This window comes from Callospermophilus lateralis, unplaced genomic scaffold (genome assembly GCF_048772815.1).
Source record: "Callospermophilus lateralis isolate mCalLat2 unplaced genomic scaffold, mCalLat2.hap1 Scaffold_250, whole genome shotgun sequence".
NCBI lineage: Eukaryota > Metazoa > Chordata > Mammalia > Rodentia > Sciuridae > Callospermophilus > Callospermophilus lateralis.
In genome coordinates, this window is record NW_027513332.1 from 1040807 (window position 1) to 1184985 (window position 144179).

General features: G+C 32.9%; 1 protein-coding gene and 2 pseudogenes across 2 annotated transcripts; 1 reads left to right on the forward strand and 2 right to left on the reverse strand.

Annotated features, from left to right (window-relative positions):
* Positions 1-4753: 4753 nt before the first annotated feature.
* LOC143389164 (vacuolar protein sorting-associated protein 37A-like) lies at positions 4754-6279 on the reverse strand. 2 transcript variants are annotated; one of them, XM_076842409.1, is made up of 2 exons: positions 6086-6279; positions 4754-6010 (listed from the first exon to the last, which is right to left on the reverse strand). In XM_076842409.1, the coding sequence occupies exons 1-2, from the start codon at positions 6208-6210 to the stop codon at positions 5083-5085; spliced, it is 1053 nt and encodes a 350-aa protein (XP_076698524.1). In that variant the 5' UTR covers positions 6211-6279; the 3' UTR covers positions 4754-5082. The 2 variants fall into 2 exon arrangements, with proteins under 2 accessions (XP_076698524.1, XP_076698523.1); XM_076842408.1 differs by having other exon boundaries at positions 4754-5015; positions 5055-6279.
* An 11355-nt stretch (positions 6280-17634) lies between these two features.
* Positions 17635-92795, forward strand: LOC143389170 (zinc finger protein 280D-like; annotated as a pseudogene).
* Positions 34582-35039, reverse strand: LOC143387241 (ran guanine nucleotide release factor pseudogene; annotated as a pseudogene).
* Positions 92796-144179: the final 51384 nt, after the last annotated feature.

Genomic DNA, 144179 nt, shown 5'->3' on the forward strand with positions numbered 1-144179 from the left:
ATATGTTAAAATATATTCTACTGTCATAAATAAAAAACAAATGAACTTTAAGAACATTTAATTCTATGTTGAATGATAATACAAATCCATTACTATTGCTACAATATTTTTTCTCTTCCAGTAAGAAACTCAAAAAAATCACTGACTCAAATATGGCCACAAGATCACTTGCTTTGATGCTCAGCCCCTTGGGAACTTCCTCTCTGTCTTTGGTCACTGGAAACACCTGAACCTGCCCAGACTTTGATACTCAGCCTTCCCAGTACAGTTCATAAGATCCCTTTCCTTTATTTGTCATAAAAGTGTTGCTAAGGAATACTTTATTCTTTTCAAAAATCAATAGAAAACAACACAAATACAGAAATAAATAAAATGCATTAGTATAAAAGAAAAATTATACACATAAAACAGAAAACACATAAATAATCCTTCAGAAGAAGTATTGATACATTAAGCTTTGTAAATCACACTTCAGGAATGAGCATGAAGTTTGGTAGCAATATCAAGGAATATTCATTGAAACACACATTACATGCAATTAGAGTTGCAACCATAAACACTAAACCTAATCAGCTGAATGCTACTCTCTTAGGAAAAATTAACTTAAATATGCAGTGAAAGTAATCTAAATATACATGGTGAATTTAGTACTACCATTTTGTAATGACTACTTATCATATTCTGAGCTGTTAAATTTTTAAAATTATTAGTAATGGAAATAAGTAGATTTGAAACTAGAAGATTTATTCGTCTATATGTTTATGACCTCCAAAGTACCTACTGCAGGGAAACCTGAATCATAACAGGTTTTTGTCTCTGCAGATCAGAAACACAACATGCAAGACCATTGGGCTTTTTTAAAATAATTGAATTGACCCTTCAGTAAATGATTGGACAAAAAATGTGGCATATATACACAATGGAATATTACTCAGCAATAAGAGAATAAAATCATAGCATTTGCAGGTGAATGGATCGTATTGGAGAAGATAATGCTAAGTGAAGTTAGCTAATCCCCCCAAACAAATGCCAAATATTTTCTCCAATATAAGGAGGCCGATTCATAGTTGGATAGGGAGGGGGAGCATGGGAGGAATAGATGAACTCTAGATAGGACAGTGGGGTAGGAGGAGAAGGAAAGAGGCAGGAGGTTATCAAGGATGGTGGAATGTGGTGGAAATCATTATCCAAAGTAGATGTATGAAGACACAAATTATGGTGAACATATTTTATATACAAGTTGAGATGAAAAATTGTGCTGTATATGTGCAATAAAAATTGTAATGTTTTCTGCTATCATTTATTTAAAAAAGAAATTTTAAAAATTTTAAAAATGAAATAAAAAATTGAGTCTTTACTTAGTTATTATAATCTTTGCAACCACTGAAAAGTTTAGGTGTTAATATGGTATTGGATTAATCACCAGACCAAAAAATGTTAATTTGATAATGTAAATAATAGATGAACTCTGGTTTCAATGACAGTATATTTTACAATATATTGAATGAGATTTGAAGTCTAACTCTCAGGCCACAGAATGCTCATGCACATTTAAAAAATGAGAGAGGACAATCATGGGCAATTTAAATATTTTATATTTAAATATCACGTTCTGGGTTTTCCTCTTGTATCGACTGTTTCCTATCAATGTATCTGATAACTAAGCATCATGCATGATTTTAAAGGGATAAAGAAACTCAAGGCTGTACTTCCACCCAGATCTTTGGAATATTACATAAAGGGAGCAAATACTCAACTCCAGGCTACATCACCAATACTTACAATGATGTACTTAGAAGGGGTAGAGCTCATTTTAAATTGTACTTCCTGAATGAATTAATTCACCTATCACAGAAAAATCAGTCTACCTCTTTAGAATTTTGTAGAAAGATTTATCTTTAATTGTATTAACTTATTTAATCCTCTGAACTACTATTTGTGCAACAGAAAAAAGTAATTTACTCAATGATACTGGAGTCCTAAGATGGAATGATACATCTCCAAAAAGCAAGTTCACAGCTTCCTTCATACTACCTGGGAAGGAAATCCCTACTATCAGAACAACCTTCCCCTGGCTTCCTCTCATATGATGTCCCAGGATGGTGCTCATTGCCCATCAGGCAGCCATGTATACCCAGTGCTATATATTCAACCTTGTATGATCTGATCCCAAAGTAGATTAGAAAACTCAGAGGTTAGTTGCTAAATTGCTGCGTGTAGTATCTCTGGTAAAAGCCAACACCAAGAAACAAAAAGATGTTATTATGTCAAGATCAGTCAGACTCCAATATGAAATTAGTTTTTAGTCCATTCAATTCCTGGTTAACAGTCCTATATATCAGCAATTGTGAAAACAAAGGTGACATTAACTTGGAATCCAAGTGTAAGTATCAGGTGTCAGTCTATTTAACTGCCTTTTCTGTTCCAGAACTTATAACTTAAATCCCAATAAATAAAGCTTGCGTTACACTCATTTCCTCTTTTGGAGAAGCTCACAGAATTGTACAGTGCTGTTTTACGCACCTCTAGCCACGTTCTCCTACATCAGAAGCAGGGACGTTGTCACTCAATGCAGAGAGTATTAAAGAAGAACTTGCCAATTTACTGGAATATCAATGGAATAAACAAAGAAACTAAACTTCTTGGTTTACTAGGACTAGATTTGAGAGCATTTACTAAGAAGCTAATCTTTTTATATATTAGAGTAGCAGGAAACAAAAAAGTTTATAGGAAGACATAAAGGAAGTAGAGTATCCTGAGTAGAGTCAAACTAATCCAGGAAGCAAGCAAAGGAGACAGTCCCCTTAGTCACATGACCACCCCAAATAATCTATGCTCTACAAAGATCCTTTTGTACAAATTTCATGGTGATATTAATTGAGCTTATAGTCATTTGCCTTTATGGTAAAAGTATCTATTCTAATATATGGCCCACAAAATTTATATTCTGATGGGTTTGGGGTGGGAGCCCTGGACACAGAATTCAGTGTCATTTCTGGATATGAAACTACATGTATATTAATCTACTTAAAATTAAAATTATCACCTCTATGCTAATAGACTTTTGCATATATGCTTATACAGTCTATAAGACTTTCCTACTCAAGAATTTTCTGCAATTTAACATGGTGAAAAAAAATCTGTTTTCCCAGAAATACTTCTGTATGTATTTTGCCTAGTACAAAGCCAGAATTTTTAATGCTTGAAACTCTTCTATAAGAATGCAAATACTTTGAGGGAAAGGATAATCCCTTATTCATAGCATTAAAAAGTACTTTTTTTCATAAGAAAACTTTCAAACATGTATGTTAAAATATAATTAATTCCAACTTAATTTCCTTTTAAAATTCTTTCCTCCCTTGTAATGAAGTGGGTCAAAGATGATTCAAATGCTTTTGAATCATTTCAAACATTAGAAAGGCAAGTGTGCTAATTTGTGTTTATAAAAAAAGCATTGCATTTAATTTGACAACAGTTCACATGAGCAAAAAAAAAGCAGCAGCAGTTTAATCTCACATATTATTTTGAATAGCACTTAACATTTTAAAGGTATTTTATGAGTTTTAGAAAATACTTAAAATCATATCTAGGTCTTTTCAATTTTAAAGGCACTAAATATACAGCTAAGTAGATCTCCACTTTTCAAAACTTAAGGAATCTATAATGTATTTTGAAGGACAGCAGGATGATTTAATGTCAGTACACACAGAGCTATCTACTGAGAAAATATGCTACAAAAGAAGGGAAAGTATGTTTTTGAACCTTATAATTACCATTAAATAAAGAAGTTACTTGTTTGAAGATGATTCTGTAAATCTTTATGAAGGTTCTATATTCCAATTTTGAAGCTCAAATCCTGCATTCAGAATAAAGAACACAACATGTACAGATGTAAATAATGTAACAATAACAGATTGAGTTTTTTTTTCGTGATTTAGATACTAGTTTATTGAGCCTCAGTTAGAGTTCAAAATTTTCTCCCTTTAGAATCATTTAGGGCTACTTATGAAATATGTTCATTTGGTGACATGGCATAGAAGCAAATTACTGAACACAGTACAAATAAAGAGGAAATTCATTAAAAACTTGGATTGCTTAAAAACTAAATAGTACTTTTAATAGTTCCTATAAAACTTTTCTCAAGAAAATTGAATTCACATAAAAATGAAAAAAATTTATTGATTTTTGTTTGTCTAGATTATTTTTATTAACAAAACGATTGTTTTTAACATTAGGAATTTGGAAAGCATACCCATCTAACCACAAACCCATCAGATACTTATTTTTTAAGAATTAGCCTGAAAGTTTTTTTTGGACTGGTTTAAATGAAACCAGTCATTTTCTTAAGCAAAATATTTATTTAACTGTCTTGCAACTTAAATGTATCTTTAGTTTTAAAAATAAAACAATATATGAAGAGCTGGTTTACTCTTTTTTGATTTATTGTAGGTAAAAGTTACTTACTTGAGATGGCACATTGGCAGGTCTGGTGTTTCTGACACTATGAATATTTAAAAACAAATTCGCTTGAAAAGTTTTATCATCCAGAAAGAAAAAAAAAGGTGACTTTCCAGAGTTGAAAATTTCTTGAAAAAAGGTTGAGAGGATAATAATCTAAAAACCACACCACTCTTGATAAAGAACTGAGGCAGCTTTGAATTAAAACTACAAATTTAAATTAGTTTTATAAAGTACTGAAAAGTAGGTGAAATTACATACATAGGCATTTAATCAATAATAAGAGGAATAGCAGCAGAACTTAAATATATGATAGTTTATCAACAATAAATAAACATTTTTAGTGCAAATAGTGCAGAAAATTTTCTCAAAGCAAAGATCATAGCAAGTATTTTGATCTATACAAAATCAGTCTCAGTTCTGTATACAATCTATATAGTATATCTGTGAATTCAGCCCCCATGATGAAATGCCAATTTGCAAATCATAAATATAAAACAATGTGCTTAAGTTTTATGTCTCATTTTTCTCTTGGCAGTTCATGTTTTTGGGAAAATCTATAGTGGAGCATGAAATTGGCTGTGCATTGCTATCACCTGTTGAAGTTTCTCTTCCTTGGCTCTTCTAACAGTGGCAAATTGTTCTCTTTTCCATGAAGCTACTGAGAAAATTGTCTATTTCAGTTTTTCCCTCCAAGAAATCTTCAGCGATATTATCAGATTCTTCTTCAGCTTCGTGTGCAGCTACTTTCAATCTTGCCTGCAGGGTACTTGCACTACAGCTCTCACTAAGTTCATGCTGTCTTTGCATCTTCTTTTCAAAAGTAGATTTCATTTGTGTAAGTAATTTATACTTATCTAAAACAATCTGCCTTTTGGCTTCCAAGCTAGGTTCCAAAAGAAGATTTTTTCTTGCTAATTCCTCGATACTTTTTACTAAGTCGTCCTTGTCTGCAATAATTTGTTTCAATTGAGGCAAAGTCAGGAACTGTTCTAGTAATGCTTCCTCTTGTTCATTCATATCTGTGAGTTGTGATAAAATTAATTCTGAGAGTTCTGGAAATGTATCAGGAACATCTGGCATCTTATAACCAAAACCATTCTGACTTATCGGAGCTGAAGTGTCCGTTGAGGGAACAGGTAATGGCAGACTTGAAAGGACACCAAATGAAGGAGCAGCAGGCTTGGCTGTGGTATAACTTGTTGTTGAAGAAGAAACAGCGTCAGCAACAGACAAAGAAGTGATATTCCTGTTAGCTTCTTGTGGAGGATATGGAGGAAGAAATGGAAAGCCCTGAGAAGCATAAGGAGGCATACCTCCTGGGTTACTGTACAGGTATGGAAATGCTGTCAAAGCAGGAGCTAAAACTGGGGGATTCTTCCAGAACTCATCCAACAGACTTTGAATAATTTTCCCAAGATCTGAATGCATTGTAAAATTGCTTACTAATGGAGAAGTAACATAAACTCCTTGTTTATCCATTAAGTGATGTCTTATTGGTGGATAAACACTGATCACTGGTTTTTCCTGAGGAAATTGTGGAGGAAGTAATATATTAATGTTAATAGTCAGATTGTTTACAGTGAATGGCAATCTGTATTCCACATCTTTCTGTATTTCAGCTATACTGGAGTGTGAGTTCCGGAGGGACTCGATCAAGCGCTGCTTCTGCTGTTGGAGGCTGGTGAGGCCACCAGGAGAACCAATCGCGGAGGAGGAGGCGCTCTTGGTTAGGGGAAAGAGCCAGCTCATCCTCCTTGGGTCCCCGGGCCCAAGGCCCTAGAAGGCTCTGGCCTGCTTCTCCCAGCTGCTCAACCCGGGCGTTCTCCAGCGACAGAGAAGCGGGCTGAGACGTGAGTGGCCTAAACGCTGGGGGGGCCGCATCTTCACTAAGCAAGCCCATCTCGCGGTCTCCGGGTTTTGGGGGACATGCTATAATGCAGTTAGCTGGAGAGGGGCAACGTGCCGCCAGGGATAGGCAGTCCTACCTTCGCCGCCGAGAGGCCCAAACCAGCCAGTCAGGGAGGCTGACCGCCCAGCACTCCACCACCCTAGCCTTCGGCCAACAGATTGAGTTTTTGTACTTCTTGTTCCCTGTACAATTTTATTATAAGAATAAATCACATAGTGTCACTTTTCTTCTTACAAGTCACCTCTGAAAATAAAGCATCAAAGCCTAATATTCTTTCTTGTCTAAATTCTCTTACTTTTTAATGTATGTGAAGAGCAAGAATAAGCTAGAGAAAAATCTCACTGTCTTTCACTGACCCCTTAAAACAGTCTATTCCGCTATCTGTGTGCATCCATCCTCCTCATCACACTAACGTCAACTTGCCAAAATAAGAAAAAAGGACATTTACTTGAGATCAGATCCTGAAAACATGCTTTATATAAAGGTTTTCAATGCTTTTTAGGACATCATCATAAGTGCCACATACATTTAGACAAAAACAATCCTTAAATCTTTTTTTTTAATGCTTTTTAATGAAACAATTGCATTTGCGAATATTTAAGAAAATGTTTACAACAGTTCAAAATGTATTGATGCAGTTTTGAAAGAATATTTGAATGACTAAGATTCTACCACAGTTTAGGAATTATTTAGAAGTATACATTATAGGAAACTATCTATTTTGAGGATTTTAAAAGTAAACTTCAATTTAGAGAACATGTCTTACTATCATCATAATAATACTCAAGTGCAAAAATCCATTTTCTTCAATTTTCAAAAGAATTAGTTGTTCATGTGTATTATATCAGATAGAAGAATAATATACTACTCATCAGAATTTCTTCTGTTATTGAATCAAATTCTGATTTATCCATAGTGTTTAGGTTTCCCATAGTAAGAAATGGCCATGTATTGAAAAGTTTCTATGAAAACAACCTCTTTATAACACCACTCCTGGGATAGTAACCTAAGTGTTAAGGAGATGATGACTAAAATGGGGACTAATGCAGGAATGAATTAATGCACAGTCTATATGTAAAACAATTTGTTGATTTGTAATTTCTTAAGCAATTCAAATAAGTGCCTTGTTGCCATAGTGTTTATAATTTGGTTTTTCTACAATTGTGAACCTTACTTTTCCTCATTAAGAACATTGTATTTTTAGACAATTTAGGTATACAAAATTTTGTATTATATCCATCTAAAATTGGATCTATGTATGAAAACCTCCAAGGAAGTACAAAGTTGTTATTTATAAATGAATGACTTCTTCATGATCTATCAGGGGGACCATTGCATCACACTGAAGTGCTTAGAGAACACAAATGCTGTAGGAAGTTACCATTACTTCAGTCAAAAATTCATTAGCATTGATACCACTTTGTCAACATTTTATTCCTTGGGGAGAGGCAACACCGACATCCAGAGTCAGTTTCTGAAGTGAATACCAGCATTTAGAAACTAACATCTGCTGAGTCCCAATGCTCCAGCTGCCACGGAAAGCAGATTTTCAAAAGTAAATCTGCCTCATTCATTTCTTTGGGAAGTGGGCATTCAATGGTTGAAATCAATTAATGCTTATTTGTGTTTTATCTTAAAATCTATGATTTAGAAACTTTAATTGACAAAAATAATGAATGACTACAATGCATTTTGGAGTTTGGGTTGTATTTTAAAACAAGTGAAGGTAATTGTAAGTGAAAAATGAAAGAAAGCTGCATATCTCAGTAAATGAGTGATTAACCTTTCACCTTCCAAACCAGAGAAGAAACCCTGATGATAATAACCAAACTGCTTTAAAAGTTCTTCAAAATGATAATATAATTAAATTGATAGTTTGAAATTTATTTTCTTTGTTTTCAAGCTATTTCAAATTTAGCCTTCCTCATATGAGTAAGAACTTAGTACACACATCTCTCCACCCCCTCAACATATCTCTGCCTTCCTTTTGCTTTGATAGGAGCAGTGATCAAAAGGGAAGGGAGAGAGGAAGAGAGACAGCTCACAGCAGAGAAAAAAAGGAAGAGAGGAAAGAAGAAGAAAATTACCAATAAAAATAAATTCCAGAGGCACAATCATTTTAAAATTGTTTTATAATAATTGAACTCTCCCAAGTTGTTTTTTTGGAGAGCATATAGCTTTTGAATTTGGGGAGAGAAGTAGGGATAAGTGTGCTAATGTACAGCAGAATTTGTAGCTGAAGTAATAAAGGATCAACTGTAGCCTGGTTCATTCTCAAACAGTGGCTATTGCTCTGGTGATCTGGCCCATAGCCAGGCTGGATATCCCCAGCATCATAGGTTGGCAGCTGGACATTCTCACATACTACTTCACAATCACTCAGTGACAGGTTATTCCTTTGGGAAGGGTTTAGGTAATATCTAAATTATATAGGAGAGCTGAATGATTTGGATTGAAGTTGGCCACACTCACACTTCATTAAAATGGAATACAAGATGTGTTAATGTGTCTATTTCTATGCACATGTTACACATATTTTGATATAAAGCATATGTTATACATATTCTGCATATGTTATATATATTCAGATATAAAACATGTTATATAGATATAGCCTGATAAAATGAGATTCTAGATGACTTTTCAAGTCCTTAAGAATCCAAACGAAGCTGTCATTTAAGGTAGACATACCTTAATGTTTCTTTTCAGTAGCCAATCTGTGAACTGATATTTCCATTAAAGTAATTAGAAGCCTGTAATCAATATGATTAATTTAATACTTTTAAAAATACTTACATCAGCAGCTTTACTCTTTCTACCCAAAAAGAGATAGGAGCCTAGCCCTGAATGTTATATTGATGTGATTAAGACTACATAAAAATATTTCTCCTAAAATTGCCTTCGGATAACACCATTCACTTAAAATTACGTTCAAAATTTGAAAGTCAAAATAAAAATACCAAGTCTAAACATTTTCTTCACTCCCAGATTTTACCTTTATATGATTTCTAATTATTGAAAATAATTTCATTATACTTTACAAACCAAGATTTAAAAATGGTGAGTTGAAAAGAAAATGCCATAGGCTCTAAAGGCAATTCCAAAATAAGAATTACAAAAATGTTCTGTGCACATAAACCATTACTGGAACATGTCTTCAGCCTCCCATGGGGTCCTACCTAGTATTGAAAGAAAACGTTTACACGATGTACTTTGAGTTCTGAGATACTTGTTATAAAACAAAACTCTGATAGTACTTCACTGTCATAAGACAATATTTTATTAAATATTAATGTAGTTGCTCTGGGAAGCTACACTTTGATTTTGGTTGAGAAAGAAAGGGATTGGAGTTTAAAAGATCTGAGTTCTAGTCTCTGTGGTGCTCTGACATTTGATGTTAGACTGTGTGGGTCTAGGTTCTCTTTAAAGTAAGAGGCAAATTTTTTTGTTGCTTATAATGATATAAAGTGTGCAAAATGCATTTTAATGTCTAAAGCATTTTGTGACATCAGTAGCCTTACATGGGCTTACAGTCAAAACATCATGAGCCATGTTAAGCTCCAATTATAAATCCCTTCCATCTTCCCTTCAAATACCTGAAAATGATGTCAAAAGAAAAGTTTGAAGATTTCTTTGTTCAGTATTGCATTTGTGTTAAACTTGAACTTTCACCAGACAAATTCACTTAAGATCTAGTACCTCAAGTACCGTACTATGAAGCCAAATATCAGGGTTAGACTCCTATTTTCTTCTCTGTAGAGAAAGTGAAACTGCTGATATATTTTGAAAGTAATCAATTAATCATATTTATTACATCCTTCTAATTACTTAAAGAAAATGTGAGGTCACAAATTGGCTACTGATAAGAAAGTTTAGAATACAAATATTTTATTATTAAACTCATATCACAAAATTGGATCATGGAAGATACATAGAAGAGAATGAAGAATTTTAAATATATGGAAAAGAAGTCTTTCCCTAAATTTATTTCATGTGTTTAATCAGGTATAATAAAAAAACTGATAACCATAACAAAATAAAAATATTAACAATAACCAAAATGTTTGTTTTTTAAAAACTAAAACTTTTACCTTTAATTAATATGAAAGAAAAAAAATACTAAGAGTAATGACTGTGTTGCTCATGCCTTGAGTTTCTGGGCTTATGTCTGATGAGCAGAACTGTGTAAATATTTAGACTTTTTTCCTTTCTAATCGTAAAATAAAATACATGGTTCTCTGATATGGAGTTGGCTCTTTGTATCAGAAATATAATTCTGGTAAGAAGAATTTTCTTGCTATCTCTTGCTGACCATAAGATCTGCAAAGTGTTGAGGGCTTGTTAACTTGTCATTTTAAACACCATATCTTTAGTGAAGGATTTTGCTAACAGATTACCTATGTTTTATGTATCTTAATTTTCCTCTAGATGGAAAAAACATGCAAATTATGAACGTTGACTAAATTATTGAAAACTAATTAGGCAAATTATTTGCATAAATGTGTTTTCTTATTACGTATTAGCATTAGTCCCTGGGGATCTACAAGACCAAACTGTTAAGTCAATGTATAGACACAAATTTACAAACTGTCCCTTAAACATACAAGTTACTATTTACCATTCTTTATAACCATCAGTTATAAACCTTGCTTCATTCTGGGACTCCATAGAATTACTCTTTCCTCAATAAAGAAGCCTAATCCTAACCTTTGTGTTCTTTAAATATGTGAAATAATATTTTGAGTTTAATGTGTTTGCTCTTGGCAGTCTATGAGACTAACTAGAATAATTTGTTATGTACAAATTTTACAGTTCAAAAAAAAAGAGAAGGCTTAGCCAACAATTAATAAAATGTTTTCTTCTTTCATAAATACCACTTAACATTCTAATCCTTTAAGAGATGGCACAATGATTTTTTTACAAATAAGCATACACTGAATAGCACCATATTTTAAGGTAGAATATATTGCAAGCTGTAATAAAGACAATATGCTAAATAAATGGCATCTCTGACCTCATGCTATTGGCTGATTCTTACCTGCTATATATAAGGAACAGCCAAATTAAATATTGTTCCAATCCAGGATTCATTAGCAGGACCTGTCAGCTGTGTAAAAGCTTCCTCACAAGTGTTTGATCCGTACTCTGGTGCATACTTGTTGAGCTTCATTTACAAAATTGTCAGAAATCTAAATGTATTTTCACAGCACCTTGCAAATCTTTAATCATGCAATGTCTAATGAATCTAAAAGGCAATTTCTCAATTCTTTTCCACTTCCTTTTTCTCCCAATAGGATATTTGCAAACAGAGAAAGAAGATGACACACAAATTAGTGGTACAAAGGAAAGACATCCATAATCCACATATTACCAAACCAAAAGTTCCAGTGTCATTCTTCACTTCAAGGAGAACTTGAAGGAGAATTTCTTTTATTACAGGGTCCACTAATGCCAACTCTAAATTCCCATCCTTTCACAGAGGAGTTTATAAAATCCTTCTTCAATTTGTGAAAAGAAAATTTTCACAACACTGATGCACAAAATGACATTTATTGACATTAAAAGCCTCATCAGTTATTTCTCAGTAGTCTTTATTCCTTTTGCTGAGGGCTTTATTGTGCTGTTTGGCAAGAAGGAAACTGGCACACTTTGATTTAGCAGAGTCCGGCCAGAAACCAATACTCCAAATAGTTTCTTTAAAGCCAGGTATTTCATAAATATTGGATTAAGTCTTGTGGGTACCTGTATGTGGCAGAGACGAGCATGATATAATAGAGTCATAAAGATCTTTTGAGGCATTTTCTTTGTATTTAACTGATTAGTTCTATATTTGCATTAGAAATTGTAATAGGCTGCAATGTATTGAAAATCTGTCTTGTCAGCTCACCAGGGTTTTTCTACTTGTGTCTCATCCCAGGAAATAATGGTCACACATTTTCTCATTTTTTCAGCTTCATTCTCAACCAGTCTTTAAAAAAGCAAGCAATGACCAATTTATGTCTTTATTACTTAAACATCTGGAGAGCATCAGAGTTAGGGCCTACCCCCACAAGAAGCTCTTTATCAGGCATTTTTTTTTAAGAACAACCAAGATCATTGGTTCCAATAGGGTTCTTCAAAGTCAAAGCATGTTTCAGACCGTGCACATTAGAGATAGAAATAAATATAGATTCCATATCCTCAAGGAATACACAATATAAAAGAAAAGATATTAACACTGGGCAACAACTATAATAATTTTCGGGCAATGCTATAAGAAAGGCTTTGTAGGCTGATTTTCAATGGCAGGAAAGGGCTTGACCCAACCTGACTAGAAGTGAACCATCATCATGATCCCAAGTACCTTGCCAAGAAAGTTTCTGTTCTTTGTTTTGTTTTGTTTTGTTTTTTCCCTAAAGTTAACTGGAAACCATTAAAGGGTTTGGGATAGAAGATCTGTTAGGGGCTATATGGATTTGACTTCTGATTTTTCTTCAGTTAATAAAATTGAATGGATAATCTACTCTGGATTCAACAATAATAAAGATATGTCATTTTCTTTGACAAATTCCATTAAAGAGAACTAGTTATAGCTGAGATTATACTTTTCTTTGTTAAGTCTTATAGGGCTGTATAGTTTGAAAATGTAGGTTTTAATAAGATGAGTATAGAATAAAATAATACATTTCTAAATAATTTTCTACATATGATGGAATATTTGGTAGTTATCAAGTGTAAAAGACAAATCATTAACTGTAAATATGTGGTTCAAAAAATTAGTCAAAATGATAGCATTGGTCAAGACTTTCAGATTCTAGGAGATAGTTTATTAATACTAAATATGTTTATTTTTCAATATAGGCCCAAATTCTATATATTTTAAAAATTTCTAGCCATGATTTATACTCCATATTAACTTTTATTTTTCATTTATTAACATGACTTTTTTCATTAAATGTATTTTAAACAGTGGTATATTAGGATACATGTCCTTTGAGATTACATACTGATCTGGTCACCTACAGCTAAAGTGGAAAAAATATCACTTACTCTCTTTCTTAAAAAACGTTTAGACTCACCAATGACCTGAACTGGATCTCCCCAGTGCTTCATCACCATTTCCTTTGGGCACAGGACACCATGAGAAATGAGGTGCCGGGTGACTTGTGTCTCCATTCTCTACCTCTGGAACCCTGTTGTCACCCACACAGATTGTACTGTGCAGTGCTGGTATTTTTTCTTTTATTCCATCCTAACAAACGAACTTTGATTTTCATTATTGCATCACTCACATTGCTTTTGGAATTTCAATTTTATTTTGCATATGTGTGATAAATATTTTTGAAATAATAAATTGTGATTAAGCTGAGCTTTCTGCCAAACATAGAAATTAAGAAATTAATAACTAAACAAAAAATCAAAGATCTCAAAATTATATAATTATAAAAATTATAAAAGTGAACTGATTGATTATTACCATTGTGAAATGATGAAGTGATAATTCTGTAAAGTGCTGTAGAATTTGTGAAGCACTCTTATTATCTTATTCAGTTTTAAAACAACCCTATGTGATAATTGTCATCATGTTACATTTTACAGATACGAAAACTCAGTTTTGAGAAATTAAGTGATTTTCTGCAGTTACTTTACCAGAATGTAGCAGAATCTGAGGCCCAGATATTAATCTAACTCTGTCTTCAGGGCAACCACATTCCATTAAAGCTTTTATGTCATTAAGGTATAAAACACATAATGTACTTAATTTTTTTTCTTTTTTGCCACTTGGAATATGATATTGCTCAATAGAAGCAGTCTCTCCTCTCCCTACACCTCATCCACATATGGTGGATCATATTGCATTATGCTAAGTCAAATTCTAGAATCGAGTAATGGTGGTCATAATGATGACATTAAAAATTCTCAATAAAAAGTTTTAAAGGGCTGGGGATGTAGCTCAGTAGAGTGCTTTCCTATAATACCTAAGGCCCTGGGTTCCATCTTCAGCAACACAAAAATTTAAAATATCAAAAATTATATTACACTTAATATCCATTTAATACTATGCAGCTATAATTGTATGTTACTTCTTAAAAATACATCATTATTTAATGTTATTATACCTGCTCTCATTTAACTGATAGGTTATTAATGAAACAATTACAGAAGCATAAAGACAAAGCTAGCACACAAGTTAATATTTATACTATTATATTTTTGCCTCAATTTAAATAGACAAATGTTCTAAAATGTAAATTAAAATTTAGTTTTCTGAATAAAATTCAGTTTGTTATTTCTTTTGGAAGATGAAAAGAAATAAGAAATTTTTGATACATTTAACAGTATAAAAATTGACATTTTAAACATATTTTATTTTTATAAAGGTTCTCTCAGCTAAAATAAGAATATGCTGCTCAAGAATATTGGTTTAAACATATGCACAGTTAAATCAATGAATTATGTTTTAATATGAATTTATGTTAGATATGTTTCTAAATAAGTCATTTCATAATATTATTTTCAGATCAAGGTCTTATGTTTTAACTATTTAATATTACAAATATATCTTAATGATTTCCTAACAAACAAATTTTCTAAAAAATAAAATATCAAATTTCTTAAAAAAATATATAAGAGGGATGAGATGGCTCAAAAGTAATAACTAATTTACGGGAAACTCTCCATAAACAATAGGGCAGAAATGTCCTCTGAAATGAAACTTTTCTATGATTTTCAAGGCTTTTATCATTTGCCTAGTTTTTCTTTTCTTTTTTTTTAAATTCAGCTATGTTTAATTTTCAGTACTATGAAAAGAACAATCTCAAATTTAAGATCAGTTGACAAAAAAATGTTCATGGTCACTCCTTTAAACTTCTCTACTAAGAGTGTAATCTGCATTTAATTTATCAATAGATGTGCAATAATTAAAAGAAAAGTGAGAAATCCACTAGAGCATGGGCTGCCAATGCCACTATTACTCCTCTCTTATGGAAGAAGAAAAATCCAACAATGAAAGAAAAGATAGTTTGGATTTTCAGAGTCTTTTTTTTATCTTAATGATAATTTCATGATACCATTGTTCTAATTTCCTATATTTGCTTTCATTGGAAACAAAGGTTTTAGGAGAATCTGAATGAGGAAAGGATTCAAAGAATGAAGACTGACAAAGCCAAATGAGGACACTTGGACACTCCACACGTTCTCATTCACTATCAAGTGATTGGGATTTTTTTTTCTTTCAATATATTTTTTAAGTTGACTGTGGACCTTTATTTAATTATATATATATATATATATATATATATATATATATATATATATATATATATATATATAGCTGAGAATTGAACCCAGAGCCTCACACATGCTAGACAAGCACTCTACCACTGAGCCACAATCCCAGTCCCAGGGATGTTTTTTCTTTATGCATTCTTAGTAGGACTTGATTGCTAGTACACTTTTACAACCATTTTTTTCCTATCACTTCTGAATATCTTATATAGGTAGATATAAAATTAGTAAATTAGTTTTTGTTTCTTTTTGTTTGTTTTTAAGGAAAAAAACTTGAAAAACAACAGGGATACACACTTTACTTCATACACTCAAGATCTAGTTGCTTTTTATTTTTGGTTTCAGCCTTTGGCTAAATTTTGCCCTGCTGGATTTATTTACCAAGTTAACTGGTGTCATATCTTTTGTATCTTGTCCCCTAATTACTTCAGGTAAAGACATCTGAGTAGGTCAAATGGTGGGTGTCTCATTGGTCTCAGAAACTATGCACTTTGAAGAACCATCTTATTGAACCTAAATCCCTATTTTTCTTTTCAATTTTTGAGAGATCAGTATCCTAATTTGCATGAGGCACAATTCTTCTGTAACATATAAAATCAGCATACACACAGAAACAGAGAGAGGGGGAAAAGAGCAAAATGACCTGAGAACAGCATGAACCTCAGTGGATGAGATGAGAGTACATTTAGAGTGGACTTTGGGAGGGGAGCAACACCTTATCACAGACTGTTATTGCTTAATGAGATCCATGACCCCACATTCATTGTGTGGGATCAACCTGGATCCCTGCTGGGTCCCCACAGCCTGCTGATGGTTGGTGGTTATGATGTTAACTGACTTGAACCCCTAGAAATGTTTCATTTTTTTCTGATTTCTGCAATACTGAAATAAGACTTGAATTTCCCAAGAATATACAGAAGCAATATTAAAATAGCACAGTTTGGGCATTCCCAGTAGCAGTTCTGTGTTGTTACTTTAAGTAACATTTATGTTAAGAGGTCATCTTATTTAAATTTGTGAAATACTTTTGAGAATACTTATCAGCTAACCAGATATGAACAGCTTCCAACATATTAAATTTCTAATATATTGTGACCCTTTAGTCAAAGGAAGCCCTGGATTTACAAATGTACATATGACCAGATGTTTTCAGACACTGCATAGAATAATATGGGTAATATTAAGAGACAATACCAAGTCTTGATTTTAGTCTTCATTCTGATTTTCTGACAGAAAATCTTTAACATATGGATGCTGATGTGAAAGCAAACTACCTTTTATGTAAATTTATCATTTAGACACAGTGAACAACTACTTGATATGATGCAAGCATAACATTCTTCCTAAAAAAATTGTATTTTTCAAGAAGGACAGCCATATTCCTGGCCAAAAAAGAAAAGACACATCAGATATCCTCCCTTCCCTCCCTGCTTATTTTAAAGAAAAATCCCTATATGGGTGAAAATATATAAAAAAAATGTTGAATCTTTATTTTTAATATATAAGAGCAAAAAGAAAAAGCACCATCTTTCATACTACTATCAAGATCAGAAAACTATTCTAGACTGGCAATTATTTGTTCTGGTGACTTTGAGAATCAAGGATAGTGAGGCATCCCCACAGCATACTCAGCATGGAGGCAAAGTCATGACTCAAAGCACCACTAGTAAGTTAGTAAACAACTCTGTTCTAATGTAGTCAGAATGCCATTTTAAATCATTTGATGAAAAGTAAATTACATTTTGAGTAATCTCAGGAGAGAATATGAAAATCAATATTAAAATATATTCTCTAACAAGTATCTTTTCACTTATTGTAAATTAATTAATTAATTTTATTTATAGATTTTTTTGAGAGTTTCTTCACAGACATTGTGTATGTGTGTGTGTGTGTGTGTGTGCATGCACACACGCGAGAGTGTGGCTCTACATGCTGTGTATGTAATTACTCTACCACTGGACTACACTCCCAGTTTTTGAAACAGTTTTTAAAAAGCAATGTTGGCTTCACTGGATGGTAAAGAGCATCTCCTATATATCTTACTACCCAAGATTTCTTTGGGCATTATAATGAACTACTGAACCGCTTATTGGATTGGTACTCTGGCTCTTCACTGACTTTGCACCTGAAATTCCTTCTGCTCAGAAAAATCTCAGCTAGGGCAGCAATAGTACTTGGTTCTTTTGTGCAGTGCACAGACCTTATGACAGCCAAGATTCCTACTAATACATTTCATAGGAATATGAGCATTCATAACTTCCCATTGCAGTACCAGTGATATAATAAAATTATCATAACAAAAAACATTCATTAAGTACATATTTTGAGTCAAATGTTTACATGTCACCACTCAGGTTAAACTTTTGAGCTTTTCTGCAAATGTGTACATTCACAGAGATTCTAAGTGACTGTGTATCATGACCAATGCTATACTGAAAATAATGATAAAGTCTAGATTTGAATATATGGTGATTGACTTCAAAAGGTAATCTCTTAACCTCAACCCTAATGTGGTTTCACAAATTTATTAGGAACAGCTCAAGGGTAAGTTTCCGGGTCTTCCGTGTACGTGTACTTCTCTCCTTGTATCACATGTATCCATGTACTTCACTTCTTGTATCATTGTAGCAAAGCAAAAAGATAATCCTCAGACAAAGAAGTCTGAAAATCACTAGAAAGTATTTTGTTGATGAATAATGTTTTAACATTGTTTATGGAATTATTTATGACCCAATTTATTATGGAAATGATTTCAATATCTCTCACTTAAATCAAACCAAATGTGGTGGTATATTAAGCAACCAAACAAGTAAATTGGAGCCATTCATATATTTCAGTAGAGAATCTGGGATGAACAGCATTGGTTCTCTGTAGAATGAATGCCAATCTTAAATCTCTTAATCATGCATGACTATGAGACAGAATACTACTCCTAAAACAACAGATATATTACTACTACTAATAATAGGCTGCCATTAATTGAATATTTTCCATGAACAGGACACATGTAGGTATTTTCTCGAGACCTTAAAAAAATCACATATGGTAGCTTTTAGCCAACCCTTTTGTACATAAGGAAATGATCTGTGATTACTTACTGGTTAGAAAGAAAAGACTAATAAAATTATAAAAGACACTTAGGGAAAATCTGAGATGTATAAAATGAGCCAGCAAGAATAAAGAAAAGGGAGAGAAATGAAGGCTAAAAACATTGCTGGAGGAATTAGAGAAGACGTTATAGAATAAGACTATCTGTTAAAAATATTACCTATGATTTTCCAGCCTACAATGATACCCCTACTGTCTAAACTGAACAAAAACATTTCTGAAAAATATTGCTTGGTAATGTTCCCTCAGTTTCCTCAAGCATAAGCCTCTCCTCCCCAGGACTCCATCATCTACTCTTGGAATGGGTTCAATACAAGACTCCATAGCTGGCACTGAAGGGGACTGAGACAACAGATAGTTTTGAATCCACATGATCCAGGAATGCTCCTTCCAGCCAATGAGAGCATTATGATGAAGTAATATGTACTGCAATAAAATTTCAGTGTAAATTGAAAATCTAAGGAATTCTGGAAGTTAATTGTTATTCTGTATGATTATTGCCTATTTTTAATCAATTACATTCTAATAAAAGTAAGTTTGACGTTAACAAACAGAAAAGGGGGATTCTCTCAGTGGTTACAGATAGAAAGCAGCCTCAACACATCTTGTTGAGGTAGGAGTCTTCATGCATTATTCTCCATATATTTACCAGGCAGGAAATAGACACAGAGAGAGGCTAAGTGACTTGCCCAAGGACTAACAAGGTTTAAATGACATGACAGCAGTTATGTATGATAAATATGAATAATCATATGTACTATGATGTTCAGTAACACACTGTAGAAATTATGAGGGTTGAGAGAAGATTGAATTTGAGTTTGATCTTGAGTATAGGATTTATACTGGCAGAGATAGAATTTCTTAAAAGTAGGGAATAGCACAGCCTAATAGAATGGAGATAAGTTAAAGAATCAGAAGTTCAATCAAATGCAAGTGACTTTTTTTAACATTGAGATTTCTTCTGTTAAATTCTTCCATTAAAGCAATCTATTTCTACTATTTAGCCTGTTGCAAAATCAATTGATTCATTTGAAATGCTAGCACTTAGTGGTTTTTCGGGCAACCTAAACGTCTCAAAGAATGCTAAAGGGATCTCATGGAATCTTTCTTATGGACCTGCAGTTTGTAATAGAGTGCTTCATTAGTGGGAGATTATTTTTATGTTATCTCAAAGGATGGAACAGAGAAACTAACTACTATAATTCTTTTTTATTTTTATGGCATATTTGCTCTTACTATTATATCTGTTGGAATAATTTTTTCCCCTCTAAAATAAAGATGGAAAATATTTGGTTAGTAATTATAGTAGCTTTCACTTTCTACTGAGTGCTTTTTATGTACCAAATATTTTCTTGGGATATTTTAAGTATATTATCTTTTTCTTAAATAGCTCTGTAAAATAAGGCATTATAACTTATTTTACAAAAAAAAAGGAAGCTTAAACTCAGAGAAATTAATTAAATAAGCTTAAGAGTGCATAGCTAGAGAGTGACATAGTCTGGATTTGAACTTATCTTGTCTGACTTAAAAGCTTAGAATGTTTGTAGTTCATTCACTGCTTCTACTTTTAGTGTATAGTTGGCATTATTAAAATATGATTTACAGTTTTAGAATCTATTTTTACAAAGCCCATTGTGTATTATTTTCTAAAAGGACTTTGCTTGGCTTGGTTATAGTCTAAATATCCCCATTTTTCTTAGTAATGCTCTAAATAGGTCTAAATTTTTTATCCTTAAGGTAATGGTTTTTAAATGAAAGAGGTTTTTTTTTTTAATGAAATCCCTGTACAAACAAAATTTTATGTGAATATCTAATAAATAAAATGGAAAAGTGTTTTTTTGTCAGACATGGCCCAATATATTCCCTAAAATTACGCCATTAAATTCTGGGGAACATACTATGAAAATCCTTATACTAACTTCGTGCATTATGTGCCCTTTCATATGAATGAGTAAAATATTATTCAAACTTAGTTGTTTCCACTTTGTACATGGCAATAAGTGGCTAAAATCACCTAAAGCTGTCAGTAGACCACTCTTCAGTTTGTTAGGTGAGAAAAGAGCTAACATTGCAGTAGACATTTTAAGTTGCTAAATAAAAAAGCATATGAGGGTATCAATTTTTAAAACAAATAAAAGTTATTGTCAGATTTTGTTTTTTTTTTAAACAAATTCTACCACATTTAAGTATCCAAAAGTAATTTATTTCTGGGAACTTGGTTCAGTGTTTTCTGCTTTAAAATTTTTGGTCTGGCTTCTTTTATAATAGCAGTTTATATATTTCTGTTTGAAGCCACATTTAGAATTTCTTGCATAGAAAGGTTATTTTACAAATTATCTTAATTCTTGGAGTTTATAATAAATGTTTTTACTATTTCTGTATATGCTCTGAGTTTGGATCACTTAATTTTTGTTGTTATTTGTGTGATATGATAATTAATTATATTATCTGTAAATTAACTCCAAAGTATTTGTACTTAGTTATGAGTAGTATTTTAGGTGTTCAAAAATATTTTTTCCACTGTTTAAATCATTGTAGGTGTGAATGAAAGTTCATTTTTATCAAAACGTCCTTCTGCTTCTGAAGTAAACAGTGTTAATCCAAAAAAGCCTAAGCCCTGTGAGGGTGTTTCTGGAACAAATTCTCCAGCTGAATTCCCTTCACTTAAACCTCCTTCACTGACATCTTCCCAGGCTATGCCATCAAAAGGTAAATATGAAATCTGACATTCTATACTATAAAAATTACTATAGTATTTATACATAAATTTTAGAAATTATTATAAATTTTGAAACTATCAGTGATTATTTAATGTTCAAAAGTGATGAGTTTTGAATCATAAATGTTCTGAATTTATTTTAGGTGCAAACACCTCATCAAATCAATCTAAAAATGGAACACCTTTTTCAAGAGCTTGTCCAAAGTGCAATATTCATTTCAATCTTTTGGATCCTTTGAAAAATCACATGAAGGTAAAACTTTCAGAATTTAATTTTTATAAAGGTTGAAGCCAGGCATGGTGGCACATGATTATATTTGCAACTACTTGGGAAGATGAGGATAGAGGATTACAAGTTCAAGGCCAGTTGGGCAACATAGTGAGACTCCCCCACTCAAAAAGGAATTTTTTGAGATTTATAGTCACTATGGTCTATCTCAATATTTAGATCAGAAATTTTCTCATAATAGAATTTCTATGTAGCTTAGATAAAAATCTGCTTTCATAGTAATTATGTAAGACTGGCATTCCTTAATCATCAGATTTAAGAAATTAAGTTCATATATGTATAATGGATGCTTATTCTTATTTTATTTTAAAAATCAGTATTTTATTGGTCACATTGTTTTTCAAATTTAGAAAACATTTGTTTAATTTTTAATAACTTAGATATTTGTTACCTTATTTTCATAATCATCAACATGTACATGTCACATTACATATGAAAATCTGAGTTTTTACATTTTGATTTTTAATAGTCAGACATAAACTTCAAATGGTGAAGTGTTTCATATGAAATAATTGTTTTAACACACAGTTCAGAGCATAGTTTATATAATTCTCTTGAACTAGTTTGAGCTTTTTATTATTGTAGGAGGCTCTGAAATTCAGATTTTAAGGAATTTTTTAGATTATATAAGAAAAAGAAGGGTTCTGTGGCAAAGAAGTAAGGAAAAATTCTTGCTCACTATTTCAACGGTACACAGCTTTTTTGTCGCATTTTACAAAAAAAGAAAGAAAGAAAAAAGCAAGGAATCCTTTTAAATTTTTAAATACAGGCTCTTTATTAATGTACAGACTATATTTGATCTATACCACTTCCAGCTCTAGTAGTAGTGTAGTGTAGCCTCTAATCACTTCAATTTAGTGCTTAGGTTCTATATGAAACTATTCCCCTGTGAGTATTTTCAATTTCCTCTTCTTTATAATGTTTTGGTGAGACACCTGATGTTTTTTATGTTTTGCATTATAGGTGGAGAGGACAAAAAAAAGACTACATTCAGTCCTCCCCGAAACTGATCAAACTTTAATCTTTTAGTTATTCTTTTGAAATTTTTTTAATTTTTAAATTTATAATTATTAATATGTCCTTATTGTACAAATTAAGAAGTTTCACTGTGATGTTTCAATGCATGTATATATATTGTGCTTTGATCATATCCATCCACTCTCCTACCCTCTCTTGTCCTTCCTTTCTGACCCCTACATTTTGTCCCTTTTCTCTTCCTTAAGAATGTCTTTCCTATTTCCAGGTTATCTTTATGTATTTTGGGCAGTACTGGAGACTTGACTGGACCCAGGGCTTTGTGCATGCTAGGCTCTACCATTGTGCTACATCTTAGCTATTTTTTAAGTTTCCACATATGAGAAAAAAATATAATGCTTGTTCTGTCTCTTAATTATTTTGCTTAATATGGTGTTCTCCAATTTCATCTTTTTTTTTCTGCACATGACGTGATTTCATTTATCTTCATGGCTGCAAAATATATACCGTTTTTCTTAATCCCCCTCATATGTCGATCAGCAACTAGTCTAATTCCATAGCTTGGCTATTGTGAATAGTACTGTAGTAAAAATGGATATGTAGGTATCTCTTGTATGCTGACTTAATTTCCTTTGGATAATAATAATATACCCAGAATTGATAAACTTGAATCATATGATAGTTCCATTTTTAATTTTTAAAAACTATTTTGAGGAACCTTGATACCCATTTTTATAGTGTCTGTTTGTACTGTTATATTCCCACAAGAGTATAAGAGGTTTTTTTCCATGTCTTTGCAAGCATTTTTGGATTTTGTTTTTGATAATAACATTCTAAGGTAAGATAGAATCTCAATGTAGTTTTGATTTGTAGTTCCCTGATGGATGAAGATATTGAATATTTTTTCATGTATTTATGGCCATTTGTATTTCTTTAGAGAAGTGTCTGTGTAGATAATCTGCCCATTCTAAAATTTAGATTACTTTACTTGTTCTTCTGTTGTTAAGTTTTTTGAGTTCTTTATATGTCCTGGATATTAATAATTTGTTAGATGAGTAGTTGAAAAAGTTTTCTCCCATTCTATAGGCTGTCTTTTCATTCTGTTGTTCCCTTGCACTGCAAAAGCATTTTAGTTTAATATCATCCCATTTGTCAGTTCTTGCTTTTGTTCCCTGAGTTATTGAAGTCCTATTCAGGCAATCAACGATTGCTTGTATCAGTATCTTGAAATTTTTCCCCTATGTTTTCTTCTAGTAGTTTCAGAGTTTCAGGTCTTACATTAAAGTCTTTGAACCATCCATCTTGACTTTATTTTTGTTCAGGATGTAAGATAGGGTCTCGTATTTTCAGTCTTTTATAAGTGAATATCCAGTTTTCTATCCAGTTTGAAAAGGTTTCTTTTTTCTGATATGTTTTTGACACCTTTGTCAAGAATCTGTTGGCTCAAGATTGGTGGCTTTATTCTTGTTTTTCTATTCTATTCATAGCCTTCATGTTTGTTTTTACGTCAGTACATATCTTTGTTACTATAGCTGTGTAGTGTATTTTTAAGTCAGGTATTGTGATGGCTCCTACATTGTGCATTCTGCTGAGGATTGCTTTGACTATTCTAGGTCTTTTATGATTCCATACAAATTTTAGGATTTTTTTCATGTTCTATGAATAATGTCATTGATATTTTCTTAGGGATTGCATGGTACATGTAGATCACTTTTGGTGGTATAGCCATTTAATTTATATTCTCCTAATATGAACATGGGAAGCCTTCCCATGTTCCAATAGTTTTTTCTTTTTCCCTCAAGTTCTTTATGTTTATACCTCTTTGGGGTCATTTTTATTATAGAAGTCTTTCACAGTTCTGTTTTTATTTATTCCTAGGTATTTTAGTTTTTGTTTTCTGAGACTACTGTGAATAGGATTGCTTTTTGATTTCTTTCTCAGTGAGTTTGTTATTGGTGTCTAGAAAAGCTACTGATTTTTGTGTGTGCATTTTGTAAAATCTTACAACTCTGCTGAATTTGTCAGTTCTAAGAGTATTTTGGTGGAGTCTAGGATTTTCTGAGTATAGAATTGTGTCTGTAATCAAGGTATACATTGACTTCCTCCTATCCTATCTTTATCCCTTTTATTTCTTTCTGTTGCCTGATTGGCCTGGCTAAGGTTTTAAGTACTACTATATTGAATAAGAGTGGTGGAACATGTATGAAGGCACGAATTGGTGTCAATACACTTTATATATAACCAGAGGTATGAAAAAGTGTACTCTATATGTGTAATATGAATTGTAATGCATTCCACTGTCATATTTATAAAAAATTATAATTGTAATGCATTCCACTGTCATATTCAATTAAAAAAAAGATTGGTGAGAATAGGTATACTTGTCTTATTGCTGAGTTTATTTATTTATTTATTTTAGTGTTTATTTTTTAGTTGTAGCTGAACACAATACCTCTATTTTATTTATTCATTTTTACGTGGTGATGAGGATCAAACCCAGTGCCCCGCATGCACTACGCTAGCGTTCTACTGCTGAGCCACAACTCCAGGTCCTTGTTGCTGAGTTTAGAAGGGACACTTTCAATTTTTTTGTATTCAGTATGATGTTGGCTATGGGTGTGTTATATATATCCTTTATATGTTAAAGTATGATTGTGTTATATATAGTTTATTCAGAGCATTTTATCATGAAGCTTTACTGAATTTTATCAAAGGTTTTTTTCTCTTATCTATGAGATCATGTTTTTTTTAATCCTCTATTAATTTTTGTATTAATGTGCTATATTACATTTATTGAATTGTGTGTGTTAAACCATCCTTGCATCCCTTTCATGAAGCCAACTTGTGGACAAGCTTTTTAATGTGCCATTGAATTTGATTTGTATTTTATTGAGAATTTTGCATTTATTTGCATTTATGTTTATCAAGGATATTAGTCTATAGTTTTCTCTTTTTTTGTTGTGTCATTATCAGGTCTTGGTTGCCGGGTAATTCTTGCTTGGTAAGCTGAGTTTGGAAACATTTTCTTCCTTTTTTTTTTCTAAATAGCTTAAGAAGCATTGCTGTTCTTTAAAAGTCTGGTAAATTTCAGCATTGAATCTGTCTAGGCGTGGGCTTTTCCTTGTTTGGAGACTTTTCTCCTGCTTCAGTCACATTGCTCATTACTGATCTATTTGGATTTTTAAAATATGTGTCCAGAATCTCCTCCATTTTTTCTAGATATTCCATTTTTTTTGGTATGTAGTTTTTCCAGATTTTCCCAAAGGATCTTATGAATGTTGTCTTTTGTAGTATACCTTTTTCATCTCTAGTTTTGTTAATTTGGGTCTTCTCTTTCTTTTGGTTAAATTTGGTAAAAGTTTTTCAATTTCATTTTTCTTTTCAAAGAAACAGCTCTTTGTTTCATTTATTTTTTCTTTTCTTTTTTGGTACCAGGGATTGAACTCATGGTCACTCAACCACTGAGCCGCATCCCTAGCCCTGTTTTGTATTTTCTTTAGAGACAGGGACTCACTGTTGCTGAGGCTGGCTTTGAACTTGTGATGCTCCTGCCTCAGCCTCCCAAGCCACTGGGGTTATAGGTGTGAGCCTCTGCACCTGGCCCCTTAGTTTATTCTTGTTTTTCAAAGACCTTGAGATTTATCTTAGGTTATTATTTGGGATCTGTTCCCCCTACCTCCCTCAATATAGCCATTCATATCTATAAACTTCCCCCAAAGTACTGTTTTAACTGTATCCCACAGGTTCTACTATATTATGTTTTCACTTTTATTTGATTCTTGGAATTTTTAAATTTCCTTCCTGATTTTTTCCATAACCTACTGTTTGTTCACCAGTGTATTTTTAGCCTCAATGTTTTGATATAATTACTGAAGTTTTTCTTGTTACAAATTTCTGCTTTCATTCTATCATGATACAATAAGATACAAGTAATCATTTCAGTTTTTCTGAATTAGTTAATTCTTGCTTTATGGTCAGAAATATGATCTATTGTGTAAAAAGTTTCATGCACTGATGAAAAGAATACACATTTTGCAGCCCTTAGATGTATATGTCTGTTAAGTTATTTGAACTATGGTATAATTCACCCCTGTTGTTTTTCTGGTTGATTTTATTTGGTCTGTATGGTGAAAGTGGGTACTGCATTTACTCATTATTAGGGCCATCTCTCCCTTTGTGTCCTGTGGTGTTTTATAAAATTCGTGCTCTTATGTTTGGTGCATATATGTTTGTAATTGTTAATGTGTCTTGATGAATTATTTCCTTTATCAATATGTAATGACCTCCTTTGTTTTTTCTGTTTTGTCATCTATGAGTATAGCTATTGCTGATTGCTTTTGGATTTGGTTTGCTTACAGTATCATTTTCCATCCTTTCACTTTCAGTTTGTGTATGTTTTTTCCAGTGAGTTCTTTAGGATGTATATTATTTGGTCTTCTTTTTTAATCTAATGAGCTAATCTGCACCTTTTAATTGAAGAATTAAGACCATTTATGTTGAGAATTCTTATTCAAAGGTGTGTGTGCACTTTTTTCTTGTTATTCTGTAATTTTAAAAATTATTTTATTTGTGCCAAAGATTGAACTCAAGGGCATTCAACCACTGAGTCATATCCCAAGCCCTGTTTTGTATTTTATTAGAGACAGAGTCTCACTGAGTTGCTTAGGGTCTTGGTAAGTTGCTAAACCTGACTTTGAACACACAACCCTCCTGTCTCAGGCTGCCCAGGTGCTGGGATTACAGACATGTGCCACCATGCCTGGCTGAAGTTTTTTTTTTTTTTTTTTTTTTTTTTTTTTTTTTTTTTTTTTTTAGAGAGAGAGAGAGAGAGAGAGAGAGAGAGAGAGAGAGAGAGAAAATTTTTAATATTTATTTTTTAGTTTTTGGCAGACACAACATCTTTGTATGTGGTGCTGAGGATCGAACCCGGGCCGCACGCATGCTAGGCGAGCGCACTACCCCTTGAGCCACATCCCCAGCCCAGGCTGAAGTTTTTTCCTAGTTGTTTTGAATGTTCTATTTTGTGTCTTGCTCTTTTATTCATCTTAGAGATTTGATGATTTTATTAATACTGTTTGGTTCTCTCCTTTTTTTTTCTTATTAGCTGTTCTAATCTCGTCTACTGAAATTTATTTTTTCCTGTGTCATTATTTTTGTGTTAGTCTTTCTTCCTCACTTCTGTGTAGAATTCCCTTATGTATATTCTATAATGCTGATTTAGTGGTCAGGAATTCCTTTAATGTATGCTTATCATGAAAGTTCTTTATTTTTCCTTTGATTTGGGAAACTTTGCTGGGTATGGTAATTGAGTTTGACATTTTTTTTTAGGCCTTGAAATACATCATTCCTTGCCCTTCTGGCCTTTTTGAGTTTCTTCTGAGAAATCCACTATTACTGATGTCTTTGTCTTAAAATATGACTTGACCCTTCTTTTTTGCAGCTTTATAAATATTTTTTGTTAGGTACTTTTGGGAGTTTAAATATAATATGTTGTGGGTAAGCTTTTTTTTTCTTTTCTTTTTTCTTTTTGTTATGTCTACTTGGGTTTTTTTGATTTATTTTGTTTTGTTTTGATACGGGGGATTGAACTCAGAGTAACTCAACCACTGAGCCACACCCCCAGCCCAATTTTGTATTTTATTAGAAATAGGGTCTCACTGAGTTGCTTAGTGCCTTGGCAGTTGCTGAGTCTGGCTTTGAACTCATGATCCTCCTATCTCAGCCTCCCAAGTTGCTGGGATTATAGGCAAGCACCATGGCGCTTGGCTACTTGGGGCTCTTTATGTCACTTTGACCTGCATATCCATGTCTTTTCCAGGATTTGGGAAGCTATCTTCTGACATTTCACTGAATAGACTTTCTATGCCTTCAATCTGTATCTCTTCTCCCTCATTCTTTCTGATCATACCTGTGTTTGGTTCTTTAATGGTATCCTAGAGATCTTGTATATTATGTTCATTTTTACTGATTTTTTTAAAAATTAGTTTCTGAATATGATAACTCCTCAACTTTTTCTTTAAGTCTTGTTATTCTTTCTTTTGGTCTATCTAATGTTTTGGTGGGGCTTTCAAGTGAGTTTTTAAAAATCTGACTTATTGAGCTTTGTATTTCCAAGAATTATGGTTGGTTCTGTTTCAAAATCCCTGTCTATCAAATTTCTCATTCATATCCTGCATTGGTCTCCTTAATTCATTCAGCTCTTATATCCTCTTGAAATTCATTGAACTGTTTTTTAAAAAAAATATTCTTTTAATTTCTCTGTCAAGTAGTTGATCTACTTTTATATCTTTGGATTAGAGATTTATTAGAGATTTATAAACCTCAGGAGCTATTCTACTGCCTTGTGCTTTCACATTTCTTGTGTTTGTATGTTGAGATTTGCTCATCTGCTGGGATGGATATCTTTCACTCTTTTCCACTATTTCTTGGTGAGCCCTGGGTTACTGGGTTTCTATTTAGTATTGAATTTAATTCAATTTGTACTTCCTTGTGTACTTTCCTGTGGCTTCTTTGGCTGTGGTTAAAGATTTTTACACAATATATAATATGTCAGAGCCTAAGTGATTTATTTTCTTTATAGGACTTGCAAGAGGGTAGTCTGTCTGGTATTTCAGGCAATTTTGCTATAGACAGCAATAGATATAGAGTGTACCCTCTGTGATTACTCCTATAGTGGGAATCGAAGCCCCTATCAGGTATGTGTTGGGGGTTTCCCTGGGCTTTGTGGATCTTGGCTGTTAACTTGGAAGCAGTTCTGCTACTGGCTGTTCCAATTGTGGTGTTGTCCTGGAGCCTTTATCTTTTGTTTAGACATTCAGGGTATCTCTAGTTGTTTCATGGGGAGAAACAATGGCCAGTTACAGCTCCCTCCACTGTCACACTCACCTCCAACCCTATCAGCAATATGCTGTCTGATAGGGTATGGGAATGACAGATATTGAGGCCCCATATATAGGCACCATATGTATGGTGCCTATAACAGTTATGCTATTTCTTCTGTTCTTGTTATAGTAGTGAGGGTTCCCAAGAGGGACTTCAGATTCACCCATCTTGCCATGCTTGCTTGGAGACAGGTTATAGTCTGTGGGCTTTTATTCCTCCTATTCTCTAAGTTGAAGTATCTGCCAAGGTTTAAGTGTGGCCCAAGCAAGGCATAATTCCCCTCAGCTGGGTTGGGAGTGTAGCTCAGTGGCAGAGCACCCAGCTGATGTGTTCAACACAATCAGACTCAATCTCAATCACTGAAAAAAAAGAAGAGGAACAAAGAAGAAAGAAAAAAATGAGATAGATAAATAAAGTAAAATCCAAAAACTAAAAACAGTAATACCAAAACAAATGAAAAGAATGAAAAAAAATAATATTAAATAACAAACAGTTAAAATAATAAAAATAGAATTAATCAAAGGGATAAAATATAGTTGGAGAAAAGTAAAATAGAAAAGGGAGAAGGGAAGAGAAGAAAAATGTTTCATATTAAAAAGAGGAGAAAAATACAGGCATGGTGGCACATGCCTGTAATACCAGTGACTTGGGAGGCAGAGGTAGGAGGACCTAGAGTTCAAAGCCAGCTTCAGCAATTTAGCAAGGCACTAAGTAACTCAGTAAGACCTTGTCTCTAAATAAAACACAAACAAGGGCTGGGAATGTGGCCAAGGGGTCGAGTGTCCCCGAGTTCAGTCCCCAATATCAAAAAAATAAGAGGGAAAAAGGGAAATAACCACAAAACAGCACATAAAAATAATAACAACAACAAAAACTTAAGCCAGGTGTGGTGGTATATGCCTGTAATTCCAGTTATTCAGGAAGTTGAGGCAGGAGGATCACAGGTTCATAGCCAGTATTGAAGAGAAATGAAAAGGGCTGGGTATGTAGTGCAGTTTTGAAAGTACCCCTGAGTTTAAAAAAAAAAGTAAAACTATGAATAAAAAAAAATGAATATTTTCTTTTCCCTCAGGTCCCCAAGTGAGCAGGAAGGATAGAAACTCTTTGACTGTGCTGATCAGAGAATTTCTTTGTCTTTAGTCTGTGTGCTGCTTGGACAGAGAAAAGACTGGGGCTTACTCCTTTCTTTTGTGGTACTAGTCAGTTGACTGATGGTAGTAATTTGTGGCTTGATTCAGTTGAAATACCTCTCAGCTGCTTTGTACACCAGAATGAGCTAGTGTGGAATGCAGAGTTCCCTAGAAACAAATTCTCTCTGGAGCTATTTGTGTTATGCACTTCTAGAGCAGAGATGATGCTGACATCATGGCATGTCAGAATGTGGAACTCCCCAAATCTTCTCTTCAAAGCTTAGCACTTGGAGGGTAGAGCTAATACTAGCTCTGTGGAGTATCCCTGTATGGCCCCCCAAGGATGGAGAGAGGATATAGAGTCTCAAAGATCTGTGGTGGAAGGGATGGTGGTGAGTTCTGCATAATCCACAGTCCATGGTTCTGGTGTTTCCAGTCCTGGCTACATGTGACTGCTTATTCCCCAGACTCTGAGAGCTGCGTCTGGCAAACTGCCAGGTCTAATGAGAAGCATCTTCTGTTACTGCATATGCTGATTGCTAAAGCAGTAAGTAACCTCAGACAATAGGACCTTTTCTAAGATGGCTCCAAATTATAAAACTGAGAATATGCAAAGAAGTACAGGGGTCTTCTACAGAGCCAATTCAACATGCAAACTGTACTGTTGTTTGCTTAGCCTATATTTCTGCAGGAGGCTGAATCCTATGCCAGTCATGTTTGTTGGGACTCTGTTTCTTCTCTACCTCTGGGGCATACTTCCCTGGGATTGGCACTGGTGCATTTTGTTTCATTCTGTCTTCCACAGTCCATTTTATTTGGGCTTCTCCAAATCTCTATCCACAGTTGAAACCTGGTATTTTCTCATAGTCATTCATCTCAGTGAGCAACTATGTTACAGTTATTTTAATTTGGTTTCAAGGAGATGCAGGCAAGTGTATAATGCCTCTAATCTACCATTTTTGGAAGATCTCTTGCTACTATGTTCTCTTAGTCACATTTATTTATTTATTTATTTATTTATTTATTTATTTATTTATTTTTACTAGGTGACAAAGTCACATTATTAAAAATTAAAAATAGGAAGGTGTGTATGGGAAGAATCTTTACCTCAGACTCTTATGCCCTGGTTGCCAGTTTTATATCCTTCCTGATTTTCTTTCCACATATAGAAGTAGACATGAATGTTCTTATTTCCCCTCTATTTTGCATACAGTCTGTATACAAAATAGAATCAATTCAACATGCAAAACATACACACTTCTGGGCCTGGAGAGATTGGCAACTTTCTTCCAAGTGTGACTTTCACATGTTATAGCATTATTTGTGATTACTTGTACTGGAAATAACCAAAATATTAAAAGATTTATGTAATGGAACACTGTAACATTTTATGAAAGGAGAGTATCTCTATAATAGATAAACTGGGACAATGTGTAAGAAATACTATTTAACTAAATTGAATGCAATTGAATAATATATGTGTTTATAATAATGAAGTCTCAAAGCATAGTCACAAATCTAGGAAGGACATGTTTAAAACTGGAGAGTTTCAGGGACAGAAAGAAAAATACTACTTGATCTCACTCAGTGGGCAGTTTTAAAAAGTTGATCTCATAGAAATCAAATAGACTAGAGGTCATCAGAGATGGGGACAAGTAGAGGGGGAAGGGAATAGAAATTGGTTGGTCACCAGGTACAGTGTTATAGTTTGATAGGCACAGCAAATTCTTATGTTCTATGGCATAATAGGGTGAGTATAATTAACAGTAATGCATTCTATATCTCATATTAGAAGAGGATTTTGATTGTGTTCACACAATTGCATCATAAAAATGTAAAAATCACATTGTTTCAAAAATGTATAAATATAATGTGTTGATCATAAAAATTAAAAAATAGAAAACTCGGGACTTTTTTTACATTTTAGCTTTTATATTTTTATATTTCAGTTAAAATTTAATATAATTTCCATAAAATAAAGTAATTTTTAGATCAATAATTTAAAAAAACTTAAATAGAAGTTTTTGATAAATCAAAGTTCATTATATCACAGTTAATGTTTTTTTCCCAATGGAAAAATATTAAAATATCCTATAATAATTTATTTGATTCCATGTGTCAAACATAAAACTAAGCTTTAAATAAATACCTTATTTCATTTATTCTTTAGGAATTTCTTAAAGTTAGACATTTTTCTCATTGTATCATTAGTTAATTGGTATTCTAACCATACCTCTTATAGTAAAGCCCAAGTGCTGATGAATACTTTTTTTTCTTTAGCAAAAATGTCTGTAGGTTGTTTTCTTTACTATTAGGTAGAAATTTGAAAATACATGTATGATATAGTAAGATATACTATAGATAGTGAGGTACACTAAAAATAATAAGTAAATTATTTGCTTGTCATATAAACTTTTCCAGAGTATTCATTATAATTTTAGTCTTTATTTACATTAATTTTGACTGGTACATAAAGCATAAAATTTTACATATTAATGGGGTACAATGCTTTGATATGTGTCCATTGTTTAATGTTTTACTCTGCAAACACTTATCAATTCTTTATGGTGAAAACTTTAAATTTTCTGGCTTTTTTTTAAAAAAAAATTAGCTGTAGGTGGACACAATGTCTTTATTTTTATTCATTTATTTTTATGTGGTGCTGAGGATTGAACCCAGTGCCTCACTCGCACCAGGTGAGCACTGTACCACTGATCCATAATCCCCACTCCCTTTTTCTGGCTTTTTAAAAGTGTACAGTGCATTATTATTATCTATAGACACCCTACTATGTAATAATAGCATACCAGAACTTGTATTCCTATCTAACTGTAGTTTAGTATCCACTGATAAAACTTTTTACATATCCTTATCTTCACTTATTCTGTCCTAGATATATAATCACATCTCAATCCATATCTTTCATTACTTAGCTGATATTTGTGAAACAGAAGAATCTAGCTTTCATAACTGTATCATGAATGTATCCTTAACATTTTAAAATGTTCAAAAAGTGTTTTGTTTTTGATTCTAGTGTTCAGTGTTTGTTGTTGTTTGTTTTTTGTTACTTTTTGTTTTGGTACTGGGAATTGATCTCAGGGGCTCTTTACCACTGAACTACATTCCAGTTCTTTTTTTTTTGTTGTTGTTTTTTTGCAACAAGGTCTCACTAAATTGCAGAGGGTCTCATCTAGAAAGTAATAAGTTTCTTTTTCTTTTTCTTTTTTTTTTGATACTGGGGATTTAGGGGCACTTTACCTCTGAGCTACATCCCAGTCTATCTATCTATCTATCTATCTATCTATCTATCTATCTATCTATCTATATTAGACGAATATTTTTAAGATTAATAATTTTATAGTGACATAACTTACTATGGAAAGTTTGAGTCAGTCTTCTCTAGTGTACAGTGTATTCTTTTGACTTTATATTTGTGTCTTCCTTTGTTTTAGCACAGTTTTCCTGAATTATATTTTAAAATATTTATTCCATACAGTTGTATGTCCAAAATGAATTTTTCTTTGCATGCTATATCTGTCACTTTCTCTCTAATCTTAATCTCTCTTTTTTTAAACCTTGCTTTTCTCATTACTGGCCTCTCTTTCCCTTTTTTTATTTTGCAGTATCTGTTTACTACTATCCTTGTTTCTAATTTATCTTAACTCTCTGTTATTCATTTTTCCCTGTCCTTTTTCCCTTGATGTGCTACTTCTTTATCTCTCTCTGGGGGTGAGGTGGGATTCTAAAGCAAGTTTATTTCTGTAGAAAGGGCATGTTTTATGTTTGTGCACAGGGAAGAGGAAGAGGAAACCTAGGTATTCAGCCTCTTTTTTTCCCCTTCTCAGAACCCAGTGTCTAAGTTTTCAGCAACATCATGCAGTGCTTTAGCAATCTTACTGGGACCAGAGATGTTAGGATCATGAAGTGTCAGACTGGTCAACAATTGTTTAAAGTCATCCAGGCTTCATGGTAGAGATGACAGATTTCCAGGTCTAAGAGATGACCTGTTGTTGGTGAGGGATCCTGATTGAAGTTGAGCAAGAGACCAGTCTTGTGCTGGGGCAGCCACAGAAAGACCTGGTGCAGTGTTATATTCTTTGTTAATTGTGTGGCTGCTTTACCCCACACCTGGGCCTGGAGCTCCAAACGTTGCCCCAACAGGCTTTGGTTGGTCACTGAATGACAGAAAACTTCTTGGTTGTGTGAGACTGTTCAGAGGTCACTTACATCAATGGCCTCAGGGGGTAGGATGGAGAAGAAGGTACCCTCAAACAGTGGATAGTTTCTTGTGGGCTCCATGGGCCTGGGACTAGAGTATAGGCTCTAGAGAGATTTAAAAGCAACCCACATGGGGACACATCACCTCAGCTTTGCTGTCTCTTCTTACATCTGCTCAAGGATAACATTTTCCTGATGTTTTGTTAGAATTGTATATATTCCTTTTATTAGCCTCCTTTTATCTGAAAGTATTTTTGTTTAGATGAGAGCCTAGATTTCTAGTATAGTCTCACAGCCTGCTAGTTGGGTTATATAATTCTTTGCTTGGCAGAAGACTTCCTGAAAATGCAGTGTGTGTGTCTGCTTCTTTCTATAGCACTGCCTTTTCAGCTTTCCTTTTCCAAAGTAGGTCTGGGTTACTTCTTCTGCCATGCTCTTGACCAGGTTCTATATCTGCGTTTGCCTGCCTGCCTATCTATCTATCTATCATCTATCTATCTATCTATCTATCTATCTATCTATCTATCTATCTATCTATCTATCTATCATCTATCTATCTATCCTTGCACTTCAGGATATGCCTATCATGTCACCTCTTTCAGGATATATATTTAAATTGTCATATTTCTGTTTTTCTGTTGTTGTTGCTGGTGGTGGTGTTTTTTGTATGTTTGTTTGTTTGTTTTCTTTTATGGTGCTGTGGATCAAACTTAGGTCTTTGCATATGCTAGGCAAGTGCAGTACCACTGAGCTATATTCCCAGCTCCCTTTACTGACACTTTCTAAGATCTTTTGGATTCTTTTGTCTTTGATCTCCTTCTGACTACATGCTTTATTTCTTGGATGCTTTGGGTAGTGCTTTTGTATATTGTGGCCTCTGGATTTTCTCTGGATCTAAGTTTCAGTGAAAATCGGGTTTGTGGAATTTGGTTGTTGTGGCTTTTGGATGAATTCCTATAAGTGGGGAAATGTTGACTTATGTAGGATGTTTGTATGAGAAGTTCTATTTTACTATTTAAAAATTGCATTCCATATTCTTTGCTCTGAAAATTCTACCTAAATTTTTAGGGCACTAACAAAGCTATGGAAGATGACCTATGTATTGGGAAACGTAAAGATGAGAATAGCATTAAAGACATTTAATATTTGTAGACTAGCCAGCCCAGGAAAATAAAGGCTGTGTGAAGGGTTGTAGTAAAGGGTGAGAACTAAAAGGGTTCGGGAGCTGAACAAAAGATAACCAGTTGATTTTGGACCATAGTTCACTGTCATTAGTGCTCATTTCTTAAGTTTCTTTCTTGCCTGTCTTTTTTTTTCCTCCTGTAGGCTATTTTGCTCCTTCCCTTCTCCCTCATTCACTATAGCCATTGTCCACATTTGGTTGTCAGCAGTTTATTATTCAGCTGTTTTTCATAGGGATCTTAAATATTGCTTAAAAATAAGTTATTGTGAGGGCTGGGGTTGTGGCTCACTGTAGAGCACTCATATATCACGTGTGAAGCGCTGGGTTCGATCCTTAGCACCACATAAAAATAAATAAAATAAAGGTATAGTTTCCAACTACAATTAAAAAACAATTTTTTAAAGTTACTATGAACAAGATTTGTATGTTAATTTTTAAAAATCTGATCCTGTCTTTTCTGTAAAAGAAAAAAAAAGAACAGCAAGTAATTGATTATATGTTATATATATATATTGTAATTTATTACTCTAGATCAACTTTAATTTCAAATTAGACATTTCTGGAGAATATAAACCTTGCAACATACTCTCTCATAAAGTATTTTGTAGATTTTAGAAAATAATCAGGTGCTAAATATGACTCAGAATAACTTCTACTAAAAGCCAGATCTTGTGTTTAGGACACAAAATAATCTGCATTTCTTATTAGGAAGACTTTTCTCTATTATTTATTTTTGTGCATTATAACTTCTCATTGTTTGAGATCTTCCTCCAAGGAATCCTTCAAATAAGTGAAGAGTTTTGTTTGTCAAAATGGTGCCAGTGATACATATTAGTAGTAGTAAGAAGATACACATTTTGAGTAATTTTTCTAATAATGCTAGTTGTTTTATTCCCTACCATGTTTTTCTTCATTTATCCTTAAAGTAGAAAGTAGCATTTTTTTTAAAAGAAGGAACTTAGTCTTGTAAAACTCCTTAGAAATAGTCTGAATTTCCTAAGTTTGAGCTCTCAGATATTATGTGATATTGCAAGAAGAATATAGGAACATAAATAGCAAAACCTTTCTTACCTCCCTTTTTATGTTGTATTTCTATTTCAATTATAATTTATTCTGAATGGAAGACTACAGAGATTCATGTTGTATTAGAGAAGTAATCTATTTGTCCTAATTTTGCATATGGGTGAAACCTCAACTCCTTAACATAGGTTAGTTATACCACTTATTTGTGGCCCATTTTACTTAGTATTTTTTTTGTGTCTATTTTAGATTTTTTGTGTATGTGTGTGTGTTATTTCTTTTCAAATTTATAAATTGATAAGTAAAACAAAATAAGTAAAATAAGTAAAATGCAACCTTGAAAGAAATGTTGTAAGTCTGTCTTGGACCAGAAAGGCCCACTGTCCCTTGTAATACAGAGTGTTCCAAATGTTGTCTAACATTTTACATGTGGTAGAAGTGGATGTTGTTATCTTAGAAATGAAATAGGTGTATTAAGAGTTTAAAATTTTCTTATGTTGATGCCAGTTTAACACATAACACATATAGAAAACACTTAAGTTGTAAAAGAATTAACGCTTGTTAAAAAATATAACTTCTAGGGCTGGGGCTCTAGCTCAGTGGCAGATCTCTTGTGTAGCATGTATGAGGCACTTGGTTCAATCCTTAGCACCACATAGAAATAAACATAAAATAAAGGCATGCTGTCCATCTACAACTATCAAAAAATAGATAATATATTAACTTCTAGGCCCTACCTCTGGACATTGTAGCTTAGTTGTTCTAAAGTGAGTCCCAGGAATTAGCATTTTAACAAATATTATAATGCACATCTTCCTGAGCTTTCCCTTTAAGTAAAAATATACAACTGAATGTTATGTGCAATAAATAAATAAAAGATAGAATTAGTTCTATCTTGTTGAAAAAGAAAAAGAAAAGCTCATATATGAAAAAATTCCATATTAAAATCATTTTATGTGACATTGTGATTTTACTCCTGATGAGGTAAGTTTCCTCTTCAGATATTTAGCATTCTAGGTTTTAAGATGTAAAAACACTTCTCTTTTATACCTAATGTAAAAAAGTGGATTTTTTTCTTTCTTTTTTTTTTTTTTTTAAGAAGGAAGATTAGTCTTATATATCTTTGTGTTCCATACCTTTTCTAGTACCTGGAGTCTAAGAAATAGCAGGTTAGTTGGGTCAAAGTCTAGTTCCATTAAGGTTTTACATTTTTTGTGTGTGTTACTTGATAATTAAAAATATACATCAAGGCATATGAAATATTTCTTTCTGTACTCTCGAAATAGATGTGAAATGAATAATTTTGGACCAAGCAACAAATTATTATTAAATAGTTACACCTGAACAGATAAATTGCAAAGGAATGGTTATTACATCTATAGCCAAGTCCTGTTTAAGGGTTTTCATTTCTTTTTGAAAATTTTTTTTTGTTTATTAAGACAATAAGTGTTTGTCATTTGAGTTTTTTAGAATATGTTTGTGCACCACAAATTTTTGGTGACTATTTTTCCAGATGTATTACCAAGCAGAGTTTTACATAGCCTGACCTTACTTGTAACCACAGAATAATTTTGCTTTTTTTTTTAAAATAAGGCTTCTAATTTTTTCTCTTTCAGTATTGTTGTCCAGAAATGATAAATAACTTTTTGGGACTGGCTAAAACAGAATTTTCAAATACAGCAAATACAAATAAGACTATTGATTCAGAGAAAGGAAAATTGATCATGTTAGTTAATGACTTTTATTATGGAAAACATGAAAGAGATGCCCAGGAAGAACAGAAGACTCACACAACCTTTAAATGCTTCAGTTGCTTGAAAATTCTAAAAAATAATATTAGGTATGTAAATATTTATTTTTATTTCTATTTGAAAATTGATATCCTACAAATATAAATGTTGTATCTTTAGGTTACATTTTCTATGCTATTCTAGATAAACAATTCTAATACTTTCTACTGTAGACAAAGGCAGACTTTTTGTTTGTTTGTTTGTTGTTGAAAAGCTTGTGTCATTTCTTGTATTTTAGAATTTGACACCAGGATCTACTTATTTGTATTTCTTTCACATTTCTTAAGATGTACAAAGTTTATTTTAACTTAAAATAAAAAAATAAGTTCATTTGTTTTAGCAGTGAATCTTTAGGTAGTTTACATTTTATTTTTCTTCAGTAATAGGAGAAAGCACTTCAAAAGTGTCCAGTTTTGAACTTCTTTATGCTAATCTTAATGCTCAAAGCTTTCAATTCATATTAAGAACATTTACCTAGTGGGAAAAGTGATCTATTTTGGGGGATGGGGTTACTAGGGATTGAATTCAGGGACACTCAACCACTGAGCCACATCCCCAGCCCTATTTTGTATTTTATTTAGAGATAGTGTCTCACTGTGTTGCTTAACACCTCACTTTTGCTGAGCCTGGCTCTGAACTCGAGATCCTCCTGCTTCAGCCTCCCAAGCCCCTGGGATGATAGGCATGTGCCACCAAGCCCAGCCAAAAGCAATGTGTTTTAAAGATATACCATTTCTAGGAGATGTGTCTGCTTTGATTTTATAATTTGACACATTTAACAATTAGAGATTTCATTCACAATGAATTTTTTAAGAGGTGTACACAAATGTTTTAAATTTTAGAAACTTACTTTGGAATTTTTGCGTTACATGACATACTATAAAGATATCTTATGTAAGTGAGTAACAAGAACAAAATAACAAGATATAATGAATGGTATTTTTCATTGATTATATGGCATGACATTTATAGTATATAAGGTACTTTCTATCATTTCATTATAAAAATTTTCAAATACTCATCAAAAATTTAAGTCTTATTGGACACTTCTACACTTACAACTTTTATTTTATTCTTAATATTTTACTGTACTTGCTTTATCATATTTTTCTTCCTTCGGACTATCTGACTTTTAAATTAATTTCAAAGTAAGTTGCAGATATCAGTGTACTTAGACAAGATATGTGTGTGTTTGTGTGTACAAACATACATATATATGTGTATATTCCATTCACTCCTTATGACTATCACTAGTAGCATTTTTAAGCATGTACTTTCACGTCTGGGCCCAGCATTTATTTGTTTTCTTGTCTTCTATTATATGCTCCTATAATAATCATTAATGGTTGCTTTATGGTAGAACTTTTTCAAAGTTCTTTCCCATATCTTATATCATATGAATTTTCTCATTGTTTTACCTCCTCTGTGACACTGTTAACTGCCATCAAGAGGTAGTGATCCCCATTCTTTAACAAAGGGGAAGTTGTGCTTTGACATATAACACTGAAACAGTACTATAATAGAACTCTACCACCTATTTACATATTTTTACCATTTTAATAGTAAAATATGTCAGAAATCATGTTAATAGATGCAATGAGGGCTGGGGTTGTGGCTCAGTGGTAGAGCGCTTGCCTAGCACCTGTGAGGCCCTGGGTTCTGTCCTCAGCACCACAAAAAAATAAATAAATAAATAAAATGTACTGTGTCCAACTACAACTAAAAAATATATATTTAAAAAATAGATGCAATGATAAGCATAGAAGTGTGATTCACTGATTTAAGCTCCTTGTTCAAAGTAAATATGACACATATCATATTACAAATTATTTGAGCAACAAGGTTTTTTTTGCTTTTAAGATTAGCCATTTCAAATTCATATCAAACATGAAAATGGGAAATTCCTTTTTTCAGGAATTATTTCAGGAGACATAGGTCTATATTATCAGAATATTTAGAAATTTTCAGCATGCTCCATTTGATAACATCCAGTGATTAAGCATTTAAAATATATTGGTTATCTGATAAATGTAACCTTAAAGTAAAGTACTTCATAACCAAATTAAGTGTATTATATAACATTGCTTTTAATTTTTCCAGTAAAGCTGGGAAGGCAAATTATTTTTCAAGGATGGTAAGAAACGTACAGCTCAATATTTCTACAACTCTGTTCTGTTATTATCATACTGTGATATTAGTATTTTACCCCTTACTTATCAATGAAAACAGGTATATTTTATTCTGTGAACATGATTCCAAGAAATTTGCCCTTTTAGTTTCTCCCATTTCCAACTGTTCATTTGAAAAATATGAACTCCAGATTGGGCTTATTTAATAATTGAGAAAAATAACTAGCTGATTAATGGATTCTTTATATAAATATACTTAAGTGCTTATGATTTTGAGCTAAAAGATATTGGCTTTTCATATGTAAATACTTAACCAAGACTAGGACTTTTTTGGTAGGTGTTGTAGAGCTTGTGTTAAAACCAAAGAAGAAAGATATTTTAAGGTGTATCATAACTTGCTGTAAAGAGTAGTGTGGTAGAGGTGTAAAAAAAGAGATATATGTTATAACCTTCTTGATGATAGTTATCCAGATTGATCACATTATCATCAATGTTAATAGTTGCAAGATTATTTCTTATAGGGCTTTAAAATGAGTAATTGTAAACAGCTGACCAGTCCAAAAATTGTTGTTTTGATTGAATAACTTTTATTTTCAAATTCAGCAAAAAGCTTCAGTAAGCTCTTCTAAATAAGTATTCTCATTTATACTACACTCTCTGCTGTTGAAGGTCATAGTTCCTTTTCATAAGGAGCCTTTTAGGGAAGCTGAAATAGCAGAATGTAAAACTGAAAAATGGACCTTTTTTATAAAGGGCACAGTCTGCAAGTTAAAATAAACAGTATGTGCTAACAGTAAGCCAGTATCATTTAAAAAAAAGTTCTTGTAATTGTAGGCATTAAAATTGCTATTACATGCATTTAGAAACCAAGACACAAGTAAAAATACCAGTAATTTGTCTTTCAAGCAGCTGGAATCTATTATATGTCTTCACAGTCTTAAAAGATTTCTCTCATGACTCTGGCTGCTTTTGGTGGTAGGGTTTTCTTTCTTTCAGTGTTTTATTTTAAACTAAAAATAGTATTTAAGGTGTAAAAAATAAGCCTGCTCTTTTACCTTAAATTTTAAAAAATAATCTGAAGTAATGATTGAGTTAGAAAATGAGTGATATTTTGATTATTTTGAAATAAATTTGAAAAAAAATTCACTGAAAAGGCAATATTTAAAATATACTCTTTTCTAGAGGACTTTGAAGACATTTTGGATTTTGAGTAATACTTGGTATTTTTAAGATTAAGACTCAGAGACTTATTGGTGAGATTTTGTTTTTAAATCTGAATTTTTGCACCTGTTGACAATCATTTATAGGTTTATGAACCACATGAAACATCATTTGGAACTTGAGAAGCAGAGCAGTGAAAGCTGGGAAAACCACTCCAACTGCCAGCACTGCTACCGTCAGTTTCCCACACCATTTCAGCTGCAGTGTCACATTGAAAGTACACATAGGCCCCATGAATTTTCTAGTAATTTGCAGTTTCATTTAAATGTTGAATATTATTGAATTTGAAGATAGAAACACTGAGAAAACCAGAGTAACTCTGTAAGAAAAATAAGAAATAGACTCTGGAATTTGGGGGCAAAATGAAAAAATTAAGTTTTAACTTTTAGAAATTTTGAAATAAAATTTGTTACTAAAATTAAAGTCCCTCTGGCAAGTAATTCATTATAGTAGTTGCCTTGGCATAATCTGGGCATTACATATTGGGGATTCAGAAGCCTCAAATCATATATATCAAATGCGAAATCAGTGTTCTTCATTTAAACTTTAAGTAACTACGGTTGTAGTTAAAATCAGATTTTGAAGCTAAGTAGCTTGAGTTTAAATACCAGATCCTCCTTTTGTTATAGCTATAAGAATTGAGACATGAACTCTTGGAAAATAAGGATAATAGAAATGCCTTCCTCATATGCTGTTATAGGAATCAAGTGAGTTAATTTAGGTTAAGTGTTTAGGAATGTGCTTGGCAAAGAGTTAACAAACTATATGATTGATCATTTCTGCTGCTGCTGCTGATACTACCACTATTTATATAAATTTGTAAAATAATTTTTTATATCTTAAAATGTAATACCTTTTCCCCCCTCTCACTTTTAGCCATTTGTAAAATCTGTGAATTATCATTTGAAACAGAACATGTTCTTTTACAACATATGAAGGATAATCATAAACCTGGTGAAATGCCATGTATCTGCCAGGTACATACACATTTTTATTGTGTTCTTTTAAGTGGTTTGTTTGTGTTTTAACTACAAGATTTAAGCCCATTAACTCAGAGGTCAATACATTTTTTTCATGAAATATTTCAGGTTTTAATGGTTTACGGTCATTGTTGGAAACAAGCAACTCTGCCATAGTAGTACAAGGGCATGTTCCAATAAAATTTTATATATAGACATTGAAATTTGATTCCATAAAACTTTCATGTGTCATAAAATATATCAGTGTTTTATTCTTTAATCATTTAGGTAAATTGGTTACCAAAATTAAAGTCCCTCTTATAAATAATTTATTAGTGGAAGGCATAACTCATTCATTATATGAGGGGTAGGCAGTGAGCTGCATTTGGCCCACAGACTGTTGCTTGCTTACATCTGTGGTAGTCAAAGAAGAGCCCAGCTAGACATACAGATGGACATGTCTTACCATATAGGGAAGAATGTAGGTGTATACAAGGGAAATTTGAAATGCTGTTAGTTATAAAGAACCCTAGCTAATGTTTTGTGACCGGTATTTTTCCAGAATTTGAAGGAATAGGAAGACAAAAAAATAAAAGATTGATTGCCACAACCATAGTTTGGGGTCTATTTACAGTCTAAAGAAGAGTGCTGTTTTTGTAGCAGAAAAAGCACTTTATAGGACAGGAGGTGCCAAAACTTGAAAATTTCAGTCAAGGCAGTGATAGATGAACGATCTGCTAAAAAGCACACAACCTAGTTATGTTTTGAGAAGAATTCTTTAATTTTGAAAGATAATTTCTGGGTTTTTTTTTTTGGTGTTTCTGTTAGTGGAAATTTTCGGTGTATAGGCATCAGCAAGAGTAGTAGTACACAGTGTTCTTCTAAACAAATGATCCATTATTTGCTTTGTAATTGCACATCAGTTATAAATTTTTGAAACAAACAAAACCTTCTTTCTATTTTTAGGTTTGCAATTATAGATCATCATCATTTTCTGATATGGAAACTCACTTTAGAACATCCCATAAAAACACTAAGAACTTGCTGTGTCCTTTTTGCCTCAAAGTTATTAAAATCAAAACACCCTATATGGATCATTATATGAAACATTAGGTGAGATTTTCTAATTCCTGTTTGTTCATATTATCTTAATGAAAAAACAGGTTAAGTCTTGAAACACTGATTAGTTTTATTCTGCAAATGAAGCAGAGTTGTTCCAAATAAGCCAATTAAATTTATAATTTATGTTGAATTATTTGTGAAACTTCCAGTTCTTTCCTTACCTCCTTTCCAATGATGGTGTAGACCATAAATAAAGACCATAAATAAAATTGTGAAAAATGATTAGAAATAGGCAACCAAGAATTGAGGGGGAAAAAAACAAGAGAGAAGGTGAGTGAAATAAGCAAGTGGCAGATAGTTAGGTCCTAAGAGTAGATCTGGGAATGATTTTGAAGGAGTTTTCAAGAAGCAGGATGGGGGGAATATTACTTTGAACTGAGAAAAAAAAAGATTGTGGATACATAACCTTGTTTTCCTATTCCTTTTCAAACTTTATTTCCACTTTCTAAAGCTCTGTTATTATGAGAAAATGTGTTGTCCTTGACCTAGATTCATCCTTCACAGCTACAAGGCAAAGGAAGCTGTTGATAGATTGATGTATGAATTCTGCCAGAGAACTGTGTTTAGATCCTAACTTCTTTCCTGGATTACTTCTGCCAGTTCTGCTGTGTAATTTTTGGAACTCAGCATTAGTGCTTGGAATTCTGATGTTATGCTTATTGTTTTTTTTCCTGAAGCACTTAAATTATCCCTGTTTATGCTAAAAATGTTGATACAACAGTATTTTTGTCAAAATCAGAACCTAATGGATTTATTGCACCTGATCATATAATCAGGTTTTTCCAACTCATTAAGCATTTCCGTATTATGAATTAAACTGGCACACCAATTTATTCACCATTGGTACTCACCTTGCTATGTGATGCAGTTGTTAGATAATCATGAAATCAGGTAGTAATTTTTAATTGGGAAAGATGATAAAAGTAGCATTTCCAAATGAATTTGTGATTGCTGGTGTTGTGACTGGGATACCACTCATCCTTGAGAAGTTCTGGAAAGATCTTTTATTTGATGGTCCCCCAACAGTATTCCAACAGGTGTTAATAGGGGTTCTCCCAGTATTGTCACTGGTAAATAAATTTGGTAAATGCCTGGATTTAAAAAATTAAACAGTTTTGTTTGTCTGTTTTTTAAAACAGGACTTTTCAGAGCTTTTAATATGCTAATGGACATCGTAAATCTCCAAACAAGAGATATAGTATGTATCATTTCCCAAACTTATTTGACCACTGAACACTTTTTTTGAACATACCTATTAACATTTCTTGATAAAGAGTTTGGGAAACATTGTCCTTCGTATTTTGTATTTCATCTTTAGCCTTTAATTTTAAAAGGGAGAGTAAGGTATAAACTATTTTATTTTGATGCTTTTTAATGTAACTTTCCCCAGATGCTTTTCTAAGCTCTACATTGAGTTATAGACATGAAAATAATGATAAGATGTGTGGATCCAGTGTGTGGGGTGTACAATGTATTCTATTTATTTTTTGTGGTGTAGGGCATTGAATGCAGGACTTTGCACATGCTGAGCATGTGCTACTAAGTTGTTTCACCAGCCTAGGCTATGTTGTTTAAAATCAAACCTTCATGCCTGGAGCCATCTTGACTTGCCATGGGTTCCTAACTTTTAAAATTTTTGTTTTGGTGTGTCTGGGAAGTAGATAGCCAGCAGTAAAGATAGGGCAATCTATTAGTAAGAAAGAAGGATCATCAGGCATCCTCCAATGTATTTATTATTTGTATACTTATTTATGAAACACTGGGAAACCTTCACTGAGTAGAATTATAAACTTTTAACAGATGACAGTACAATATCAGGTAATAAAAATTGTTGATTCTGTGTCTCATTTTATTATGTTGAAGATCTCACTTGTAATTGTTTCTTTAAAAGATTATATTGTTATGTCTTGAGTAATTTTAGAGCAAACAACCCAGTTTATATGACTTTTATGAAATAATTTAAAAATTTCTGATATTAAAAAAGCTTATTAGATAAAACAATAAGCAGTTAACATATAGTAATCACCATATGGTATCAGGGTACTTAATCCTCACAACCTATATATGTTTTATAAATGAGGAAACAGGGTTTTAGTGAAAGTAACTTGCCTAATGTTGCATTGTCTCATAAAAGGCAAAGACAGAACATGACTTTAGAGCACTAGTTTTTACTGCTGTCATGGAGTTGATTTTACATTGGCATTAGATCTAAAGGTAGAAATTACATACAGTAAGAATTACCCTTAAATCCCTCAAGACTCTCAAAAAATTCAGTACAGTTATTTTTCTATACTCTGAATAGATCATTATATCTTTGATTGAACATTGTTGTTATTAAAAACTGTGATACTGTATCTTCATCACCCTTAGCACATTAAAATGCATATGTACATAACATCAGAGATGTATAAGACTTGAGTCCACCTCAGGGAATTATACATTGATGTTTTATGTCTCAGGATTTTGGATACATGTGCATTGAATGAAGTAAGCAGTCATTTGAACTAGTTAAATTGTACCTGCCGCTCATGTATTTTTCTGCATTAGTCTCTTGCTTTCTGCTTCACTATTTAGTCATCCAACAAATATTTATTTAGGATGCCTTACTGTATGTCAGGACCTCTTTTAGGTATTATATAGCAGTATGATTTAGAAATTGGTACTGTAATGGAGAAAGATAATAAATTTGTGTGAATGTGTGTTTGTATATGCTGGTGATAAGAATTGTGGGTAGGAAATAAATGTGGAAAATAAGGAGTGCCAAGCACTGGGGAGAAGGGTTTGCTCTTTTATATACAGCATGGGCATTAAAGGGCCTCTTCAAAGGAAATTAAGGAGTAAGCCATGTGGGAGAGGTAACATTATGTAGGCAATGAAGTGATTATAAACCAGAGTTACTAATAAGATTGGCAAGGAGGCCATTGAAGCTGGAGCAGAGTTAACTAACAGAAGGATGAATTGTAGGAGATAAGGTTGTAGCAATAGAATGCAGGCCAATTTGTGTGGACTCAGAGTCAGGACTTTGGAAAGCTCCTGGAAGGTTTTAAGTGAGAGACCTAGCATAATTCAAGAATTACCAACAACCATGGAGAGAATAGATCACAGGGCAGAAAAAGACATGAAAGGAAGATAGAAGTTTTTTTTTTTTTTAAACCATAGTCTGGGTAACTTGCCCCAGTATGGTAGCAGTGGTTGGAGGTAATGACAAATAGGAATGTTATCATTAGTCTTGAAAGTGAAGTTGGCAGGTTTTATTAATGTGTTAAAAAGAGAGAGGGGTGGCAGGAGGGGACACTGAGTTTTTTGTCTTAAGCATTTATAAGAATGGAGTTTTAATATTCTAAGCTATGGAGAAAACTGAGCAAGGAACAGATTTAGGATGGTAGAAGAGAGATATAGGAAACCTAGAGTTTAGTTTTGTCCATGTTGACTTGAGAAGCATATAAGATGTCAAGTAATATTGCCAAATAAGCATTTGGGTAGGTGGTATTTAAAATCATGAAGCTGGATGAGGTAAACTAGTAAGTGATTCTAGTAAAGAGTTCTGGGAAATGAATTCTAGTGAACTTTTGTTCTGTCCTGTTGTTCTGGTATCTGTTTCTTGGCCAAGTTTTTCTCTCTTTTTTCCTCCTCTCTTTGAATATTTTATAAGTGAATTTGTGTTAAGTTGCTTATATCTATGATATAAGATAGTGCACTACACTGCTAGTCTTAAGATACAGCTAAAATTATTCTAACATGTTGTTCTTACATATTGCTTTGGACATTGTGAAGAACTATTTTCTATTTTTTTAAAATTTTAATTGACATATAACAATTGTACATATTTATTGGAAATAGAGTTATAATTCAATACATGTTTACAATGTATAAGTTCAAATTAAGGTAATTAGCATTTCCCTCAAACATTTTTATCATTTGTGTTGGAAACATTCACATAACTCTCTTCTAGCTCTTTATAATAATATATAAATTATTATAAACATAGTCACCCTGCTGTGCTGTTGGACACTAGAACTTATTCTTCCTATCAAAGTGTTTTGTTTTCCAGTGTCTGATCTCCCTCATCCCTATCCCTGCACCCTTCCTAGCCTCTAGTGACCACTTTATATACTTCCCATGAGATCAACTTTTTTATCTTGAATGTATGAGTGAGAACATATGATTTTTGCGGGGGGAGGGTACTGGGAATTGAACCCAAGTATACTTCACCACTGAGCTATATCCCCAGCCCTTTTCATTTTTTGAGACAGGGTCTTGCTAAGTAGCTGAGGCTGGTCTCAAACTTGAAATCCTCTTGCCTTAGCCTTCCAAATTCTGGGAATACAGGAATGAGCATTACACCCAGCTGAATATGTGATATTGTATTTCTATGTCTGGCTTTTTTTTAATGAAATGTTTGCTGTGTGCTAGTAACTTTGCTAGATACTTCTCTGTAAATTACCTCAGAGAAGTATTACCTTAAATTTTATGAAGAGTTGGTTGTATTTAAAGGGAAATATTGATGTATCTGGCAGAGATACAGCTTTGAAGAAGATATTTTGCATGTGTTATTCTAAATTTCTATATACTATAAGCATATGTATATGAAATATATTTTTTATATTATTGAGAATAAGTGTGTAAAGGTTTCAGTTGATATTATACAGTAGGAAGAACACTGAATCAGGGAGTCTAGCATTGTTATTATCTAGCTATGGGAGAGGGACTTAGATTTCTCTTGGGTTCTATTTCCCATCTGTAGAATGTGATAGGACCAGGATATTAGTAGGAACTCAGGGAGTTTTCAACTGAAACATAGGTTATGATCAGTTATATTTTATGCCTCCGTATCTATGTTGTCCAGTGTAGTAGCCACTGGCCACAATTACCTGTGTAAATTAATTAAATAAAATTTAAAATATTTAGCTCCTCACTTTCATTTGCCACGTTTCAAGTGCTCAGTAACCATTATATGGCTAGTAATTACCATGTTGAACAGCAAAGCTCTAGAGCATTTCATTATTGCAGGAAGTTTTATTGGACAACATTGCTTTATATAACCATTTTTGTAACTTAACCTTTGAAATATCTAGTTAGATTTACTTGAGTTTAGAGGGTGTAATTTACTTTACCAACTTGTCAAATAATTGAAAATAGCAAAATTTTAAAATGATTTTGACATTTTCTAAAATTAAAACATGGTTAGCTCATTTTCATAGTATCATGTTTTTAAATAATTTAAGTTTATAATTAAAAGCTTTCATACATTTGGTATAACTTCTATTTGAACCTGTTAATAGAACTTTTATGTTTGACTCTATATAGTAACAAATACATTTGATAGTAATATAAGTTTTAAAAAATACTATCTATGTTAAGAAATTATAAACTTTCATTAAAATTAAGTTAGAGTAGTTCCAGGACACAGAATGTTGTGGTTATAAAAGTTATTTTTCCTTTCTTCTGTTTCTCAATAGAAAAAAAGGAATACATCGTTGTACAAAATGTAGACTGCAATTTTTGACATGCAAGGAGAAAATGGATTATAAGACACAGCATCATCGAACATTTATAAAACCTAAACAACTAGAAGGATTGCCTCCTGGAACAAAAGTGAGTTCAAATATGTTATATTTTAACATTTTGTATAATAAAAATTAGCTCTAACCTGGTTTTATCTATTAAATATGACTTTTTAAAAAAGACTTTATATTTTTATTGACTAATTTTAGATTTCATTGTTTTTATGCTTAGAAAGGAAAGCTTTAACCATTGAGTTCAGTGGTGGGTACTATGTTGAAATGGCATTCCTTCATTAAAAGTGTACCTAGTTTAACTGTTCCTTGGATCAGGGGGTTGTTTCAATATTATATAGGCTATTTTTGAACTATGTCAGTTTTAGCAGCTAAACTCTAAGAGACTTGATACCAGGAATCTTATTTTATTTATCTTTGTATCCCCAGTGTGTGGCATAGTGCCTTGAATGCCAAAGGTTCTCAGATGTTTGTTGAAATTGTTATCATTTAGTCTACTCTCAGAGAAGCAAGTACTGCTGCTGGACAGCATTGTATTTTAAGTGAGCAAACACATGTCTGACTGCATACTGATGACTGTAATTTGCTTTTCCCTTTTTGCCTTATATACATCTGTTTTCTCTAACTTCTTTACATACAGTCATCTGTTGAATATTTGCTCCAGTGGAGGGAAACAGAGGCATGGATAATCCAAAGTGAAATAACCCCCAAAACATTTATATTTGGCTTTGGGTACTTACCTTTGAATTTTGGTATGTCTGGTACTTGAATTAAATAAAATAATATAAAGCCATGCTCTGAAGACTTAGAGCAAGAGAAGCTATCCAGCATTCTTCCCTGCAAACCATTCGTTTCATGCTGGAACTAGACATGCAGAACACTAATGTAAGCAGTGCAGTCCTCTCTCATTTTTCCCCTTAATAATAATAATAATATTAATGATAATGATACTAAATGTTGTTATGACATCTTAGAATGAGGCTTTCAGTGTCCTTTTCATACATTGTATTATTTAATCCATACAATCATTCAGTGAGTAGAAGAGGCAAATAGTGCCCTGTATTTTAGATATGAAGAAGTTTAAAGAGGATATCTTATTTACTCAAGATTACATGGCTTGGAAGGCATAATGTGAGATTCAACCTCAGTTCTTTTGATTCCTGACCTAGTGCTTTTTTATAATACCTAAGCACATGTTTCATAGGACTTCATCATAGTCTGTTCCTCACATGCATGAGGAGAGTATAGTCAAGTGATCAATGAGAATGTTGGTAGGCAATTGACCTTTCCATTGTCAACTAACAGATATAATTGAATATTTTTTATTTTGAACACTAAATGGTAAAATTTGTGTTAGTTCCCTTTAAGAGAAGTCTCAATATTAAATTCTTCACACAGTGCAAAAAGTTGACTTAACGCTTTCTTATAACATTTTATAAGTATAAATCCAGGATAATGAGCCCATAAAGGAGAGGTCACATTTAGTATAGATCTATTTGTTTTGTAGTTATGAAAGGGTGATATCAGTAGGCCTTTCTAGAGTTATTTTTCAAGCTTTGTGAAACTTAGACCTATATATGAATTTTTTAAAAATTATGTCACATCATAAAAATAGCTATGGAATGTGCTCTTTTGATAGTCATAAAATTTTTATTAACTCCTAATTACTCATTAATAACTGTGTTTACACATAACTGATTTTACATTAAGTGAATAAATATCAAATTTAACTTCATTTAATTGTTTTGAACATTTGGAGTAAATAAGACTAAATACAATTGTAGTTTATGTGTACTCTTTCAAAATACTTGATGTTTAAATGGTTTTTGTACAGTGATATTTTAATAGTAATATAGTGATTTTTTTTGAAGTAAATATATTCTGCATTCTTGTAGGTTACTATTCGAGCTTCAGTTGGACCTCTTCAGTCAGGATCTTCACCTACACCTTCCATTAATGCAAGCACTTCTACCCTTCAGCTCTCACCTCCAAGGACTAAAAATATAACTGCTAAAAATCCCACAAAATCGAATACCAGTAAACCTAATACAACCAAATACAATGCAAATAAACCTAATGGAAATAAGCCTAATGGAAGTAAATCTAAATACAAATCAAAAATCTCTAATATGCAAAAGAAACAAAGCACATTGGCTAATAGCAATAAAAAAATCAAAGTTAATACTGTATTGAGGAACTTAAGGTGATGTTTTATTCCTAAAATACAATACCAATTTAAATTTAAGTATAAAAACATTATACTTTAGTTAATTAGAATAGTAATATGGCTCTTACTTATTACCTTTGTTTTAAAATATATTCATACCATTTTCTTTGTGTCTCCATAAGGTGTCATCGGGACATTCACAAGTGCATTGAGTGCTGTTCTGAAATAAAAGATTTTGCAAACCATTTTCCTACATATGTCCACTGTAGCTTTTGCAGATACAATACTAGCTGTAGTAAAGCCTATGTAAATCATATGATGAGGTAAGAAGAGTTAAACCTGTAAATTGACAACTAAATTTATAGTACAGGAAGTTTTTGTTTTGAAGCAAAGTTATCCCTATTAGAAACTAGTTTTTCTCCTCAAAGAGCCAAAAGGACCTAACAGTAAGGAACTTCTAAGATACTATCTGATGTTATTTTCCAACATAGTAACTCAAGTAATTACTCATCTTAAATTGTAAGAACGGTTAATTAAACTAATAAAATTAGGATAGGTTTGTTGGGGAAATAATTATTCTGTTTTTTATTTTTCCCTATAGGTATTTAAAAAATGGTGATTTTCAAATAAAACTTTAAGTGTTTTAAGCTTATTTAGCATACAAATAAATGTCCTCATTAGGAATATCCTCTTCAAATTAGTCACTTTGAGAGAAGCTGTGGTTTTGTGATGAAATCCAGTGATTACTGCTTCTGCTCATAGAGGAATAGCTGTACCTAAATTTATTGATAGTTGAAACTATTAACCTTTTATTCAACTAGTTACTGTAGCTTTTTAATTAATAGCAAACATTATTGGAGGATTTTCAGTGATGTTAGGAACTTCATCGAATCTGGTTTTCTTTCTATTGTCCTTCATCTGTCAGGCCATCTATACATACATTTGTTCAGTGAAAATGAGAGACTATTCTGGTTATGATGCCACTGTTGGAATTCTTTTTCATTAATTCATTTAATTTATGTTGTTTGAGTACCTATCATTACACTATGCTAAGAAACCCCTTCAGAACCCACATTATCTTCATTTGTATTTCTTTAATAGGAGAATATTTTATTCTATCAGGGTGGATTTTTATCTTTAAAAATAGTTATTCAATTATAAATGTGATATACTGCTTATTCATAGTGAGTTTGTTCCATTTAAATAAATTTTAGAATTAATGTATAACTGAGTTTCTTGGAGATCATGACATAACCCCTGTTTTACTTTCTTATCATTATCAGATACTGCTTTTCCAGAATTCCCCTACCTTTCATGGCAACTTTAGCCCTTCTCTCTCAGTTTTTCTGCCTTGATGATTGGCCTACCTCCTGGTGTTTTGGCTTCTTTAGTGCCAGCACTTCACATCAGCTTTTAAGTTTTGGGTCCTCTTCATTTTTAGTCTCATCCAATATACTCTTCATTCCTTCTGAATTCTTATTACTCCATGATGTTCAGAGTTTTGACTCTTTTTGCCAGTCTAGCAGCATTCATCTAACTTTATAGTCATCGTGGTCCTCTGTTTCAAATCCTGTTCTTTTCTTTGTCTTCTACATTTTTATTCATGCTTACCTAGCATAAAAGCCAGTTTAAGATTTTAGCCTCTTCCCCTTTCCATCTTTATGTATGCTCAATTCTAGAATACAAGAGATAATTTATTCATTCTGACTTTATAATCTTTAACTTTGATTAAGACCTATCTATTTTTCTTTTTAAAGACCTCCTTATTTTTACCTACAGTGTTTGTTTAATCCTTTTTCAGTACCCTAAAGATTTTATTTTCATCTTTCAGTTGTTAACCCAACTTATTAATTGCTCAATTGAAGTTCATCTTTTTCATTTTTCCTAAAATCTAGCTCTTTTCAACTCCAAATATTTTTCTTCATCCAGATATTAATCTCAGAAATTAAGCTTGTTCCATTTCTCCATAGCCAGTTCTATCTTTTATCTCCTTCAATTCATCATAACCTAATTTAGTTAACTTGTATCTTCATCCCTATCTTACTATTGGTCTTCTGCTTATAAACACTTTCAAGGTTTTGTTTCTTTAATTTTAGGATGAGGGAGCTGTGTCCTTCCTGCGTATTTTCTTTATTTCTTGTCTGCCTATTTCCATCAACATTTTTCAAAATGTTTGTTGCCAGCTTAATTGTGACTCATTTCTTTACCCTTTTGAGTATCATCCCTACCTTTCAACTGAAACTGCCCCTTTAAAGATTATTGTGTCATTTACTTATCACCACACTTTTCCTCTTTTTTCATTCTTTCTAATTATTTTGTAGATGCTTTTACCCTAGACCCACTGGCATCTCCATAGAACAACAACAACAACAACAAAAGCCAAATATTATTATCTGTCTCAGATTCACATTACTACCATCCCAACTTTTTAAGTTTCATCTCTTTCAGGGCACCATTTTGTGTGAATGTTTAGCTCCAGCTAGAAATAATTTACTGTTCCAAGTTTCTGAAACTCAAGAAGTTTTTTTTTATTCACTGTGCATCATGGCTTCCTGAGACTACCTCCCAACCACTGCAGTATCTGATACTCCTATTGCTCTAAACCAGGCCCCATCATTTTTTTCCCTAGTATACTTCTGGGTAGAATGCTAATCTCTTATTCTGTTCAAAACACAAAGCTACCTAGGGATGTCTTTCATTTTGCCCTTAATTTCTAAAGGATCAAATTGGAAAGTATTTTGTGTTTCTTAAACTAAGGTTCATCTGGCCTTCCTTCTCCCATTTATCATAGGTTTCCTTCCTGTTCTGAGAACTTCCAAATCCATTATATCTCCAACCATTTGCAGTTCGCTCAAGACATTCTTCTTACCCTTTTCCAAACCACCCAAACCTGCATTTCATTGTCATCACATATACTCCTTATTCATTGTTAGCTCCTTTCTTCTTTTTTTGTTTTGTTTTTCCTTCATTGATACTGTCGTTTCCCTTTGCCTTCTCACTGAGTAGCACACCCTTATGACTACTTACTGCAGATACTTGATCTAGGTTTGAAGTTTTTATGAAGGGAAACTTCATTTCTCCAAAAGATGTGTACATTCAGTTCTTACTGTATACCATACCAACTCTGTAGCCTTTCAAGTAGTCTTTTTCTTTTTGGTCTCATACCTGCCCAGTCTTCTATAAAGAGAGAGACACTGATCCTCATAAGTTGGCTAATCTTTTCTAAAGTATTTTTCTTCCCATACTTATTTTATATAGTAGTTTTTTCTTATTCTTTATTAGTCCTCATGACACCCTGTCCTTCCCTCCCAGTTCATCTTTCAAATGTCTGGTCAATTCTTTTGAATTGTGTACCATTTATCTGATCTGCCTTTCATTTTGTTTGTGTATGTAGAATCTCCTTGAGAAGTGGTCTTTGTATTTATCATATCACTTACTACTTTATAAACTATAAATGATAATCATTATTTATAATTAGAAGAGGCCCCAAACGTAATCTCAAAGAAGAGATTAAAAAATCTTGAAGCTGTTGAAACATCTTTAAAGTCAGACTCTTTGAAGGAAACAGATCATTAACTTCAGAATTATAAATTATTTTTTAAAAATAGTATTATTGGCGTCAGTTATTTAAATTATTGTACTTTGCTAATAGCTTGTAAGTGGTAATCGAAATCACCTGAGAAAGTGAAAATTAACTACTATATAATATTACTGTTATTCCGCAAAAAGATATATGAGACAACTTTTTCTTCTACATGTAAGAGAATTAAGTTAATGGACATTACTAATATCTCTTTTAATAGTATTTATATCACCCAGATTCATTTTCACAAATACTGATTATTACATACTAGGAAGGTACAGTTTGTGTTTTAGTCAAAAGACCTGACAAGAACAATTAGAGAAGGAAAAGTTTATTTTGGAGCTCATAGTTTTAGAGGTCTCCATCTGTAGATGGTTGACTCCATGGGCCTGGGCCTGAGATGAGGCAGAATATCATGGTGGAAGCAAATGGTGAAGGAAAGCAACTGGGAACATGGCATCAGGAAGGAGAGGCAGAGCACTCTCATGATCACAAAATATATATCCAAAGACGAGCCTCCAGTCACACCCTACCTGCCTACAGTTACCACCCAGTTAATCCCTATCTGGGATCAATGCACTGATTATGTCAAGGCTCTCATAACCTAATTGAGTCATCTCTAAACTTTCTTGCATTACTCACACATGAGCTTTGGGAGTCATATGAAACCATACAGTTTTCTAGAAAGTGTGATAGGCAGGTAGTATTGGGGGGTCAAGTCCTTGCTGTTAATTTTTGCTAATTAGTAGGAGAAATATGTTTACCTAGGTTAATGTGATAAGCAGATGACTATGAGAGCACAGAGAAGGTAAGAATAAATTCTTTAAATAAGAAGTAGAGAAGATTTTCTATAAATGACATTTCTCTTAGGCTTTGAAGAAAGATGTTAAACATTTCCAAGTAAAAAGAAAGCTGTTGTAATGATTTGTTCCTGTACACAGAGTTCTGTGTCACTGTTGATTTTTTCTTGCATTAATTTACGAATATATATTCATTCCACATTTATTTATTAGCATTTATTCTGTGTCAAACCATCTTCTTCTCTTTCACTCAACCATGAATTCTAGGGCAGGCGACTTACCACTCTAGTTATTATATCATCATTCTACAGTTTAGTGTCTGAAATAGTAGGTATACCATCAATATTGTTGGATGTTAAGGAAGTCATTCCTTTTGTGTTTCTCAGAAAGTTAAGTTGTTTCTTACATGGAATCAAGATTATTAAGAAAAATATGGTCAAAGAGGGATTTTGTCCTCAATTTCCTTGAGGTATAATTTATACCTAATAAAATTTACCTATTTGTGAAGAACAATTCAATGAGCTTTTGGTAATTATAGTCATGCAGTTGGGTAGCAGGTTTTTTAGACCTACGTCTTAACACTGTATTTTTACTGTATTGAATAAAAGTCTTAGCCTTTTCTGTTTTCTTAGGTGTGTTTCTGCATTTCTATCAACTTTGTGGAAATCGGGAAGAAAGGTAGTTTTTTCCTCCTTTTTATTTGTGAGTTGTGATTCACTTTTCCATTCTTACATTACACAAAATTGCAGTTGTAGAAGTTATGTAGTAAATACAGATGAGTCAAAGAGGCAGTATAAATGCTTTTTTTTCCAAAGATAGGAAACTCTAAATCATAACTGGATTCAGTCAACTAAAAATTTAATTAGGAACACTTGTAGATATTTGGTTCAAGTTATAGATAGATGTGGAAGCCATCAAAAAGACCCTAAAATATAATTTTTCTCTCTCCTTATCAAAGAATAAATAAAAACACTATACTTGCTTGAAGAGAAAAAACTTTAAAATGTCATTAAAAAAATAACTTATTTTGAACTGAACCTGGTGGTACATACTTGTAATCCCAGTGACTTAGGAGGTTGAGGCTAGAGGATTCCAAGTTGGAGGCCAGCTCATCAATTTATGAGAGACCTAGTCTAAAAATAAAAAGGGCTGGAGGTATATTTCACTGGTAGAGCACACCTGGGTTCAATCCCCAGTAAACCTGCCTCCCAGTCTTGGACTCATTCCTCTAAGGAAACAATTATTTATATATTTTTTTGCACACAATTTCAGGGCTTCCCAACCCCCTGATCTCTCTAAAAACTGTATTTTTGTGATAATATCTTAAATTCATAAATCTCCAAATAATAGTTACCCTAGCTTGAAGAAATGATATTTGAAATCTTCTGAGGCTGTTTTCTAGAGATTATATTTAGCCAGAACATTTCTGTTCCTTTACATACAGGCTTCACTGATGTGAGTAGCCATTTACCTAGTTTGTTGGCTACTGCTTTTCAAACTTTAATTTATGTAAGAACCACTGAAAAACTTGTTAAGGCAGTTTCCTGGATCCCACTGCCAGAGATTAATTCAGTAGGTTTGTGAAGAGCCTAAGATTTTGCATTTCTAAATAAACTCTCAGCTGATGGTGATACAGTTGTCTGTGACTTTCAGATATAGTGTGCTAAACTACTTCTGGTTTTCTAGTACAGAAAGCTTTCCTTATTGGCTACAATGTTTGGTTAGTGGTTTTTTGTTCTGTGATTAGAGGAAGCATTAAGTTATGAGTTCTGCTTTTTTTCTTAAACCTCTACTAACAATTACAAAGAACTGTCTAGATGTTTGAATTTACAAATGGTAAACAGTAATATTTAGCTGAAATAGTGTGTACTTTCTAGATCAATTGAATTCTGTTCCCCTCCCTCTATACCAGCATGCTAAGATTATTAAAAAGTTATTTTCAAAAAGTTGATTTCTAATGATAATTCAGATTGTAGCAAAATTAGTTTGTTAATAAAAATTTAGAATTGTTTTAAATGTATAATAAATGAAAAATTTAGTTTGTTTTTTAACTCTTTGAGCATTTCCTTTTTACATAATGGTGAGGTATTGATCATCTAAGTATATGCTTAGGGAAAAAAGTATGTGTCATTAGGAATTAAAAGCAAAATGGAATATCAGATCAAATGTTAAATTAAACAGAGTTAATGGTTCGTATTTATTCTGTAGTCTTTTAAAAACTAGAAACTTAAGTACAGACTTGAAATATGTTTATGAATTAATATAATTATTATTATAAAATAATAGAATTCTATACTAAAATTATTAAAATGTCTTCTGTCTCTCCAGCATTCACAGTAGTAGTCCAAGTAAAAGGTTTTGTATATTTAAGGAGCATTCTGAAGATCTCAGGTAACTAGTTGATTTTTTTTAATTCTTTCTACTAAACAATGGTTATAATTTACATTCTTTCTTGCATAACAAATTGAAATATAATTCACATGCTGTACAATATGCATTTAACAATAAAATTAATAGGTTATGGTATTGTGCTATATTATACTATACAGTATAGTATAGCATCCAAACCTATAATAGGTTATAGTATTATACTGTACTGCTGCTGTACAGCAATGACCACAGTTAATTTTAGTACATATTGGTCATTCCAAACAGAAACCCTTTCCCCATTCATTAGTGGTTATCCCCATTTCTTTTCAACTCTCCCCATTACTAAGCAATCATAAATCTACTTTGTGCCTATGTAGATTAGTTCATTCTAGATATTTTCTACAAATGGAATAATAGACTGTGTATGTAGTCTTTTCCAACAGCCTATAAAGGTTTATGTATATTGTAGCATGCATGTATGAATGCTTTATTTTTCAAAGTGCTGAATGATATTCCATATTATGAATATGCCACAGTTTGGCCATTCATTCAGTTCATTTTCACTTTAGGTTGTTATAATGCTATTGTGAACATTTACATATTAGTTTTCATTAGGACATGTCTTTTTATTTTTCTTTAGTATATACTTAACATTGAATTTGCTGGATTTTATAGTACATTGATCCTTTTGAGGAACTGCTAAATTGCTTTTCAATGTAGCCTCATTATTTACATTCCCACCAGCAGTGTATGAGGGTTCTAGTTTCTTTACAACCTTTTGTAACATTCGGTATTATATCTTTTTTGTTATAGTCATCCTAGTTGCTAGGAAGTGCTGTATCATTGTGGTTTGCACTTTTAAATTAAACTGTCTGGGAGTGCCAGTGTGGAAATCGGAGTGGTTCCTAATGGATATTATATTGTTCCTTATAAGACCTGAGATATGCCATTGATCTCTTGGTAAATTTATTTCATTGGTGACAAATGGTGTCAAGATGAAATTCTCATGCATTTGCATTGTAAAATGAAAGAAAAAATCAGGCCCACCAACAATATTTGAATATCAAAAAGTTACTTAAGATACCTATTAAAGTGACACTGTTAATTTTTGAAGCACATATGTGAAACCACTGAAATTCTTGAAATCAGTAGTCTTCATAATTCTTTTTTGTTTATTTCTTTTTCAAATAGAAGTATACATCTTAGCTTCTGTAAAGAAACTGTGGATGAATGTTGATAATTAGCATTGGTTATACCACACACTGAATTCAAAATCCATTGAGCACCATTTTTTAAAATTCTGATTTCCTTAGTTTCTTTTTCTTTGTTTATTTTCTGCTTATGTTGCTATTATCCTTGAAATAACAATATCTTTGTTCCACCAAACTAATTTATTGATAAGTTTAGCCAAAGACTTGTTTGATGGTTTGGGTTCATGGAAAAGGAGGAAGAGGGAATGGCATTATGTCTTAGGATCTTTGTGTTTATTATCTCCAATGCGTAGTTTACTCTTTCCCAGATATTATATGGTTATTCCTTTATCTCCACTCTGACAGTGATCCTTTCCTTAATTACTGCATTTGAAATTGTATCCACTCCCCCATGCTTCACTCTACCACTTTTACCTTCTTTTAATTTTTTTTCATAGTGCATTTGCAATACTGTATATTTTACTTTTTGTTTGTCTGTGGTCTGTGTACTCTTACTACATTCTATGTGGCTTGTGGGGTTTTTGTTGTTGTTGTTGTTCATTTGTTTTTGTTTTTTTAAGCCTAGCATATAGTAGGCATTCAGTAAATATTTGTTGAATAAATTAATGTATATGGAAAAAATTATGTATTTGGACAAAAAGTCCCATTTATGATGCTGAGCCAGTAGCTCACAGGAAGATAAAAAAATAATGGTTCAATATTAAAACTTTTAGTCTCATTAGAGTGTTTATTGTATTCAGAGAAATTGATTGTTACTTGAGGTACTGCCTTAATAAAGACTTTTATAAGAATGAATAGGATTTATTGCATTTTAAAAATCAGATTTTTATTTGATTTTTACCTCATTGTTGTCTAGCTCAGTTGTGTGTTAGTTTTTTAAATGAATTATCTGATTTTTTAAAGGTCTGGAGTGTTTTTCTCTCAACTCCCATTATGTCTCACATTGAAATTGGTCAATTTCTGAGTGGAACTTAGCATATTTATAAAATTCCATATCCCCCAATCTTTGTAATTACTTACTGAAATGGAATATTTTTTTATTGTGTATATTATGTGTATTATGCATTTATCATGTATGTATTGTAGCAGGTTCTGTGTAGATGATAGGGATAAAGCAATCTTGGAACTAGCCTTCAGGGAATGTTGTTCATTAGGTGGGAAATAAAGTATGAATAGAAGTAACTATGGATTTTAATAAGTGCAATAAGTTATTTCAGAGAAGTGAGAGATTACTTGAAATAATCTGGATAGAAATTAGGTTTTTCTTTGTTTTTAAGGATGAGTTTTTTTTTTTTTTTTTTTTTTTTACTGGCAGAAGAAGCAAAGGGATCTTCTAGTTGGAGAAAATAGCACAAAAGTGCAGAAATGAAAAAGAGAAGGCATACGGAAAGTATGGCTAGTAGTAAATGGATGGAACATGATGTTTGTGTGATAGTAATGGATTAAAGTCTGTAGCAACAATTTTGAGCTTACAATCATATTGGAATGCATTGAAAATTAAACTTAGGAAATTTGTAATTAATTCAGAGGGCACTGGAGAACCATTAGTGTTTTCTGTAGATTCAAGTGATACTGAAGAAAAGTTGAATTCAGGGACATACAAGGTGAGTTGTAGGTGCATAAATCATTTAGATTAGGGATCTGAATTAAGGTAGTGAGGTGGTATTACTTTGTGTTTATGATGTAATATGGGCTCTGGAATCAAAGTGCATAATTTTACACCTGATTTTGACCTTTACCAGCTCTATGTCCTTGGTAGGCTACTAAGCTAACTCTGTACTGTATAAAAGGGTAATAATTATAACACTTAACTCTTCAGGTTGTTGTAAGATTTAGATGAGATGATATGTTTAAAAGCAGCCTGGCACAGATAAGTACTCAATAAGTTGTTAATATTATAAAATGCTTGACATATTAAATGTTTTAAGAAAGGAGAAAGTCATAGGTAACTATGGTTTGAGCTTTAGTGTCAAGTAAAATGGGACCATAAGAAAGTCAGGAGGAGATGATTGGGGGAGAAAGCAGATGATTTTAAATTTGATGTGCCAGTGAATTCTTTCAGTGCACATATATAGCATGCTATTAGAATAGAACTTAAGGAGGAGAAATCAGTCTGAAGTATCCTGTTTGTTTGTATTCATATACTGGTAAAACATATATATTATGTAATGAACATCAAATATATGAACGTTGAATGTATATACTTTGTATTAAACTGATAATAACAGTGATCGGTTAAATGATCAATTTTTTTCACCTAAACAAAATTTAGGTGAAACTTTGATTTATTAGAGAGATTTCAAAGACTCTTATAGACCCCTAAGTAGAGGAGCAACAGGCAGAGCAAATAAGGAAAACAAAGTCATCAAGAACTTACTTTAGTTCTCTCTGCTTTGATCTGCTAAGGCAGCACAATGCTGTCTTATTTTCTTTGGACTTGGGTTTCTTTCTGCTTTCTCTGTACAGACCATCTTTTCTCTACTAATGACCCAACTATAATATTCCCAGACTCACATATTTTCCCAAATCAAGAAATTTGATTAAAAATTCCAATTACAAATCCCTGTTTAAAAACAGATTGAGTTAGTCATGCCATCCCTTTTTAAATTATCTATATCCAGTGGAATAGGCAGTAGCCTGTTCTTTACCAGTGAAACTCTTTTTAGTATCTATGAGGGCAGTTTGTTCATAGAAAAAATTGTAGTTAGTTATTTAAGCTAAGTATTTTACATTTTAACTTTCTTTAAGCTTTTAAGTCTCCATACTCCATTTAGAATTTTAGAAATACTCCATTTAGAATTTGAGTACTTTTTAGTAATCACTTTCTAGAGGAACTTTAATTTAATGTAAGATAAAGTTCATTTAAATTGAACAGACTGAATTTTTTTCAACAGTGACATTTAAGTTCAAATTACTTTAAACAATTTAGTGTCATTTATCCATTAAATATACTTGATTTTCTTTTAAATGGCACTTCAAATGCTTGACCGAACTAGCTCCCAATTGCTTAACATTTTAATAAATCTAATAAGTTCAATTATATAGTGGCTTTCTAAGTTCTCTGAACCATCTCAATATTTTTACAGTCTTAATAATATTTAAGATACTTTTCAACTAAAAGTCACGAGATCAAACACATTTTAAATATGAATCTTAAGGCCATTGACACATAACTTTAATATGCCAATTATGTTTAAATATTTCAGATAGCAAATGTTATTCAGTTTAATTCAGTGAGTATAAGAACTATTCTAGACTCAGAAAAAGTTTTTCATGATTTTGGGACTTGTTTCCTAACTTCCTTTGAAAGTCCTTAATCATATCATGTGTTATTTAAGAATCAAGAACATAGTGGAGTTCTCCCTGCTTTGACCTGCTAAGGCAGCATGATGCTGTCTTTATTTTCTCTGGACTTGAGTTTCTTTCTCTTTTCTCTGTACAGCACTCACAAGTTTTGTTAAAGAGAATGAGTAGTATAGGCCCCATCAGGTAGGCAATAGCATTCACAGTGCTGGGATGATGAGGATTCCAAATTTGTGGACTCCAACATTTTTATTAACTACGTCAGTTAATTCCATGTTAAATAATAACCACCCTTGGAAGATCATGCTTAAACCTTGGCATGTAGTGGCAGGTATCATACTATACTTCTAAATACTTTATAATTTTCTTCTGATTTTGTCCTCAATTAAATAAAATGCTAGATTATAAATTTCATTCAAGTACTGACTGGCTTTTTTGTTGTTGTTGTTCATAATAACAGTGATACAGTTGTATAGACAACCTCAGTAAATATATATTGAGTGAATGAATGCTATTCTCACTTTGCAGATGGGCATAGGAACAAATAGAATGTGACTTGCCTATACTATTGCAAATTGTTAATGGAACCTAGACTGGTTGTAGGTCTTTTGACTGGTAAAAAAGATAAATATTTATACAACATAAATATGCTATGTAAATAAGTAGTAGCAAAATTTGGACATATCTCTACCATTTTATAGAGAATCATTTCAGTTACATCAAATTTATATAACAAATAAGAAGTTACATTTATTACACAAAAAGATAATTTGTGGAAAAATAATCATTGAACTTGTATATAGATTTAACAACAGATAAAAACTTTTCTTTTATGCTATTTTTTTAAATAGGGTCATTACTCTAGTGTGCCTTAATTGTGATTTCCTAACTGATGTTTCTGGCTTAGATAATATGGCTGCACACTTAAGTCAACATGAAACCCATACTTGCCAAGTTGTAGTAGAGAAAGGTACGTATATATAACTGTGCTCTTGTGGATTTTGATATTTATTCCATTATTTTTGGTCAACCACAATATGAACTCTTTACTAAATCGTTACTCTCATCATAGTTCATATGCTGTTGTAAATATAAAACTTTTCTTCTAATTTCAGTTTCTGTCTGTATCCCAACTTCTGAACATCTTTCTGAGTATGTTTAATTTATTTTCAGTGCATTTTACTTTGATGGACTTTAGCACTTACTGCATTTTTAAGTGTATCATTAATAGCAATGAAAAATATTTTTTTAAATGTTTTTTAAACCTGCTTGTTGAAATAGGTCCCTGCTCTGTGGAGCTCGTGACCTGGTGCAAGACAAGTTGGAATTTCCTAAGTTCAAAGTTCTGAGATATTTTCTTACACAAAGCCAGTCAAGCAGCCAAGTTTATGACACTAGCTTTCATTATTCAGCTCTGTTCAGCTTGTAAATGGGTTCAGATTCCTGTTCTACTTTATCTTTGTATCAAGTTGACATATCTTAACATACATTTTTATTTCTCCAGTTGGTTTTCTCTAAAAATAACTTATTGCTATGGTCTTTTCTTACTTTGCTTAAAATAATTTGTGTCTCTCTCTACTGCACTTGCCTTCAGAGTAATACATTCCAAGTGATATGGTTGTTTGTCTTCTGTTTTGTCTGCTTCTTAATTTCATGTTTTAAGTTTTTGGACCAGAATATTGTCCTTTTTCTCATTTGTTGTCTGTCATTGTGCTATCTTTTTTTTTTTTCAGGTGCAGAAGCAGCCCAGAAATTTCAAAAAATATCCAGGGTACACCTGGACAGTGTCCCCCTTCGATGGACACAACTGATGACTATTCTCTCTTTCCAAGGAATGTGAATAATTTGACTGTGGGACCTGCTCTAGGTTTTGGCCTCAAGAAATCATATCTTGGGGAAACTCCCTTCCTGCATAACTGGCCTCTTGTAAGGCTGATGTTGATTTGGCCAGAGATGGCCTCGGGGCCCACCAAACTGAGCATACTTTCCACTGGCAGCTTTGGCTTTCCATCTTAATAAGCTCATGGGCCAATTATAAATAAGAAAAACCTATCAAATCAATGGTTCAGCATACAAATTAAAAGTTTACTCATTTTGGCTGCTACCCATAAATCTTCCTCTATCCTGAATGCAATCCAAGAAATATAAAAAAATCTAGTTGTTGGGAAATCATGACTATTTTTCATGTCCTTGGAACAATGGGTCTCTATAATTATGATTCAAAATCATAGTTATTTTTACTGTTATTTAAAATTATCATCCAGTATCAACTCTAAAATTTTTTCAACAATACCTATTCTCAGATTTTTTTATTTTTAAAAAATTTAGTTTAATTTTAATAGCTTGATTTTATGTTCTCTAAATTTAGTGATATCTACTTTATGATATCTATTTTTCTATTCTTTTCTTTAAAACTTATTCAGTGTTTATGTTTTTAAGAACACCAGGAGATTTCTTAAGAATTCTCTTCAGATTTCACTTATCTACCTGTTGATAGCTTTATAGTGTGACTGTTCTCAGACAGTTATGATATCTTCTGTCTTGTTTCAGGATTATTATTTATATTACCTCAATAATTTTGGCTTTGAAGGTGTTAAAAATTGGTAAAGCTTGCAGATCTTAAAAACAAGTTTTAAAGTAACATATTTGTATATCTATTCTGTAATTTAATAAATTTTTTTTGTTTAAATGTCTTATTCTTTGCTAGTAAACAATTTCTTATAAAAACTATTTTATCTTATTGCTTTAATTGTTATATGGAAGCGTTGTTATGTGGCATGCAAACCTAAGAGCTAGTGCATCTTGCATTTTTTCCTCTAGCATAATTAAATTTCATTATACTATACTAATTTCTTGAATTTTAAAGACTAGCAAAGTGCCTTTTATGTCTTAATAGCCATAAGGATCATCAGACTCTGAAATTATAAGTCAGGTGTGGTTTCTTTTATTCTAAAATCAGAGATAAAGCCAGTTTAGATGACTGCTTATTTTGTAATGTTTATCTTATGAGTATTAATCAAAAAAATTAAATCCTGTTAGCTTTAATTATCTGGACAAATTTATAATGTAAATGAAGGATATTCCAAAATGTCCAAAGGTGACTTGTTTCTTAGTATTCGACTTAGTAATATATTATTCTTTATTTCCTTATCTGGCTCCCTGAAGTTTATCTTCCTTCTTTCTACCCAATTTTTAAAAATTTTGCCCAGAAACAACAATTTATTTCCATTTTTAACATTAGTTCTTTATATGTTATAGAATAGAAAATCTGCTTTTCCTTGATTGTAATTAAAAAATATGATATACCAATATATGAGTACTATTTTATAATTTTTCTGAGACTTAATTTTTTGTAGTATCAAGTTCATTTCCTTGAAGTATAAACTATATTATCACCTGTAACTTCATTTTTAAAAATTGGTTTGACTAAAGCAGGACAAAACTTGCTAATTATTATAGGTAATTAGTTGAATTTGTGTGATACTAATAGGTTTTAGCTTAAGCCTGATCTTTCTTTATCATCAAGTTATTCTAAATAGTTGATTTGCCTCATCAACTATTGCCATGTCACATGTTTATGCTTTTTGGTTACTGTTGAATAGGTCTAATTTTTAGTTTGAGTCTATTGTCATTCTTAGAAAATGACTCTTAAGCTATAGAAACTTGGATTCTTGCCTTATTGTCACATTTTGGCAAAACATCTTGCCTATATTTTAGATGATGGTCAATACTTTGAAGAAGAATGAAGTAGGAAAGAGAAATACAGGAATATGGGGTAGAAATTAGGAGACCACCATTTTAAATCTGGTATCAGGGAAAACTTCACAGACACATGACATTTTGAGTAGAGGTATGAAGGAGGTTATATGGATATTACTTGGATATCAAAAGAGCATTTCTGGGAGGAAAAAACCTCCAACATGGGATAATTCTGAGTTAAGGAACTGTTAGGAGACTAGTTTGGCTGCAGTGGAGGGAAGAAGAAGGAGACTAGTAGGAGATAGTCCTGTGAGATAATGTGGACCATGTGGTATATGAACTTAAAGATCATCGTAAAAACTTTGGGTTTCACTTTTAAATGAGAAGCCATTAGTGAATTTTGAATAGAGGATACCTCAGTAAAACTCCAGATAAATAAATATCTAAATGTAAGAATACTGTATCCCATTATGTGCTTTCTTGAGAATAGTCCTAAGATACCAAGGGCAAAATCAATGAGATTAGTTAAGGGGTTATTTTAATAAAACAAGTGGGAGCTGGTGGTCGCTTGGGTAGGTGATAAGTGACTCCTTTTTGGATGTGTTTTGAATTTTTTGGTAATTTAGATATGAATTGTGAGCTAACATGGAAGGATGATTCATAGTTAATATTCTGATCAGCTGAAAAGATAGCATTGTTATCAACTGAGATGCAGAAGACTCAAGAGGAATAGGTTTGGGAGTGAAGAAGAGGATTTTAGTTTGAGACATGTTTTAGTTTTGAGATACTTATTTGATAGCTAGGTGGAGATGTCATTATCCTTTATGAATTTAAGGGTAAGTTTTAGGCTATAAGTATCATTTAATATTTTTAAATGTCATAAGAATGGATGTATGTGAGACTGGGGGATTCTAAAAAGATCAGTGTGTTGTTAATCATTGTCAATATCCTGGTTGTGATATTGAACTATAGTTTACAAGATGCTATCATTGAAGGAAACTGAGCAAAGTGTACTTGAGATTGCTCTGTATTGTTTCTTATAACCTTATGACCATGTGTGAATCTACAGTTGTTAAAGCATGAAAAAGTTCAATTTTAAAAAATTCTTGGAAGTATATGAGCTCATCAAGGGATAACAGTGGAAATAGAGAAAGGGCAAGGTGCACAGGTGAGCTCTTAGGACTCTGACAATAAAAGGTTAGAGAGATGAGAAGGAATGTACAAAGGAAATTAAAGAAGGTATGGACAGAGATGTGGGAAGACAATCATGAGTATGGTGATGCCCTATTTGTAAATGCAGTTACTAAGTTTTAGAGGTCTAGGGGTCTGTTTTTCAATACTGGTTATGACTAAGTTTCATAGTTTATTCTTATGAATTCACATATCTACCCCAGTAACAGAAACAGGAATTCTTGATCTTGAGAAAATTTAATATCCATCTTACTCTTAGGCACATTCAACTCTGTATGTGTACTCTTATAAAAATAACCCTCTTGCATTTTTATAAAAGAAGGTAATTGTGTCATTATTTTTTCTGTTCTGTACTGTAAAATTAATGCCCATAATTTATACATACTTTTGGGAAAACTTTCTGTGGTCAAAATTCAGGTTAAAATTAAAATTCTTTAAATTAAATTTAATGTGGGATTTACCATGTTATATTTGGCCTGTGACTATACAAAAAATATTTATTCAGCCTTTGAATTTTTTCCCTTCTATCATTACTAATTTCATGACAATCTCAATAGAATGGGCTATAGAATAATGATTAGATTTATCATTCTGATTTTTCTATTGGAAAATATAAATGTGGTGTTGAATAAGAAGGACTTCTAGAAATTTCATTCATGTTTCTGAATCATTTATAAGGTAGAGTGCATAATTAGATGCAAGCAAGTACATTTTCACATTTTCAGAAATTTTATCTGGAAAAAATGGTTTCCTCATTATTACATTTATAAAGTCTAAGAAATATATAACAGTGCAGAGCCTCTTCTGATTATAGCAGCAAGGGTATTTTTGATGAAGAGTATGGTTGCCTAACATGGCTTCACTGAGAAGCTTAAGAGATTCTCATAATTATGTCTAGTTTCTCTCTGTAACTTCTTGTACTTAGCTATTATAGAGACTGTTAATATTTCCAGCATTTGTAATATCTATTAAGATTCTTGAATTTTTTTCTCATTTTGTTAAATTTAATTGCCTTTCTTAATGAGATCAAGAGGTCTTTCTTAATGATAAGATTTGAACATTTGATACCCAGATTTGATACGTTCAGCCCTCTCAGACCTTTAAAGTGACAGAGTGATGTGGTACAAGTCTAGGCTCTGTAATTGATTGCCCAATTAGGAGTTCCTACCCTGTTGTTTTCTAGATGTAAGTGACTTATGCAAAGGCTACCTAATCTCTGTACCTCAGTTTCTTATTTATAAAACAAAGATTACAAAAGTACCTACTCTGAAAGTCTTGAGGGAATTAAAGGAGTTAGTTTTCAGATAAAGTACTTCAAAAGTGATTAGCTAGTTCTGGTGGCTGAGGCAGCAGGATCGCAAGTTCAAAGCCAGCCTCAGCAATTTATCAAGGCCCTGAGCAACTTAGGGAAACCTTGTATAAAATTAAAAAATTAAAAAGTAAAAAGCTCAATGGTTAAGCAACCTTGGGTTCAATCCCCAGTACTCCCCCCCCCAAAAAAAAGAAAAGTAAAAGATTAGCACATAGAAAACACTATAGAAGTTATCAGTGATTCTATTGTTGTTATATTTCTATACTCCATGATTTTATTTCTACCTACATTTTATTCAGGTGGAATTGCCCTGATCTTCAGCCTTCAATTTTTCTTTCTAGGCCTCCCAAACCATTTACACAAATTATTTCTGTTAAATTTCTTTAGAGGTAATTGCTGCATCATGTATAAGTCATACCATTCGATTTTCGGTCTCTAAAGCTCATTAAACTTATATTTTTAAGAAATTTCTATGAACACTTCTGGGTTTATTTTAGTCATAAGTGTCTTTTATAAATCGAATCAGTATTTTCCCCTAAGTTGTAATACCTTAACTTGACTATAGTATGGACATCCTGTACTTATGACATAATTCACTTCTGATTTTGAGATGTTTCTGCAGTCTCACTCTTTTCAGCATACAGTCTTTTCATACACTCTTTTCATACAGCATACACTCTTTTCACATACAAAAGTTTACTATCATCTACCTCATTAGAGAGTCTCCTGTGCATCTCTTTTCTGTATTTTTTTATTAAAATAAGGGATCTTAATGTTTTTAATTGTCCACACTGAAACTGTCCATACAACTCACTGTGAAGTCTGGTATTATGAAAGGAATGTAACCTTAAAATAAGATAGACTGAGGTTTAAATCCTAGTTTTACATCTAACTAGCTCTATAACTTTGAGTAAATTATTAACCTTCAAGTCAGATTCCTCATCACTGAAAGATAAGCAATAATTCTTTTTAGGTTGGCTTTAAGAAATAATGCATGGAAATTAATTAGTTAAATTACCAGTTTAAGTAATTCAGTTAACTATTGATTCTAAATTACTTGGTACTGACCTGGAAGAAAGCCCACACTCACTGTTGTCACTGCTCCTACTCCAGCTTTCCTGCTCTTAATCCTGTTACTAGTGTGAGTACTGCCACTTTCTGATGGCAGGGGATCCTAGAATCTATAGAATCTTATCATTATTGAGATTCAGTGGAAGTACATTGGCATTGTGGTTATCTGTAATTTTGACTCAAGCAGTACTTTCCTCCAGACTGCTTGGTGGATGACATCTCATCACAGTGCTTTAATCGAATCTTGTGTACAATAGAATTGAGAGTAATTCTGGCTTTTTCTGTCTAAAGACTGGGAAACAACACTGCCTTTTTGAAAACTGGTACAGAATCCTGTTTAGAAGGAAATCATGCTTTTTTAACTTACAGAATCCTTTTTTTTTTTTGAAGAAAATTTTATTATTACCAAGTATTTATGTCCATAAATCTTGGCTGTTAATTTTGTAAGAGTGTATAGTTCTTCTAGTTAGCAGTAGTCACATAGCTATTTCTTTTTCAGAACTTTGAAATGATTTTTCAACAATGCCTCTCTTAAATGTTAGAGATATTATTGAACTTAGTCATGAAATTGCTCTTTTCTGTTTCCCTAATCTCCATTTTCCCTCTTTTCCAGTGTACCTACCTGTGTAGATCAGTTGTAACACAGAATAGAAGTAAAGTTTTGTAAGATACTTTTTCTTGACAAAAAGTGAGAATAAAAGGGTAATTCCCCTCTAGAACATATTTAGAGTGTAAGAGCCTGTGGTAAATGCACAATAACTGAAATTTGGAAAATTAGGCTACTTAATGAGTTATCTTTCTTATTGATTGAATCAGATATCCTAAAAAGCACACTTTGAAGTGGTTTTAAAAATTAATTTAGTTCTTCAAGTGACTTCCAGGTTTGTCTAAGCAAAATGCAGTGTATTGACTAAAGGTAAAATATCAGCCCTAGCACTTTCTGACCAACTTTGTGGTCAAGTTTCCTCACTTCATCTGTGAAATGAAGTTGATAGTAATCTTTGAAGATTTAAGAGATGCACAGTGTGCTTTAAAGATTAAATCTATGTATACACTTTGTTAAATTTCCTCTAATTTAAATGTACTAAGAAGAAATAGAAACAGAATTCTGACTTTCCTTAAAGCTAAAGAATTGCAAGAGAAATATTGGGTTTCATCCTTAGCATGTTGCTCTTTTCATAGTATAATATAGATAAATCTTTTCACAAGTCATTACACTGGACATTGATGTCCTGCCTTCAATGTGCAAGACTCTGTGTCAGGTGTTGGAAATGAACACATGAATAAAAGACATGATTGATGTCATTCACCATGGTAATTATAGAATAGGAGAATCAAAAATGTAGACATGAAGTTCATATCTTCACAGGGCCACATAGCCAGCTGATTTCATAATCATTTAAACAATTATAATTATATCTATTGAATAGCTATAATTTTTGTGAAATACTATCCCAGAAGGAATCAGAACCTGTTCTTAAAAGTGAAATATTATTTTATTATACCACTCGCAACTAAACTGTTAAGTCATTAATTGTTTTTCACATATGCAAGCAATAAGTAAACTCCTCTAGGGGTAGAATGACAATATTTTTCTTTAAGTCTTACATTTGAAACTATATCAAAATTTCTGTTAAAAATATTTACTCACATTGAGTCTATGAACATCAAAGAATAAGGGCTTATACCATTGTTTTTCTTAATTTCTGTACTTGGAAGAATCATTGTTTAACCCAAGTTATAGAATCTTAAGTGTTCAAAATGGTCAAAATGTCTTCATATATTTAAGGTAGAAGAAGAAAGAGGAGAAGGAGAAAAAACACCAAACCACTCTGATCTATGAGTTTGGGTATCTTTCTTTAACTTGAAATGTGACTGGGGTTGGAGGTATGAGAGATTCTTTTCCCTAGATTCTCTCACAGTCATTAATAAATCAAATTTTTGGGAACTGGAAGATAGTTTTTTTTTTCTTTTCAAGGTGGATATAACACATTTGTTCCTCATATGAAGTTGCTAGTCAGTATATAGGAGCTGTGCATGAAGATATGGTGGTTTCGTGGCCAGGCGTGGTGACATTTTTAATGCCTGTAATCCCAGGGCCTGGGAAGGCTGAGACAGGAGGATCAAGAGTTCAAGGTCTGTCTCAGCAGTATATCGAGGCCCTAAGCAACTTAGCAAGACCCTGGGGATTTGGCTCAAGGTTAAGTGCCACTGGGTTCACACCCTGATATAAAATAATAATACTAATAACAGTGGTTCCTGGCAGTTGGGACTAATGCCTTTGATATCTGATTAGCATGAAAGAATGGGAGAAACAGTGAAATGCAAAGATAAATGAAATTGTTGTGTACTTCATCATTTAGAACAAACCATACCAGCTTTGGCTAGTGATTCTGTAGTTACTGCCATTTAAAAAAATTTTTTTGGTCTCCTGGTCTTGAGGGTAGTTTATAGATTATAAATGAAATGTCTAGGGTATAATTCAGTTTTCCAACAAAACCACATAACACAATAGATTCCTACTCTTTCATTAATTCTGCCTACATCATTGGTCTTTTTTTTCCTTTACATTTTCACATGCAGATATTTTGTTTTCTTTGTTTGCTTGTCTGTCTTTATCTAGTTCTGTCTTCTATATAGAATGATTTTTCTGCTTTCTTCCCTAACTTTAGATGATAGCTCAAAACCAGGTGTTCAGAAATAGTTAGATCATTTCATACTAGAACAAATAAGTCTGATCCCAGACAAAAAATCAAAAGAAGTATCGAATATATTGTGTTTAAGAGTAGTGTGGAAGCTTGGCAGAAGAATCAAAACAATGGAGATAATTTAGGGAGTAAAAGTGGCCTGTGTTGTGCACTCTCAAGCAAGTCTTGAGCAGGAAGATTTGAAATAATAATAGGTAACATTTATTGATCACATACAATGTGCCCTATAGTCTTCCAAGTATTTGATGTTCATTTACTCATTTAATTCACACCGATTTCTGAGATAAATGCTATTATTGGCCTGAGTTTATGGATAAATGAATATTTCCCTCCTTACAGCTCATCTCCCCATCATGTGGTATGTTTATAGTGTGAATGAAGCCTCAAAAGAACATAACTAGTGTCATTGATTCAGAATATTCCTTTTATATGTAGCCTTATGTTGTTCGTGTGACCTGCAGAAAAATACAGGAAACCATTTACTTCATTTAGGACTTTACAGAAAAGGGATTATTATTTAAAAACAAATATATTTAAACAGGTTTCTATAGAGAAGAAAACTTACATACTTTCAATTTTATTTGCTAATGATGTTGAAATTGATCACCAGTCTTTCTGTTCTCTTTGCATTGAACTCAGATGTCCTAAATACTACACTACATTTTCCTATTAAAAAACTACATTTACAGGTGAAAAGTGTAATTACTTAAAGGCAGGTTATTAGCTCAGAACTTTGAGCTTAGCAAATTTGACTGTCTTCTCTAAAGTAGTTGAATATCTCAAATGATGATTATTTCAGCAAGTATCTTTAATGAATAAGAGTTATAGGTATGAAACATTTTTTCTTTCCTGAAATGTTAATAATATATCAGTAGTTATGTTAGAACTTATTAACCTTCAAGTGTGCATCTCTAGTTATAAAATTTTAGTTATAAATTCATGATGAAATTTATAAAGTACATTTCTAATTGATATTAGAGTTATTTTTCTAAATGCTTTTACTGGTTGTTATAAGCCTGTCCCTTAAGAAGAGAATTATTTTATAGTAAAAGGCACAAAACAATATTTGGGGTCATAGACATCTTTTTTAAAATATTTATTTATTTATATATTTATTTATAGTTGTAGGTGGACACCTTTATTTTATTTTTATGTAGTGCTGAGGATCAAACCCAGTGCCTCACGTATGCTAGGCAAGCACTCTACCTCTGAGCCTCAACCCCAGCCCATCATAGACACCTTAATATTAATTATTCCAATAACTTAACATGATCTCATCTACCAGTTTCTTAGTAAAATGGAGAATTATAACAATTTACATCACTAACCTCCATTGCAGTGATACTCAGAGGACTCAGTTTCCCCAGTGGAAATGCCAGCAATACCAGTTAAATATTCTTAATGGCTTTTATTTTTAATTGCTACATAAAACTAACTTATTATAATACCCATATCAAAAATTATTAGCATGGTAATTTTTTAAGAGTATAAGATCTTTGATAACATTTTAATAGTAAGCTGAAAAGAAAATAACTGTGTGTTTTGCTGGGGATCAAACTGAGGGCCTCATACATGCTAGGCAAGCACTCTACCCAGCCCCCAAAATATTTTATATTTTTAGGTGTTTTCTGGCCCATTTGTTTTAGTTTTTTCAAATTGAATTTAAAATGATCAAATGCTTAGAAATAAAAATCAGTTTTAATGGATAAATTTATTTCAGTGCTTCATTAATATAATATCTATGTTTAGACTAACAATGTTTTTTCATTAAACATGTTATTCTTAAAACAATTATTTATCCATATGCTCCATTAAAACAATGAAGATATATATACTTTATACAGACTCATCTTTATTTATATTGTTTAGATAATTGAGATAATCACACAGTCTTTAACCTCAAATGTATTTGATCAATCTTTTGTTCAAGTTTTATTCAGCTCAACTTGTTTAACAAATTAATTTTAACTTATTGTAATGTACTACCAATTATAATAGTATGCAAAAAAAGGCCATAGCCACTTTATCATCAGCACCATCATTGTTATTTTAGTGGTGCTGGATATTGAACCCAGTGCTTTGTGCATACTGAGCACATTCTCTGCCACTGAACTATACACTCTTTCCTTTTATAGCCCTAACTTTTTTATAAAAAAAAAATTTAGTTATAGATGGACAAGATACCTTGATTTCATTTCTACTTTTATGTGGTGCTGAGGATCGAACCCAGTGCCTCATGCTTGCTAAGCAAGTGCACTACAACTGAGCTACAACCCAGCCCCTATTTTCCTAATTTTAAAAATGCATAGGCACTTCATAAAGAGAAAGAGTCTTTGCCATTGACTAGCCATGAGAGAACGTTTTAAGAGATGACATTTTTTGTCCTATTAGTTATCTTCATTTTTGTTCATGAAATTTAAAATTCAGTGTAGTTATTGCTTGTATTAAAAATACTATTTCTTATAGTTACTGAGCCTTCATCAATTAACTCTTGATTAATGACATTTCAGGTCAGGTTGGCTGACCTACTTATGTGCATTAAAATTGAATTTAGTATATAATATCAATATTTATTGATGCTTAAATTCTCCAAATAATATTTTTAGTCATTAGTTTATGAAACAAAGGTCATTTAGAAAAGCTATCTGTTACATTGTTGATTATTTTACAAGATTTTTCTAGATGGTATATACCTTTGTTAATATTGTTAATAAGTTATAATAAGCATTGTTTAGGAGTCAGGAGGTTTATAAAGTATAGTTAATTGTTGAGCAGTGTTTATGGAGGTTTTTAAGAATATATTCTTCAAAATTCTACATTATTTCTGAGATTTTACTGCTTCTAGAGTAACTTAATGGTAATACAGGTTGAAGTGACATCATTATGGAATTTCATTATAGAAAAAGTTTCTTTTCACTTCTAAGTCCTATTATAATAAATATTAATGTATATTTTATATGTGTGTGTGTATATGTATACATATATGTATATATATTCTGCTTTTTCTTTTTAAGGAGTAATTCTTTATGTCTTTTAAATTGTATTTAGCAAAGAATACATTCCTTAAATGCTCTTGCTTTTTGATAGAGAAATACATGTCTTTATTGATTTTTAACCATTTAATAAATCTTTTGTTTAATAGCCTGCATTTTACTTTTACCTTGATATGAGGTCCAATTTACTATTATGTCATAAAATATACATTGGTTTAGATTTACATTTTAGTTATTATAATCATGCAAAATCTTTCATATTTCATCATTTTAAGTATAAAATAATGAGTATTTATTTTGTTTTCAAGATTAAAAAATGAAGTGCCCATTAAGGAACAAGAATCTGTGTCTAAGGTAAAGTTTGTTTCATTTTTTTTCCTTAATGGTTTAGACTTTTGAAAATATTGTTGGTGTGATTTTTTTTAAAAAAAATTAAATTTCAAAATGCATATGTCAGCAACAATATTGGCATGTAATAGGAAAAATAGATTTAAAAATTTTCATCTTATAAAAATACCTAATTTTAAGTAAAATGTTAAGGTTTTTTCATTTTGACAAACATGTATTTCACTTGCATAATGTTAGTTTACTATTGTGTAATAGATATAAATTTATGAAGTAAAAATCCTGAAATAATTAAAACATCAATCACTTGGCACACTGGAAAATTAGTAGTTTCAAATGATTTTATATTCTGGGACATTTCCAGATCTTTTCATTTCTTGATGTTGCTCTCCATTTCTGTCATATTCCCTTTACTTGCTATATCTTATGTTGTGGGCCTGCTGGTAGTTAATTCTTCCAAGGCTTTTTGTTTAATAAAATGTTTTTTCACTTGGAAAGATATTTTATGGTAGGTACAGAATTTCCAATTTTGTCTTTGTTTTTTCTTTCAAACAGTTGGTTTAAATAATGTTATTGTCTTCTAGCTTGCATATTTTCTGATGTGATGTCTTTCTATAATTATTGTCTGTATCTTTTTGTAATATGTGATTTTTCTTTGCATACTCTCAAGATTAAGTTTTATCAACCAGTATGAACATGACATGTCTTAAGTCTGTTTTGTTTGTTTGCTTTTTTATATGTTTATCTATTTGTGTCTTTAACTGTTTTTGGCATTTATCCTAATTGGTATTTTCTGAACCAACTCTTATCTACTACTTCTGGAGTTTCAATTTCACAAATGTTAAACCATTTAATGTTAGCACTGTTCTTAAGTGCCTGGTTTTGATTTCCACTCCCCAACTGACTCTTTTTTTTTTAATCTTCAGATTTACTGATTCATTTTTTTATTTGTGCCAGGTATACAGATGAGTCCATCAAAGACATTTTAAACCTCTATAATGATAAATTTGTTTGTTATTATTTCTAGGACTTGATTTGATTCTTCTTAGAATTTCTGACCCTTTATTGAAAATCCTATCCTGATTATGCATATTGACACTTCTTCTACTAAAGCATTTAACATATTAACTGTAGTAATTTAAAATTTTATGTCTGATAATTCTGGAATCTGTATCATGTCTACCTTTGTGTTCTTAGAGGTATTTTTCACCTTGCTTTTCTGTATGTTGTATCATGTTTGGTGGAAAGCCAGACACTATGTGTGAGACCGGGGTAAAGAGTATGTGTATGTGGAAATGTGCATACCTTTTCTTATGTTAGGCCTTTAGTGTAGAGTTTTCGGCTGTCTAGGAAGGCGTTCACCTGAATTTTGGTTTTCTCATTGCTATGATTACCTCAAGACAACTACAGGTTCAATTCCTGTAGTAATTCCTTATGTTGAGGATGGGGATTTTTTTCTCAGTGTTCTTGTTCCATACTCAGCTTTTGACTTTCGCTTGAGACTGAGCCTCCAGGAGTGTCGTTATCTACACTCTTGCATTTCTTCCAACAGTACTGCTGGTGCTTGTTACTTAGTGTTTGCTAGCCAATATAAGGTGGTAGGGAGTAGGGTAATGTTCTCTTTAATGATTTGTCTCACTCATAAACTGACTCTCATTATATAAATTAAATATATTTAGCTAAATGAGTTAGTTAAAAATACACATTTTTAATGCACATTATTTTTTTTTTTTCTCAAACAGATATTGTATCTAAAAAGCCAAGTGGTACAATGTTCAGAAGAAAATGTGTGAAGAAATTGATCAAAACTACAAGGGCAGTAACAGGTCTGTCTAGAAAAACAGTGTTTATCTACTAAAAATGATGAAGTTCTTAACATTAAAAACCTTAGACAAAATTTCTATGAAATTCAGAGTTACAATTAAGAATTTTCTTTGAATTATAAAATAGAAAGAAAATGATATGTTAGAAATTTCAAAAGCTTGAGAACATACTAGTTGCACAAGGAAAAGAAAACACTGAATGAATGTTGTGGTACACACCTGTAATACCAGCAACTCAGGAGGCTGAAGCAGGAGGATTACAAATTTAAGGACAGTCTCAACAACCTTAACAGGACTCTCAAGCCAAGTAGTCAGACTCTTTCTCAAACTAAAAAATAAAAAGGGATGGGGATGTAGCTCAGTGGAAACACCTGAGGGTTCAATTCCCAGTACCAAAAAAAAAAAAAAGAAAGAAAAGAAAAAAAAGATAATTTTGAAGTAAATTTTAATCCTTCATTGTGACCAAATTAAAAGTGATTTTAAAAGAGTGTGGATCTAGCTAAGCTCATGATTTAGATTTTGAAAATCTGTTTAGAATGGGCAAAGATTTGCAGAAGATTAATCTTTTTAAAGTGTTCCATTAGTGAATTCATTATCATGATCTCCTCATGTATACTTAAAACTTCTTGCTTTATTGCATTTTCATTCATACTTTTTGCCCCCTCCATTGGTCACAGGAATTCAACCCAGGAGCACTTAATACTGAGCCACATGCCTAGCCCTTTTTTGTATTTTATTAGAGACAGGGTCTCCTTGAGTTGCATAGAGCCTTGCTAAGTTGATGAGGCTGGCTTTGAACTCACAATCCTCTTGCCTAAGCCTCCCAAGTCACTAAATTGAAGATTTTTTAAAAATATATTTAAACTGATAATAGATGATGCCTTATAGAATATGATAAAATATGTGTGAGTGGTTCTAGATATATATTTTATGCAAAAACAGTTTACCTCTTAAGAGTACACAAGAAATTATTGAAAGTCTGATGTAAGACTATTTCTAATTTATTTGAACTTTTATAAGACATATTGTAATGATATGCATAATCATACAAAGGAATATGTCTTATTTGTCTAAGAAAATTCAAAACATTTATAATGCTATTAGAAAATTATGTTAAATCTGAAATAGTATTGAGAATAAAAGGAAAATACTTTATGTAATCAATCATAAATAAATGTATCTGATTATTAGCTATGTTTACATTAAGAATAATGTCATGACAAAAAATAAAGTTTTGTTGATTTGATTGACACAAAAGAAATAATTAGAAAATTTTATCCCAATAAAACTTAAAAAAATCTAGATATTATCTGGTTTATGAAATTATTAATTAATTAGAAAGAGATGATGTTTGCCGGGCATGGTGCCTCACACCTATAATCCCAGTGGCTTGGGAGGCTGAGGCAGGAGGATCCCAAGTTCAAAGCCAGCCTCAGCAACTTAACAAGGCAGGGCAATTCAGAGATTCCCTGTCTCTAAATAAAATATAAAAGAGGGCTGGGGGTGTGGCTCAGTGGTTCAGTGCTCCTGAGTTCAACTACTGAGCCCAAGCCCCAGCCCAAAAGCATCTTGATTATAAAATACCATGCAAACTATCTTTACAGTATGAAATTTGAATCAAATGGAATAATTTGAAGCTCTCTAGTGAAAATACAATGAGTGTACATAAAACTGCACATTTCATGAAAGGCTGTCTCTCTCTGTTTACAACAAATGACAGAAAGCAATTTTGAAAGTATATTCAATAAATGCAAAACATTAGCCACAGATGGACATTCTTTCTAACTTTGAAAATAAATGAAAAAGTTAAGAAGTTGAAATACATTAATCACTGCATGAGAATATCAGTACTTATGAGGAAAGTATTTATTAAATAGAGATGAAGATTACCAATGTTTTGAGAACTTGTTTGAAAGATTTTAGCACGGCTATGTGATAACCCTTGACCAATCCCGCAGCTTCTGGTAGGACACACGTGGAGTGGTAAGGGAGGAAGAAGACAACCATATAGTCACATGCCTGATTTTATATTTGAAATAGACATGAAAAATGAAGTGTTCTGTAGATTTCAAATTTTTATTTTTTTATATTTGTTTTTTAGCTTTTAGGTAGACACAATGTCTTTATTTTATTTTTATGTGATGCTGAGGATCAAACCTAGAACTTCACACATGCCAGATGAGTGCACTACTACATGAGCCACATCCCCAGCCCCGCTTTCAAATTTTTAAATTAGAGAATAGTTGTTTGCTGTAAATATATACAATTTACATAAAACAACCACTGAATTGGCACTTAAATTTTTTGATAATTTAATCTCTGTTGAGGTTTGATCTGAAATAGTTTAAAGCAATATACCATATCAATGATTTGTAATATAAAACTGACATTATGTTTTAAAACAACATTGGGCTTAGTGCAGTCTAATACAGATTTTCAAATGGTATTCTGAGATTTTAACAGTTGTATCCATAGTTTCATCTTGTAAAAGAAATTTCAGTAAATTAACAATGTTAAAAATTTTCAAAATTGTCCATTGGTCAAGAGAAATTGTCAAACATGGAAGTTTGCTCATTTGCAACAAGAGAAAACTTACATTTTGAAAATATTTATTGATGTGTTTACTTTCGATAAGGCCAAGAAAGTTAAATGATTATAAATCCTGATTTGATTAGAATATTTAACTTAAGCTAATGTTTTGGGTTTCAATTCAGGAACTTTTCAGTTTTTCAGTATTCGTAGACTAATGTTCTGAGAAATAATATTAAATACACAAAAACTTGTATATAGAGATATGCATTTTTTTCTTCCTCCTCAGACCCATGTGTGGCTTGACACAGCACTGATTCCAGCGCAGTTACATCACAGTTTTTAATACTGTTACATATGCTGGATCAGTAAGTGTACTATGATCCTTTCCTTCTCTATATTTATTATTTTTCTGGTGTTAAAAATATGTATCCTGGCCCCCATCAGTCCAGGCTGGCCCCCAGTGACCCGTGGAAAAGTCCAAGCCTAGGCCTTGGACTGCGCCTCAGACCCATGCAAGAGTCCAGGCCCAGGACTTTCCCCAGTGAACCACGCAGGGACCCAGGCCCAGGACCACCCCTGCATGGAGCAGACAACCAGGCTGTTGTGCCCCATTTATCCAATGAATGGCTCCCTAGGCCCACCTCAATCTTGGGACACTGCAGCCATCACCAAAGCTCTCCCCACACACTAGCCTCCACCTTGGGACAACAGAAAGGGACTGGCAGCAGCTTCCCACCACAGCACTGCATGCCACAGCACTGTATCTCTTACCAGGCAGCCCAAAGTCATTGTAAGTCCCACCCTTTCAGCCCACCTCTGAAAGTGGTTGCCTCCATCTTGGGACACCCCCACTGCCATTCTGAGTTACCTCTGTTACTACTGCTACTATCTTTAGTTGTAGTAGTATCTGTCTTGGGACACCAGCCATTGACTGAAAGCTCAACACCAAGGTACTTACAGGTTTGATGTTATCACTGCTGCCAACTACAATGTGGTGACTGCCATCTAGGGACACAATCAGGACCTGGAAGACTTATCATCAAGGTCATCAAGCTTGGTTATGCCAGAGGTATCCCTGTTAGGTGTGCTAATAGCCACCATCTTGTTGCAGACAGAAGAGAGCCTTGAGCAGGGTTGCCTCTTTCTTTTCTCCTATTAAAAGTCAACTTTTTTTGATTCATGTTCACTCCTATGATCTAATACTTTTATATTCTCACCTCTTACCTTACACACCCTACACCCCCACCCCCATTTCTGTCTTTGTCCACCAATAGAAACTGTAGACTCTTTTGCAAACCTGTCTATATTTCAGATATTAATTGAACACATCATTTATTTTATTGTGATAAAACTGTAATCATCTAAACAGAAACTATTTGGTTTAAAACTGTATATCATTTGCATTGGGTGCTGTTAATATCCATCTCCCCATTAAAGGCAAGACACCAGAAACTTGCAGGGACACTGTATGATTATAGAATAGAAACTATAACACCTCGGATTTGCACTACTAGAGGAGAAGACACATGGAAAAATGAAATGACAAAGGAAAAGGGTGCCCCAAACAAACCAAGATGATATAATAATAGAATCTGTTTTCAGTACAGTAGATGAAATGTTAGAATTATGTCAGAATGTACATAATTAAAATGATCTACATATCAAACAATGAAATAAGAGCAAATACAGGTGACAATCCATCACTCCAACAAAGAGCAAATACAGGTAGTAAAAGATAGATTTGCGGGAGGCGGGGGACCTTGAAATGAAGAAAAAAATAAACCAAATAAAATTCAATAGAAAACATCACCAGTAGACTATATCACTTAAAAGACAGAACCTCAGACAATGAAGACAAAATATATAATCTTGAAAATAAAGTTGACCACACAGTGAAGATGGTAAGAAACTATAAACAGAACCTCCAGGAATTATGGGATAGCATCAAAAGACCAAATCTAAGATTTATTGGATTAGAAGAAGGTACAGAGATACAAACCAAAGGAATGTATGCTCTCAATGAAATAATATCAGAAAATTTTCCAAACATGAAGAATGAATTGGGAAATCAAATACAAAAGGCTTATAGGATACCAAATCTACAACATTGCAACAGATCCACACAAAGACATATTATAATGAAAATGCCTAGCATACAGAATAAAGATAGAATTTTGAAAGCCACAAGAGAAAAGTTCCAGATTATGTAAAGGGGAAAACCAATTCGTATCTCAGCAGGTTTCTCAACCTAGACCCGCAAAGCTAGGAGATCCTGGAACAACATATACCAACCTCTGAAAGAAAATGGGTGCCAATCAAGAATGTTATATCCAGCAAAATTCAGCTCCAGATTTGATGATGAAATAAAAACCTTCCATGATAAACAAAAGTTAAAAGAATTTACAATGAGAAAACCTGCACTACAGGATATTCTCAGCAAAATATTCCATAAGAAGGAAATGAAAATCAGCAAAGAAAGTAACTACACTGAAGGAAAAAACAATCGAAGGAGAAACCAAGTCAAATACAAAACCAAAAACAAACCATAATGACTGGGAATACAAACCATATTTCAATAATGACTTTGAATGTTAGTAGCAAAAACTGATCAACTAAAACACATAGACTAGTAGATTGGAAAAAAAAAAAGACCCAACAATATGCTGCCTTTAACAGACTCATTTTATTTCGAAAAGATATCCACAGATCAAACGTGAAAGGATGGGAAAAAACATACTCCTCATATGAACTGTGGAAACAGGCAGGGGTATATATCCTCATATAAGATAAAGTGGCCTTTAAACCAATGTTAGTCAGAAGGGATAAAGAAGGAAATTTCATACTGCTTAAATAAATCATATATCAACAAGACATAACAATCATATTTATGCCCCAAACAATGGAGCATCTACATAAATCAAACAAACCCTTCTAAATGTCAAGAATCAAATAGAACCCAGCACAATATTACTGGGTGACTTTTAACACACCTTTCTCATCACTAGATAGATCTTCCAAACAAAACTAAACAAAGAAACTATAGAACTAAATGAAACTATAGAACTCAATAATATAATCAATAATTTAGATTTAACAGACATATATAGAGTATTTCATCAATCAATGAGTGAACATAGTTTTTTCTTAGCAGCACATGAATCCTTCTCTAAAATAGACCATATGGTATGCTACAAAGCAACTCTTAGCAAATACAAAAAAAGAAAAAAGAAAGAAAGAAAGAAAAAGAAATACTACCCTGCATTCTACCAGACCATAATGGAATGAAATTAGAAATCAATGATAAAGTGAAATATAGAAACTACTTCAATACCTGGAGACTAAATAATACACTATTAAATGATGCATGGATAGCAGAAGACATCCTCAAAAAAAAAATTTAGAGGTAAATGAGAACTCTGATACAATATGCCAAAATTTCTGGGACACTTCAAAGAGGAAAGTTCATTGCATTGAGCTCATTCATAAAATCAATAAGAAGTTAACATTCAAAGCTCTAGAAAAAGAAGAACAAATCAACAGCAAAAGTAGAAGACAGGAAATAAACTCAGAGCTGAAATCAATGAAATTGACAAAAATGACAACAAAAAGCTGGTTCTTTGAAAAACTAAAATTGATAAACCTTAGCCACCCTAACAAAAAAGGAGAACACTCAAAGTTACTAAAATTCTTGATACAAGATACTTTTGAAAAACAGAAGGTAATTGAAAACTATTTTGAAAATTTATACTTCAAGAAAATAGAAAATCTTGAAGACATCAACAAATTTATAGAGACATATGATCTTTCCAAACTAAATTATGAGGACATACACAAATAGATCAATTTTGAAAATGAAATAGTAGATGCCATCAAAATCTACCAACAAAGAAAAGCCGAGAACCAGATGAATTCTCATCCGAGTTTTACAAGACCTACAAAGAAGAATTAATACCAATTCACCTCAAATTATTCCATGAAATAAAAAACTCCTTCCAAACTCATTCTATGAGGCTAGTATCACCCTGATAGCTAAGGCAAACAAAGACCCATCAAGGAAAGAAAACTTCAGACCAATGTCCCTGGAACATAGATATAAAAATTAATAAAATTCTGGCAAATTGCATACAAAAATATATTAAAAAGATAGTGCACCATAATCAAGTGGGATTCATCCCAGGTATGCAAGCTGGGTTCAACATATGGAACTCAATAAACATGATTTATCACATCAATAGACTTAAAGATAAAAATCATATGATCATATGATCATTTCAACAGATGCAGAAAATGCATTTGACAAAATACAACATCCTTTCATGTTTAAAACACTAGAACAACTACGGGTATTAGGAACATACCTCAATATTGTAAAAGCTACCTATGATGAGCCCAATGTCAGCATCATTCTAAACAGAAAAATTGGAAACATTCCCTCTAAGAACTGGAACAAGATAGGGATTCCCTCTTTCACCACTTCTAATCAACATAGTTCTTGAAACTCAAGCCAGAACAGTTAGACAGAAGAAATTAAAGGAATACAAATAGGAAAAGAAGAACTCAAACTTATAACTATTTGTTGACATCATGATTCTGTACATAGAGGATTCAAAAAACTCCACCAGAAAACTTCTAGAATTAATAAATGAATTCATTAAAATAGAAGGATACAAAGCAATACCAATAAATCAAATGCATTTTTATATATAAGTGATAAACCCGCTGAAAGAGAAATTAGGAAAACGTCCCCATTCACAATAGCCTCAAAAAAAAAAAAACCTTGAGAGTCAATTTTACAGAAGAGGTGAAAGATCTATACAATGAAAACATCAGAACACTAAAGAAAGAAATTGAAGAAGACTTAAGATAATGGAAAGATCTCCCATGTTCTTGGACAGGAAGAATTAATATTGTCAAAATGACCATATTACCAAAAGCATTGTACAGATTTAATGCAATTCCAATTGAAATCCCAGGAACATTCCTCATGGAAATGGAAAATGCAATCATAAAATTCATTTGGAAAAATAAGAGACCCAGAATACCAAAGCTAGCCTTAGTAAGAAGAGTGAAACAGGAAGCATTCTAATACCAGACCTTAAACTATACTACAGAGATATTGTAACAAAAACAGCATGGTATTGGCATCAAAGTAGATATATAGACCAATGGTACAGAATAAAAGACACAGAGACAAACTACATAAATACAGTTATCTCATACTAGACAAAGGTGCTGAAAACACTTTGGCAAAAAGATAGCCTCTTCAACAAATGGTGCTGGGGAAACTGGAAATCCATAAGCAGTTAAGTGAAATTAAACCACTCTCTTTCATCATCTACAAAAGTCAAAAGTAAATCGAGGACCTAGGAATTAGACTAAAGACACTGTGCCTAATAGAAGGAAACCTAGGCCCAAATTTTCATCATTTCCAATTAGGTCCTGACTTTCTTAACTTGACTCCTAAAGCACAAGAAATGAAATCAAGAATTAATAAATGGGATAGATTCAAACTAAGAAGCTTCTTTTCAGCAAAGAAAATAATTACGTGAAGAGAGAGCCCACAGAGTGGGAGAACATATTTACTACATGCACATCAGTTAGAGCACTAATTTCCAAGACACATAGAGAACTCAAAAAACACTAATAATAATAATAATAATAATAATAATAATAATAATAATAATAATAAATGGGCTAAGGAACGGAACAGACTCTTCTGAAAAGATTAACAAATAAATGAAAAATGTTCAACATATGTTTTAATTAGAGAAATACAAATCAAAACCACTCTCAATTTTAATCTCACTTCCAGTCAGAGTGGCAATTATCAAGAATACAAGCAGTATAAGTGTTGGCTAGAATGTAGGGAAAAAGGTATACTCATACATTGCTGGTGGGACTGCAAATTGGTACAACCACTATGGAAAGCAGTATAGGATTCCTCAGAAAACTTGGAATGGAACCACCATTTGACCCAGCTGTCCAACTCCTGGTCTATACCCAAAGGTGTTAGAATCAGCATACTATAGTGATGCAGCTACATCAATGTTTATAGCAGTTTAACTCACAATATCTAAACTGTGAAACCAACCTAGATGCCCTTCAGTAAATGAATGGGTAAAGAAATTGTGGTATATATACACAATGGAGTATTACTTGACATTCAAAGAGAATAAAATCATGGCATTTGCAGGTAAATGGGTGGAGTTGGAGAACATCATGCTAAGCGTAGTAAGCCAATCCCCCCAAAACACAGGCTGAATGTTCTGATGAGTGGATGCTGATCCATAATGGGCAGGAGGGCATGGGTAAATGGAGGAAATGTGATTGGACAAAGATAGGGAGGGGTGAGAGGGAACATGGTGGCAGGAAAGATGGTGGAATGAGGCGGACATCATTACCTTAGGTACATGTGTGGCTGCACATAGGGTACAATGCTACATCGTGTACAACTAGAGAAATGAAAAGTGCTCCATTTGTGTACAGTGAATTAAAGTGCATTCTGCTATCATATATACTTAATTAGAATAAATAAATGATTTTTTTTTTAAATATCCGTTTTTGCAGAACTGGGGTTGTGGCTCAGCAGTAGAGCGCTGGCCTAGCACATGCAAGGTGCTGTGTTCCATTCTCAGAACCACATAAAAATAAATAAAAGTATTGTGTCCAACTATTTAAAAGCTAATTTTTTTAAAAAAAAAAACTTTTTTTTGCTCATTTTAAAAATTTTCGTTTATATAATGCTTTTTTAAAATTACAATTTTTCTAATATTTGAAAATATTTTTTTCAAAGTTTTTACACACCGAGAAATTTTGAAGAGGTCTGGAGTTCTCCAATCCTTGCTCCAGTTTAAACTAGTTGCTCTTTAAGCCTGATGCGTTTTCCTTTGTCACTCTGTGGCATTGGATATTCTGTTTCCTAAAGCATAAATTCTTCTTTTCTTGGTTTCCTTGTTGTTTGTTGGATTGTGTGTTCTACCAGCTTTCCCAGAAGCAGAGCATCTTCTTTTACAGTCTTTGCACTTCTAAAAATATATTTACTTAAATGGTATTTCGGCTAATGTGGATAGATAACTATTTTTCTATGCAGTTTTAAAGTGGTATTCCACTGTCTTTCACCCAGTATTTTTGATAAGTCTTATAGCAATTTTTGTTCTTTTTCTTGGTGTTTAAGTTACTTTGCTCTTTCTAGAAACCGTAATGATTATATTTATACCAGTGTTTGGAAATTTCGTGATATTTGCTCATCGTTTTTTTTTTTTTTCATTCATTATGGTAGGTATATTTGACAAACCTGCATTTGAAGACTTCTGTTTTTAGAAAGTTTTCTTTTGTTATTTCTTTGTTACTGTCATGTGCTTGCTGACTCATGAGCTCTGTGTCAGTTTTACTGGATTGGATCACCTGCATTAACTCCTTTCAGTGTATGGTATTTTCTTTTCTTGCTTGCTTATCTCTTTTCATTGCAATATTTATAATTTTGAAGAGCTCTTTAGTCATTTATTCTCAGTTTGTTCTGTTTTTGGAGGTTTTCTTATTGTTTAATAGGTACAATAACATACCTCTCTGATAATAGTAAGTATATAGGTACATTTTTTTTCTTTTGTCCCCAGCAACATCTCTCATGTATTCAGACCTCTTTCTTTGTTCCTTTTTTGTTTATTTTGGTCTTTCTCATGTTAGCAGATGTCTTGTAGTGTTTTGATTACTGTCCACATATGATTAAAGAGTGAGGCTCAAAAGTCCATTGAAAATGTTGTGTTTAGATGGAGACAGGGAAGACTTGCATAGCCATATAGGTGTGTACTGCAGAACTTCCGAAGGTACTTTTTACATATACCCATTTGTACTATAAAAAATAATCTGTATTTACCATGTTAGAAATTTTTAAAATGGCTATTGATTGATTTAATGTAATAACAATAAACCCAGTGTATGTTAACAAATAACACTTTTTATTTCTGAAAAATAACTATTTCTCCCAAACAAAAGAAATTTAGAAGAATGGTATTGTTTTATACTCATTCATGAATATCTTTTTAATGTCTGTCTTAGTAGAAGAAAACTAGATTCTTATATTTCTGAATTTGGTATAATATGATATGTTGTTTTGGTAGAAATATCTGAAAAATATCCAGCTTCACCCAGTATTTTAAATCTTTTCAGATAATTGTGATTATTTTCCTCTGATACTACACCAGCACTAGACAAGTGAAATCTTTTTGTTTGTTGCAGTGTACAATCTGACTCTGCATCATTGAATTTCTTTATACTTTGTACATCAAAATCTATTGGTCTGTTTTAAACTTTGAATGGATTTTTTTTACCATGTGTAATTTTGTAACATTATGCATTGGTCATTTGAAAAATATTGGTTCATTAAATTATTTGGATATCCCAAATGCTGACATGTTATGTTATAGAATATCAAGAAATCACATTCATTAATATTAGTGATATTAAATAACCATTATTAGTGAAATAATTAACCATCAGTCTTGGGTGTGAATTTTTCCAAAGTATTAATTTTTTACTTTTGTTATTAGCAAATACTGTCAGTTATTTCTTTTCCTCCTCCCACCCCCTGTGGATGCATCTTGTTATTAAAATTCAGTTTTATTTTACTAGTTTTTTGTTCCACTGTAATTATAGCTGATATTTGAAAGAGATATAAGGACAAGAGGTATTGATATCACTGGATAACTGCTTCTTGAATTTGATCCAGAAATTTTTGATTCACTGAAATCCTTATGGGTTGATATTTTCACAAATTCTAGTTTTATTATGAGAATTATTCTAACACTTTTTCTAATAATAATAAGTATTCTAATTTCTATTATGAGAATTAATCTAGTTGAAATTAAAAAATTGTTTTCCTATTTCTTTCTTGTATTCAGAATTTTTTGTTGGATACATAAGTTCCTTTTATCCAGAATGTTTAGTCTTATAAAAATACTTTTCTTTAAGTTTAGCCATGAATGTAAAAGTAAAGTATTGTGAAACATGTCAGGAAATTGCAAGATCTAATGTGACTGAAAAAAAAACAGAATCATCAAATTCTGAAAGGTAAATATAAGGAAAAACTGAATCTCTTTTAATTTAAGCATATAAAATAACATGTAAACCACATTATTTCATAGTTAACTGACAAAGGGCTCTATAGCCTTTTGTATATATTATTGGTTTCAATAATGATTTTGTTGAAATTTTTATTTCAACAAAAATATTCCAGATTCTTGGTTTTTAAATCTTATTAACATTTACAGTACATTTAATAAGTTGTAAAATATTTTTTAAAAGTACTTAATAATTCTTATATTACTAAGTAACTAGATGTTAATAAATTTTAGCTATCCCTATTAAATGAAAACAGTTATAAGATCCTACAGGTTATAACACTGGACAATTATTGCAAATAAGAAATCTTAAAATGTTTTCAAAAAGCTATAAAGCTAAAAATTTGAAAATTCAGAGGTTGAGGTTTTTAAAAATTCAGTGCTTAGGTAGATCTCTATGAAACACAACATGTTTCATAGTCCTTTTAAGCATTCTAATTAGAACTTTATTCAGGGTTCTAGATTAAGTATTTTACCCTTTTCTTTATTCTGTGTTTTACAATGGATTAATTGTTAGTCTGTTGAGATTAATTAATTTCTTGTCCCCAAAAAAGTAAATCACTGAATAAGGCCTTATGAAAGTATATATTGGACTTTAGTAGTAAAGTTATCTAGCCTTATCTTCATCTATCAAATTTCCTTGAGTTCTGGAGTAGGTAGGTGGTGCATGTGATGTAACTGACCAGTAAAAATCTAAGAAAATTAACTAATAATGATTGAAATTAATAAGGTGGTTTAATGTAAAAAAATTAAAAAACAGAATCTTTCTGATAGATCAGTGATTATAAAACATACTGAACAAAAAGCTCATTCACAATAGTAACAAAAATGAGAAATGTGTATAAAACAAAGCAAAAGTTTACTGAGATAACTTGCATGATAGATGATTTGCCAAATTAATTTGTAGATTTAATCAGTATTAAGTTGAATATCTCAGTGAGACTTGGTTTGGAAACTAGCAAACTAAAATAAGATTTATATATTTATAAATATATAAGATTTATATATTTATATATTTCCATTTTTAATACCATGTATTTTATTATTTCTCCATGTTAGATACTAATTTGTGTGTTTACTATTTTAAGCACAATTTTAATGATCATTTTTGTGGAAATAAATGTCCTTTATGTTTTTAAATTATGAGATTTATGAATAGTAACAGAATATAAGTGATTTGCTCTACCTAATAAAGTACATTGTTAATCTTTTGTTAAGACTGTGTGGTATTGGCCCCCAAATAATCTAAAAACAGATCAATGGAATGGCATAAATTTTATAAAAGTAGCTTTATGGATATATTAATTCAATAAATCATAAATGACTATTTGAAATTGTTGCTAGGATATTGGCATAATTCATTGGGAAAAAGTCTGAGTTGCAGGTAGTTTAAATCTGTACACACAAAGATAGGCCTATGTTGTATATATGTATATGTTTTTTCAGGCAGTTTTTTTTAATCGAGCTAGTGAAAAATTAGGGACATGTTTGTCAATGCATATCTGATTTTGCATAGGAAAAGACATTTTAAGCATAAGAGAATACAAAAACAAGTATAGAAAAAGATATTTTTTTTCAAATATATTCCTCATGTTAGGTGCTCTGACAAATTAATAACAACACTTAAATTTTAACTAAAAACAGGCCAGGGACTTAAACAGATGAAATAATGACAGCTGAGACTAAAATCAGCTGATAGACTACCTGAGTGTCTTTTTAACATGTCTCCAAAGTTTCTCTCAGTCTTGCTTAAAAAAAATGGCCTCCTCCTAAATTGTAACCTCCCATCAAAGACAGGGAATCTGCATATGTTTTCCTTTTCAGTTAACAAAGAAGATGCCTTGATTTTTTTTTTCTCTTAGCAAATGTCTTTATTTTGATGGTGCTCAAATATATTGTTTTATGAAGAAAAAGATAATAAATGACTTTCTCTTTTTCAGTAAGCAACATAAAGCTTCTTCACCAGAAGAAAAAAATGGATGTGATACAAATTTATTTGAAGATTCATTAGCAACAAAAAGTGAAGAAAACACAACAGTTTCAGATAAAGAAAATAATAACTGTCTTGCAGGCAAGGAAACTGGCTCAAAGAAAATCTTCAGTTATGATTCAAATATTGAGGCAGATAAAATGGAGTAAGAAAAACAAAGACAGCACATTTGTCAGGAAATGGAATTGAAAATGGGCCAAAGTTCAGAAAACATAATTTCAAGTGATCAGATTAAAGATCACAAGTCCAGTGAAGCTCGGTTTTCTTTGAAGAATATTAAGGATTTGTGGTTACCATCAGGTGATGTTAGCATTGATCAGTTTTTGAGAAAAAGAGATGAATCAGAATCTGTTAGTTCTGATGTTAGCGAGCAAGGCAGTGTTCATTTGGAACCTTTGACACCATCAGAGGTACTTGAGTATGAAAGTACAGAGATTCTTCAGAAAAATGGTGATTCTTCTGCCAACACTGATGAAGTAGTGTCTGATCAAAAAAATGACATTCCTGGAGAAGATAGTCCAAGCACAGGAGAGACAACAGTAGACTTGGCAGATGAAAAAGAACAAAGTTGAAATAATTTAGTCATTCTAAGTTGTAGCACACCAACAGAAAGAGCATTTGGAACAGTGCAATCAGGTGAGCTCAGTAGTGCTGTGGTAGAGTTCAGAAATAAGAAAATGTGAGGGAGGTAATTCATACGCTTCACATGTATGTTCAATCTAAGTTATTAAATCAGTTCACCAACTACAGCATGCATGGTATGGATTTCCAAGTTTTTAAAAACACGAACAGGATTTTAATGAAAGCTAAGTGTGAGATCAAAGGCTATGTTTTTGAAGAAATAGGACTTGGTTGTAGATATGAATGGATTTATGAGATTAGTTATATTATTAAAATTTTTCAAACTTTCAGTCCTAAGCTTAAAATCCTTATTATCTGTATAACCTTTTAAGTTACTTTTAAAGAAAGAGATTTGGAAATAATGTACTTTTCAGAGTAATAGATTTTAAATAGTGGCTGATTGGCATTGTTAATAAAGGCTTTAAGTATAATGCTGGAAAATGGAGCATGCTTAGAGTGCTAAATTGATCTAATGAGAATTTGGATGAACGCAAACTTAATTTTGAATTCAGTATAACATTCCAGTCTGTCAGAAGCATGTAAACAGAATTTTTGAATCTGTGTACCTCCCTAACAAGTGTTAGCCTGCCAGGCTGTAAGCTTACCTTTAACTAAACTTTCAGTGAAAGTGGAATTATAAAACATAAATTTATATTTGTGCTTTTGGTCAGTATGTAAGATGTGCAAATATCCCTTGATGTACTAGTTGTACAAAGTAGAAATTCATTGTTGAAACTCCTGTAGCTACTATCCTTTTAATATTGTTTTAATATCTTCCTTAGAAATAGACCCATAAAAATGGTCTGGAAGCCAAACCAAAGTATGGTATAATGTAGATAATGTAAAGCAGTAAACTGAAAACATGTGCTAACATGTATTCAGTCATGTTTAAGTGACTTTTTCTTAATTGTAAAATAGAAACTTCAAACGGGACCTAAAAGAGTGATATAGAAGACTGGTTTGGGGAAAGTAGCCTAATTTACCCATAAGTTGGCTGCTAAATTGATTTTTCAGTTTTTTATCATCTAGAACATAATAGATATAGAATAAAATGAAGAATAATAGTTTGCTTTAAGTACTAATAAACTTTATTTAAATGCTACATTTTTTACTTCTTAAAATGTGCTTTGAATTCTTAAATTTTCTTTCACTGAATGTTAAATGTTTTAAGTGGCCACTAAAATTCTGTTGTAGTTTTTGAGTAAATATTTGCAATGAAAATCTGTCCCTGAATCATTTTACTTTTCAGATCAATGCTTGATTCAGATTACTTTTGGTGCTGTTAGAAATTGTATACTCATTCAAAGAAATTTGTTATTAGAATTCCATTCTGTAGTCTTCACCTGGCATGATTTATTTTAAATCAGAAATTAAAATACAAGGGATAATATTGCCAATATTTACAGAGAATAATTGCTTTATAAATCCTTTTACTTAAACAGAAATACAATTTAATATTGTACATTTTTAAATATGCTCAGACTAAATAGCAAAATATATGATTGTATTATTTTCTTGAATATTTGATGAAGAACTAATATTTCATCTTTCCTGCTCACAAGAAAAGACAGGGAAACCCATTAACTGTCATCTTTTACCTTGTTGAAACAGAAATCTATAGCATGGAAAATTTGGGGAATAATATAAACGATAGAGGAGCAGGGAGTAGAAAAATGTCTTTGTAAGAACCACTTTCTCAGTTTTATTTAATTTGTTGCCAAGCCTATCACCTTATGCCACAAAACTCTATAGAAATTTGTGCTAAATTATGTCTGTAAGTAACACCAAAATCCCTTTTGAGATTTGGGTAATTTCTACCCCCTTCCACCATATACCTTTAGAGTAGTGATATTCAAAGTAGCTGGTCAATGAAATGACTTTTACCTACAACTGAGAAAAGTAATCTGTATCTGACTGTCTTTTATTGAGAAAGTTTGGCAATAAAAAATAAAGTTGAAATAAGCATTGAACTTGGTAGCATAATTGGTTTACATTCTTACACAATCTCTTTGTCTAATCCCCAATCAGAAACTAACACATCAAATAAACAAACTAAATCTTTGAGTAGTGATCAGTGAGTAGTGGTTGGAAAACTTTTTCTCCTCAAGACCAGATAATAAATAATTGTGGGTCATGTGGTGATAGTTGTACAACTCTGCCATGTAGCATGAAATCAGCCTATGAATAATATGTAAATAATAAGCCTGTTTATATTCCAGTAAAACTTTATTTGTAAAATAGGTTGTTGCTGGATTTGGCCCATGGACCATGTTTTGCATAACCAAGCTTTAGAGTACTTAGACACCTTCAATGTGGATATGAAGGCCAGTGAGATTCGGCACACTAGTGAGTTTGCCTAAGATTATCCAAGATGGCTCATAGTTCTCTGTTACCTAATAATAGAATTATGATTGAACATAAGAGCAGTTTCATGATATTAAGACATGTTATGTTCATTTTATGGAACTATATATTTAATTTATATTGAAAATCTGAGTACCTTTTTTATTTGTGTTATTTCTTCTCCTTTGCCTCTCCAATGTTTTAGGGAAGAAATTATAAGTTTTTTGTTTGTTTGTTTTGTTTTTTACCCCATGAATTTGTAAAGAGCTATTATAGACATTTGTTAAGAGGACCTGACAAAGAATGAGTTGCTTTGTTTGGGCTCTAAGTAAACAGATAAGGAAACCAAATATCTGGGAAATTATTTGGCTAAGGTTACAAAGCCAAGATTTGCCCAATTTTATCTGATTCTGAAATTATTGTTTTCCCACCACACCTATAATTCCTAGCATTTATCTTGAATATTCTCTTTTAAAATAACTCATTTTGGGGGCTGAGGATGAGCTTAGTAATAGAGCACTTGCCTAATCCTCACCATTAAAAAAAAACAAAACATTTTTTGCAAACAACTCATTGATGACTAATGTACTTTCACATATTATTCCTATAGGTGACTATTTGCATATGAAATAAAAGACTTATCTTAAATAAAAAGGTCTAATCATCCCTTTTATTAATAGAAATCAAAGACTTAAACCTCAACAGGATTAGTAAATCTCTTATTAGCAAAGAAAAGCATGTACTTTACTTTATATAATGATTATTGAAATTTTAACATCATCACATTTTTATATATTTTTTAATTGTTGATAGACCTTTATTTATTTATATGCAGTGCTGAGAATTGAACCCAGTGCCTCACTCACACTAGGCAAGTACACTACCATTGAGCCACAGCCACAGCCCCAACATCATTACATTTTTTTAGGCTTTTGTTATGTCATTATTTGACTTTATGATTGACATTATTCTTGTTTCAACAAAATTATTCCAAGACCTTTCATTTATATAGGACTTCTTATGTATCAGGAACTAAAAGATCATTATAAATGCTTAATTTTTACTGGATTATTATAGCACTAAGACCTTTATTCAGCTAAGATATTAAATAATTTACATGTTTCTGATTGTTAAAAAGAAGCAGTTATTTTTTTAGTATTTTTTTTATTCAGCAGCATCTGCAGATCAATACATAGATTTTTGAAAATTGTGAAAATATTCATTTTCAACCCAAAAGCCTTAGACTAAAAGATACTTTTAACACATCATTTTGTGTGAACTTAAACACATCTGTAACAAAACCCATAATATGATTAATGAAGGAGGTATCCTGAGTCAAATTACTTTTATAGTTAATGAAAGCTTATTTTTAATTGCTTGTTAAAAATACTATAAAATTATTTTTATTATTAAATATATATACTAAGCATAGTTAACCTTTATTGATGATATACTGTCATTATAATGAAGATTAATGGAGAAAGCTATAAATGAAGCTCTAGCTGCAGATATTAATGGCCTAAATGATGGCTGATAATACACATTCCCTCAGATATTGATTTCTGGAAAATATCCCCGGTAATTCTGGAGTCATTTGGCTTTTCCAAAAGCAGAACAGAAATATTGCCTGTATTATTTGTCCACTCCAACCACTTTTTAAAATGATTTTTTCCTCCCTAAATATTTTTAAAGTAAAGCATACCATTTATGAAGAATTTGAGAACTATACATCATAGTGTACTTTTAAAATATCTTGGTTTTCACCACTGCCTTACAGATGTTTTAATTACTGTACTATGGCCAACAGGTGGCCTTTATTTGTTTGTTTGTTTATTTATTTTTTTGTGGTGCTGAGGATCGAACCCAGTGCCTCACATGCGGTATGCAAACACTCTACCACTGAGCCACAACCCCAGCTCATGGCCTCTTATTTTTATAAACAAAATTTTATTGGAACTGCCATGCCATTTTGTTTATATGTTTCTTTTGGTATTTAGTTTACATAGCATCTTATATGTTTGACTATATACAGTGCAGTTATATGTGACAGAGACCATATAGCCCACAAGCCTACAGGGTCACAATCTGGTTCTTTAAACAAAAGTTTGCCAATCCCTGCTATATATTTTTGTATAGGCAGATTATACTTTTATAACCACTCTTTTATTTTCACTATTATAAATAATATTGTGAAACTCTTAGTTCATAAATTTTGGTCTACATTTTTTATTAACTGTACTAGATTTCTAAGTGTGTAGTTTATTAGATTGACGAATATTTTACTTTTAAATTAGAAATCATCCAGACTTGTTTTGTTAAATTAAAATAATCTTTAGACGAAAATATGAAAGCACTACATAAGTCTGTAAGATGAAAAGTGAAAATTCTCCTACCACAATACTTCTGGAAAGCTTCTTGTCTCAGCATAGACTCTTAAGAGCTGAGAATTTATTCATCTAGAATTTTTTTCCATTCTTCTAAGTCAATTTTCTTTTTCTTTTTTAAACCTAATGTGATTTTTTTATCCCTGCTATTTCTTTCTTTATTTTTATTTGTGCATAACAGCCAAACGCATTACAATTCTTATTACATATATAGAGCACAATTTTTCATATCTCTGGGTGTATACATAGTATACTCACACCAATTTGTATCTTCGTACATGTACTTTGGATAATAATGATCATCACGTTCCACTATCATTAATTACCACTGCTCCTCCTTCCCCTCTTCACCCCTCTGCCCTATCTAGAGTTTGTCTATTCCTCCCATACTCCCTCTCCCTATCCCACTATGAATCAGCCTCCTTATATCAAAGAAAATATTTGGCATTTGGTTTTTTGGGATTGGCTAACTTCACTTAATGTCATCTTCTCTAACTCCATCCATTTACTTGCAAATGCCTTGATTTTATTCTTTTTATTGCTCAGTAATATTCCATTGTGTATAAATGCCACTTTTTTATCCATTCATCTTTTGGAGGGCACCTAGGTTGGTTCCACAGTTTAGCTATTGTGAATTGTGCTGCTATAAACATTGATGTGGCTGTGTACCTGTAGTATGCTGTTATTAAATCCTTTGGATATAGACTGAGGAGAGGGATAGCTGGGTCAAATGGTGGTTCCATTCCCAATTTTCCAAGATATCTCCATACTGCTTTCCATTGGCTGCACCAGTTTCAGTCCCACCAGCAGTGTATGAATGTACCTTTTTCCCCACATCCTCTCCAACACTTATTGTTGTTTTAATCCCTTAGCTCTCACCATGCACAAAACTCAACTTGGCCCCCTTTTTTTAATATTTATTTTTTTAGTTGTAGTTGGACACAACACCTTTATTTCATTTGTTTATTTTTGTATGTGGTGCTGAGGATCGAACCCAGGGTCTCGCACGTGCGAGGCGAGCGCTCTACCACTGAGCCACAACCCCAGCCCAAAACTTAACTTAAAATGGATCAAGTACTTAGGAATACAACCAGAGACCCTGCATCTAATAGAAGAAAAAGTAGGTCCTAGTCTCTATCATGTGGGATTAGGTCCCAACTTCCTTAATAAGACCCCTGTGACACAGGATTTAAAATAAAAAATCAATAAATGGGATGGAATCAAACTAAAACATTTCTTCTCAGCAAAAGAAACAATCTGTGAGGTGAATAGAGAGCCTACATCTTGGGAGCACTAGTCACTAGGGTATATAAAGAACTCAAAAAGCTAAGCACCAAAAAAACCAATAACCCAATCAACAAATGGGCCAAGGACCTGAACAGGTACTTCTCAGAAGAGGATATACAATCAATCAACAGATATATGAAAAAATGTTCATCATCTCTAGCAATTAGAGAAGTGCAAATCAAAACTACTCTTAAGATTTTATCTCACTCCAGTCAGAATTTCAGCTCTTATGCATACAGTCATCCCTGCTATTTCAACAAGTACTTCTTTTGTGTGACCATGTGACTAATTCCTGGCTAGATGAGTTGTGAGTGAAACAGACTTCTGGTTTAGAGCATTTAATTATTGATATTAGAGGTTTTAGAACTCACTTTTCCCCATGGCAGTGTGACCAGTCATATTCAAGACAGTGATTGCTCCATCAGGCTGAATTTCTGAGGAACTACTCTGAACAGAGCCTTTCTGTGTATTCGGAAGGAAAGGTGAAATAGAAAAACATTTTGTTATGATCTACTAGAGTTAAGGAATTTTTATTCTTGAAGTATAACCTAGCCTATTTTGACCAATATAGGATTTAATCCAGAAAGTGGAGTACTGGCATAAATTAAATCTAAACTATTACTGAGGCTTTGGTGACAGATGGTGAGACTACATGAGGAAATCCACATTCTGTGGTGATGGAAGATTTGATATACTGTTGCCTCTAATATTTGAAAGACAATGTACTTCATGAACATCTATTTCAGTTGGGATACTTTCTTTTTTATAGTTAGAGGTATTTATTTTTATTTTTGCATTACAATTCTTAATACACCTTTATACCATAATTTATCATATCTCTGATTGTATATAAGATATGTTGACACCAAATTAACATCTTCATACATTTATTTTGTATAATGATGAGGGTGTCCTTTCACCATCCATGCTATTCCTCTTTTCCCTCCCTTTCCCTTCCACCCGTATTCCCTATCTAGAGGTAATCTTTCTGTTAGGACACTTTCGATAACAACATTAATAGTGTATTTTGATTACTATATTAACAGCTTTTGGTAAGATAATTTAAGGTAAAGAGACAGATGGGAAATGGTAGGATTGCAAGTGGGAACAAAAGAGGATCAAATGGTTTAGAAATTCAGATACTTACAGAGTTAGAAGAAGCAATAACTTCTTATCCCTAACCAGTAAAAGGAGAAGGCCTTTAAACAAAAGCTTAATTAAATCAACAATATAGCCATCACACTAGTTGTAAAACTTGTAACTAGGTTAAAAAGAGAACTTGTAGTGTGGGAATTCCAATATTTCTTTTGAAAATTATCTATTTTTCAAATCTCAATCAAGAAATTGTTGAAAGAGGGAACTGTGTTATACTATACTTTGAGATTAAAGTTTAATAATCAGTTTAGAACCATGACTGTTTGAAGGATAATCCATGTAAGTCAAGCTCAAAACCAAGAGCAAGGAAAGTTGACAAGTGGAGTTTACAGGTAAGGTCAACATTTCCAGGAAACAGAACAAGAGCCCATAAAAAAGAAGTGGTCACAATCTAATCACTTTCTCACTTAAGTACTGTATGTACATGTCTGTGCCTCCTATCTGCTGGTACTGGTGAATCACCCTTAAAAAGTTATACATAGTGTTCTTTATGCAAATTTATCAATGGTATTCTAAGAAATAACACATTGTGGAAGCAAAACAAATCCTTCAATTGGCAGTTTCAACTTATGATTCATGTAGTGCTGTGAACCTTTCTAAAAAACCCAAATATTACATTATGCAAATATTACCAAATAAATTTGTTGGCACTTTCCAGTGTTTATTTGCCAAAGGCTACTATTCTTTGCAGATACTTAAGAAATGCAAAGAAATGATGATGTGAATGTTGCGGAACATGAAAAAAAATTAGAAACTTAACTCCAATAGCAACACTAAATCAGAGCAAACAGACAAAATATTTCATCATTAAAAAAAATCACTGGGCATGGTGGTACATGCCTATAATCTGTTTATGTGGAGGCTGGATCATGAGGATCACAAGTTTGAGGAAGCCTCTAACTTAGAAGGCCCTGTCTCAAAAAATAAAAATGACTGGGGATGTAGCTCAGTGGTAGAGCATCATTCCTGGATTCAATCCCCAGTATGGTGATGGGACATGGTAAACTTCTATGAAGCAATATGTAATCTAACCTAATACTAACTTGAAGATATTTTTGGACACACCTTTAATAACTTATCAATGAAAATCAATTATTTTTTTTATATCTGAACTACTTGTTTAAAAAAATAAGGAATATCAGGGCAACTAATATTTTGTGTGTTTTGAAATTACATTTTAAGAAAAAGTTTAAATAAATAATATGTGGTACTTTCAATTTTCAAGATTACTTTTACATTTGTGTTACTATTTCCTTTATTTTCTCTTTTCAGATATCTATATTATGTATATCATCTTGTTGCATAATAATAAAAAACATACATTCGTCTTTTAAACAATGTTTATGAAACATTTAGTATAACTATCACAAAATTATTCAGTTTATCTTGGTCACCCAATGACTTAAAAATGTTAAGTATAATGATATGAAAAAATAATGATGAGCTGGGCAGAGTGCCACATGCCTGTAATCCCAGCAGCTCAGGAGGCTGAGTCAGATCACAAGTTTGAGTCCAGTCTGGGTAACTTAGCAAGACCTTGATGCAAAATGAAACTTTTTAAAGAGCCAGGGGTGTATCTCAGATGTAGAGAGCCCCTGGGTTCTATCCCTAGTACCAACAACAACAAAAATCTAAATATTTATCTCTGTCAGGAATTTGAAAATATCAATACCCAAAGAATCTTTTCAGTTATCCAAAATCACTTAGGAAACAGAGAGTAAAGTGTCAGTCTTCCACCTACATCTATGGGCTCAGGGCACTCCAGTTAAGCATGAGGAAGAGTTTGGGAAACATACCTTTAAAAATCCTGGATGGCAGCAGGGATCCAATTTGGAGAACTAGAGGGAGGCTGCCTTCCTTGTCAATCTGTGACTCTAGATTCAAACAGAAGAAATACTGTTCCTCTGAGTCAACCCTCACTGCCCACCAATCCCCTGCTCTTTGTACCCCATTTGTGTCACTGTGATCACCAGCCCTTTGCCAGTAGATCACCCACCTTTTGCATGCAGATCACTCACTGACCACCATTGCCAGCTGCTGGTTGCCCATTTGCCTGCCTTTTGCTTGCCCATCACTACAGCTGATATCCACCCGCCATGCACCCTCATTTGCCCGCAGACCACCCACAGACTGCCTGCTGCCCCCGCCCATTGCTGGCTAGAAGTCAATTGTCAAAAGACTACCCACAGGTTTGGTTACACAAAGCCACCACCATCTTGGGTTACCAGCCAGGGCCTGGAGATATATTGTCAGGGTACCTACAGGTTTGGTTGCACCTCCAGGTTTTCCTGCTGGGTGCACTAGTGGCCACTATCTGAATGCCCCTTTACAGGGATGCTCTTTTGTGTGACCACATCCCTAGTGGTCTCTCTGCAAGTTGGAATGGCATTGAGATCTTGAAACTGCAGCAAGGTAGAGCCTGGGGAAGTTGAAGCCCAGGTCAATCGGATTGCAGCTGGGTCTGCATGGGCCACCCTGGGACTGGCAAGCCTGTGGAAAACCAGAAACTGGGGGCAGTTCCCCAGAGGGGAGCACAGATTGGGGAAACTGGAGAAACTGAGCTTTCTCCAGTTTAGTGAGTCCTGAAGTGCATGGGGCAGAAGGGGCTGGCTACATCTGATGAGAAGACTGGAAGAGGGCGTATGGGCACTTTACTATTGGCTAGCCCAGCCAACTGGTCTGCCACTCACCAGGCTGAAGCTACCATTAAACTTCAGACAACCCCACCTATCAGTGGAGAGGGAAGCTGAGAAAATTTTTGAAAGCCCCACCCCCACATCTCTACCATCTTTGAATCCAAATATTTTTCAAATGTCAATTTATTGAGGAGTGGGATGTCTGAATAGTATATTACAGTTTGGTTGTGTAGTCTTATATTTTTACTTTTTCTAAAAAAATCTGTATATATTTTTTCTTTCACTTATCTCTGGATTCTCTTACTCACATCTCTCATGCTAACAACCAACCTCTATTAATTCTTTCTTCACACTTACTATAAATTTTTACATCTATCTTCTCTCCTCCCTCATAAACATCACATCCTACAGTTTTTCTGTTTCTTCTATGTTCATAATTTGAAATGGTAAACCGTTTTAGCAAACTTACTGTTTATCTTGTACACAAAAATTAAACACATCCTTTATGTTTATTGCAACAAAATTGTGGACACCTTAATAGGAGCTATTTAGATTAAGGTTGTATATTGTTGTTTGCATTGGATGCTGTTAATATTGTTCTCTCCCTTAAAGGTGAGGTACCAGAAGCCTTCAGGGACACTATAAGACTAGGGGTAGAAACTCTACTGCCTCAGATCTATACCACTAGATGGGAAGACACACAAACAATGTGAAAAGTCAAGGGAACAGAGCATCTCAAACAAACCAAAATATTACAACAATAGAATCCATAGACAATGCAGTAGAAGAAATGTCAGAGAAGGAGTTTAGAAGGTACATAGTTAGACTGATCTTCAAAATAAAAGGTGGTATGAGAGAAAATGCAGGAAGTGAAAGATCACATCAATAAAGAGGCAGAGATTATAAAAAAATCCTCAAAATGAAAGAAACAATAAACAAAATTTAAAATTCAATGGAAAATATCACCAACAGACTAGACCACATGGAAGACAGAAACTCAGACAATAAAGACAAAATATATACTCTTGAATATAAAGTCGACTGTAAAGAGATGGTAAGAAACCATGGACAGAACATCTGAGAAACATGGAATAACATGAAAAGACCAAATTTAAGATTTATCAGAAGAGATGAAGGTGTGGAGATACAAACCAAAGGAATGCACAATCTTTTCTTTTTTTTTTTTTTTTTTTTTACATTGGCTAAATTTTTTTTTAAATTTTTATTGATTTTTTTAAATGACAGCAGAATGCATTACAAGTCTTATTTCATGTATACAGCACAATTTTTCATATCTCTGGTTGTATATAAAGTATGTTGACATCAATTCATGTCTTCATATATATACTTTGGATGATGATGTCTATCACACTCCACCATCCTTGCTAATCCCCTTACCCCTTCTTTTCTCTCCTACCCCTCTGCCCTATCTGGAATTCATCTATTCCTCCCATGCTCCCCCTTCCTGTCCAACAATGAATCAGCCTCCTTATATCTAAGAAAACATTCAGCATTTGTTTCTTTGGGATTGGCTAACTTCACTTAACATTATCTTCTCCAACATCATCCATTTACCTGCAAATTCCATGATTTTATTCTCTTTTATTGCTGAGTAAAATTCCAGTGTGTATATATGCCACATTTTAAAATACATTCATCCACTGAAGAGCATCTAAATCAAAGAAGACCTTAAAAGGTGGAAAGACCTACCTTGCTCTTGGATAGGCAGAATTAATATTATAAAAATGATTATACTACCAAAGCACTATACAGATTTAATGCAATTCTGATCAAAATCTCAATGGCATTCCTCATAGAAATAGAAAAAGCAATCATAAAATTCATCTGGAAAAATAAGAGATGCAGAATAGTTAAAGTAATCCTTAGCAGGAAGAGTGAAGCAGGTGGCATTACTATACCAGACCTTAAACTATATTACAAAGCAATAATAACCAAAACAGAATGATATTGGCTCCAAAACAGACTGGTAGACCAATGGTACAGAATAGAGGACAGAGAGACTAACCCACAAAATTACAATTATCTTATATTAGACAAAGGTGCCAAAAACATGCATTGGAGAAAAGATAGCCTCTTCAACAAATGGTGCTTGGAAAACTGAAAATCCATAGGTAACAAAATGAAATTAAACCCCTATCTCTCACCATGCACAAAACTCAACTCAAAGTGGATCAAGGACCTAGGAATTAAAACAGAGACTCTGCATCTAATAGAAAAAAATTAGGCCCTAATCTTCATCATGTGGGATTGCCCCAACTTCCTTAATAAGACTCCTCTAGTGCAAGAATTAAAACCAAGAATAATAAATGGGATGGAATCAAAATAAAGAGTTTCTTCTCAGCAAAAGAAACCATCTGTGAGGTGAACAGAGAGCCTACATCCTGGGAGCATATGTTTCCCCCTCACACATCAGATAGAGCATTAATCTCTAGGGTATATAAAGAACTCAAAAAGGTAAGCACCAAAAAATCAAATAACCCAATCAACAAATGGGCCAAGGACCTGAACAGGCACTTCTCAGAAGAGGATATACAATCAATCAACATATACATGAAAAAATGTTCATCATCTCTAGCAATTAGAGAAATGCAAATCAAAACTACTCTAAGATATCATCTTACTCCTGTCAGAATGGCAGCTATTATGAAGACAAACAACAATAAGTGATGACAAGGATGTGGGGAAAAATGTATACTCATACATTGCTGATTGGATTGCAAATTGGTTCAGCCATTATGGAAAGCAGTATAGAGATTCCTCAGAAAATGTGGAATGGAACCATCATTTGACCCAGCTATCCCTCTCCTCGGTTATACTCAAAAGACTTCAAAACAGCGTACTACGGGGACACAGCCACATCAATGTTTATAGCAGCACAGTTCACAACAGCTAAACTGCACAATCTTTACAATGACATAATATGAGAAAATTTCCCAAATCTAATGGAGAAATACATGGGATCTGATACAGGGAGTGAATGAAAGTGAATGATGTATATATACTGAAGAAATAGGAATATAACAATTTTGAATAAAAATTTAATTCAAAATACATATCATGTCCCATATGAATATACTTTCATTGATGTTAAACTGGGTCACTTACTGTAGAAATATTAGGGTTAGTACTCAATATTCACTGAAGTTCATTTTGAGTATTCCGAAATGAATATGTATGTCAAGAAAATGAATATTTCTGAAAAATATCTCCTGAAAAGTTGATTATAAATCCACACAGATGGACATGAAAGAATCAAGGTAGTATAAGTATATGACACATATAGTTCATGTTTCCAAATTCATACTATACATATATATATATATATATATATATATATATATATATATATATATTTAATACATTAAAATGTAATAGTATGTATACCAATTGAAATTCATAAGGGCACATATATCCTTCACATATGTACCCAAAATATTCATTTTCCTCTACATTGTTTCATGTCTAAACTTGTTAAAGTATAAAGCTCACCACAGCTTGAATTTTCAGTTACCTCAGTGTATTGGGGGGCAGTGATCTCTTCATGAAATTCGTATTTACCAAAGTGAGAGTAATCTCAAGAATATACCTGTGATGGCAGTAGGATTATATATAGGTATATAAAAATACACATTGTGACCCAGGCGACAGAGACAGGGAGTCAGGAAGTTACATATTTGTTGATTGTGAAAATTCTTGGAGAAGTAAAATGAGAAAAAATGTGTCACAGGTTTTATAATATGTATCTCTGATGAAGCAAAAGGCAAGTCCAAGTATACACCATGCCTCCTATCTAATGCCTCTACTTGTATTCCTTTAGGATTATTTTATCGATGTTAGGATAAGTAGTCAGAGCCTAGAAGGTTATGGGTTAGTGTCAGAGATTCAATATTTCAAATGGCAAAACGGAAAATGAGTCTAATACATATGGGAACACGTGGCACATAAAAATCTTCCACTGTCATCCACCACAATGCCTGGACATTACTATCACCCCAAAGAAGACACAATGAGACGAGAAGAGAAAAAAAATCTGTGAATACATATCTGGAATTGGAAATTCTGAGGAGCTCACAAACTTGGGTGTGGCAGAAGAGATCCCAAAAGTAGAGGACAGGGTAAACATTCCATAAACATGGAACTTTGCTGGCCTAATGACTTTTTGACTATCTGCCTCTGTCATTCGTCCACTAGAAATATAGCTTGGTCTTTTAGCTTCCTTTGTAGTGAGATCATGAAAGCTTGGTCTGAGTCTATGTGAACAGGAGGACATTGGTTCATATTTTCCAATAAGAACAGGAGGCAGCAGAGCTGAATCCTATCTATGCAGGTAACTGTGGCCGTTGGGGTATGAATGTCTCCCTGGGTGCATTGTCAAGCCTTTGGCTCAAAGCCCAGTTTTAATGGCATTTCTTGCAGCTTCCCTGGAAATTTGGTGTTTGTTTTTGAAATACAAAAAGGTCAACCAGGACACAGTGCTGGAGGGAGATCTGCCACGTGGGGTGAGTCAGGGTCTCAAGGCAAAAACACAAACTGGGCTGCTACCCCATATATCTTTCCCACTTGAGCATAGCAACTTGTTTCTGAGCATCGCACCAAATCTTCTCCCCACAACAACATGCCTTTATTTTTTCGGGTCTACTGGCTGCACCTTGTCAGTCACATGTCATTTGGATGCCAATGACAGAACCACAGGGGCCCACCACAGATGTTGCATCACACACCTGCACTCAATTGCTCCAGGCCCAGTTCCCTGCTGGCTCCTACTCACTGGCCTCTCTGTTCTTCACCATGGTCATGAATTCCACTCAGTCAAAAATGGCACTCGCTGGTTTAGTCATGATGAGCAACAGGAGATCTAAAGGTTCTCCAGGGATTTCTGGTCATGGGATTCTCAAAAACTTCATGGTATTGGCCTAGCCATATTTCAAGAAAGAAGAAGTGGACACTGTGGGTTTTAATTCATTCAGGAGCCATTGAGTGTTGAGGAATCTCCTTTCAGTAAAAGCATGCGGACAAGGTTCCCAAAGAGTGGTGAAAGGTCACAGGATTCCAGGCTGATGGGTGTCTAAAATATGAGGTTCCTGTGAGTTTTGGCTCTCAACTCTAGCTGAGAAGGCTTTAACAACAAAATCATGTAAAATCCTGGCTGAGATTCCCAGTGCTGTGGAGAAAGCCACCCTTGGCCTAGATCTCAGTTTCCAAAGGCTCCAATAATGCCTGGCCTTCTAAAATCCCAACACAATTCATGGCAATAGTTCTCTGAGATCAGTTCCAGTACTCAGTCTCTAATGGCATCACACCAGAGTTCAAGCTGAGGTGGACCCAGTCATCTTTTCCAACCACCACACAAAAGACCACTATTCTAACAAAAACAATCCCACATGGCCCTCAACTTCTTCCATACAGACACTCATCATAACATTCTGGCTGGGGGTTTCTATAGGGTGAGCAGCCTTAGAAGGCGTGCAAAGAAAGCTCTCATGCCCATCATATGCCAAATGTCATGGTGGCCTGGACACCCTTCCTGAGAAACAGGATAGATAAAATTGTCCTGTAGTTAATACTACTCTGCTTCTCAAATTAGAGGCCTCCTGCCTGCCAGGGGTAGATTCTTTATGTGTACTGGACTCATGAAAAAACCCAAACACCTGTGTGCTAGTTACTGGAGGGCTTGCAACAACTCATTTGACCCAGAGGATCCCTGTTCTGACTTCATACGGGTCAGGAGCCTGACCAGAGGAAGGCAAGAGACTTCATCCAATAGTACACTTCCTTTTCATCCTTTTAGATTGGGATGGACACATGGGATTTTTCTTGAGTTTCCTGGGGTGCTGAGAATGTAATTCACAGCCACACACAGGGCCAAGAGTCTGATTCAGACACAGCTTTTACAAAGCACTTTACTTAAAAGGCACAGATTAGGCCTCTTCATTTCCATTTGAAACTGTTTGCTTGAGGAGTCCCAAAGGAGTGCCCTAAGGCAAACACCTCCCTGACATTCAGGGGAACAGAACAATAGGGAAGAAAGAAGCCTGGAGAAAAACTTTTCTTTAATTGAACACTGTGGCACTGACAGCTCCTGATCATGCAACTTGGGTTATTATCTATGCAAGCAGGGATTCTCCAGAGAGATCCTTACCAGTCATGCTAATTTTTGAGTTTTCAGAGATGCTTGGCATGCCCTTCAGCAATCCAGTCCATGGCCATGTCACAGAGCTTGAATGTGGTACACATCTTGGACACAAAACCTTGAACCCCTTCAGAGAGTGACCAAAAATCAGGAAGAATACAGAAACTTAGGATCTTGGTAGGTGTTGCCCATCTAGCAGTCCATTCATAAATTAGCCATGAGGAGTCCTGCAAAGATTTCCACTAGACAGGACACATTCACGGCTGCATTCTTCTCTCTACTCTCTTTAACCACAAACCCAGTGGGATCCACTGACATAAAAAGGCTCACTAGTTAACAGTCCATTTCAAACCACCACCACCAACAACAAAAAAAAAACCCAGTTTTTTCTTCATGTTCTCAGAACATGAGACAAAATGACAAATTGAAACTCACACCCACTGAGACACACAAACCACCCCTGCGTTTGGTCTGCATCTATCCACTCTGTCCTCTGACTGGTGGGTGAAAATATGTTCCTCAGCAGTGGCCTGTTTTGTCTCAGCTCTGGTCTCCTTGGCCATCTCTGTGTAGTTGTCAGGAGCCAGCAATGAGCCAACACTTCTTTCTCAGGAAAGGCCCCTGTTGAGACCATTCAAGGCATTTGGCTATCCACACATCACTAGGTACCAACAAAGAATGACTCTGGCCTTGGTACAGACAATCAAGTGAGCCCACTGGGAGTGGAACTGCCTCTGGATGCCTCGCCTCCTGGATCCCAAGTTCAGAGAGTTCCATCACCAAGGAAGTGAGGTGAGGTCACTTCCTTCAGGGAATTGAATGAGGTCACTGCCTTGGCAACCACTTTGTCCTAACAGTTGTTACCAAGGGTCCCATGAGATGGAGGCTGCCCCACCTTCCTGTGACATTTTCACAAGACATAAAGGTCTATATACCCTAGGAGCCCGGGATCAGCAATCCACACAGACTAAAACTCTCAACCACTTAGAACTTAATCACTTAGAAATAAATCCTGTTACAATGTAGGAAGGGATAACTATCTCATGTCATTTAAAAATGGTTTAATTTTTAATTTAACAATCTTCAGATATTAAAAACTAAATGTTAAAAATATCTTTTGTGGAATAATATAGTTTCATTGTTGGAACTGTATTTCTTTGGTTTTTAGACTACTTTTGTTTCTAACTTAGAGCAAATTACCATATTGTTTGCTGCTGTGTATCTGGATCTAGAATATTACTGAAAACAATCAATCAGTTACATGTTGGTCAAATAAATAGATATCTTATACTGAACTAGTAATAGAGTGGTCAGGTTTAAAGTCAAGACTGGCTTTTACATAGAAAATAAGTTTGGAAAAATCAAACATGGTGCCTATGATTGGGTAAGTACAAGTTCAAAAGCCAGATTCACATTCAACATTAATGATGAATAGAAGTCATGATTGTGAATACTCTTTTCTTGACCTAATCTGTGAGGTTTAAATATTAAGGGTTTTATATTAAGTCTAGTATTATTCATAAGTTTTGATGTGGATGCATTCATTCCAAGGACCGAATATTTTTATTTCTGTTTCACTAAGCATTTCATTAGCAATGGATGCTGAATTTTGCCAGTGACTTTTTCTGTGCCACTGTAACAGAGCCTGACACCAGGTAACAGAAAAGAGGTTCATTTGACTCATAAATCTGGTAGTTGAAAAGTCCAAAATGCGTAGAAATGTTATCCTGCTGTACTACAGCATGACAGATGGCACATGACAGCAGCAGGTGAGAGAAGGAGAAAGGGAAGGAGTGGGAGAGCCATGTTACATGATGAGACACGAAGCAAGACAGCAGAGAGGGGCATATATATCCCTGTTTTATAACAATCTGATCTCACAGGAGCTAATCAATTCCTGGGAGTGCTAATCAAACTGGAGGAAAGTAACCCAGTTTCTCAAGGAAGACATCAATTCATTCTTGAAAGGATAAATTTACCATAAATATCCCTTTAAAGCCCTCACCCACTCAATGCTGGGTATTTAGACCTTGAGAAGAGTTTTAGTAGCATCATACCAGTGTGTGGCTATGGAATTAATCATGTGGTTTCCTTTATTGTATTGATATAATGAATCATATTGATAGCTTTTTAAAATAAAACATTTAATTCAAGTTATCGAAACTATTAACATTTTGACATATTCAATTAATTTATCATTTTTAAAGTAAAAACTTATCATGAGATCTAACACCACATTTTAAAATATAGAGTATTTTTTCCTCTAGGCATAGTTTGCTATACCTGTTGTATAGTGATTCTACATTTTCCCCACCCCCAGATTCTGGAAATCAGCCTTCTATTCTGACCATGACATTGGTCTTGAGAATGATTTCTTATATATCACACCAACAGCACAGCAATAAAATCAAAGAAAAATAAATGGGGCAACATTAAATGAAAAAGCTTCTTCCTGGGAAAGGGAATAATGAAGACTGATAAGGCAACCTACAAAATGGGAAGAAAATATTTGCAAACTGCATATCTAATAAAGGGGTAATATCCAAAATCTACAAGAAATTCCTATAATTTAAAAAGAAAAAAATAAACTGATTATACAGTAGGCAAAGGAATTGAATAGACAATCCAAATGAGGCAAATATATGGTCAACAATTATATGAACAGATGCTCAACATCACTCTCTCTACTCAGGTAAATGCAAATGAAAACTGCAATAAGTGAACACCTCTCACCTGTTAGAAGATGCATACACCTGAGATAAGGGTTAGAAAGGATGTGTAAAAAAAATGGGATACTTGTGGGTACAAATATCAATGGTACAGTGCCTTGGAAAATAGTATGTATTTTCCTTGAAAAGTTAAAAATTCAATGATCTAGCAATCACACATCTGTGTTCTTATCTGAAAGAATTAAAAATAATAGCTTAGTGCCATATGCTGCTGGGAGCCATCAGCCAAGTAGGTATGACAATCTCCTTGCCAGCTTACTCCCATGCTGTCTAGTGGAAGGACTTCTGAAAGGTGACCTTGCTCAAGGACCAGGGCGGTTTAGCATAATAAAAGATTAGGGTGTTCCCCCTTTAGAATAGGGCAGTTTAGCATAATAGGAGATTAGGGTGTTCCCCCTTTAGTATAGGGCGTATCCTGCTGCTGAGTTCCTCTTGAGTTCTTAGAAGCCCAGGAGGAGTGGATTTGGGCAGAGTGTGGATTAGGGCAGAGAGTGGATTTGGGCAGAGAACGTGGATTTCCCCAGAATGTGTTTGTAGACGGCCGGTGTGAGATCGGGAATAAAGAATTGCTGTTTGAATCTACAAGCTGTGTGGAGGCTCATGATTAGTGCCCAGCCAGAGACTGCGGCAATATGCACCTCTAAATTTCTTGCCATATAATTCACAATGGCAGAAAATGTAGAAATAAGTCATGTCTTCTGGCAGATGAACAAATAAAGGACACATGATATGAACACTCAATGGACTGTTGTTTAGCTTTAAAAATGGAGAAAGCCAGGCAACGTGAAACAATGTGTATGGACCTGGAGGACAACTGTACTAAAGTGAACAGTGCTGCCTGCTTTCACTTATGTGGGGTTTATACATCTGTAGAAGCACACAATGGAATGGTGGTAATTTTTTTTTCCCTCACTAGGGGATTGAACTTGGGGACACTTAACCACTGAGTCACATCCCCAGCCTTATTTTGTGTTTTAATTAAAGACACTGTCTTACTGAGTTGCTTAGCACCCTCCCTATTGCTGAGGCTGACTTTGAACTTGTGATCCTTCTGCCTCAGCCTCCCAAGCCACTGGTATTACAGACATGCACCACTGCTCTGAGATGGAGATAGATTTTAAATTAAAAATGAATATTGCATTGCTTGGATTTGTAAGGTTTTAGCATCAGGATAATTCTTACTTCATAAGACAAGTTTGGAACTGTCCCCCTCTTTATTTCTGAAGAGGATAACATTTTTATTCTTTTAATCTGGAGAACAAATTTATTTTAAAAATAGATCTCAGCAAAAATAAAATATCCAAACTGGTCATTATTTAAAAAGAAAAAAAGATAGCAGAAGTTTGCTTTTTGTCTTTCCTGAAAAATACAAAATTATCACTGTAATAAATTGTGAGTTATCATTTATCTGTATTTGAGTTGTTCATTTTCCATAAAAGAAAGAAAGAAAAAGAAATGGGGCAACATTAAACTAAAAAGCTAAATTATACAAGGACAATTTTGAATCATAGATTGAGGTTGTGCCTAATATTTAGACATATGGGTTTTATTCTTACCTTCAAATAAATACATCCTTAAGGAATAAAAATAAAATTGAGCATTTGCTTAATATAATTAGGAAAATAAATTTATGCTCAGAAAGTGTGTTCCAAAGTAATATATTCTATACCATCACTTTTCTTAATGTTTTAGATTTTAAAAATTGTTGAAGATACTGGTATTTGAAAATAACAAATTATACTGATTATATACCGAGAAAAGCCATAATTCTATTATTTTCAACCCAAAGCAGAAGAAACATTCAAGGCAAATGACATTTGGTGCTTAAGAAATGATTTTCTATTTGTAAAGTTGTAAAGAAACAGTATGAAAGAAAAACTTGAGGCCAGTCTGTAAAATTATGGTTGACCAGAAGCACTGACTGAACTTCCAAGAATACAAGAGAAAATAAGTTAAAGGTCCTCTTACTACAAATAGATTTTGCACAGAAATAAAAGCAGTAGTTTTATAACCAGTTAGGGCTGAGTTTGTTACTTTCAACTCACCTAGTAGCCCACTAGGTACTTTTCATAATAACCATATGTGTTTCATAAAATTCCCTCCCTAGCATGTTGTATTGAGTCAGTCTTACCCACAAGTTAGTTAATTTTTTAAATCATATTATTCAAATCAATTGTCCATAATACCCAGCAAGTAGAAATTATCCAAATTTACATCAAAACTTTTGATATTTGGCATTCTTTGAAAACCAAAGTTGATGACCAAAACCATAGTCCTGATTAAATGCAGTGCATACTCAATATCTTAGTTCACTTTTGTATTTTCAGAAGTAGCTGTTGTTTACTTTGGCCTCTTGAGATACAGATGTTATCTTAGTACTTAGATACTAAATATGTCTTTTGTTCAAACTTGACTGAGCTTTGATTATGGAATATAAACTTTATGCCTTGAAACATTCTAAACTCTATTAGCTAATAGTGATGTCTCTATGAAACTTTGCATTTTCCTCCATTAACATAATGCATCTAGCAGTAACTCCTCTTCAGCCATGGAGTTGGTGATTTAGGGAAATACCCAAATAAGGTAGCAAGAAATTGTCTGACTAAAAATTTTCTTTCTTAAAGCTTGATGGGAATTTATTCCAAAATATTTGTGTGTGTGTGTGTGTGTGTGTGTGTGTGTGTGTGTGTGTGTCTCATTTCCCCAAGACTCTGAGTAAAATCAACAGTGCATGAAGAAGCAGCATTCTCGGGCTGGGGATGTGGCTCAAGTGGTAGCGCGTTTGCCTGCCATGCGTGCTGCCTGGGTTCGATCCTCAGCACCACATACAAACAAAGATCTTGTGTCTGCCAATAAGTAAATATTAAAATTTAAAAAAAAAAAGCAGCATTCTCATTCTGCAAAGTTTTGTAGTGGAGGAATATCCCATAGTCTCCAGTTTAATAAAATTGGCATTAATCTATAGTTTTGACTACATAGAGTGTTTCTTTTTTGGAAACCATATAAAGGGCTTTTAAAAAAAAACTTAGGTATGTTTATTCTCCACTAAAATAGTCAACATATTTATTGTAAGTCTACAATTCTCAAAAATTATTAACAAAATATAAAATTAACATTAATGAGTAAATATGAAATAAAAGCAATTGCTAGTCGTGACAATATTCTCACAGGGAAAAACTAGAAGATAGATTTGCTACTATCATTCAAGTTTTACAAGAAAGTCTTTAAAACATTATTATGTAAACACTGCAGTTGACCTAAGTTACAGAGAAAATATTATATCAATTAATGTTACAATGTCAAAAGAAGTCATTTATAAAATGTATGTTCTTAAATGCTCCAATGATTTAATATAGGTTTCATTTGGGATTTCATCTGAAGAATTATTTTGTATTTTGTTTCTAAACCAACTACTATACTTCAAAACATATAAAATATTTATGCTTTCTTAAATCATGCTTCAGAAGTGCTTTACTCAATTGCAATGTCTGTTGTGTAGAATTAGTAATTAGGATATGTCCAGATCTGAAAAACACTGAAGGTCTTTGCGTGGGTGACAAAAACACTCAAAATCCTAAGTGCTGTGACAAACACCTTCTTTGTATGCCCAGGTTAGGGGCATACAAACATTGTGTGTTCAATGTTGTATTTCAATTACTGATTCTATGTGACAAATGCCACCAAAAAAAAAAGGACTTGTTTGGCATGCAATGTATTTGATGAAAGTGAATATTTTCATTGCACAAATTGTAAGCTCCAACCATTCATTAAAAAACTCAAATCAAACCCTTTTAGTAATCATATGACACCTTTGCATATTTGTGTAACATATTGGGCATTATTTGCAGAGCCTGCTTTTACTATTTCCAATAAGAGAATATTAAACCAAAATTTTTAGGGCTGCATTCATCTTTTTCCTTTCTTCCTGTTCTTTGGATTTCCTTAAATGATGACATGTTCATCAATGATTCTATGGATATTCCCATGCCTCTTCTTGGATGTATTTTGCATCAAATGTAATGAAAAGTAAAATCCCCAGTTTTAATACCATAACACACAAGAAAGCTGCCAGTACCAAATTTTATTTGCTCATTTTCTTTATACTGAATAGTTTCTGTGATTGTTACTGATAAAGAAATAGGTGTCACTAAATTATTGTGTGCTATATATCCTTCATGGATATTGACATCTGGGTGGTTTTTTCAAACAATTGTTGCTTTGCATAAAGTGTTGAAAGTTATATTTGTTGAAATCAGAAACGGACTTGAAGGTGGTTGTAGTTATTTGTTGAGACCTCTGATGTTGACCCTTCTGACATTACTGTAGGTGTCAGTGGCCATTGTCATATTGCTTGGGACTGGTTATTTTCATCGGCAGCAAGAACTGTTGGCCTCTCTGCACCTAGACCCCGCTGCATGTGCCCTTCTGCTGGTATCATCTCCTTTTATTTTCTTAAATGTGTGAGCAAATTTGCCAGGAAAATCCTCAGCATCTTCAATTTATTCATTTGTTTACTTTACCTTTTATGTAAGTTATCTGACAAGTTTAGAGACAAAAGAAAAAGTTGAAATCAATGAAGTGCATTTCAGATTTAATCTGTGGTCTTTATGATTTTCTTTATTATGTTTTTTTTCTTATTTTTTCAAGATATTGGATCTCTTTTTCAAGGGATAAAAATTGGTGTAAAATGATTCCCAGTATTCCATTGTCCTCCTACTGTTCCCTTTCTTCTTTAAAGATACGATCTTAATTCCTGGCAGTTTGTAATTTTTGCTTTCTTTCTGACCTCAGAAATAACTTGTGGCCATGTTAATTTTCTCTCATTTTTTTTAGATCATTGATTGTTAATCTTCATTTCCCCCCTTCTATATAATTTGCTTTTCTTGTTTGAGAACTTTAGATTTTTTTAGGTAGAAAATAAGTTATTTTTAATTTTTCTTATTTGTATAAACAATTATACAAAAACTTACACTCTGTTGACATTATTCCACACACTTTCATATGATGTAGTTTTATTTTATTCAGTTTAAAATATTTTAAAATACTTTCTCTCTAGAGCTATAGGCTATTTAAAAGATGTATAGTTTAATATTGCAAGATTGTCGCCACTTTTGGCTTAATTTTACTCATTTTTGACTCATTTCCGTTAAGGCCAGAAAGCACACATAAGATTTCAGAGGTTTGAGACTTATTTTTAAAATTTATTTATTTACTTATTTATTTTTTATTTATATATAACAGCAGAATGCATTACAATTCTTATTACGTATATAATATGAACTCAATTTTTCGTATCTCTGGTTGTATGCATAGTATACTCACACCAACTTATGTCTTCATACATGTACATTGTATATTTTGTGGTCTTGTTTGAGTCTGTCTAAATAAATGTTTCATGTGTAGTATAATTGAACATGTATTTCATGTTTTGTATAAATATCAATGATCAATTAAAATTTTTAAATTCTATTTAGGTACTCTATAAATTAACATTATTTATCTAGTTATTCTGTAAATTCACAATACAGCATTATATATACACAATCAAATAACATTTTATCATTAAGAAATGTCAATTTATCTCATATTTCTTATTTGGATATCTACGTTTTAATAATATAATCACTTAGGGTCTCTTATGCTAACTGTTGCCATGATGTGATTAAAAATAATTGTATGTATATGTGCCCCACTTGTGTATTTGTTGTAGGCACTTCTCTTATCTGGCTTGACAAGCTATCTTTGATCTGGAATGTTTATTTCATTTACATTTGGAGTTGTTTCTATGGTTTCATTTGAGTCTACTGTTTTGCTCTTTATGTCCTTCACTTGATTAATTGACCATTTTTTAGCATTCTGCTTTAATTCCTATATCGCTGTATGAATCTCCTTTCATAGTATGGAATAGTTCTTTAGGAATTATAATAAGCAACTTTAGCTTATCACTGTCTGTTTAGAAATAATTAAGGACTTTTTCATGTAACAGGAACATGGATGCATAATTTTAACCTTTAGCTTCTTGTCTGTTGAACTATTAATTCAGAATGGTTTATTTACATTCTCCATCACACAGTGATTCTCTCCTATTGCACCCAAGTTTTCTACCTCTTCTATTCTCTTTACCTAGAGCTCTGTACTGACTCTTTTCACTAGAACAACTTGCTGTCTTCATTGTAGACATCCAATTGTATACAGAATGAACAAAATTTCGTCAGGGGTCAAATACTATCATGCTAATTCTTTTTTCCAATTCAATCAAATATATTTTAAGAATTTGTTATTTTCCTTTGCATCTGAATTAAATATGTGCTACTACATTTTGTAATTGAAACTTTTGTATCAATGTTTGCAAACCCTCTCTATATTTAGTTAATTTTACAAGTTCTCAATCTTCAAGCACTAGAATTAGGGATTAAATTCCCATTTTTACCTTTTAAGCAGATGTAAATAATCAGATATATCCACACATTTGATAGTAAGAAAAGGGTTATAAGGCACTGTAGGCAGCTATCATTTTTAAAAAGTGCATTATAGTTATACAAAATAGTGTGCTCATTTTGACACACTGATCCATTCATGGAATATAGAATTTTTTCATTTTAGTCCCCACTGTAATATTATTTGATGCAAGTGTGTGTGTCGGGGGGTAAACTTTCATTGACAATTTCTGTCTTCCGTGATTGTTTTCCTATGAGTGAATAGTTAATTTTATGGACAGAAATGGGATTTGTATGGTGTTAACTGACATTCTGGTTTTATCCTTTTAAAAAATATGTTGTAAATTCTCCTTTGTTTCTGGTACTATTACCTATACAATATAGAATTTCATAGTTTTGTTCTGGTTTTGCAATCCAGCCTAAACTTATTTTGGTGGGTGAAACTCATTTTTGAAAAGAAGTAGTTTGGGTTCATAGAAGACAGAAATGACAATAAAGAAGAAAATAAGGAAATATATTTGTCACCACAAACAAATTAATGAAATTTTGCAAGTTCAACAATTCTCTTTCTAAACTACATTCAGAATTTATATTTCTCAATACCATTAAATTAATACCAAGCCATATCAGTAAATGAAACTCTTATTTCATGAGGGGTTTCCAGAAATGTGTAACAATAGACATTCAGGAAGAAAATGAACAGAAGGCCTAAGGAGGTAAATACCATGTGATAATCTAGGTGGAACCCTGTTGTGTAGAGGGAGCCCTAATCCTCTTTACCATGGCATTTATAAAATAAAACTTAGATTCCTGTGAACTTGCTAATTAATATGACTTTCATTGACATTTCATTAACCTAAATGGTTTGGGTTTCCTGTAGATAGACTGCATGTATTCTCATCTTTAACCTTTCCTTAATGTTCCCTAATTATAGATTTCACTGATTCTTAATAGAAAAAGAATGCAGTAGTTTATAAAGTTATGTTCTAATTTGTTTTATACTAATACATGAAGTGATTTTGACTTTTATTTCACCTCTAGAGATAATTATGCATTCTAGGTTAACAAAAATTCCTAATCATGCTATCATTGGTTTAAACTTTACAATGAACTCATTATTATCATTTATTACTAGCTGTATTTATGGCAATATGTAGCTAATGAATTCTCAAAAATATTTCTTGAGAGGTTAAAGAGTATCTCAAGTAAATGCCAAAATTAATTTATCTATCTGTATTTTCAACAAAAGTTTTCTTTTTAACTTCAAAGGGGCACTAATGAAATTAGAATGTAAAAACTTTCTGGTTAATGAAATTGAAAATAAAAATGGACTATTTTTTTTCTTCATGTGGTTAGTGATATGATTTTTTTAAAACAGTGAATGTTTAATTTTTAAAAGTTGTTTGCATCTATCTTATTCATAGGAGTGAGCTACTTAGTTGAGCATGTTGATTGAAAAAAGATGGTCCAAATTTCGATTTGTTTAATAGTTTCTGAATAGTTCAAGTCCAGAGTTACTAGTACATATAAGATCATGTGAAAAAGAATTAAACATATAATATTATGTATAATACATACATACACTATATATATATATATATATATATATATATATATATATATATAGCAAAAGAATGCAGTAGTTTATAAAATTATGTTCTATAACTTAACATATATATATAATATGTTTAAGGCAGACAGCTTTTAGTAGTAACCTTTGGAATTTTGCAGTCATATATTGTGTAACAACAGAATATGTTCTGTGGAAACACATCCCTTGCCTATTTTGTCATGTGCAAGCATTACAAAGGCTACTTATGCAAACCTCATGGTATGGCTCACTGTACTTCCAGGCTATCTGGTGTAGTCTTTTGCTCCTAGGCTACAAACATGAGCAGCTATTCCTGTGATGAACACTGCAGGCAATTATAACACCATGATATTTGTGTATCTAAACATCTGCAAACATAGAAAATGTTCAACAAAATATAGAAAAAAAGAGATAAAATAGGTATACCTGTACAGGGTGTTTATCATGAATGGAACTTGAAGGACTGGAAATTGCTTGGGTGAGTCAGTAGTGAGTGAATGTGAAGACTGTGGATGTTACTGTACACTTCCATAGATTCTAAAAACACCACACTTAAGCTCCACTAAACTTGTAAGTAAAAATTTTTGATAATAAATTAATCGTGGATTACTATAACTCTATTTAATTCGTGCATCTCAGTTATATAGAGTGGTAGGTTTCATTTTGGCATATTTGCACATACATAAAAATGAAATTTGATAAAATTTTCTTCCCTAAATGCCCCACTGTACCTCCCAACCTCTGTGGTCTTCTACCCTAATGGCCACACTCTACTTTCATGGCATCACATTTTTTTTCCCCTCCAGCTTCCACATATAAGGGGAAAATACACCTGTCATTCTTGAGTCTGGCTGAGTTTGCTCAAAATTATTGTCTCCAGTTTCATTTTCCTGCAGATTATTTAATTTCATTCTTTTGTGTCTGAATTAAATCCACTGTATAATTTATAACACATATTTTTATTCATTTATCTATTGACAGCACCTAGGCTGATTCTATAATATGGATACTGTCAATTGTGCTGTGATAAACATTGGCTTGCCTGTATCTCTAAAATATGATGACTCTAATTCTTTAGCATAAATACAACAGAGTGGAGTGTCGGGATCACATGATAGCTCTATTTGCAGTTTTTTAAGAACCTCCCTACTGATTTCCATAGTGGCTGTACTAATTTACATTCCCACAAACAGTGTATGAGATTTCCATTTTATCCACATCCTCTTAGTGTTTATTGTTATTCGTATTCTTGATGACTGCTGTTCTAACTGGAGTGAGATAGAATATCAGTGTAGTTTTGATTGCATTTCCCTGAGGGTTAAAAATGTGAACATGCTTTCATATAGTTGTTAGCCATTTGTACTTCCTTTGAGAAGCATCTGTGCAGTTAATTAGCCCATTTATTGTTTGATTTTTTTAAAATGTTGAGTTCTTTACGTTCCTTATATAATATATAATGGATATTAATCCTGTTTCAGAAAAATACCTGGCAAAGTTTTTCTGTCATTCTGTTGGTGATTTCTTTGTTCTTTTAATTGGCTTGTTACAAAAACGTTTTTATTTGTACTTTTACTTCAAAACCTTTTAAAAATATTTGAATTTTTTACTTTTGTCATAACACTTAAGATACAAACACATTATTATCAAGTGTTATATACTGCACAAAACTGTATATGCTACACTTTTATATGGCTGACAGTACAGTAGGTTTATTTATACCAGAAATATCACAAATATGTAAGCAATATATTCACGATGGTGTCATAATGACTACAATGTCACAAGCAAAAGAGACTTCATCTCATGGGATCACCATACTATAGGCAGTGCATCTTTGACTAAAAATTTGTTATGAGATTCATGACTGTTATAAATCCTATGCAACTGGAAATTAATTGCTTCAATTTGTAAATATGAAATACAAATGGAAATATTGCATGGCAACAATAGCATACAATTAAGTTATAAATCTTGCTTTTGATGAAAATTCTTTTAAAAGTGCATGTAAATTGCTAGCAAATGGAATATACAGAGCTGACAAATAGGTAAATAAGCAAAGATTTCTGCAAAAAGCAAAGATGTTTGCAAATGCTGTTTGATAGAGATGCAATTTTTTCTCTTTTTATTGGATAATTTCCAGAAATATGTACTGCTTTAGAACATTGGACAAGGGATGGAGGCTATAGGCAAAAATAAACAACAAATAGAAACAGATGCTCAAATATAAGAATTTTTATGAGAAAATTATCAAATATTAGTAATTTCAAACACAGCTTTGCCAGGTAGTATTGTCTGAAAGTATCACAGCAGAGATGGGTTATGTGTTCAGGTAGATCTTATTAATGAAATAGGCAGTTAAGTGTCAGACACTTGAATTTTAGGAGGTGCATTGACATCCTAAAAAATACCTCTCCCACAGAGATTTTCTGGGGATGTCTAATTATCAGAAACATAATTCTAACTGGCTACTTCCATGAATTAGTCTACAAAATATTTATAATTTGCTTTTCAGAAAGTTTAAAGTTCTGTTCCTACAATTTTGCAAAATGAATGTTTATCAGGACAAAATATTAAATAGTAAAATTTGTTGGGTCCTACAAATTAAAATCTAGCCACCTTAGTTTTTTCTTCTTAATGATTTTTTTTTTGTCTCTTCATTCATGTCTTTATACATGGAGCAATGCTCTGGAGACCTTTTTTGAAATTCTTGGCCACCAATATAATTAATGTACAAATAATTATTCCACCCACAGAGGGCTGGTTACATTAAATTGGAAGCAGTTTGCTAATTGGCGTATCCTGGAAGATAACCTAATAATAACTTTTATAAGAGAACAAAAGTTTTCATTTTATGAAACATGAAATGTAAGCTTCACAGTAAATGTAAAACTTCCAGCTGCAAAGTGATAGTTTGTAAATAGTACAGTGAATATGCCAAAGGACAATAGTTGCTTATCTAGCAAATCTATGCAAAAGTTCTGGGACAGGTCCAGGTGCAGGTGAAGTTATACAGTACTTGACACTTGAGTTCAGAGTTTTTCTCTCCTTCAGAGGTATTCTACATATCAAAGAGATGCAGGCTGTGAGTAGAGATTACTAGAATCAATAGTAGGGAATGAGTCATAAATAAGTAAATTTCCCTGTTCTGGATTTCCCAACAGTTTCAAAAGACAGCAGGTGTATTTCTCTAGGCCCACATAATCTTTTTACATAGCAAGACCAAGTAGAATCTGGTTAAGATGTAAGGTGTGTGAAGGTTGTAAGATGGGTCTAAATATATTCACTCAGAGGTCTGTTCTCATTGCTTATTTTAGCATTCAGTAACTAAGTTATCAGTGTTGCAGTAAGCAAGGAACTTAACTCTTATCAAGTTTGATATCAACCCCCAAGTTAGGTCATTTGAAAACATAACTACAGATTGCCTCACACAAAGGGACATACCCAATTATGAACATTCAGTGATATTTCTATACATAGAGCACTCCAGGCAGCAAAAGATACACCACAGGAAATGGCAACCTGACTTCTTTGACTTTTTACCTATGAACTCATCTATAATTTTTTAACTCATAAGAACATAAAATAACTCATAAAAATACATAAATATATGGAAAACCAGGTAATGTTTCAAAACATGTATGCATTATATAATACTAGGTTAAACATTTATCTCCTCAATATTAATTATTTTTATGATGAATTTTTACCATTTCATCTAGCTTTCTGAAATGTATAGCATGTTATCATGCATAATCATCTCACTGTGCAATAAAACACCAGAATTTTTTTAATCTAACTTCATTACCCACTGACTGATAGCATCATCTCTTCCTTCCCCACATTATCCCTAGTTTCTGGTAAACACCATTTCATTCTCAACTTCTATGAAGTCAACTTTTTTTTTTTAATTTCACATATGAGTGAGATTATGTACTTGTCTTTCTAATCCTGGTTTATTTCACTTAACATCATGACATCCAGTTATTTCCATGTGGCAGATGACAGTATATCCTAATTTTTTATTGATAAGTAGTAATGTGTTGTATACATGTACTATATTTTCTTCATCCATTTATTAGTTGATGGACACTTAGGCTGTTGCCACAATAAACAGAGGAGTGCAGATGTCTCTTCCCTATGCTGATTTCATTTCCTTTGAATTTATATCCAGTGGTGGGATTGTTGGATGATAAGATGATCCTATTGTTTTTTAAGGGACTCCATACTGTTTTTTATTATGGTTTTGCTAGGAAACATTCCTTTGAACAGTGTGCAGTTGTTCCCTTTTCTTGACATCCTCCCCAGCACAAGTTATCTTTAGTCACTTGATGGTAGCTGTCCTTATAGAATGAAGGGATATATCATTGTACTTTTAACTTGGATTTCCCTAAATAGTAATGTTGCACAGTTGTACATATACTTGACAATTTGTGTCTTTTTTGAATGATGTCTATTGCCCATTTTTATGAGGTTATTTGCTATTGAAGTTTCTTATATACTCTGGGTATTATCCCCTTTCCAGGAGTAGTTTGCAAATATTACCTCACATTCTGAAAGCTGTTTTTGTACTCTTGATTGTTTCCTTTTCTGTATAGAAGCTTTTTAATTTGATGTAACCCTATTTGTCAATTTTTGCTTGTTTGCTGTGTTTTTGGAGGCTTATCTAAAAAAAATCTTTGCACATCCCAATGTCCTGAAGCATTTCCCCTATGTTTTCTTCAAGAACTTACATAGTTTAAGGTTTTACATTTAAGTCTTCAATTCATTTTGAGTTTTCTAAATGACAGAAGGGTCTAGTTTTATTTTTCTTTTTGTGTTTGTTTTTCTTTTGTACCAGGGATTGAACCCAAGGGTGCTTAACCACTGAGCCCTTTTTATTTTTTATTTTCAGAGCAGGTCTTGCTAAGGTGCATAGAGCTTCACTAAATTGCTGAGCCTGGCTTGGAGCCTATAATCCTCCTGCTTTAGTTTACTGAGTTCCTAGGATTCCAGGCATGCACCAGAGCACCCAGCTAGTTTGTTTTGTTTTTTTTTTTTTTGCATTTGAATATCTTAATTTTTCCTGAACCATTTACTGAAAAACTGTTTTTTCTCTAGTGCATGCTTTCACACCTTTGTTGAAATCAGCTGACTGTAGATGTGTGAATTCACATCTAGCCTCTGTATAATGTTTGTTTGTTCAAGGTGTCTGTTTCATGCCAATATAATAGTGTTTTGATTGCTATAGATTTACAGTATATTTTGAAGTCAAGTTATATATGCCTCATGCTTTTTTTCCTTTTACATTGGATCTATAGGTTAATTTTGGTAGTGTGGACAATTTATCAACATCATTCTTCCCCTCCATGAACATTGGACAATATTCCAGATTTTTTTGGTAATCAATTTCTTTCATTGATATTTTATTGTTTTCATTATAGAGATTTTTCACATTTTGATCAAATTTATTCTTAGGCATTTTATTTTACTGTGCCATCATTGTTAAATTACTTTCTTAGCACAAATCAATTAGTACTGATTTTATATGGTGGTTTTTATATCCTGAAGTCTGCATAAATTTGTTTATTCTAATAGGAGTTTATTTATTTATTTTTTGTAAAGTCTTTTGAGTTGTCTACATAAATACATGCCATCTGAAATATCAGTTTCTTTCCTGCCTTTCCAGGTTAGGTGCTCTTTATTTATTTCTCTTGCCTGATTGCCTGGCTAACACTTTTAGAAATTGTTCAATAAAAATACTGGAAGTATCCTTTCTTGTCTGTTCCAGATCTTAGAAAATTGTCAGTATTTCCACATAAAGTATAATCTTCACTGTTGGCCTATTATAAATGGTCTCTATTATATTGAGGTATGTTCCCTCGATACCGTATAACTTTTTTGATGTGCACTTGGATTCTGCTTGTTAGTATTTTGAATTTTTACCTCTACATTCATGAAGGATGTTGGCCTGAATCTTTCTTTCCTTGTGCCTTTGCCTAGTTTTGGTATCAGGGCAATGCTGGCCTTCTTGCATGTGTTTGAAATAGAAGAAAGAAGAATTCTTAAGAATTCTTAAGAAGAGTTGGTATTTATTCTTGTTTTAATGTTTGGTGGAACTCAGTGGGGAAGCCATCTGGACCTTCCTGGGCTTTTAGTTGATGGAAAGCAATTAAATTACTGAAAAATCAGTTGTTATTTGTCTGTGCAGGCTTTTATTTCTTCGCAATTCATCATTGTCAAGATGTATGTATTCAGGAATCAGTTTCTTCTAGTTTAAAAAACTTGTGGGCATAAAATTACTCATATAGTCTCCACTGAACCATTGTATTCCTGTAAAATCAGTTGTAAAGTTTGCCTTTTCATCTCTGATTCAGAGTTTTAGTCTAGCCAAGAGTTTGCCATTTTATGTATCTTTTTGAAAAATCTGATCTTCATTTAATTAATTTTTTATATTGAAGTTTGTATTTTATTTTATTTCTGCTTTGATATTTATTATTTCTTATTCTAATTTTCTGGGTTTTTGTAGTTTGTGAAGATATAGCAATAGCAATAGCAATAGCAATTTGTGATTTTTTTTTAATGTAGGCATGATTGGTATAAACTTTTTAGTATTTCTTTTGCTCTATCCCACAAGTTTGGGTATGTGGTGTTTCCATTTGTTTCAAGAAACTTTTAAATCCTCTTCTTGATTTCTTCATGGCTCATTGTTTTAGTGTAACTTGTTTACTTTTCATGTGTTTTCAAAGGGTTTTCTTCTTGCGTTCTGGTTTTATTTATTGGGGTCAAAAATATACTGGATATTTCATTAATCAAAATTTTTTGATTTATTTTGTGGCCCATCATGTGGCCTATCCTGGAGAATGTCCATATTCTGTTGAAGAAAGTGTATTGCACAGTAGTTGAGCAGAATACCCTTGTGGTATGTTAGAACCATTTAGTCTAAGGTGCTGTTTAACACTGCTATTCTTGATTCTCTGTCCAGGTGGACTGTCCTTTGCTGAAATTAGGGTACTAAAGTCCTCAAACATTTTTGTATTGGATTTTGTGTTAGGTATTTTGGTCACTGCACGAAAAACCTGACAAAAACAAGTAAGAGGAGGAAAAGCTTATTCAATTAAGCTTATGGTTTCAGAGCTTTAGTCAGTCCATTGTTGGTTGATTCCATTGCTGTGGGCCCAAGTAGAGGCAGAAGATTGTGGAGGAGGACTGCTGCTCCATTCATGCCAGCCAGGAAGCAGAGAGAAAGAGAAAGTTAGAGAGGCTCCAGGAAAGATTCTCTTCCAGGGACTTCGCCTCATGATCCATCTCATCAAGCCATACACCACCTGCCTACAGTTAACACCTGGTTAATGTATTCAAACTAGGAAGGACTGATTAGGTACAGTTTTCATAATTAAATGAATTTACTTCTGAACATTCTGTATTAACACATGGGCTTTTGGGGGACATATCATTTTCAAAATAATAACATTCAGCACTCCCCCCAAATGGTCATGTCCATCTCATCCTGTACAGAAATTTAGTGCATCTTCAGGAGTTCCATAGAATTAATAGTTTCAGTATGGCCCACAGGTCCAATTCCATAGTCTCACCTGAGACTCATGCAAATTTGGCTGGGAGCCCCTGTAAAAATCAAAAGGAATTTTCATATATCCAATACATAATGACAGAATAGACATTACTTACTAAGAGGGAGTAATATGGGGATAGAAAGAAAGGATGGGACCAAACCAACAATGAAACCTAGGTAGGCAAACATGTCCCATAACTCTACATACATATCAAGGACACATGGTGGCAAACCATGCTCTCCAAAGGGCTTGGACAACCTTGCTACTTTAGCCTCGACTATATTTTCAAATAGCTTGCCCATAGTTCATTAATTATTTCTTCTATTTGACTTAAACTGCTATTGTGATGCTTTATGTCATGTTTTGATTTTGCTTAGGAAATTTTTCAATTTAAGAACTTCTGCTTGGTTACTTTAAAAAAAATTCTCAGTAAAATTTCTTTTTTAAGCATTGAAAATATTTGTTTTCTTGAAGCCTGTTGGGATTCACCCATTTCAATGTTACCTAGATTGTTGTAGATATGACTTTCATTGGCATTTATAGAAAATGGAGCCATGCATTAATCAGAGTTCACTGGCCAGGGTCTGCGTTACCTCAAGGAATGAGTCCCCTTTTTTCTTTTTGCTGTCATTGGTGAAGATGAGAACAGTGAAATCATCCAAAACAGTAGTTGGAACATTAATATCTGATGCTTTTGGTACGATTGATGTAATTATTGGAATCAAATGTGAACAAGTAAATATTCAGGAAAGCTGTTTGGATAATTATCAGTAAAGATGCTAAATAAGAGATCTGGAAATGGTTGTTCTTTTGCTCTGCTTTTCTATAGTTTTTTTTCTAGTTATTTCCATTTCCTCTAAAGTTCCCACAGTATTATCTAACAACTAAAGAATTAATTAAACCTAGTATTGAAGTGGCTTTTGAGATTTCAACAAAGGATGTTTTTGCTAAATGATGATTGCCTAAAATGGGAGTTGACTTCCTTCATACTCTTGTCTCATCTTAAGATACTGTTGCTTTCCAAGGTTTTGGGATTTCTGAAAAATCTGTGAATTTCTATTGCCTACATCATGAAAATCATCTGGTATCAAATGAGAAAAAACATTAAATTTTAAAAACATGTGACTTTTTTGTTGAGAGCATGCCTTCTCTAAATGGAGCAGGCATGGGTCTGTCTGAAAATTTTCTACAGTTGCTCTGGACAAATTTTGGGCTATGATTTTTTGCCTATTTGTCATAGATAATGTTTGAAGGATATATTTTTGTAAAATATATAATGTGAATGTGCTATTTTTGAGGGTCTATCATTTAGCCTTTTTAAATGTCAAATACTGTGCAATCAAGGAGCCTTATTAGAGGACTTTACTGACAACACATATACCCATGTACACATATGCATGGATGTGCACCACTGGATTAGGCAGGATGAAATGGGACTCGATGAAATTTCAAACTTGTAAGAACAGTGCAAATGCCTTGGTCTTTAAAGTACCAAGTAAAAATATCTCTATTTTATGTCCTTCTAATTAAGCTTATTTAGCCTTCTCAGGCACTTGGATCTGGGAACCATGCATTTAAAAAAAAAATCTGTGCTCTAGCAAAATTTCCCTCTGCTTCTCCATAGAAGCATGGGTAATTGTTTCAGGCCAATACTACTTTTTAAATTGAATATTAATTGCTAAATATAATTCCATAAAATAACATTTTTTTTATTTTCATGAATGGTTTTATGCCAATGTTGGACAGAACCTGAATCACCATTTACACTTCTTATGATCTTTTGTTTTCTCAGTTTAAGGGCAAGATCAAAGCTGATCCCTTATTATATTTGTGAATCAGAATGATTTAAAGAAATTATGCATTTATTAGAAACACATACTCTAAAGACAGCATCCAAGATATACTAGCCTTCAAAAAGATAAATTTTGTATTCATAGTATTACAGCTAAACTTATATTTACATTTTTATTTATAATATTTTGTTAAATTTGGTGGGTACAATGGTAAGTGCAAATAGCATGTAGTGGAGAAAAATCCAAGCACCCTTGGTAAACTGGCTCAACTAATGTTAGTAGAAATGCTGGGTTTAATAGTGAGAAACCTACCAGTCAAATTTGTTGAGCAGTTTTATATATTGTTGTAGTCAGCATCTTCACCACTGTGATCAAGAGTCCTGATGAGAAGAATTTTAGAGGAGGAAAAGTTTCTTTGGGGCTTAGAGTTTCAGAGGTCTGCCTACGTGACTGGCTCCATTGCTTTGAGGGCCAAGTAAGGCAGAACATCATGGCAGAAGAGTGTGGTCAAGAAAGTCAGCTTAGCACATAGCCACTAAGGAGCCATACAGACTTAGTTTGTCTCACCAGGGACAAAAAATCCCCCAAACATGTCCCCAGTGACCCACCTCCTCCAGTCACATCCTCCCACCTGGTTAATCCATTTAAGTGGATCAATGCACTAATAGGTTAAGGCTCTCTTAACCCAATCATTTCACCTCTAAACTTTCTTGTATTATCTTACACATGAAATTTTGGGGATACCATATATCTAAATCATAACATATGCAGAAGACTGTGTTTTGGAGTTGTTTGCATATCCCGAGTATCAATGCCCTATCTGAGAAGCAGGTAAGAAAAATTTTCTTGCATTCTGTAGATTGTTTCTTAACATACTTAATTGTTTCCTTTGGGGTGAAAAACCTTTTTAATTTGATGCCATCCCATTTATTGAGTTTTTATTATACTTCTTGTGTTCTAGGAGTTAAGGAAGTCAGTTCCTGAGGCAACATGTTGGAGTGTTTGGCCTACATTTTCTTCTAGCAGGTGCAGGGTCTCTGCTCTGATACCTAGATCTTTAATCCACTTTGAGTTGAGTTTTGTGCAGAGTGAGAGACAGAGTTAAATTTCATTCTACTACATACGAATTTCCAATTTACCCAGAACCATTTGTTAAAAAGGCTATCTTTTCTCCAGCATATGTTTTTGGTGCCTTCGTCTAGTATGAGATGGTGGTATTTATGTGTGATTGTCTCTGTGTCTTCTATTCTTTTCCAGTGGTCTTTTCCTGCTTTGGTGCCAAAACGATGCTGTTTTTGTTACTATAGCTCAATAGTACAATTTGAGGTCTGGTATTGTGATGCCTTCTGCTTTGCTTTTCTTGCGAAGGATTGCTTTGGCTATTCTGGTTCTCTTATTTTTTTTAAAGTGAATTTCATGACTTGTTTTTTCTGTTCTGGTTGAGGAACATCATTGGAATTTCAATGAGAATTGCATTTGATAGAATTGCTTTGGCTATTCTGGTTCTTTTATTCTTCCAAATGAATTTTGACTGCTCTATTCTAGTTCTGTGAAGAATGTCATTGGTATTTTGATGAGGATTGCATTGAGTTTATATAATGATTTTGGTAATATGGTCATTTTATAAGTATTAATTCTGCCTATCCATGAACATGATAAATCTTTTTATCTTCTAGTGTCTTCTTCAGTTTCTTTGATCAGTGTTTTTAATTTTCATGGTGGAGGTGTTTTTAACTTCTTGGATAGATTTATTTCTAGTATTTTTTTTAGGTTATTGTGAATGGAATTGTTTTTCTCATTTCTTTTTTGGCAAATCCATTATTGGTGTATAGGAAAGCTATTTATTTTTGGATGCTGATTTTTTTTTATCTTGCTGCTTTCCTGAATTTATTTGTTAGCTGTAAAAGACTTCTGGTAGAACTTCCTGAATGTTCTAAGTGTAGAACAATATCATTTGCAAACAGTGATAATTTGACTTCTTTCTTTATTTTTATCTATTTTATTTCCTTCTCTTGCCTAATTGTATTGGCTAGAATTTCAAGTACTATATTGAATAGGAGTGTGAGAGTGTACATCTTTGTATTGTTCTGAATTTTAAAGACAAGTGTTTTCAGTTTTTTCCTCATTAATTATGATTTTGTCTTTGGGTTTGTTTTATATAGCCTTTATGATGAGGTATTTCTGTTCATAATGCCTTCAGCATTTTTATCATGAATGGGTAATGACAGAGGAAAATTACAAGCTATCTTTAAATAAGCAAACCAATAACTTGAAATGCTTTCAGTTTGATTTTAGTAATTACTAAGCCCAGTTTTCTAATTTAATAGTACTAAAGACAATGAATTATTCATGAAGTGATGATTTTTATTTACAACAGTGATACATTTAATATTGTGTTACATGAAATATTATTTGTAAATGACATTTCAAATTTAGTGATGTAACTCTGGATAGAATCAGTTCAATCTAGAATAAACTGAAAAATAACCATTGTCTGTCATACCAGTATGTTCTCATGTATCTGCATCCTCTTTGGAAATGTAAATATTTACTTTATTAAATTACCCTTTTACCCTTTACCCTTTTACCAATAGTAAACTCGAGGAAAGTATGGAAATCAGGGAAATACACTGAATATCATCAAATTGTGTTACTGATACATTTCTAAGAATATCTGTGTTTACTTTGAGGAAATAATTATAAACAATAAAATTGAATAGAGAATTTTCAGCTATTTTTAAAAATTGTTACTTTAATTTAAAAAAATGTTTGAGCTGGGGGTGGTGGTGCTTTCCTATAATCCTAGCAACTTTGGAGGCTTGGTCAGGAGAATTGCAGTTCGAGGTTAGCCTCAGCAACTTGATGAGATCCTGTCTCAAATTAAAAAGCAAAAAAAGGATAAAGCGTCTTTGGGTTGAATCCCAGTACTACCAAAACAAACAACAACAACAACAACAACAAAAGAAAATTATCGAATGCTGGAGTGCCTGTCATGTTCAGAAGATGTTTCTTTATTAGTCAAGGGACAATTACTCTTTTGTATGATTCATAAGTACAAATAAGTAAGGAGGGCCTTGTTCTGAGAATAAGGATTTTTATGTTGAAATTAATGTTTGTGCATAACTCCTTATAATACTCACTAAGAAGAATATATTTATAAAATTTTAAATAAGAATAAATAACAGGGATGCTTTCTATAAATAGCTTTAATGTTCCTCATTGATATCCTTATTACAACTCACTGCTTTCTTTCATGAAGGAAAATTAATTCCATTTGACAGTTACAGATTGTCACTATGAAGTCAGCATTCTTACTTTTTCCTTGGCAGCATAAGATGAGAACTACTTGAGGAGAAGTGTAATTATGAGGAACTTTGTATTGAGAAAGGTACTTCAGCTTCCTAGCCTTAGTGTTAAAAGAGATCAAGAGCAATGATAATTTTCCAGGCCAATATCTTAGTTTCCTTTGAGTCTTCCAATATATATATCTACTAATATTTGTAATAATGTCTTCTGCCTGGAATTCAGCTGTTTTACTGTGTTTTAGTTCGCTTTCTCACTGCTGTGACTAAAAGACCTGATCAGAACTATTGTAGAGGAGGAAAAGTTTTTTGGGGGGCTCAAGTTTCAGAGGACTCAGTTCATAGACAGTAGGCTCTATTCCTCGGGGCTCCAGGTGAGGCAGAACATCATGGCAAAAGAGTGTGGCAGCGGGTGAGGGGAAGTGGCTCACTTGATGATCAGGAAGCAGAGAGAGAAAAAGAGAGACAGACAGACAGACAGACAGACTCCACTCAGCAGATACAAAATATATACCCCAAAGGCATGCCCCAGTGACCCACTTCCTCCAGCCGCCCCCCATCTGCCTTAGGTTACGAATTAAAGCTCTTATAATCCACTCATTTCTCCTCTAAAGTTTCTTGCATTGTCTCACAAATGAACTTTTGGGGGGCATATCACACCCAAACTATAACATACAGTTTCATCCAAGTGATAATCAAGAAGTAAATATAATTGAGTTCTGGTTAATCAAAGAAGAGAAACATCCCCATTGATAATGTGAATTTATATATTATCTGTTTGCCATTTGAAACCTGCTAATGTACTTATCTTCTTGGAAGATGAGTGAGGAGCAGAGGGTAAGGAAAGCAAAAAGAAATGGCAGGCAACGTCATTTTGGGGTTAGGTGAGATGAAGGGCTGGTACTCATGACACCCCGTATTTTTCTGGCTAATTTTTTTATTGCCCAGGATCACAACCACAGATACCTGTGATAGTGGCTCTTCATTATTATTTTCCACTGAGTCTGCTATTGTTTTTGGCAAGTCCAAAGGCATGGTGCTTTTCCATACTTTGCTTCAAATCAAGGCAGTTCCCCCCAGCAACATGGATTCCGGTCCTTATCCTGCCTAGCCCTGGAAGAACTATCACAGACAAGTGGTGGTGTATGGGAATGGTCCTAGGTTGAAATGCCGCTCCCACTTCTTCTCCAGGTTCATCACTGCAGTCCTTACTACAACTTACTATCTCCTTTCTTGAAGGAAAATTCCATTTGATCCTTAGTATGACTGACTTTATGAAGTTTAGCATCCTCATTTTTCCAGCATTCTCACTTTTCCTTGAATCCAAGCTTCTTTATTTCTTGTATGCCTTTGGTCATTTTCCAGAATCCTGAAATGTTTGTTTCTTTGACAGTTTTATCATTGTCATTTGAGAAGAATTGCTGAAAGCAATCTGATTATGATTCTATATCCTTTTTTTTTTAATCCAGAGATTGAATCCAAGAGTGTTTTACCATTGACCTACCATTCCCAGTCCTATGAGACAGGATCTCACTAAGTTATTGAGGATTTTGCTAAATTGCTGAGGCTGACCTTGAACTGATCCACCTATCTTACCCTCATGAGTCACTGGGATTATAGACATGCACCACCCTGTCTGGCTCAAGATTTCTACTCTGTTCTGTTATTATCATACTGTGAAATTAGTATTTTACCCCTTACTTATCAATGAAAACAGGTATATTTTATTCTGTGAACATGATTCCAAGAAATTTGCCCTTTTAGTTTCTCCCATTTCCATCTGTTCATTTGAAAAATATGAACTCCAGATTGGGCTTATTTAATAATTGAGAAAAATAACTAGCTGTTTAAAAGATTCTTTATATAAATATACTTAAGTGCTTATGATTTTGAGCTAAAAGATATTGGCTTTGCATATGTAAATACTTAACCAAGACTAGGACTTTTCTGGTAGGTGTTGTAGAGCTTGTGTTAAAACCAAAGAAGAAAGATATTTTAAGGTGTATCATAACTTGCTGTAAAGAGTAGTGTAGTAGAGGTGTAAAAAAAGAGATATATGTTATAATCTTCTTGATGATAGTTATCCAGATTGATGACATTATCATCAATGTTAACAGTTGCAAGATTATTTCTTATAGGGCTTCAAAATGAGTAATTGTAAATAGCTGACCAGTCCAAAAATTGTTGTTTTGATTGAATAACTTTTATTTTCAAATTCAGCAAAAAGCTTCAGTAAGCTCTTCTAAATAAGTATTCTCATTTATACTACACTCTCTGCTGTTGAAGGTCATAGTTCCTTTTCATAAGTAGCCTTTTAGGGAAGCTGAAATAGCAGAATGTAAAACTGAAAAATAGACCTTTTTTATAAAGGGCACAGTCTGCAAGTTAAAATAAACAGTATGTGCTAACAGTAAGCCAGTATCATTTTTAAAAAAAAGTTCTTGCAATTGTAGGCATTAAAATTGCTATTACATGCATTTAGAAACCAAGACACAAGTAAAAATACCAATAATTTGTCTTTTAAGCAGCTGGAATCTATTATATGTCTTCACAGTCTTAAAAGATTTCTCACATGACTCTAGCTGCTTTTGGTGCTAGGGTTTCCTTTCTTTCGGTGTTTTATTTTAAACTAAAAATAGTATTTAAGGTATAAAAAACAAGCCTGCTCTTTTACCTTAAATTTTTAAAAATAATCTGAAGTAATGATTGAGTTAGAAAATGAGTGATATTTTGATTATTTTGAAATAAATTTGAAAAAATTCACTGAAAAGGCAATATTTAAAATATACTCTTTTCTAGAGGACTTTTAAGACATTTTGGATTTTTGAGAAATACTTGGTATTTTTAAGATTAAGATTCAGAGACTTATTGGTGAGATTTTGTTTTTAAATCTGAATTTTTGCACCTGTTGACAATCATTTATAGGTTTATGAACCACATGAAACATCATTTGGAACTTGAGAAGCAGAGCAGTGAAAGCTAGGAAAACCACACCACCTGCCAGCACTGCTACTGTTCGTTTCCCACACCATTTCAGCTGCAGTGTCACATTGAAAGTACACATATGCCCCATGAATTTTCTAGTAAGTTGCAGCTTCATTTAAATGTTGAATATTATTGAATTTGAAGATAGAAACTCTGAGAAAACCTGAGTAACTCTGTAAGAAAAATAAGAAATAGACTCTGGAATTTGGGGGCAAAATGGAAAAATTGTTTTAACTTTTAGAAATTTTGAAATAAAATTTGTTACTAAAATTAAAGTCTCTATGGCAAGTAATTCATTATAGTAATTGCCTTGGCATAATCTGGACATTACATATTGGGTATTCAGAAGCCTCAAATCATATATATCAAATGCAAAATCAGTGTTCTTTATTTAAACTTTAAGTAACTACAGTTGTAGTTAAAATCAAATTTTGAAGCTAAGTAGCTTGAGTTTAAATACCAGATCCTCCTTTTGTTATAGCTATAAGAATTGAGACGTGAACTCTTGGAAAATGAGGATAATAGAAATGCCTTCCTCAGATGCTGTTATAGGAATCAAGTGAGTTAATTTAGGTGAAGTGTTTAGGAATGTGCTTGGCAACCAGTTAACAAACTATATGATTGATCACTTCTGCTGCTGCTGCTGTTACTACCACTATTTATATAAATTTGTAAAATAATTTTTTATATCTTAAAATGTAATACCTTTTCCCCCCTCCCACTTTTAGCCATTTGTAAAATCTGTGAATTATCATTTGAAACAGAACATGTTCTTTTACAACATATGAAGGATAATCATAAACCTGGTGAAATGCCATATATCTGCCAGGTACATACACATTTTTATTGTGTTCTTTTAAGTGGTGTGTTTGTGTTTTCACTACAAGATTTAAGCCCGTTAACCCAGAAGTCAATACATTTTTTTTCAGGAAATATTTCAGGTTTTGATGGTTTACTGTCATTGTTGGAAACAAGCAACTCTGCCATAGTAGTACAAGGGCATGTTCCAATAAAATTTTATATATAGACATTGAAATTTGATTCCATAAAACTTTCATGTGTCATAAAATATATCAGTGTTTTATTCTTTAATCATTTAGGTAATTTGGTTACCAAAATTAAAGTCCCTCTTATAAATAATTTATTAGTGGAAGGCATAACTCATTCATTATATGAGGGGTAGGCAGTGAGCTGCATTTGGCCCACAGACTGTTGCTTGCTTACATCTGTGGTAGTCAAAGAAGAGCCCAGCTAGACATATAGATGGACATGTCTTACCATTTAGGGAAGAATGTAGGTGTATACAAGGGAAATTTGAAATGCTGTTAGTTATAAAGAACCCTAGCTAATGTTTTGTGACCAGTATTTTTCCAGAATTTGAAGGAATAGGAAGACAAAAAAATAAAAGATTGATTGCCACCACCATAGTGTGGGGTCCATTTACAGTCTAAAGAAGAGTGCTGTTTTGTAGCAGAAAAAGCACTTTATAGGACAGGAGGTGCCAAAACTTGAAAATTTCAGTCAAGGCAGTGATAGATGAACGATCTGCTAAAAACCACAAAATCTAGTTATGTTTTGAGAAGAATTCTTTAATTTTGAAAGATAATTTCTGGGTTTTTTTTTTTTTGGTGCTTCTGTTAGTGGAATTTTTGGGTGTATAGGCATCAGCAAGAGTAGTAGTATACAGTGTTCTTCTAAACAAATGATCCATAATTTGCTTTGTAATTGCACATCAGTTATAAATTTTTGAATCAAACAAAACCTTCTTTCTATTTCTAGGTTTGCAATTATAGATCATCATCATTTTCTGATGTGGAAACTCACTTTAGAACATCCCATGAAAACACTAAGAACTTGCTGTGTCCTTTTTGCCTCAAAGTTACTAAAATCGCAACACCCTGTATGCATCATTATATGAAACATCAGGTGAGATTTTCTAATTCCTGTTTCATATTATCTTAATGAAAAAACAGGTTAAGTCTTGAAACACTGATTAGTTTTATTCTGGAAATGAAGCAGAGTTGTTCCAAATAACCCAATTAAATTTATAATTTATGTTGAATTATTTGTGAAACTTCCAGTTCTTTCCTTACCTCCTTTCCAGTGATGGTGTAGACCATAAATAAAGATCATAAATAAAATTGTGAAAAATGATTAGAAATAGGCAACCAAGGATTGAGGGGGAAAAAACAAGAGAGAAGGTGAGTGAAATAAGCAAGTGGCAGATAGTTAGGTCCTAAGAGTATATCTGGGAATGATTTTGAAGGAGTTTTCAAGAAGCAGGATGGGGGGAATATTACTTTGAACTGAGAAAAAAAAAAGATTGTGGATACATAACCTTGTTTTCCTATTTCTTTTCAAACTTTATTTCCACTTTCTAAAGCTCTGTTATTATGAGAAAATGTGTTTTCATTGACCTAGGTTCATCCTTCACAGCTACAAGGCAAAGGAAGCTGTTGATGGATTGATGTATGAATTCTGCCAGAGAACTGTGTTTAGATCCTAACTTCTTTCCTGGATTATTTCTGCCAGTTCTGCTGTGTAATTTTTGGAATTCAGCATTAGTGCTTGGAATTCTGATGTTATGCTTATTGTGTTTTTTTTTCCTGAAGCACTTAAATTATCCCTGTTTATGCTAGAAATGTTGATACAAGAGTGTTTTTGTCAAAATCAGAACCTAATAGATTTATTGCACCTGATCATATAATCAGGTTTTTCCAACTCATTAAGCATTTCCGTATTATGAATTAAACTGGCACACCAATTTATTCACCATTGGTACTCACCTTGCTATGAGATGCAGTTGTTAGATAATCATGAAATCAGGTAGTAATTTTTAATTGGGAAAGATGATAAAAGTAGCATTTCCGAATGAATTTGGGATTGCTGGTGTTGTGACTGGGATACCACTCATCCTTGAGAAGTTCTGGAAAGATATTTTATTTGATGGTCCCCCAACAGTATTCCAACAGTTGTTAATAGGGGTTCTCCCAGTATTGTCACTGGTAAATCAATTTGGTAAATGCCTGGATTTAAAAAATTAAACAGTTTTGTTTGTCTGTTTTTTAAAACAGGACTTCTCAGAGCTTTTAATATGCTAATGGACATTGTAAATCTCCAAGCAAAAGATAAAGTATGTATCATTTCCCAAACTTATTTGACCACTGAACACTTTATTTGAACATACCTATTAACATTTCTTGATAAAGAGTTTGGGAAACATTGTCCTTCGTATTCTGTATTTCATCTTTAGCCTTTAATTTTAAAAGGGAGAGTAAGGTATAAACTATTTTATTTTGAGGCTTTTTAATGTAACTTTCCCCAGATGCTTTACTAAGCTCTACATTGAGTTATAGTCATGAAAATAATGATAAGATGTGTGGAGCCAGTGTATGGGGTGTACAATGTGTTCTATTTATTTTTTGTGGTGTAGGGCATTGAATGCAGGACTTTGCACATGCTGAGCATGGGCTACTAAGTTGTGTCACCAGCCTAGGCTATGTTATTTAAAATCAAACCTTCATGCCTGGAGCCATCTTGACTTGCCATGGGTTCCTAACTTTTAAAATTTTTGTTTGGGTGTGCCTGGGAAGTAGATAGCCAGCAGTAAAGATAGGGCAATCTATTAGTAAGAAAGAAGGATCATCAGGCATCCTCCAATGTATTTATAATATGTATACTTATTTATGAAAGACTGGGAAACCTTCACTGAGTAGAATTATAAACTTTTAACAGATGACAGTACAATATCAGGTAATAAAAATTGTTGATTTTGTGTCTCATTTTATTATGTTGAAGACCTCACTTGTAATTGTTTCTTTAAAAGATTATATTGTTATGTCTTGAGTAATTTTAGAGCAAACAACCCAGTTTATATGACTTTTATTAAATAATTTAAGAATTTCTGATATATTAAAAAAGCTTATTAGATAAAACAATAAGCAGTTAACATATAGTAATCACCATATGGTATCAGGGTACTTAATCCTCACAACCTATATATGTTTTATAAATGAGGAAACAGGGTTTTAGTGAAAGTAACTTGCCTAATGTTGCATTGTCTCATAAAAGGCAAAGACAGGGCTGGGGATGTGGCTCAAGTGGTAGCGCGCTCGCCTGGCATGCGTGCGGCCCGGGTTCGATTCTCAGCACCACATACCAACAAAGATGTTGTGTCCGCCGAGAACTAAAAAATAAATATTAAAAAATTCTCTCTCTCTCTCTCTCTCTCTCTCTCTCTCTCTCTCTCTCTCTCTCTCCCTCCTCTCTCACTCTCTCTAAAAAAATGTAAAAAAAAGGCAAAGACAGAACATGACTTTAGAGCACTAGTTTTTACTGCTGTCACGAAGTTGATTTTACATTGGCATTAGATGTAAAGGTAGAAATTACATATAGTAAGAATTACCCTTAAATACCTCAAGACTCTCAAAAAATTCAGTACAGTTATTTTTCTATACTCTGAATAGATCATTATATCTTTGATTGAACATTGTTGTTATTAAAAACTGTGATACTGTATCTTCATCACCCTTAGCACATTAAAATACATATGTACATAACATCAAAGATGTATAAGACTTGAGTCCACCTCAGGGAATTATAGATTGATGTTTTCTGCCTCAGGATTTTGGATAAATGTGCATTGAATGAAGTAGCAGTCATTTGAACTAGTTAAATTGTACCTGCCGCTCATGTATTTTTCTGCATTAGTCTCTTGCTTTCTGCTTCACTATTTAGTCATCCAACAAATATTTATTTAGGATGCCTTACTCTATGTCAGGAACTGTTTTAGGTATTATATAGCAGTGTGATTTAGGAATTGGTACTGTAATGGAGAAAGATAATAAATTTGTGTGAATGTGTGTTTGTATATGCTGGTGATAAGTATTTTGTGTAGGAAATAAATGTGGAAAATAAGGAGTGCTAAGCACTGGGGAGGAGGGTTTGCTCTTTTATATACAGCATGGGCATTAAAGGGCCTCTTCAAAGGAAATTAAGGAGTAAGCCACGTGGGAGAGGTAACATTATGTAGGCAATGAAGTGAGTATAAACCAGAGTTACTAATAAGATTGGCAAGGAGGCCATTGAAGCTGGAGCAGAGTTAACTAACAGAAGGATGAATTGTAGGAGATAAGGTTGTAGCAATAGAATGCAGGCCAATTTGTGTGGACCCAGAGTCACGACTTTGGAAAGCTCCTGGAAGGTTTTAAGTGAGAGACCTAACATATTTCAAGAATTACCAACAACCATGGAGAGAATAGATCACAGGGCAGAAAAAGACATGAAAGGAAGATAGAAGTTTTTTTTTTTCAAACCATAGTCTGGGTGACTTGCACCAGTATGGTAGCAGTGGTTGGAGGTAATGACAAATAGGAATGTTATCAGTAGTCTTGAAAGTGAAGTTGGCAAGTTTTATTAATGTGTTAAAGAGAGAGGGGGGCAGGAGGGGACACTGAGTTTTTTGTCTTAAGCATTTATAAGAATGGAGTTTTAATATTCTAAGCTATGGAGAAAACTGAGCAAGGAACAGATTTAGGATGGTAGGAGAGAGATATAGGAAACCTAGAGTTTAGTTTGTCCTTAGAGAAGCATATAAGATGTCAAGTAATATTGCCAAATAAGCATTTGGGTAGATGGTATTTAAAATCATGAAGCTGGATGAGGTAACCTAGTAAGTGATTCTAGTAAAGAGTTCTGGGAAATGAATTCTAGTGAACTTTTGTTCTGTCTTGTTGTTCTGGTATCTGTTTATTGGCCAAGTTTTTCTCTCTTTTTTCCTCCTCTCTTTGAATACTTTATAAGTGAATTTGTGTTAAGTTGCTTATATCTATGATATAAGATAGTGCACTACACTGCTAGTCTTAAGATACAGCTAAAATTATTCTAACATGTTGTTCTTACATATTGCTTTGGACATTGTGAAGAACTATTTTCTATTTTTTTAAATTTTAATTGACATATAACAATTGTACATATTTATTGGAAATAGAGTTATAATTCAATACATGTTTACAATGTATAAGTTCAAATTAAGGTAATTAGCATTTCCCTCAAACATTTTTATCATTTGTGTTGGGAAAATTCACATAACTCTATTCTAGCTCTTTATAATAATATATAAATTATTATAAACATAGTCACCCTGCCATGCTGTTGGACACTAGAACTTATTCTTCCTATTAAAGTGTTTTGTTTTCCAGTGTCTGATCTCCCTCATCCCTATCCCTGCACCCTTCCTAGCCTCTAGTGACCACTTTATATACTTCCCATGAGATCAACTTTTTTATCTTGAATGTATGAGTGAGAACATATGATTTTTGCGGGGGGAGGGTACTGGGAATTGAACCCAAGTATACTTCACCACTGAGCTATATCCCCAGCCCTTTTCATTTTTTGAGACAGGGTCTTGCTAAGTAGCTGAAGCTGGTCTCAAACTTGAAATCCTCTTGCCTTAGCCTTCCAAATTCTGGGAATACAGGAATGAGCATTACACCCAGCTGAATATGTGATATTGTATTTCTATCTGGCTTTTTTTAATGAAATGTTTGCTGTGTGCTAGTACTTTGCTAGATACTTCTCTGTAAATTACCTCAGAGAAGTATTACCTTAATTTTTATGAAGAGTTGGTTGTATTTAAAGGGAAATAGTGGTGTATCTGGCAGAGATACAGCTTTGAAGAAGATATTTTGCATGTGTTATTCTAAATTTCTATATACTATAAGCATATGTATATGAAATATATTTTTTATATTATTGAGAATAAATGTGTAAAGGTTTCAGTTGATATTATACAGTAGGAAGAACACTGGATCAGGGAGTCTAGCATTGTTATTATCTAGCTATGGGAGAGGGACTTAGATTTCTCTTGGGTTCTATTTCCCATCTGTAGAATGTGATAGGACCAGGATATTAGGAGGAATTCAGGGGGTTTTCAACTGAAACATAGGTTATGATCAGTTATATTTTATGCCTCCGTATCTATGTTGTCCAGTGTAGTAGCCACTGGTCACAATTACCTGTGTAAATTAATTAAATAAAATTTTAAATATTTAGCTCCTCATTTTCATTTGCCACATTTCAAGTGCTCAGTAACCATTATATGGCTAGTAATTACCATGTTGAACAGCAAAGTTCTAGAGCATTTCGTTATTGCAGGAAATTTTATTGGACAACATTGCTTTGTATAACCATTTTTGTAACTTAACCTTTGAAATATCTAGTTAGATTTACTTGAGTTTAGAGGGTGTAATTTACTTTACCAACTTGTCAAATGATTGAAAATAGCAAAATTTTAAAATGATTTTGACATTTTCTAAAATTAAAACATGTTTAGCTCATTTTTATAGTATCATGTTTTTAAATAATTTAAGTTTATAATTAAAACCTTTCATACATTTGGTATAACTTCTATTTGAACCTGTTAATAGAACTTTTATGTTTGACTCTATATAGTAACAAATACATTTGATAGTAATATAAGTTTTAAAAAATACTATCTATGATAAAAAATTATAAACTCTCATTAAAATTAAGTTAGAGTAGTTCCAGGACACAGAATTTTGTGGTTATAAAAGTTTTTTTTTCTTTTTTCTGTTTCTCAATAGAAAAAAGGAATACATCATTGTACAAAATGTAGACTGCAATTTTTGACATGCAAGGAGAAAATGGATCATAAGATACAGCATCATCGAACATTTATAAAACCTAAACAACTAGAAGGATTGCATCCTGGAACAAAAGTGAGTTCAAATATGTTATATTTTAACATTTTGTATTTTAACCTGGTTTTATCTATTAAATATGACTTTTTAAAAATGACTTCAGATTTTTATTGACTAATTTTAGTTTTCATTGTTTTTATGCTTAGAAAGGAAAGCTTTAACCATTGAGTTCAGTGGCGGGTACTATGTTGAAATGGCATTTCTTCATTAAAAGTGTACGTAGTTTAACTGTTCCTTGGGTCAGGGGGTTGTTTCAATATTATATAGGCTATTTTGGAACTATGTCAGTTTTAGAAGCTAAACTCTAAGAGACTTGATATGAGGAATCTTATTTTATTTATCTTTGTATTCCCACTGTGTGGCATAGTGCCTTGAATGCCAAAGGTTCTCAGATGTTTGTTGAAATTGTTATCATTTAGTCTACTCTCAGAGAAGCAAGTACTGCTGCTGGACAGCATTGTATTTTAAGTGAGCAAACACATATCTGACTGCATACAGATGATTGTAATTTGCTTTTCCCTTTTTGCCTTATATACATCTGTTTTCTCTAACTTCTTTATGTAAGTCAGCTCTTAAATATTTGCTCCAGTCGAGGGAAACAGAGGCATGGATAATCCAAAGTGAAATAACCCCCAAAACATTTATATTTGGCTTTGGGTACTTACCTTTGAATGTGGATATGTCTGGTACTTGAATTAAATAAAATAATATAAAGCCATGCTCTGAAGACTTAGAGGAAGAGAAGCTATCCAGCATTCTTCCCTGCAAACCATTCATTTCATGCTGGAACTAGACATGCAGAACACTAATGTAAGCAGTGCAGTCCTCTCTCATTTTTCCCCTTAATAATAATAATAATATTAATGATAATGATACTAAATGTTGTTATGACATCTTAGAATGAGGCTTTCAGTGTACTTTTCATACATTGTATTATTTAATCCATACAATCATTCAGTGAGTAGAAGAGGCAAATAGTGCCCTGTATTTTAGATATGAAGAAGTTTAAAGAGGATATCTTATTTACTCAAGATTACATGGCTTGGAAGGCATAATGTGAGATTCAACCTCAGTTCTTTTGATTCCTGACCTAGTGCTTTTGTATAATACCTAAGCACATGTTTCATAGGACTTCATCATAGTCTGTTCCTCACATGCATGAGGAGAGTATAGTCAAGTGATCAATGAGAATGTTGGTAGGCAATTGACCTTTCTATTGTCAACTAAGAGATATAATTGAATATTTTCTATTTTGAACACTAAATGATAAATTTTGTGTTAGTTCCCTTTAAGAGAAGTCTCAATATTAAATTCTTCACACAGTGGAAAAAGTTGACTTAACTCTTTCTTATAACATTTTATAAGTATAAATTCAGGATAAT

Excerpts from the sequence above, each read along its gene's own strand:
- LOC143389164 (XM_076842408.1), bottom strand. The coding sequence starts at position 6,210 with ATGAGCTGGCTCTTTCCCCTAACCAAGAGCGCCTCCTCCTCCGCGATT.